At 45.7% G+C, this 117,205-nt stretch overlaps 10 protein-coding genes across 12 annotated transcripts in view; 5 read left to right on the forward strand and 5 right to left on the reverse strand.

The window, feature by feature from the left end:
- Positions 1 to 1,729, forward strand: part of LOC136527042 (uncharacterized) — a 4,191-nt gene extending 2,462 nt beyond the window's left edge. The window contains exon 6 of the mRNA XM_066519649.1: positions 1,368 to 1,729. The gene's annotated coding sequence lies outside the window, so the exon portion shown is untranslated. The remainder of the gene's footprint in view (positions 1 to 1,367) is intronic.
- A 40,932-nt stretch (positions 1,730 to 42,661) lies between these two features.
- On the reverse strand, positions 42,662 to 46,285 carry LOC136527234 (probable ribonuclease P/MRP protein subunit POP5). Its single transcript, XM_066519878.1, has 4 exons — positions 45,973 to 46,285; positions 43,951 to 44,154; positions 43,699 to 43,836; positions 42,662 to 43,012 (listed from the first exon to the last, which is right to left on the reverse strand). Exons 1-4 carry the CDS (start codon positions 46,268 to 46,270, stop codon positions 42,864 to 42,866), a joined length of 789 nt encoding a protein of 262 aa, XP_066375975.1. The 5' UTR covers positions 46,271 to 46,285; the 3' UTR covers positions 42,662 to 42,863.
- A 137-nt stretch (positions 46,286 to 46,422) lies between these two features.
- On the forward strand, positions 46,423 to 48,783 carry LOC136527233 (uncharacterized). Its single transcript, XM_066519877.1, has 5 exons — positions 46,423 to 46,805; positions 46,927 to 47,111; positions 47,201 to 47,441; positions 48,123 to 48,259; positions 48,357 to 48,783. The coding sequence occupies exons 1-5, from the start codon at positions 46,535 to 46,537 to the stop codon at positions 48,582 to 48,584; spliced, it is 1,062 nt and encodes a 353-aa protein (XP_066375974.1). The 5' UTR covers positions 46,423 to 46,534; the 3' UTR covers positions 48,585 to 48,783.
- An 80-nt stretch (positions 48,784 to 48,863) lies between these two features.
- On the forward strand, positions 48,864 to 53,774 carry LOC136527232 (calcium and calcium/calmodulin-dependent serine/threonine-protein kinase-like). 3 transcript variants are annotated; one of them, XM_066519874.1, is made up of 9 exons: positions 48,864 to 48,991; positions 49,083 to 49,169; positions 49,788 to 50,547; positions 50,634 to 50,688; positions 51,870 to 51,980; positions 52,101 to 52,333; positions 53,008 to 53,215; positions 53,326 to 53,385; positions 53,478 to 53,774. In XM_066519874.1, exons 3-9 carry the CDS (start codon positions 49,853 to 49,855, stop codon positions 53,664 to 53,666), a joined length of 1,551 nt encoding a protein of 516 aa, XP_066375971.1. In that variant the 5' UTR covers positions 48,864 to 48,991; positions 49,083 to 49,169; positions 49,788 to 49,852; the 3' UTR covers positions 53,667 to 53,774. The 3 variants fall into 3 exon arrangements, with proteins under 3 accessions (XP_066375971.1, XP_066375972.1, XP_066375973.1); XM_066519875.1 differs by having other exon boundaries at positions 49,829 to 50,547; XM_066519876.1 differs by having other exon boundaries at positions 49,850 to 50,547.
- A 23,351-nt stretch (positions 53,775 to 77,125) lies between these two features.
- LOC136528927 (F-box/kelch-repeat protein SKIP25-like) lies at positions 77,126 to 79,623 on the forward strand. Its single transcript, XM_066521931.1, has one exon. The coding sequence runs from the start codon at positions 77,158 to 77,160 to the stop codon at positions 78,421 to 78,423; it is 1,266 nt and encodes a 421-aa protein (XP_066378028.1). The 5' UTR covers positions 77,126 to 77,157; the 3' UTR covers positions 78,424 to 79,623.
- A 630-nt stretch (positions 79,624 to 80,253) lies between these two features.
- On the reverse strand, positions 80,254 to 85,206 carry LOC136528309 (cyclin-A2-1-like). Its single transcript, XM_066521253.1, has 12 exons — positions 84,918 to 85,206; positions 83,613 to 83,924; positions 83,196 to 83,496; positions 82,790 to 82,896; positions 82,501 to 82,593; positions 81,939 to 82,072; positions 81,702 to 81,777; positions 81,531 to 81,607; positions 81,399 to 81,432; positions 81,158 to 81,307; positions 80,929 to 81,063; positions 80,254 to 80,749 (listed from the first exon to the last, which is right to left on the reverse strand). Exons 2-12 carry the CDS (start codon positions 83,916 to 83,918, stop codon positions 80,693 to 80,695), a joined length of 1,470 nt encoding a protein of 489 aa, XP_066377350.1. The 5' UTR covers positions 83,919 to 83,924; positions 84,918 to 85,206; the 3' UTR covers positions 80,254 to 80,692.
- Positions 85,207 to 92,295: 7,089 nt separating this feature from the next.
- Positions 92,296 to 93,179, reverse strand: LOC136529048 (21 kDa protein-like). Its single transcript, XM_066522103.1, has one exon. It carries the CDS (start codon positions 93,053 to 93,055, stop codon positions 92,432 to 92,434), a length of 624 nt encoding a protein of 207 aa, XP_066378200.1. The 5' UTR covers positions 93,056 to 93,179; the 3' UTR covers positions 92,296 to 92,431.
- A 1,649-nt stretch (positions 93,180 to 94,828) lies between these two features.
- On the reverse strand, positions 94,829 to 98,506 carry LOC136529359 (uncharacterized). Its single transcript, XM_066522433.1, has 7 exons — positions 98,083 to 98,506; positions 97,816 to 97,992; positions 97,466 to 97,609; positions 96,654 to 96,807; positions 96,062 to 96,177; positions 95,874 to 95,966; positions 94,829 to 95,235 (listed from the first exon to the last, which is right to left on the reverse strand). The coding sequence occupies exons 1-3, from the start codon at positions 98,357 to 98,359 to the stop codon at positions 97,581 to 97,583; spliced, it is 483 nt and encodes a 160-aa protein (XP_066378530.1). The 5' UTR covers positions 98,360 to 98,506; the 3' UTR covers positions 94,829 to 95,235; positions 95,874 to 95,966; positions 96,062 to 96,177; positions 96,654 to 96,807; positions 97,466 to 97,580.
- A 4,148-nt stretch (positions 98,507 to 102,654) lies between these two features.
- LOC136525319 (non-specific lipid transfer protein GPI-anchored 7-like) lies at positions 102,655 to 104,130 on the forward strand. The gene is made up of 3 exons (XM_066518320.1): positions 102,655 to 103,277; positions 103,625 to 103,683; positions 103,930 to 104,130. The coding sequence occupies exons 1-3, from the start codon at positions 102,905 to 102,907 to the stop codon at positions 104,095 to 104,097; spliced, it is 600 nt and encodes a 199-aa protein (XP_066374417.1). The 5' UTR covers positions 102,655 to 102,904; the 3' UTR covers positions 104,098 to 104,130.
- A 5,122-nt stretch (positions 104,131 to 109,252) lies between these two features.
- On the reverse strand, positions 109,253 to 111,591 carry LOC136527804 (protein kri1-like). Its single transcript, XM_066520650.1, has one exon. It carries the CDS (start codon positions 111,500 to 111,502, stop codon positions 109,562 to 109,564), a length of 1,941 nt encoding a protein of 646 aa, XP_066376747.1. The 5' UTR covers positions 111,503 to 111,591; the 3' UTR covers positions 109,253 to 109,561.
- Between the last annotated feature and the right edge of the window lie 5,614 nt (positions 111,592 to 117,205).

Raw genomic sequence — 117,205 nt, forward strand, 5'->3', positions numbered from 1 at the left:
AGTTCACCCTTCATTCAAGATCCCATCTGGTTAAAATTTGGTATTGTAATATGCTTGCTACAGCTAGTAAAGTTCCTCTGGACTGAGTCAATCATTCATTCATTTAAGAGTAGCCTGTTATCTGAGTCAACTGTAAATTATTGTTTGTAGCGCAGAAAGTGGACTGCTTATGTGCACTTTCGTCTATCAAGAACTGTCAACCTTCTTTCTTTTTCACCATTCACTATTATTTTTGGCAGAGGATATGAAAAATGTTCTGTGTTTTCTCTATGCGCTTCATCCTAGAGCTTGTTAAGGAACGTAACATCATGTTGATATATGGAGTGCTAAAGATATAGCGGTCTTCGTGATTACAACATAGAATACATTTTTTTTATTATTATTGAGTTTCTACAACAACAACAACAAAGCCTTTTAGTCCCAAGCAAGTTGGGGTAGGCTAGAGTTGAAACCCAACATGAACTCCTAGTCACGGTTCGGGCACGTCAATAGCTGCTTTCCAAGCACTCCTATCCGGACAAAGATCTCTAGGTATATCCCAACCTTTCAAATATCTTTTTATTGCCTTCCCCCATGTCAGCTTCGGTCTTCCTGTACCTCTCCTCACATTGATATCTCGACTTATGACTCCACAATGCACTGGTGCCTCTGGAGGTCTCCTTTGGACATGACCAAACCACCTCAACCTATTATTGAGTTTCTAGATTTCTTAAAAACTTGTTCTCTAAAAAACATGTTATTTGCCTTTGGTCCCAGATCATAATTTAGGGTTGCCGGTCACTGGTTGTACAAAGGGCCAATTGGTAGATTTGTTTTATCTACAAGAAACATCTTGCTACGGAATAAAAAAAATATTCTGACTGTTGATTTATTTGGAGTTTTCACATGCCATGGTTCAATATCTCTAGTTTCTACTTTTCAATGATCAACTGTCCTTTCTATTATTTATTCATTTGGCATTTTGTTCCTTTTTTTTTTGTTTACAACCTCACAATTTTTTGGACTATAACAGTGGCATAATGTTCCTATGTAGAACGTGGTTTGCTAGCAAAAGCTTAGTGGCTGTGCCTTTCTTTCCCTCTTTTTAAACGATTTCCCCTGATCAATCTTTGAAGTCTGGTTCATGCACCCAACGTGTTGCAGATTGCTGGTCTTTTTGTAGAAAAAAAGAAACTTGAGCGTAGTTGAATAACGGATTAAGAAAACATCGGCTAACACTTGACCATTTCGGTAGTTGGAAAAAGTATAAGATATTGAACGCCAGTGTCACATGTCTTTCTTCCTTTGTTTATGTGTCTGGATTACACTAGTGAGGTTCCCTTCTTTGCTCGGGAGTTGACAGGATACCCTCCTTTTGTGATGAACAGGCCGGCGAGACAAGATTTCTCCGGACGGTCGATCGACGACGATGATGAAAAATAAGTAAATTCCATCGACAAGACTTTGAGCTGCAGTCCGGGCTGTGTCTCTGTCGGCTCCATTTTGTAGAGTGTGCAGCTGTTTCAATCCTGGCATATTTATCTCCTTTTTTTTCATTTCGCCATTTCAAGCCTATACTAGTGGCATGCATATATGACATATAGTATAGTTCCATTGTAATGTATTTTCTCTGATGAAGGCTGTACAAATAGAAGCATCCTGGAGTATTTGCTGTTCTTTTTTCTTTTCCTTCACATGTGTAAGTTAAGAACCCCCCGATCTGAGCACCAAAATGAAAGCAGGTTTTGGTTTTCCATCGATGTCTTGGTATTCATTGTTCTAGGAAAAACAGGAGGAGGTGCCAAGAAGAGGAAGAAAAGGAAGGTGTTCATTAATCGCCGGCTGGGCGGTGTTTGTTAGCGAGTCACGCTTGCAAACCAAGCGTTTGTGGCCATTTATTTTCGCCTCCCGTCGCTGTGTCTGTCAGTCAGTTGGTCACCGATGGACGAACGAACATGGGGCGGCCGGGCGGGGCGGCTCATCATGGGACGAGATGGCCGGCCCCCTTTGCCTTGAGAAGCCATGCTCTGGCTGGCTGCTCTTTCTGGTTGGAAGTTGGAACCAGGTGCTTCTAGAACCAGAATCCGTGGCGTTGCGCGGTTGCAGACAGGTGTCAGGTGGTGTGCGCATGTCAGTTGGCAGACAAAAGTCAGCCTGCCATGGAGGGTCTGTGAACTCTGGAGAAGAGGACTCGAGCTGTCCATTTCAGAAGGCCTCCCGTTCTTTTGTTTTCACGAAGACGAAAGGAGATGGCTGGCGAGATGGGTGGTGCCTGCTTGCCTGGTGTGGATCCAGGAGTCTGTCAGACGCGCACGCGCAGCGTGTGGGTTGGTGACGTGATCAGTGATGAATTGATGATCATGCGGTGCAGGGTCAGCACTCAGCAGGTTTGGAGGGAGGAGAGGAGGTCCACGGACCACGGACCACGGCCACGGCACGGTGGTGGTTGCACTTGCGCACGGCACCGACGGCCGGCCGGCCGGGCATACGGTTGCGTCGCTTTTGTGTTCACGTCACACGGACACGGTTGACACGTACGCGGCGTCAGGACGAAACGAAAGGCGAGTCGCGCCGCTCCTATGCCTCCCGTCAGCTCAACACCTCTCTGGACTGGACCGCTCTGGTTGGTAGTCGTACAATTACAACAGCAATGGCCTTTCTTTCTTTTTAATTCGTCTCCCTATAGCCGTATACCTATAATATTCTAAAAGCTTTGCACGTGTTGGGAAAAAAATGGTCCGTAGGAGTACTCCTAATCGACAGTTTAAGATTTCGTGGGCAAGCAGCTCGTTCGCTCATTGATTTTTAGACTGATAAGTTTGATTAGTGTTGATTTATTATGAAAGAAAAATATTATATCATAATTAAAAAGCTCTGGCTAAAACCAACGAATGAACATGCTGAAGACTTGAGTCTCCGTGGCATGACAAGGAAGAAAAGACAACAGGCTAATAGACATGTTCTTGTGTTGCAACATATGATGTACAATTTATTGGAACACTAAAGTATAAACTATATATGGTTAGTAACAAGAGAATCTAAGTCATTAGATCTTCTTCTCATTAAAAAAATCAGGACTTGAAATTGGTGGAAATGGTCAAGTGATACTTTCTTCAGATTCCAATAGAGTTTCACGCCATTCACGTGCTAAGGAAATGGCTATCCGGAACTCTTTATTCTTTTATTCCCTTTTAAAGCCTCGGCTGGCAGAATTTTGGCTGAAACTAGCTAAAAACACTGTTCTGGCTGAATTGTTGAGAGAGAAAAATAATGTTCCGGCTGAAAAAAAAAACCAAACAAACCGAATATGAGGTAAGCCGAACGAGGCCTAAGTATGCCCTTTATGAGGAAAGAAGAATAGGACAAATGATATGTACTAATATACTATTCTTTCCTTCCTTTATCCATATTCGCAGAGAAATTCCTCGTGAACTAATGTCCAATTCTTCTCTTTTATTAATTATTGTAACGAGTGCTTTATTCCAATATTAAATTATTGTCTCGTGCTAATGACACTGAGGTAGCTATTTATGTTGGATTTAGGGTGTGTTCGGCTGGTGCATTCAATAGTGAATTTTGGATGGTTTTGGATGATTGAATAGTATTCTGTGAGAGAGAATAAGCTGAAACAAGCTGGAACAGGCTGGGAGCGTACCAGCCGAACACGGTGTTAATTGGGCATAACCAAACCTTACATCAAATAAATTTCAAGACCCACAATAAAGGTTAGTGCAATAAATGTGTCGGTGCGAACAGTGTCCAACAAGTAAATATTTGTAGTTTTATCGTGCGTTGTAATCAGATGTGGCCTAGCACTCAATGACACAGGATTTATACTGGTTCAGGCAACGTGCCTTACGTCCAATTTTAGTCGGTCAATGACTTTATTTCTGAGTCTAGGTGCTCGAAGTTTGCTGTGGGGTTATAAACGAGTGGGAATAAGAAGGGGATATTAAAGGTCCGATCGGACTCTGAACCGAAGAACCGAGAGTGATGGAAGCTCTAACATGCGCTAAGTATTGGAGCGTATGCTCTGTGTAGCTTTAGAGTTCTAGAGCTGTAGAGCTGTTCGAATGCTCAGATCCTCTAGAGCCAGCCAGAGAGAGTCTAAAAATGACCATCCCTCTTGGGAGAGAGCGCATTCCCTTTTATAGGTGAAGATGATGGCCTTACAAGTTAGGGAGAAAGAGAGTGTGTGTACGTGTGCTACCTAGTCTTGTTACTCACGCCATTGGGTACGAGATGATTGTCGACGCCCACAATACTGTTCATGCCCAGACGCGTCTGGTAGGTTTTACCGTGTTCTCCTGGTATGGTAAATGTCGGCGCCCATAACATTGTTCGGGTTCTGACACATCCGAAAGGTTGCATAGTACCCGTCTGGCATGACCTGGTGGCAGTGTCCTGCAGATGTGCAGGGTACGGTCTTTGGTACTGCTTTTGACTTGAGTGTCTTACCTTATCTGCTCCGCCTGATCCTTGGGTCCTTATCGAGCGGGCGTCTCCGGTCGATCGTTCTTGGTCGGCTCCGACTGTGTTGGTCGGGGAAGAGCTGCAAGTAGAGATTCGGCGTATTTCTGATCGAAAAAGGAGGTCGGAGTCGGACGATATCCCCTCCTTTGCCAGGCCTTCTAGTCGGAGATCGGATCGATCTCCTGGCCTGTCATGAGGTATCTAGGCTAGCCCGGGAGGCGCACATTGTCGCAACGCCGTCTGCTGGGCCAAGCTTTTGCTGTGAAGCGGGCCCATTGGGGACCCTGGGTTTATGAAACCGATAGGAGCCCCCGAACCCTTTTGAGACTTTTGAGAAGTCGTGAAGGGGTTGTTTACACTTGTTTTACGAGCGCATCCGGTGGGTGTAAGATCGTGGGTCGCCGTCGAACGAGATAGAGCGCCAACCTAAGCGTCGGGCATGGCGGAGCCACCAACCCAAAGCATCGGGCGCGTCGGAGCGTGACCGAGGGGTTGGGCGAGACGGAGTCGCCAACCCAAAGCGTCGGGCGCCGACCCAGGTGTCGGGTGCGGTGGAGTTGCCAACCCGAAGCATCAGGCGCGACCGAGGGGTCAGGCGTGATGGAGCGCCAACCCAAGCGTTGAGTGCTGACTAGGCATCGGGTGCGGCTGAGGGGTCGAGCGTGATGGAGCGCGAACCCAAGCGTCGGGCGCGACCGAGGAGTTGGGAGCGATGGAGCGCCAACCCAAGTGTCGGGCGTGGCCGAGGGGTCGTGCGAGACGGAGCGTGGACCCAAGCGTCGGGCGCGATCGAGGGGTCGATCTAATTTCGTGCGTTACCCCTTCCGTGGTTTCCGCAATCGGAGGGGTTGAGCTAACGTCGCTTGCCTCAATGGCTCGAGTGACGCACTCGGTGAGCTCACTAACGGGTATGTCCGAGTGGAATCTAGGTCCGTCGTTTGTAACAGGTTCGGCATAGCCCTCATGTGGCATTCCACTGCTCCTTAACCCACCTCCTGGCAGATGCCCGAGCCATTTCGGAGACCGACTCAGGTGGCCCACTAGCCTCCCCTCGATGAAGATTCTATGGGCATGGCTCGAGGTTAGGATCGAATGAGAAGGTCGAGATGACCCTATCCACCTTAGAGCGGATCGGGCGAGGACCACTAGGGCTCATCTGCATTTTCTCCCCAAGCTCTGTTTGACGTGAGGCGGCCTCGAGCCCTTCGCGGGCCAACCTTCGAACCCCGGTCGGTCGTTGCTCATATTGAATAAGGCAACTACCATGTAACAGAACCGACCAATTATACAAGATTAAGTAAGAAAATCTTCCGCCAAAGCAGATAATTTAGCAAACTTAAGCCCGTATAACCCGATAGTCCGTGAAACCACGAAGGATTTCAAACCAATCGACATACAAACCAAGATCGTACAAGTTTAGCAATTACCGTCACATGTTACATAAAAGTTCACAATGACAATTGGATACATCAGAGTTTAGAACATAAAGTTATTACAACCCAAGTTCAAACTGAAATAGCGGAAGCAAATAGTTTTAAAGCCACACACACACTTTTAGTTCAGATACAGTGCCAACAGGTAGTCATCTCCAACAAAAGCATCAGATGAGAGATACGGAGTGACCATTGCCCTTGGTCCTAGTTGTCACCCATCGCCGGGAATAGGCAGTTAATGCAATAGCCATAGTACATTTAACCATCTACAACAACAATAGAAATAACGTCCTGAGTATGAAAAGATACTCAGCTAGACTTACCCGTCTCAAACCAAAATAGAGCGACACCAAGGATTATGCAAGGCTTTCTTTAGTGGGCTAGCTGACTCGTTTGTGAAAAGCATAAGCTATCATGAAGAAACCATTTTAAGTACTTTGCATCATCTTTATTATGACCTATCCATCTAGGTAAGCACCTATACTATAGCAATCACTTGATTAACCAATAACATCTAGTTACCAACTTAGATTTAGCATATCCCATACCATCTAGATAACCATTAGTGTTCCATCATAATTACTACGATGCTGTAGCTCGAGTCAAGTGCTCACTATCCAGGAGCGATGGCGATTCGAATCGATTCCTAACCAGCTGGTGATTTATTCCTCACACAAACCACACTCATCGATCAAGTGAGCTACAGATCACCAATGACACTTTCCAAGTAGCCGTGGGATAACAGTCATGGACCGCACTACCCAGGGACCGCCCGACAGCCAGGACGCACCTTGGGCTCACTCTTCGCGTCCCCGTCATACCCCCTTCAGCACCAGTCTGCCAATCTGAGTTTATCCCGGCTCAAATAGTGTCACTAGCTTCGTGATCGAAAGGTACTTTATTCGATCAGCTAAATGTGAGGCATGCGTTCAACATGACAAGAGGGACGAGCAACGATCGGTCCTTAATCGACACAGACGGAAAACTAACAGCACCCCAGAACCCTGTCTGGTTGCCTCCAACTTTTTCCGTCTGGTCTCCAATTATCCATCACACATGGTTAATTCCAGGATATCATTCTTTCCATAGCTAAATTCTTCCAGTAACCCCCTATAAATGTAGGTGACCGGAAATCACCGATCGCTACTGGTCTAAGCAAGGCTAAGCAGTTATTCGATCCCAACCTAACAGGGTAAAAAGGTAATAAGGTAGGCAAGGATAGTAATAAATGTATCAACGGTTTCAATCAACTCCTACAACTTAATGCAACAATATATAAACTCATATATAGAAATAATTGCTTTTATAAAGTAGGAGACTTAGAATGCTCTGGGGCTTGCCTCGCTCGAACGAACTAGGTTGATGATCCACGCACTCGGGCAAGTCCTCTCCCTGCTCCTCTTCCTCTGGCACCTCATGTGCCTAGATTTCTTATGGATCTGTCCTGGTCTGCTCTTCCTGAACTACTACTAGCAACTCCTCCTATGATCCTGTATGATGCAGATGTATAAGTGCTCATGCATAGGTGCATCAGAGAGATGACATGTAATGATCATGATGCATGAAATATAGATGAACATGTTTAACTTTATTGGACGTAGTAGAAGTAAAGCTCTTCTACAAGGTAGCCAACATCATCCAAGAACATGTACTACTATACTACTACTACAACCACTGTACTAACATGCCAAGTCACCACAGCAAGCTAAGATGCTTCAAAGATACACCAAAGCAAACATCATTAACTAAACATGCATTAAAGAAGATTATTTTATTTCATTTTAAACTAGGGCTACAACAGCAACATATATTTCTGGTGCTCATAAAAATCTGAGAAAATTACAGTAGCATAGTACCACTCTAAGTAGACTACCATAAAATTTTGATGGCATTTGGATAAGTAAAACAACCTACACAAAAATGACAAGCTATGGCCTAAATATGAGCATGAAAATACTTTGTATTATGAAAAGTATCAAACAATAGATTTAATATTTTTTCTATGTTCTACACAGTAAACAATCAGTGCACAAAAATTATCATACACATGTTTTATACAATTTTTGCTCTCTATTAAAATAACAAAAATCATCAATTAAAGGCACTTGAACTACACATCAATATTTCTCTACAGCACCTGCATGACATATATTTTTCCTACAAAGTACATCACTAAAGGAGATTAACAAAACTGGAACCATATTTTTTTGATGTATATTCTATTTACTAGACATTTTCTAAGAAATTAGCATTTATTCAATTTAAATAAAGCTACACAGAAAAGTATCACAAATTTGACATGCAATATTTTTAACAGATAGATCTAGTCACAAGAAACCTAGCAAAACTTATTTCAACAAATTTGGAGCTAAAATGAGCAAACTATGAATTTTTGAAGCCTTTAAAAGCATTTTCCAGAAATCTTTTTTCTTTTAAAACGAAAATCCAGCCGACCCTATTTACTAGATGCACCCGGATCTACACCCAAAACCACTCCAGAGAGACAGACAGGCAGGACCCAGAGGGTCAATTGACCCCACCGGTCAGTCAAACCCGAGCAGGGCTCGCGGTTGACCGGCGAGATTTCGTTGTCGGCGAGGTTGCCGACGACGAGGTCACCACCATCGTGACCACCGTGCCAAGGCGGACGCGGCAGTGCAAGCGGTGGGGCTAGAGAAGCTCGAAATCGAGCTCACCATCGTCCATGGTGGCGCGGTGGCATGGCTCAACGTCGGCCGGCCAGCTCCGGCCGAGAGGTGGCGCGGGGAGTGGCTTGGGAGCTATACTGCGCTCAGGCGATGCTCGTGCGCGTGAAAAGGAGGCGAGAAGGAGGACAGAGCTGCTGGCGAGATGGAGCGGTCGACGGCGAGCTGTGGTGGCCGGGCGAGCCAACTCCGGCGAGGCGCCAGCACGGGCGGTGGCGGAGGCGAGCACGCGCGTGCTCTGCTGCTATGCTGCGGCTGGCGAAGTGGAGAGGCGAGTAGGAAGCGCGGCGCGGTTGGGCAGGTGAAGACGAGCACGTGGAGTGGCGGGGCCCGCCGGGGTGCCACCCGTACGCCGTCGCCGGCGTTCGGCAGCCACGCGGTGGCCGCGGCCTAACGCCGGTCGGGCGTGGCGCGCGCGTGGGTGGGCGAGCGAGCCAGCACGGAGGCAGGCCGGGCCGGCCTGTGCTGCTGAGCCGAAAGGGAGGCAGCGGCCCATTAAGGTAAAACCAATTTTTTTCAATTTCTTTTCTCTCCCAAATTCATTCAAATGAATTTTTAAACCTTTTCAAAGTAATTTCAAAAGTTGGACCCAAAATAAAAGTTGTTTAGAAATTTAAACTCTACAACTTTGTCAAAAGGTACAAGGTCTAAATCCAAACATATTTTGAGATGGAAGTTAAAAGCTAAATAAAGGTATTTTGACCATTTTTTTAATAATATTTTTAAAAGCAAAATTTGGGAAAATTTGAATACCAACCTTGCTCCAAAATGCATGTGAAACATTTCTAAGTCATTTGTACTCCCAAACAATCTTGTTAAACATCATTACAAGCACAAACACGACCCAGGTTCATTTAAACAGTAATGCAACATACATGTTTCACGAGCATGTTTCAGATGTTTCAAAGCATTGTTTCAGTTATTATTATTTAACATGATTATGCATGTATGATTATGATGCTTGATGATGTATTATGTTCATGATTTGCAGGGCCTAAATGCTTGCGTAACACCGGGGTGTTACAGCCCTCCCCCCTTATAAGAATCTCATCCCAAGATTTTGAGTTACGAACCATTTGTTATAAAAATCCTTATAAGCGTTTTGCAGATATTCTCCTGTTTCCCACGTTGCATCACCATCATCGTGATGACTCCACTGTATCTTATATGTTCTCACCACTTTATTCCGAGTGACTCGGTCCTTAGTGTCCAAAACTCGAACCAGTTGCTCATGGTATTCCAAGTTTGATTTGAGCCGAATGCTCTGAGGTTCTATTCTCTCTTCCGGAACACGCAAGCACTTCTTCAACTATGATACATGGAAGACTAGAAAGATCGAACCCATCACTTCTGGTAACTATAACTTATAAGCCATGGGACCCTTCTTCTCTATGATCTTGTACGGTCCTACAAACCTAGGAGCGAGCTTTCTCTTTACTCCAAACCGTTGTACTTTCTTCATTGGAGTAACCTTCAGATAAACATAGTCACCTACCTCAAACTCAAGTGGTCTCCTTCTCTTATCAGCATAACCCTTCTGACGTGACTGTGCTGCTTTCATGTTTTGTTGGATAATACGGACCTTTTTCTTAGCCTCGTCAATAAAATCGATTCCATAAAACCTTCTCTCTCCAGGCTCAACCCAATTCAACAGTGTCCTACATTTCTTGCCATACAATGCTTCAAATAGAGCCATCTTGATACTCTCTTGGTAACTGTTGTTGTAAGCGAACTCTGCCAAAGGTAACCTTGATTCCCATAAACCCCTAGACGATAACACACAAGCTCTAAGCATATCTTCAAGAACAACATTAACTCGCTCTATCTGCCCATCTGTCTGTGGGTGGTAAGCTGTACTACGAACCAAGCTAGTACCCAAACCTTTATGAAGATGCTCCCAAAAATGAGCGGTAAACTGTGACCCATGGTCAGACATGATAGTCTTTGGTATACCATGTAATCGGACAATCTCTGCAATGTACTTCTCAGCATACTGAGGTGGTCGAAAAACGTTCTTGACTGGTAAAAAGTGAGCTGATTTGGTAAGGCGATCTACAATCACCCAAATCGAATCATTCCCCTTTGGTGTGGTGGGAAGACCGGTGATAAAATCCATACTTATATCATCCCATTTCCAATCTAGTACTGACAAAGGTTGCAACATTCCTGCGGGTCTCATGTGAAGAGCTTTCACTGTACAACACATGTCACAACGAGCAACATACGCTGCAATCTCCTTCTTCATCTTCATCTACCAATAACGAGGTCTCAATTCTTGGTACATTTTGCTACTTCCAGGATGGATAGACAACTTAGAGTGATGAGCTTCATCCATCAATTTGTTCTTGAGCTCTCAATCTTTAGGTACAACCAGATGGTCCTTAAACCATAACACTCCTTGTTCATCCACTTTAAAGTGCTTGGTCGGTTCTTTCTTCATTTTCTCCTTGATATGGAATATTCCCTTATCTGCTTTCTAACCCTCCATGATCTTACTCTCCAAGATACAACTAACCTAGATATTATGCAACACAGCAGGATGCAACAAATTGAACCCATCTTCAAACAACGGTTGCACAGCAAGAGAATGTGATTTCCTACTTAAGGCATCTGCTACTACATTTGCCTTTCCCGGATGATAGTGCACATTCAGATTATAATCCTTTATCAGCTCTAACCATCTTCTCTGTCGCATATTCAACTCAGACTGAGTAAATATATACTTAAGACTCTTATGATCTGTAAAGATATTGCACACATTACCAAGCAAGTAGTGTCTCCAAATCTTTAGAGCATGCACAATGGCCGCAAGCTCTAAATCATGCGTAGGATAGTTAACCTCATGCTTCCTCAACTGACGTGAGGCATAAGCAATGACCCTTCCATCTTGCATCAGAACACATCCTAAACCATTCTTTGATGCATCGCAAAACACATCAAACGGCTTCTCTATATCCGGTTACGCCAGAACAGGAGCAGTGGTTAGCAAATTCCGCAAGGTGCAGAAAGCTGCCTCACACTCCTCTGTCCAAATGAACTTATGATCTTTCTATAGCAAACTTGTCATTGGCTTGGCAATCTTTGAGAAGTCCGGTATAAAACGATGATAGTAACCGGCTAATCCAAGAAAACTCTGAACCTCATGAACTATGCTTGGTGCCTTCCAGTCCATAACCTCCTGTACCTTACTAGGATCCACTGAGATTCCATTCTTAGATAACACATGACCGAGAAAAGGAACTGTCTTCAGCCAGAACCCACATTTACTAAACTTAACATACAGCTGGTGATCTCTGAGTCTAGTCAAGACAATTCTTAGATGCTCTGCATGATCCTGTTCGTTCTCTAAGTATACTAGAATGTCATCAATGAACACAATCATGAACTTATCCAACTCTGGCATAAAGACCGAATTCATCAGATACATAAAGTATGCAGGAGCATTTGTTAAACCAAAGGACATGACAAGATACTCGTACAAACCATATCTGGTGGAGAATGCGGTCTTGGGTATATCTTGTGGTCTAATCTTCATCTGATGGTACCCTGATCTCAAATCTATCTTGGAGAACACCTTGGCTTTTGATAATTGATCAAACAAGATATCAATCCGAGGTAGATGATACTTGTTTTTAATTGTCACCGCATTCAGTGGCCGGTAGTCCACGCACATCCATAAGGAGTTATCCTTCTTCTTCTTCACGAACAGTGCGGGACATCCCCATTCCGATGAACTTGGACGAATTAAACCCTTAGTCAACAGATCTTAGAGTTGTTTCTTCAACTCGGCTAATTCATTTGGAGGCATCCGATAAGGCCTTCTTGAGATCGGTGGAGTTCCAGGGATTAACTCAATGGTAAACTCAATATCTCTGTCTGGTGGAAGACTAGGTAACTCATCTGGAAACACGTCCAGAAACTCGCACACTACTGGAATCTTGGCTAGAAGAGTAGTTCGGACTGCACAAGTTGTACTGGCTAGATCTATTCTCCGAGGTAAGGTTACTTGAAATGTACCTTCTCCAACAGGTTCCTTGAGAGAAATGCTTCTTCCTCCAACATCAATTACTACTCCCATCTTATTCATCCAGTTCATTCCCATAATCACATCCAGAACTAGCCCTGGCATAACTATCAAGTTAAGCTTATACTGCCTGTCTGCTATACTCAAGGTTATCCCCTAGATTATCTGATTAGTTAACAGATCAGCCCCAGCTGAACTTATCCGATAAGCACATTCCAATTCAATTATCTTTTGTTCATACTTTCTTGCAAATGCTTGACTTATGAATGAATGCGATGATCCAGAATCAAACAAAATGACTGTAGGATGATTGTTGATAGAAAACATACCGGCTGTCACGGGCTCTCCTTCCGGGATGTCATCAATGGTGGTGTGGTACACACGAGCTTGGTACTAATTTTGCTGCTTCTTGGGATATGGGCAAAACTTCGTAAAGTGCCAGGTTGATTGTAGTTGAAACACAGTCCTCTTACTTGAGTAGCAGCTCTAGATGAACTGCCTTGTCTGGTCTTGGCTTGTGGCACCGCCATCTTGAATGGCTTTTGATTCCTCTGAGGTTGCTGAGCATTTTGATTCCTCTGCTGGGGTGGCCCAAACCTTGCACCAGGGGCAGGCGGACGATACGCAGAACGATTTGCCATCAGGGCTCTTGGCTAGGACGGACCTGACTCAAAAGCCCTCTTGCAAGTCTTGGATGTAGCATATACATTGTTGTTCTTTTCTTGCTTTAAGCAGTCACTAACAAAGTCATTGAAACCAGTTCTTGTGTTGGTACCCACGTGCTTCATCATCTTGGGATTCAGACCTCTCTTGAAACTAGCGATCTTTTTGGCATCGGTATTCACCATGTCAGAGGCATAGCGACTTAGATTGTTGAATGCATGTAGGTACTGTGTCACAGTCTTGGTGCCTTGATTCAGTGCTAGAAATTCTCCAAACTTCATTTCTGTCAAACCAGGTGGAATGTAAACTCCACGGAAAGCCTTAGTGAATTCCCTCCAAGTAATGTGGGCATTGGGGGGAAAAGTGGTGCGGTGGTGCTTCCACCACATTCCTGTAGGGCCTTGTAGCTGATGAGCTGCATACTCAGTCTTCAACACTTCTGTCATCCTTAGAACATGAAACTTATCTTCCATGGTGTTTATCCACTCTTCTGCATCCAATGGCTATGCTGCTTCTTTGAAAACTGGTGGTCTGGTGTCCATAAAGTCCTTGAAACTGCTATACTGATTCGCTTCATGTCCACCTGGGTTTAACCCATGGCGGGTGTTGTCAGCAATGTGGCGCAATGCAGCTTCCATGTTCTGCTACATGCTCTCCATGTTGTATTGACTTCCAAGGAACTGTGCGAAGAACTGTTCTGTGGTGTACGGTGGAGGAGGAGGTGGTGGTGGTGGATCATGGATCTCATTCCTAGTGGCACTGCCACCTACCTTAGTAGCGTCATACACGGTATGGCAAGTGTTCAGCATCTGCATATTTCAACAACAGTAATTATTAGGCGATGTTGTAGAAATTGCAGGTGAATGAAAAATTATGCCATACTGAATTCACTGGAGAGAATAAATTCATACAATAAAACAGGGGCACAATAAGTCATTTCAATTAACACAACATCACTAATTAGATTACTGAAGCGCACACATCATGTCCATTACAACCAAATTGCCAGCATACATACACTAGACTTTTGATGTTCATATATCGCCACAAACACATCTAAGTTTTCCAACATTACATCAAGGTCTTAGTCTTTCTACTCATTATTACATGCTAGACATGCCAACCATGCAAAAGGTCATTGCAGACGAAACCCTAGTAGCTAGCGCAACAACTACTAGCCTACTCATCGTGGTTGCTGTCTAAGTCAGAGATGTCGACATTGTCACTATCCACATCATCGTCATCATCATCAGCTGGTGCCTTAGGCTCTTCGGGATCCTCGTCCTCATCTAGATCCATCTCTGCTGCTCCAGGAGGAACATAAGGGTGGAGCTGGTTATTCAGCTGATGAACCTCCTCATGTAGGTTGTCATTGTACTCTTCTGCATTAGCCAGCTGCTGCTCCAGCTCAATCTGTTGAGCTCTCAGAACATCTTCTACAGACTAGGCTTCATTCCTCTGGTGGAGCACATGGATCAACATGCGCTCAGCATTCCTGCTGGCGGTGGTCAGATGCTCAACCTACTCTCTCAGTGCACGTACGTCTCCCTCATAGACTCCAGTCCTCTGGGTCGCCTGATCCCTCTAACGAGTCAACTGAGCCATCTCTGCATTGAGCCGCTCAATCTCGACGTCGTGATCCCTTTGAAGCTGATGTTGGTCATCACGGGCCTGACCAAGAGCACCAGACACATGTCTCAGGCTACCTTCTACTCCATCAAAAGCCTTCATCACTGTGAACATAGCGCTCATAGCAGGGTTATCACTGTTTTGTCCTTCTGCTGCACCAATCTCTAGAGATCTTCCTCTTGCTTGTTGCCACGAGTCAGTGGAGGGGTTGCCCCTCGGAAAGACTCCAACTATAGCGGCTGCTAACTCCTGAGGAAAATGATCCATGATATCCCTCAGTATCCCAAAGGCTGCCCTATCAGCTGCTTCTTCAGCGATTCTACCAGTTGACTCATAATGCCAACCAGTCCACTCAGAACCGTCACCTCGAGGATGAACAATGGCCTCCATAGTAACCAAGAGACCTTCCCCCAACTGCTCATTTGTCCAGAAATAGCAGGGCTCCATTCTATCAGGATAGCCTACATAGCTGAGCACTCTCCACAAGAGTGTAGGCATCCCAAACTCTCCAAGAAACGTGTGGTGCTGACGGGTACATGGAGCAAGCTGATGGCGGGGAGCTCTGCCTCCGGTGGACTTGCGAGCGGTCTACTTTGTGCGTGCCATCTGTAGCAAATTTTTGTTTTATTACTGACGTGAGAACAAGGTTAAGTTGTCATTTTTATCAAAATGAGATAATCAACTTATAAGGGGAGGAACAATGCCATGAATGATAGGTAACAACATGATGCATGCACGTCCGTATGTTCTCACAAACTTAGGAAAAATAACAATTACTAGCGGCATAGACAGTGGCATACAATGGTCTCTCATAAACGTAGCTAATACGTACTACACGATAGCGCTGTTATGTACCTGCAAAAGATCCACTTCAGCCCAAACCCTGACAGTATGAAAAATATGCACGAAAGCAGTAAAGTAATCTACTCGCTCTACATGCATCCCCAGATACGCGTACAACAGTAGCAACTACCCGAACCATCGTCCTATCGACGGCATCGTCACCACAGGACAGAATTCCCCACACATTGGATACCTTCATACAAACACGCGTATGGCATGTAAATAATCTGGCATCATATAAGCACTTCCCTAGATCGGCAGTATATCCGATCATGCTCTCACAACTCTCACTTACCGAGGCGTAGAGGCAATGGATCCATACATTACCACTCAAGTGAATGGCACTTATACAATAGCACGCCGTATGAGCAATGAAATAGAAATATGATGCAAAGACCCCCAAGTCAGTACTTAAATAAGCCACCTAGAGTCCTTAACTGGGCATACAGGATATGACCACTGGCACACTCTTAAGTTTTAAATTAGAGGTTGAAACACCTATATACTATAAGTTCGTAATTAGTTTTGTAACACAAAACCCTTTTGTTTTAAATACACGAATGAACAGTAACCTGCTAAACTTTGCTCTGATGCCAGCTGTAACAGAACTGACAAATTATACGAGATTAAGTAAGGAAATCTTCCGCCGAAGCAGATAATTTAGCAAACTTAAACCCGTATAACCCGGTAGTCCGTGAAACCACGAAGGATTTCAAACCAATCGACATACAAACCAAGATCGTACAAGTTTAGCAATTACCATCACATGTTACATAAAAGTTCGCAATGACAGTTGGATACATCAGAGTTTAGAACATAAAGTTATTACAACCCAAGTTCAAACTGAAATAGCGGAAGCAAATAGTTTTAAAGCCACACACACACTTTTGGTTCAGATACAGTGCCAGTAGGTAGTCATCTCCAACAAAAGCATCAGATGAGAGATACGGAGTGACCATTGCCCTTGGTCCTAGTTGTCACCCATCGCCGGGTATAGGCAGTTAATGCAATAGCCGTAGTACATTTGACCATCTGCAACAACAATGGGAACAACGCCCTGAGTACGAAAAGGTACTCAGCTAGACTTACCCATCTCAAACCAAAATAGAGCGACACCAAGGATTATGCAAGACTTTTTTTAGTGGGCTAGCTGACTCGTTTGCGAAAAGCATAAGCTATAATGAAGAAACCATTTTAAGTACTTTGCATCATCTTTATTATGACCTATCCATCTAGGTAAGCACCTATACTATAGCAATCACTTGATTAACCAATAACATCCAGTTACCAACTTAGATTTAGCATATCCCATACCATCTAGATAACCATTAGTGTTCCATCATAATTACTATGATGCTGTAGCTCGAGTCAAGTGCTCACTATCTAGGAGCGATGGCGATTCAAATCGATTCCTAACCAGCTGGTGATTTATTCCTCACACAAACCACAGTCACCGATCAAGTGAGCTACAGATCACCAATGACACTTTCCAAGTAGCCGCGGGATAACAGTCAAGGACCGCACTACCCAGGGACCGCCCGACAGTCAGGACACACCTTAGGCTCACTCTTCGCGTCCCTGTCATACCCCCTTCAGCACCAGTCTACCAATCTGAGTTTATCCCGGCTCAAATAGTGTCACTAGCTTCACGGTCGAAAGGTACTTTATTCGGCCAGCTAAATATGAGGCATGCATTCAACATGACAAGAGGGATGAGCAATGATCGGTCCTTAATCGACACAGATGAAAAACTAACAGCACCCCAGAACCCTGTCTGGTTGCCTCCAACTTTTTCCGTCTGGTCTCCAATTATCCATCACACATGGTTAATTCCAGGATATCATTCTTTTCATAGCTAAATTCTTCTAGTAACCCCCTATAAATGTAGGTGACCGGAAATCACCGATCGCTACTGGTCTAAGCAAGGCTGAGCAGTTATTCAATCCTGACCTAACAGGGTAAAAAGGTAATAAGGTAGGCAAGGATAGTAATAAATGCATCAACGGTTTCAATCAACTCCTACAACTTAATGCAACAATATATAAACTCATATATAGAAATAATTGCTTTTATAAAGTAGGAGACTTAGAATGCTCCGGGGCTTGCCTCGCTTGAATGAACTAGGTTGATGATCCACGCACTCGGGCAAGTCCTCTCCCTGCCCCTCTTCCTCTGGCACCTCCTGTGCCTGGATTTCTTGTGTATCTGTCCCGGTCTGCTCTTCCTGAACTACTACTAGCAACTCCTCCTGTGATCCTGTATGATGCAGATGTATAAGTGCTCATGCATAGGTGCATCGGAGAGATGACATGTAATGATCATGATGCATGGAATGTTGATGAACATGTTTAACTTTATTGGACCTGTAGAAGTAAAGCTCTTCTACAAGGTAGCCAACATCATCCAAGAACATGTACTACTATACTACTACTACAACCACTGTACTAACATGCCAAGTCACCACAGCAAGGTAAGATGCTTCAAAGATACACCAAAGCAAACATCATTAACTAAACATGCATTAAAGAAGATTATTTTATTTCATTTTAAACTAGGGCTACAACAGCAACATATATTTCTGGTGCTCATAAAAATCTGAGAAAATTACAGTAGCATAGTACTACTCTAAGTAGACTACCATAAAATTTTCATGGCATTTGGATAAGTAAAACAGCCTACACAAAAATGACAAGCTATGGCCTAAATATGAGCATGAAAATACTTTGTATTATGAAAAGTATCAAACAATAGATTTAATATTTTTCCTATGTTCTACACAGTAAACAATCACCGCACAAAAATTATCATACACATGTTTTATACAATTTTTGCTCTCTATTAAAATAACAAAAATCATCAATTAAAGGCACTTGAACTACACATCAATATTTCTCTACAGCACCTGCATGACATATATTTTTCCTACAAAGTACATCACTAAAGGAGATTAACAAAACTAGAACCATATTTTTCTGATGTATATTCTATTTACTAGACATTTTCTAAGAAATCAGCATTTATTCAATTTAAATAAAGCTACACAGAAAAGTATCACAAATTTGACATGCAATATTTTTAACAGATAGATCTAGTCACAAGAAACCTAGCAAAACTTGTTTCAACAAATTTGGAGCTAAAATGAGCAAACTATGAATTTTTGAAGCCTTTAAAAGCATTTTCCAGAAATCTTTTTTCTTTTAAAACGAAAATCCAGCCGACCCTATTTGCTAGATGCACCCGGATCTACACCCAAAACCACTCCAGAGAGACAGACAGGCGGGACCCAGAGGGTCAATTGACCCCACCGGTCAGTCAAACCCGAGCAGGGCTCGTGGTTGACCGGCGAGATTTCGTTGTCGGCGAGGTTGCCGACGACGAGGTCACCACCATCGTGACCACCGTGCCAAGGCGGATGCGGCAGTGCAAGCGGTGGGGCCAGAGAAGTTCGAAATCGAGCTCACCATCATCCATGGTGGCGTGGTGGCGTGGCTCAACGTCGGCCGGCCAGCTCTGGCCGAGAGGTGGCGCGGGGAGTGGCTTGGGAGCTATACCACGCTCAGGCGATGCTCGTGCGCGTGAAAAGGAGGCGAGAAGGAGGATAGAGCTGCTGGCGAGATGGAGCGGTCGACGGCGAGCTGTGGTGGCCGGGCGGGCGGTGGCGGAGGCGAGCGCGCGCGTGCTCTGCTGCTATGCTGCGGCTGGCGAAGTGGAGAGGCGAGTAGGAAGCGCGGCGTGGTCGGGCAGGTGAAGACGAGCACGTGGAGTGGCGGGGCCTGTCGGGGTGCCACCCGTACGCCGTCGCCGGCGTTCGGCAGCCACGCGGTGGCCGTGGCCTAACGCCGGTCGGGCGTGGCGCGTGCGTGGGTGGGCGAGCGAGCCAGCGCAGAGGCAGGCCAGGCCGGCCTGTGCTGCTGAGCCGAAAGGGAGGCAGCGGCCCATTAAGGTAAAACCAATTTTTTTCAATTTCTTTTCTCTCCCAAATTCATTCAAATGAATTTTTAAACCTTTTCAAAGTAATTTCAAAAGTTGGACCCAAAATAAAAGTTGTTTAGAAATTTAAACTCTACAACTTTGTCAAAAGGTGCAAGGTCTAAATCCAAACAGATTTTGAGATGGAAGTTAAAAGGTAAATAAAGGGTATTTTGACCATTTTTTTAATAATATTTTTAAAAGCAAAATTTGGGAAAATTTGAATACCAACCTTGCTCCAAAATGCATGTGAAACATTTCTAAGTCATTTGTACTCCCAAACAATCCTGTTAAACATCATTACAAGCACAAACATGACCTAGGTTCATTTAAACAGTAATACAAGATACATGTTTCACGAGCATGTTTCAGATGTTTCAAAGCATTGTTTCAGTTATTATTATTTAACATGATTATGCACGTATGATTATGATGCTTGATGATGTATTATGTTCATGATTTGCAGTGCCTAAATGCTTGCGTAACACCAGGGTGTTACATACCACTTCGTGATGCAATACGAAGCGTTGTGATGTAACAACTGCATATGTGAAAGGTCCTAATGGCTAGAGAGGGGGGGGTGGACAACCTATTAAAAATTTCTATAATAACACTTAACAAACCGGTTAGACAAATATGAGGCTAAGCAAGTGTTGCGCTAGCCTACTAAAAATGCAAGCCACCTACCACAAGTCTAGTTTTTATAGTCTCTATCCACACAATGGCTATGTCACTACACTAAGTTAGTATGCTCTCAAAAGCTAACTAAAGAGCCTATAAGGTCGAGATGGCGAACTAGAGGGAGGTGAATAGTTATTTCTAAAATTAATTACGTTGGCTAACCGAAACAAGTGCGGAATTAAAACAATTGGTCTAGCCAAGACTACACCCCTCTATCAATGTTCTCTAGCACCTTACAAAGATCCTAATTGAGTAACTAAGGTGTCGGACTAGCTAGAGCTCACCCAATCAATTCAAGAAGGAAGGTCACACAAACCTATGCCACTAGTACTTTAAGCAACGGGGAGCTCCTACATGTGCTAGTAAGCAAAAGCACAAAACCAACTAAGCTCACTAGCAATGCTCAATAACAAGGCAACCAATGCTAAATTAGAGAGCATAAATACTTAGCTACACAAACTAAGAAATATGACTAACAAGGTTACATAAACCAAATTAGCCACACAAGGGAGCTACTTCTATGCTACACAAGCAAGAAGGTAACTGGTGAGCTGCACAAGCTAACTAATTACAAGAGCAACTACACAAGCACAATGTATATGAAAGTAATCACAAGCTTGTGTAAGGGGATTGCAAACCAATGAGAAGAACAAGGTTGACACGGTGATTTTCTCTCGAGGTTCACATGCTTGCCAACACGCTACGTCCCCGTTATGTTGACTGCTCACTTGGTGGTTCAGCGACTAATTGGCATCACCCGCCAAGCCTACACGTTGGGCACAGCAAGAACCTACCTCAAAAGTAAGGGTAGCTCAATGACATGCTCAACTAGAGTTGCTCTTCGCGGCTTCCGCGGGGCGAGCACAATGCCCCTCACAAAGCTCTTCTCCGGAGCATCGCACAAGCTTCTTACGGGCTTCGACGGAGACCACCACCAAGCCATCTAGGAGGTGGCAACCTCCAAGAGTAACAAGCACTACTGGCTTGCAACTCAATCACCTAGTGCCACTCGATACAACCTCATGATGCAATCACACTAGAATCGCTCTCTCACACAATCAAATGATCACTATCAAGTATATATGAGATGGAGGGCTCCCAAGCACTTAAAAGCATGGACACAAAGTCCCCTGAGGTGCTCCACCCAAGCCATGGCTGAGACCACCTTCTATTTATAGCCCCATGGGCTAAACTAGCCGTTACCCCTTCACTGGGCAAATTTTGGGACGACCGGACGCTCCAGTCAGATCGACTGTACGCACCCTACCAGTGTTCGATCGCTCTATGCCATCCACATGTCGCTCTACGTTCAACCAGAGCCACCCAATCTCAAAGGTTAAGTTGTGACTGGACGCTGCACAGTGAATGACCAGACGTTGCTGTACCTGAGTCCGGTCATTTCCAGAGAGCTCCTCGAGCCTCTGTTTTGCCACCGAACGCGTTCGGTCCACCATGACCGGACGTAGACCAGCGTCCGATTAGTTCTATGCCCATGTGCCTAACTCTAGTGCCGCCTTTGTCACCATATGCCAGCACTGACCGGACGCAGACCCTGAGTGTCTGGTCACGAGACCGAGACCACGCGCTCACTGCTGCCACTGACCGAACGCACCGGTCCTACCGAGGCCAGCGCCCGATTAGTTTTTCAAAACCCTATCTTTTCTATACAGGGCGTTGGTTGCACCGTCGGACTGTCCGCACTCTTCGGGCGGACACTCCACCGGTGAAGTTTCAAACCCTTCTCGCTTCTGTTTCATCGCTGAGTTGATCCACATCAACTCCAACTTCATCTCCTTTGTAAATGGGCCAACATCACCAAGTGTACACCACCATGTGTATGTGTGTTAGCATTTTCACAATCATTTTCCAAAGGATTAGCCACTCAACTTGCCACGCCACTTGATCCTAGTGACAATGCAAAGTTAGACCACACGAGTGACACTAGATGACCGATATGCAAACAAGTTTGCCCCTCTTGATAGTACAACCATCTATCCTAAACCCAGTCACCAACTTCTCTACACACCTATGAGCGGTGAAATGAAATACCCTAGGTTATACCTTTGCCTTATGCATTCCATTCCATCTCCTCCAATGTCGATGCAACACATGCACCAATATGATCAACAATGATATGATCCACTTCATATCATCACGTGATCATATTGGTTCATCAATCTTGACTTCACTTGCTTTTCACCGTTGCCTTCATCCATTGGCGCCAAGTCTTGCTTAAGCTTCACCGCCACGTGGTCCATCGCTCCAAAGCCTCCAACTTGCCCTTCACGCTTGCAACCAGTCCATCAAGCCAAGTCTTGTCTTGATCTTCTCCACCTTGATCACATGAATCAATGTCATGTCTCATGTGCAATAAGCTCCTTCATCATCATATGTGTGAGCTTTGAAACATCTCTGAGCCATTTCCACCTCTATGGCATATGTTGCTCACACATATGTACCTATGGACTAATCACCTGTGTATCTCACATAAACACAATTAGTCCACCTAGGTTGTCACTCAATTACCAAAACTATACAAGGACCTTTCAATCTCCCCCTTTTTGGTAAGTGATGACAACTCTACAAAGATATGGAAATTAAGTTCTTTTGGATTCATGTTGCTTGCTCAAGCAATTTTACCATGTGTAAATGATTTTGGACAAGTAACACAAATCCAAAACGGTAGTATTAGTTCCCCCTACATATGTGCTCGAGTGTTTGGTTTGAAACTCATACATATGCATAGATTAGAATTGTGGGAGAGTAATTACTACCAAATGATGCTAAGGTGTATAGAGTAAACCTTTGAAGAGTGATACCAATCGGAGTTGCACCTTTAAGTTCATCCTTAGCACCATGGTTAGCTAGATATCACTTGAAAATAAAATCACCAGATACCTCATGAGATCAACATTAAAACCAAGGTACTAGCATTACTTGAAAAGCATACCAAGTGTCTAGCTATCATCCTATGCATGCTAGTTTTCATCAATCAAATTCTACAACTAGCATACCTCACACAAGCATGCATATTGAAATTTAAGAACTTATGCAATGCAAGCAAGCACATGAATATGCACATATTAAATGCAATCAATCAAAGTTCATGAGCTTGCTCCCCCCACTTGTGTGCTTCTCTTGTCCAAGAATTTTGATGCATCTCTTTTCTTCAATGTTGCTCCCTCTTTGTCCATGTCCATGTCCAACCTCTACTTCTTTGTTTCAATCTCTCCCAAAGATGATGAATCAATTATGGAGATGAGTGGGAGGGCTTTAGCTAAGCTCACAAGGTTGCTATGTCAATATAAATGGCCAAGAGAGTGAGCTCGAGCTAGCCATGGGGCTTAAATAGAGAGCCCCCACGAATAGAGCCGTTGGCTCCTCTATTCACTAAAAAATCAGGGCGACCGGACGTGCTAGTCAGATCGACTTAACGTAGGACCCTAGTGTCCGGTCGTGCAATGCACGCCATGTGGTCCCTGCTTCAAATGCTGATCGCCCGATCTCAATGGTCATCGGTACCCTTAAGTTGTGACCGGATGCGCAACTCAAAGTGACCGGATGCAACATCACTGGTGTCCGGACATTTCTAGTAAGGTTCCAATCATGACCGGACGTGTCCGATCATGCCCAACCGGTCTCACCCAGCGACTGATCACTTACCCTCTTCTCTGTGCGCCGCAACATCACAGGACCGAACGCTGAACAATGTTCAGCCAAAGTTCGGTCGCCTACGTCTGGTTATAGGCTGAGAGTACCACTTTCTTTTATAATTGACTGAACGCTACTCTCCAGAGTCTGGTCACACATGACCGGACTCGCTTAGAGTCCGGTCAGTCTCTACTGACTGACCAATGCCTAGGTTTAGCCACCGGATGCGTCCAGTCCCACGAGGACAGCGTTTGGTGCACTATGTGAAACTCTATCTTTTCTGTGCAGGGCGCCGGTGACCCTAGCTATCCCTCCCCTAACAGTTGCAGAGGAGGAGACAAGGGAAACCAGGCTCTCTACCTCACCCGGTGGTGGAGCACACGGTTCGCCCTCCTGGTCAGAGCTAGAGGGGTCAGGAGGAGACACAACTAGGCTATAGGTAGAACATCTGCTGGTAAGCTGTGGAGTCTAGGTGGTGGAGATCCAATGCTCTGGCAAGGCAGGAACTGGGGTGGAGCCGCCAGCCATCCCGCCATCTTGGGAGTTTGTGATGATCCGGCCATCGCATGACACTACGATGGCTGGATATTCCAGCGTGTCGGGGGCGACCCACGAGCTGGTGTGGCCTTGTCCCGGTGAGCCAGGAAAGGCTCGATTCGTCCTTTGCGATGAAGAGAAAGTGAGGCTCTAGCACTTGCTCGGGGAGAGAGGACTGTCGATGGAGTCAGATTTTACCCATACTAAGGCAAGGCTCAAGGAGGCCTTGGAGAGGGTTGAGCTCGTCCATCAGGCCATGACAGTCGACCTGCCATGTGTCACAGATGTAATGTTCTCTGTGTTTTTGGTGTTCTCCTTGACTCCTTGTCCCTTCAATGGTTGTCTTATGGTGTTCTCCTTGACTCCTTGGCCCTTCAATGGTTGTCTTATCATGTCTGCTTCTTTGCCTTATAGGATTTAGAGACGATGTTGATCCATAAATCCTGATTTCTTCAGGAGGAACACGGTCGGATGGATCGGGAAAACCACGATGTCGTGGTGGGTCGACGAGCTTAGGCACCAGCTGGAGTCTGCCCATTGTGAGTCCCATTACCAGGTGGCCGAGGTGATAGGAGCACAGGTGGTGGAACGGCGTGGGGTCGAGCGAGCGACTATTGTCGAGTGGGAACTCGACACAGCGAAGGTCCACTTGGCGGAGACCGAGGCAGCGCTTTAGAAGTCCTTGGAGGCTCTAGAGGTGGAGCAAAAGGTCTGATCGGATGCTGAACAAGAAGTGGTCACGCTTCGAGGGTAGTTTCTTAGAGCAGAGGAGTCGAACACTCGACTGCTCGAGAAAGTAACCCAGTAAGAGGAAGGACTCTTCATCCTTGAAAGCACCCACCTTGGTATGTATCTGTTCTACCTTTGGTTGATGCCTTGGTTTTTCCTTTCCTTTGCTTCTAAACTTGTCGTCTTCTTCCAGAACTCGATGGAAAAATCGGTTCTCTAGAGCAAGAGCTAGAGACAACCAAGTCTTTGGTCGGTTGGGGCGTGGAGGCACTAGCCAAGTCCCTTGAAGAGCAACATGCTCTTGAGAGAGAGCTTGACTAGATTCGTAACATCGCGCAGGTGGTAGTCTCTGAGGTGTTCGGGCCAGGACCGAGCACCAGTACGCCCACTGTCCAGCTAGTAGAAGTCCTGAACAAAGTTTGGGCGCTCATCTCCGATGGCATGTTCTACGGGATGTCGGGGGTGTTGACCTCGGTGGCAACCCATCACCCCAATCTGGACTTCACGGCCATCTGCAGAGGATACGCCAATGGGTGGAGCGCAGATGAAATCCATGCGCTGGGGTAGAGCTTGGTGCCATACGAACAGATGGTCGCCTAGCAGGTCAGTGCGTAGTGGGTGATGGAGGCTCATCATTCGAGCATGGCTGAAGACGCATGCCGGGAAGATGTCATCCTGCCTATGGAAGGAGTGGAGACCGGGTTGGAGGCGAGCGTCGTCCCACCCCCAACAGAGCCGAATGTCGTCCCGATCGGGAGCGAGCTGCCTTTGTCCTCGTCGACTGTGCCATGAGCCGATGCCGCTGGGCGGCCATAATATAGTTTAGAGTAGAAATAGTCGGTAGATGTAAATGAATGAGTTCGTGGGGAAGCCCCTGTGCGAACAGTTTTACACTTGTGACTATTTTAAGTTTGTTTTTGTGATGAAATCACTCGTGAGGGGAAGCTTATCCCATCCGCCCTTGTTTTTACATTAGCATAGCTTTTGTTTCTTATCCTTTCTTTTTCGCACCTGCCCGTTGACCCGTAGGCTGCAACCTTAAAAATTCGGGCGTGGCCCACGAGGCTCAGCTGCTCATAATCGTAGGGCATGGTGGGGTGTGATCGGTCAGGAAGTTAAAACATAAGTTACGTAGGGTAGTCAAAGGAACGAAATGCCCTTTTGTTTGGACAACGCCCTTTCGTTTGGGCGAAAAAGTATTACTATATAATAGTAAAGAAGGAGGGTGATATCGCACCCCCGTGGAGCCCCTGAGCGACCCAGGCCGAGAGCGCTCGGGCTAGGGTGCTGTAGGAGCAAACGTTGAATGGAAAGAAAATGGTAAGACCGAGTTTTTAGGGGAAGAAATGATGTAACTGTTCAATGTTCCATGTGTTGGTGAGAACATTGCTGTTGTTGTCCTTCAGCTAGTAGGTGCCTGGTCGGATCACCTCGATCACCATGTAGGGTCCTTCCCATAGTGGAGAGAGTTTATGTTTCTCTTTGGTCGACTGAGTTCTCCGGAGCACGAGATCTCCGACCTCGAGGATCCTCCCCCTGATTTTTTCTTTCATGGTACCTGTGGAGAGTTTACTGGTAGTGAGCGGAGCGAATGACGGTTGTCTCATGAGCCTCCTCGAGTTGGTCGACCGCGTCCTACTGAGCCTCCGCGGCTCGGTCTTGGTCAAAGGCCTTCACTCTTAGGGCGCCGTGGTCGAGGTCGGAGGGCAACACTGCTTTAGCTCCGTAGGCCAGGAAGAAAGTGTTGACACCAAAATTTGGTAAGTTTACCCTAGACGGGAAAGAGTCTGCCAATGGTGTAAAAGCAAGAAATTGCGAGCCGGACAAGAAATATTATTTAATATATTTTCAAAGAAGCCTCACTTACAAGACCTCTTCACGTAAAGCAACAAAGGAAATATTATTGGCAGAAAGTTGGATTTGGAAAACAACATTGCTCCAAGTGCATCACGTATTGGATAGTGGGAGGTGCTCGTATACGTAAAGGAAAGCAAGCTAGTCGGAATATATATTATTTAATTATTAGTCAAGTCAATCAAATCATGTGCACGCACATGGTTATCATCGGTTAGCAAAAAGCTAAGATGTTGAGTCCAGTTGCCATACGAGCCAAGAGCCAAATTAGTGGATTAGAAGAAAAGGCTAGAAGATTAAAAGCATGTATGCACACGTATACATGAAGGAAAAAGGAAGCACAGGACAAATACGAGTCTTGGCTGCTGGAGCTGTACGCGTGGAGTTGTTTGGCTCTTGAAGACTAAGTTTGCTTGAGCAATTTTGATGATCTCATCCAGGAAAGGCAAGAAACGGATTTGTTTAATAGTCAATACAAGTGGTGCACATAAACAAGGCAATATCAAGGCGTACAAACCATGTACATGTTTGTGACGTACTTGGCTAGGATACGTCTATAGAAAATAGATATGGCCGGTTTGGCTCACGAGATTGTAATCTTGTCCGAGGCCCAGCACCCCTATAAATATAAGGGTTACGGTAAAATTGTAAAAACACACGATCAATAAAATACAAGTTACTTACTTTTTTCGGCTCCGGTCACCCCTTAGGAGTAGTAGTAGAGTAGATCTTGATGAGTTCTTCAGCGAGCAGGGCTGCATCGGTCCGACAGACCTCCGGCTTGTCTGTAAGTACCATCATGGCTTATACTTCTGTTCGTATGGCCGCATCGATCCGGTCGACCTCCACTGCGACTCTGGTATAAGCTAGTTATCGACTCTTGTTTAGTTCAAGTACGGTTGCATCGATCCAGTCGACCTCCACTGCTCGAACTAGATTAAGGTCAAGTTATCGGCTCTATCTAAGAGTGGCGTTCCTTCGGATATATTCATTAAGTTACCGATATTGCTTATTGTTTTCATCATTTATTGAATTACAACAATATCACTTCGCCTGATTGGGACTGATCTAGATCGGTCTTATATCATGTTTAACCCATCATTTATTAATCTAAACTGATCTAATCTACATCTTAAACGATGCGTTATGTTTTATCGGCTGTTTTATGTCAATCTTGATCATGCATAGTGTGCGGTTAAAGCATGTCTGGTCTTGAGTAGATCTATTGGCTATCGAAAACCGTTCCATGGCCCGTTATCACGGCCTATGTGGTTCTGCCTCACACCCCACTATTAGCACCGTGGAGTGGGGATCGTTATTTGGTAGATCTATTCCTGATAGGGCATGGCCCTAACTGTGCGCTATGCTGAATCAGCTGTTTTAGCCGATATCGAGTGCTTTCACATATGCAGTTCACGTCACGAGACCATTGCAGTAAAGATAGGTTGAAAGATATGTTAGCCCCATGATTTTATTATTGTATTATAGCCTGCATGACTCTGCCTCATGCCCCACTGATATTAGTAATAAGTTAGAGTCATCGAATTTATCACTATTTCTACGGCCTGCATGATTCTGCCTCATGCCCCACTGGTCATAACGATAGATGAGATCTAATATATTCATTAGATTTATCTCTATTAAATGGTTGAATGATGATGAACTGCTTCTTTTATATAAAAAGGGATTCGGTTACTTGCAGTCATTGGCTTAGCATAAACTGATTACTGTTGACATCCTGTTGCCATTGACTAATATTTGTCTAAATAACGAGATTCATCCCGAATGATAATCGAATTTTCTTCCATAACCCCATGAGCTTTAACTGATTTATTCTTATGAGTATGATAGAATCGATTATTTAGTCGATCTCCTTCCACATTGGCTCTCAGAGCCGCACATTCGGGACTGTCTGACAACACCGACATGTTCCGCCTTAAATTACTGATTAGCTTTCTCTTCTTGTCAATTGCAGGGTTAAATTGACTGGCACGTCTCGAAAGGAGTGCGCAGGATCGATAATCCCTGCGTTGAAGCTAGGTGGATCTCTAGCTCCATCGAGCGGACCCTTCTAGCTTGCTCGTGTGCCCTCGGCACGGGACGAAATTTCGTGCCGACACAAGTTCTGGCACATCCAATGGGACCATAGTCGTTTGATTGGAAGTCAATGCCTTTTAGATATTCTATTAGCTTCTAAATCATGATGAGGCTGAATTTTTTATCTACAACAAAAGGTTGATGCCAGAGTTTATTCGGCCATCTACCAAGGCACCATCCATCAAGGCCTCAACATCTGGCATCAACGGACGACAAGTCAAGCTCCAAGGCCAATTTCAACTACATCTGAAAATCACCAATCCTGATTAAAAGCAGCGAGCAGCTGAATCTCAGTTGCCATTGCCAAGCGAATACGATGGCTTTTTCAGTATGTCGGCTGTAGAGTATACATCCTTATCAAGAGCCGACAGAGCTGATATATATGAATATATTGGTGGGTGATCAGAAAGATTCAACATTAATCCTATTATACTATATCATCTTAGAGAGCAGCGATCAGTGGAAACTATCAATGGAATGCTTGCATATATGCACGAGGTCATAAGCTCGGTCCATTCATATTGTGTATTCACTGGTTGGGATCTAGTGACAGCAGGTGCAATTGACGAGGAGAGTTTTGATGAACCGTATCCAAGGAAAACGAAACATCCGGGATGTTGAAGCCGGTGATAATTGAAGCCGATGATGCAACAGCTCAAATCAATACAATATTCTTACAAGAGCAGCCGATGGGAGTTGGTTGTTGCATTCGAAAGTATACTTAAAGATCGAATTCACGTGAAGCATCGGTTCAAGCATGCATCACCCCAGGATTATTTTGACTATATGCCTGGGGATTCCAAGGTGGATCATGCTATGTCAGATATTGGATAGTTAATCTTGGACCAGGAGATGATTAACGTCATATCCGAAGTAATAACCATCGGCACAAGCCGGGGTAGCATCAGTATATTCCTGGGCCGATAGGTTATTCAACATGTCGAAGCAAGAAGGATCATAATTCCGGAAGAGCCAATAATTGATAAAGATTCTGTTGGGATGCCCTACACGCTGTTGGACCTGAAGAGTCAAGCCGATATGGAGACGCAGACAATGCATCAGCCACTAGTGTTGGAGTTGGAAGAATAGAAGATGCAAACAATGCATTGGGCATCAATGCTTATCCCATATCCTCACGTCCACTTCATTGTTGGGGGATAGTCCAGAACGTCTCCCCTTCAACATCGGCGCAGGCACGGCTGAGCATGGCTACTGATGACAGCGGCAGCAACGGCACTAACAATGACGTCATGGATGCGCCGATGCCGAAGACTCCCTCTTGTGAAAACTACCGATCCAGCGATGTGTTCTCAATGGGTCATCAATCGACGACTACATGATTGACAGCGGCGCGCCGTGTGATGCCGGTGTGCAGAGCTACAAGGCCGGTTCGAGGAGATCCTGTTCTAGGCTGACGACGACCCGATACAGTTCCAGGGCTCTGGGCGCATCGGCTCCGCCGATGACAAGAAGAAAAAAGAAGCAAAACTAGTAGCGGCAAGAATGTTTGCATGTGTCCTATACATATCCATGCATAAGTCCAAGGAGCACCACTTGGACACGACGGTGCTGTGATGCTCACGAGTCACAAGGAAGAACAAGACGGTGTGCTGTCAAGACAGTGACGCCGCGAGGCTATCAGGCTAGATCGCGAGATAGTGCTGCGGCTGCCGACGACGATACTACCAAGTGCCATCAGGTCACTACTCACTAGCCGACGACACCATGGAGTTTATGATGCTCACCTAAAAAGCAGAATTCACTCCATTATTACTGTCACTGAGCCGAATGCTTGATCGGTCGGTAACAAAGAGGAAGCAGATGTTCATGATTACTTGTAACGCCCCAGGCCCATGACACGGCACAGGCCCACTCTACCGAGGGGTGGGCCCCACCTACGTAGCAACCCGTTTACGTTTTCGTCTTCGCTTCGCGTAAAATGGTTAACCGAAGGTTACTACGCGTCCTCTGGCCTGGCTATTTAAGTTGGTTTGGCTCAACCTCAGCTTTCAAGGTGTACTACTCTGGTGCTACAGTGTTCCACGTGCTACACTAACCAGCAGCCCGTGCTAAGCAGCCTCTCATCACCTTGTGCTACAGTATTAGCCATTTGGCCCAGCTAGCGGGGTCTCACATTACTGCACCTAGATAGCCGATTATAATTATAAAGCTCGGGGGGCCGGCTCCTAATCGGCTAAAACAGATGAACGGTCAAGAGCTCAAGAAAATGGAATCTAAGCAAGTGATCAAATGTATCGATTCATGAAAGCCAATTACAAGATGCATAGGAGGATTAATTTTGAAATTATCAAATGCCAAGAAGAAGATGATTGATATGGAACCGATGCAGGCACAATCGGCTAAAATTTGCTGCTGGGACAAAAAGGAATGGATCCGAGTACGCACAAGAATCTATCAGACATTATCACATATGCAAGTATTAATATGATGGCCGAGAACCAAGACTTCAAATATATTGTGACGTAGGGTGCAAAGATAAATAAATAGAGATTTTACATGGAGATGGTCAAGTATTCTTTGCATATCTTTGAGGACAACAAAGAGAGGCGGAGTCTGAACTCAGGTCTGCAAGTTACTATAAATAGCCGATAGGCTAAGGAGATATTTCTTCAAATTACCCCACCATCGGCTGAATAGTTTTGAGCAGTAAATATTACATACCCAGTAAAGCTCATGGCAAAGGAGATAAGATTTATCGGCTAACTCCCAGTGAAGAAGAAGATCATCATGCACAGGATGACGCACACCAATAATCATGCAGATGAGATCATCAGCTAATTCCCTATCGAACAAAAAGAACCAGGCTGGTGATATTTGAGAATCGGCTGTGAATAAGAATTGGCTGTAAATCATGTTGTTCGTTAGCAGACTGGCCGGAATATTTTATCCTATAAATTAACAAAGCTGCAGATGACGTCTATCCTCATCGGCCCTAGGAACACCTGAAGCAATACGTACACCTGGCCGGTGACCGGTCAAGGACAACAGAACTAAGCACATCACCTGTGGCGCATGCACGGGCTTTGGCCGGGGTACATCACAACGGAAGATCCGCATCGCTCGTGCACTGACAATGGACAGGCACACCACCCGGTAATGCCGACTGCGTCCCTGGCAGAACCTACTGTAGAGATATAGATGTTTTATAGAGCAGTTGTGAACCTAAAGAAAATAAGCGTTGGACTTTTTCATCGGCTCTCGATTTTCCTTAATATATGGGGGCATAGCCGATGAATGAGTAGAAGAGGAAGGAATTGATCATGTTTTGGGATCTCAGGGATCTACCATCTACTCCGCCTATAGCTACGGACAAGAGTAGCGGCCAGCCAATCAAGCAAAGAAGTAGCAGTCGCATGCATTTTTGGACTTGTGTCTCCGTGCCTCTTGAAAATGATTTTGCACCAATTAATTATTCAACTAGAAGCTTCTGTGTTAGTAAAAGGGGGATGTGGTCACTTTGCCTTGGTTGGTGCTTGACAATCAATAAAGCAGGGATTTTCTTCATGTCGATCATGGCAAGACGGTTTTCTGGAGGTTGAAATTGATCAGAGTTCTTCGATCGGTTTTTGCTATCGGCAACAACCATCGGCTGTTGCTATCGGGTAAATTCAAAGATCTGTTGCCACCGGTAATGACCATCAGGCCGATTTGCATCCGCTCTTCTCGTCGTCTGTACTGATGCCCGCTGCCGTCGTGTTCTCCTGGCCATGTGATTCTGTTGGTGTTTGTCCACATGCGTGACTGTATAGGAAATCAAAGGGTGACTTGCCACGTACCAGGAGAGGCCGGAGTCCTGACACGGAGGAGTCAGTCCAGCTGCAAAACGCTTCACTACTTATCCAAGAAAATATTGGAGTTGGGTTTGACAATATTACGAAGGGACACGAAGTAAAATTCCACCATCTGATGTCAGACTCCTAGGACATGGGTCCATCGGCTATTTAAAAAGAGTAATAAGCCGATGGATGCATCCAAGTCCAAATGTTTCAGAAAATTCATATCACAGCCGATGATTATTACAGGTTGATGAATTAGAAAAATAGGAGGATCTAATTTTCATGGGCTAGATGCATTGAATAATGCTTGGAGTATTATTGTGGTGATAACTGGAGGAATGAGATCCTCATCTCCATCGGCTTCACGCTGATGACTAACCTGTCCTCGAGAACTAATGATAGAAGCTCAGCCGCACCATGTCCAACGTGTCCATGTCCTTCTCGGAGTGGTGCAGCAGCATCGACATTGACCACAGTAGGATGTTCAAAGCCGACCGCCACAATAGCCAAGTTCATCAGTTGATTCCCAGCGTCTGTCGCCATGTCCCTCGGACAGCTCAGCATGGAATTCGACGCCGATGTTTTGGACTGCCGATTCACAGTTGACGAAATGAATATTTTCTAGAAGACAGAGTACTGGTTACCAGATATCAAGACGAGGTTATTTTGCTTGATTACTTCATCGTCGTCACCAAGGACGCCATCGTCATTCAGGAGGTCGAATCACTAGAACGAGGATAAGTTATGGCTGCCGATGCTCTACGTCCTAGACACCACCTTCCAATGGATTAAGTTTTCTTCCATCGGCAAATCAGCAACACGTCCAAATGAAGTTACGGCCGATCATGGGAAATATCACTAAAGAAATATTCAGGCAGGTTTTGGAGGAGGAAAGGCCGGTTGTTATTATACTTCCTACAAATTACAGTCAAGAATATAAGTGGTTCGGCCATAATGAATAGTAGCAAACATGAAAGTGAAGCCGGTGGTTTCGAAGTACAAAGCAAAGATGATAAATTAAATAGCCTTACTTCTATCATCGGCCGGAATTACTACCACTTTATCTGTTCATCTATTGGAGCACCCTGGTCGGTAACTTTTCATATAGAAGAGTCGGCTGCCCCCAAGATGATGGACCATTTGCTCCCCAAGAGAACACGACTTGCTAGCGACGACCGATGGGGTGGAGACTGACATGTACGTGTAACGACGCAAGGCTAGCAACAACCACGACAAGCTGCCATGGAGCAAGGTCAAGGAGCTCGCGGATAACAATGATGACAAGAATGTGATGCTAACGAACAGGGCCAAGACCATCCTCTTCTAGGTCAATTATATTTTCTCATGGAAACGAGTCACTCATCGGCTCAGGGTGGAGGAACATGCCTGTAGATATGAGAGGTACATGCTTTTCTATGGTTGGCTCGCATATTCTTTATTCCTTGTTTTTTCTACCACTTATGAATAATTTATCATAGGGAAAGCATATCATCTAAGTAGTTGATGAATGAGATATGGTATGATAAAAGGAACCTTATTTTTTTTGCAAAGTACTTGAAAAATTTTCTTATAAAAATTCAAAGTCAACGTCTTGTTTCTCAATGATATTAAATTTCCTACCAAGGCCATATATTAACAAACCTTCCACATAAGCTGCTTGCTCTGTGTTGAGTTTTGTGAAGTCTTGTTGACCCTTGTTGAGAGATTTATCATGCTCGCAAGATCAAGATCACGTACACGCCATATATATGTGCTGCTTCTACACTGGAAATACGCAAAAACATGCTTTTCATCCGTCTCAAAATGTTATGCTCCTAAACTAGGAGAAGGCAAAAAATATGTTTGTTAGGTTCTATCAAAATAAATGGTCCAAGTTCTTGATGATATTTCTCTCAAAAGTTTATTGTAAAAAGAGACATGGGTTATGCAAAAATAAAAATGGACACAAAAGAGGTCCAAAGTAAAAAAATAAAAAAAGGAGAAAAGAAAAAGAAGAGGTGAAAATAGATATAGCCCATGTTCTCGTAAAAAAATTTCCACAAGAAATATGTCTCAGAGAGCGTAGTAGAATTAGAATTAGGTTAGCTACCAAACATTCCACGCATATGCACATCTTAATCTAAGAGTATGACACTTCTCTTCTTGGATCCGGGGTTTGACCTTACGATATGCAAGGTGAGTACGCTACATATTTTATCCCCACCTGAACTCCGCATAAGTTTTTTTTATAAGTAGGATAAAGAGAGGCAAAACAATGTTTTGGTGAGGAACTATGCACACTGAGCGATCTGAGAGAATCATTTGGGGAGCAAAGCTACGTTTTGATTTTGAAAATCTTTCAAAAACCCAAGTTTTTTGAGCAGGAGAAGCAAGGATGACTGGATTCCAATCCATTCCATTCCTTAACTACCCAAGATGGTGTGGTAGGCACTTTAAAGTTCACATGTGTGGGTGAGGCTTGGAATAAGGTAATATTGCTACTAGTAGATTCCTTGGCTCTTTGGAAGAAGACAATCGGCTAGAAGTTATTGGATTATATTTTTCTGAACATTGATATGGTGATTAGCCGATGGATTAAATTCATGGGTGACGAAGGACTTGTTCAAATTTGTTTTGGTAATCTTGACGGCTCGCCACCAAACGATGATCAATCAACAACTTTCCTAAGACTCAATCAGTTATTGGGGAGCTGATTACTCTGGTAAAGATTGGCGCTGCCAATGTTGAATCCACGATGCAACAAGCCGACCCAGAAAGCTTTGCAATACACGTATCAACATCTGCAGCTGCTGGCGATCAGTTGGAATATCAAGCTGTATGGATTAATAATAGAAGGATATCTTCAGTGATGCTGAAAAAGGTGGACAAGAGTTTTGATTATCTGTCACATGCAAATAATTAATGGTCAATAGTAAGAAAGAGACTGATGTTCATGATCATTGCCTTTGGATAGCCGATTATAATTATAGACCTAGCGGGCAGTTCCTAATCGGCTGAAGCAGATGAACGGTCAGGAGGTTGAATCCAAGCTAGTCATCAAAGATATTGACTCATGAAAGCTGATTGCCGGAAAGATCAATTCTGGAGTTATCATGATCGGATGTTGTCGGCTTAGAAAAAGAATATGGTCAGACTGAAAATAGTTCGAAGCATGAAAATTCATACTACGAACTGGGGGGCCTGTGTTGACACCAAAATTTGGTAAGTTTACCCTAGACAGGAAGGAGTCAGCCAATGGTATAAAAGCAAGAAATTGTGAGCCAGCTAAGAAATATTATTTAATATATTTTTGAAGAAGCCTCACGTACAAGACCTCTTCACGTAAAGCAATAAAGGAAATATCATTGGCAGATAGTTGGATTTGGAAAACAACATTGCTCCAAGTGCATCACGTATTGGATGGTGGGAGGTGCTCGTATACGTAAAGGAAAGGAAGCTTGCTGGAATATATATTATTTAATTATTAGTCAAGCCGGTCAAATCGTGTGCATGATATACATGGCAAGGGAAGGCGTCTCCAAGCACATGGTTATCATCGGTTAGCAAAAAGCTAAGACGTTGAGTCCAGTTGCCATACGAGGCAAGAGCCAAATTAGTGGATTAGAAGAAAAGGCTAGAAGATTAAAAGCATGCATGCACACATATACATGAAGGAAAAAGGAATCACAGGACAAATACGAGTCTCGGCTGCTGGAGTTGTTTGGCTCTTGACGACTAAGTTTGCTTGAGCAATTTTGATGATCTCATCGCAAGAAACAGATTTGTTTAATAGCCAATACAAGTGGTGCACGTAAACATGGTAATATCAAGGCGTACAAACCATGTACATGTTTGTGACGTACTTGGCTAGGATGCGTCTATAGAAAATAGATATGGCCGGTTTGGCTCACGTGATTGTAATCTTGCCGAAGGCCAAGCACCCCTATAAATATAAGGGTTACGGCAAAATTGTAAAAACACATAATTAATTAAATACAAGTTTTTTTTTTTGCTCCGACCACCCCTTAGGAGTAGGAGTAGAGTATACTTGGCCATCGGGCCGGCCCGGCCCGGCACGGCACGGGCCCGTGCCAGGCACGGCCCGGAGGATGTCAGGCCGGCACGGCATGCGGGCCTCCCGGGCCGTGCCCAGCCGGGCGTCGTGCCTGACCAAGGGCCCAGGCACGGCCTGCTCGGCCGTTTTTCGGGCCGGGCCGACACGAGAAGGCACGACCTGCCAAGCATGCCAGGCTGGCCCGAGGCCCACAGAGAAGGGAAGGGGAGAGCAAGAGGCAGGGCGCCGCGGCAGGCGGGCGCCGCGGCAGGCGGCCGCCGCCGCCGGCACGCTCGCCCTGGAGGTGGGGCCGTGCGGGGACGCCGCGCGCGGGAGGAAGACGGCTACGCGTGCTTGAAGCCTTGAACCCTAGATCCGCCACCGGGGAGCGCGCCCGCCCTCAATCCGCCGCCTGGGACGCCACCACCCTGGATCCGCCGCCGGGGACCGCCACACGCCTCCTCGCGCGTGGATCTCGTCGTCCTCCGCCTCCTCGCGCCGGATCTCGCGAAGCCACCGGATCCGAATCTCGTCGGGGCTGCGAGCTCGGTGGATGTGCCGCCTGCTCCTAGCTGCACCGCCGCCGTGGTTGGAGGGAGACGGGGCCGCGCTCGCTGCCGTGGTCGAGCTGCGCCGCCGTGGTTGGAGGGAGAGGGAGGAGGGGCGCCGCCATGGTGGGAGCGAGGAGGGTCGCCGGCGTGGTTGGAGGGAGAGGGAGGGCTACCGAGGGAGGGAGAGAGGAGGTGGGAGGCGAGGAGCCGAGGAGGAGGCGGCCACGTGGGGAGGTGACTGGGGCGAGGTCGCGAGGATAGGGTTCGGCCTTCGGGCGTGGCCGCGTCCGCATGGGGACTAGGGAGGGGGCTACGCTGCGCGGGCCGGCTGGTGGCCTGGTGCTCTTAGCAGGCCGGCTGGCCGGGCCGCTGTCGGGCCTCCCTCCATTTCTCGTGTCGGGCCGTGCTGGCCCACGGGCTTGGGGGTCAGCCCAAGCACGGCCTGAGCAGCGGGCCGGGCCAGCCCGGGCCCAAGTTTCATCGGGCTGTGCCGGGTTCGTGTCGGGCTTTTTTCCGTGCTTCGTGTCATGCCGTCGTGCCTCGTGCTGCATGGCCAAGTATAGAGTAGAGTAGATCTCGGCGAGTTCTTCAGCGAACAGGGCTGCATCAGTCCGGCCGACCTTGGGCTTGTCTATAAGTACCGTCATGGCTTATACTTCTGTTCATACAGCTGCATCGATCTGGTCGACTTCCACTACGACTCTGGTATAAGCTAGTTATCGACTCTTGTTTAGTTCAAGTACGGTTGCATCGATTCGGTCGACCTCCACTACTCGAACTAGATTAAGGTCAAGTTATTAGCTCTATCTAAGGGTGGCGTTCCTTCGGATAGATTCATTAAGTTACCGATATTGCTTATTGCTTTCATCATTTATTTAATTACAGCAATATCACTTCGTCCAATTGGGATTGATCTAGATCGGCCTTATATCATGTTTAACCCATCGTTTATTAATCTAAACTGATTTAATCTACATCTTAAATGATGAGTTATGTTTTATCAGCTGTTTTATATCAATCTTGATCATGCATAGTGTGCGGTTAAGGAATGTCTGGTCTTGAATAGATCTATTGGCTAACGAAAACCGTTACATGACCCGTTATCACGGCCTATGTGATTCTGCCTCACACTCCACTGTTAGCACCGTGGAGTGGGGATTGTTATTTGGTAGATTTGTTCCTGATAGGGCATGGCCCTAACTGTTCGCTATGCCTGAATCGGCTGTTTTAGCCGATATCGAGTGCTTTCACATATGCAGTTCATGTCACGAGACCATTGGAGTAAAGATAGGTTGAAAGATGTGTTAGCCCCATAATCTTATTATTGTATTATGGCCTGCATGATTCTGCCTTATGCCCCACTGATATTAGTAATAAGTTAGGGTCGTCGAATTTATCGTTGTTTCTATGGCCTGCATGATTCTGCCTCATGCTCCACTGGTCATAACGATATATGAGATTTAGTATGTTCATTAGATTTATCTCTATTAAATGGTTGAATGATGATGAGCTGCTTCTTTTATATAAAAATGGATTCGGTTACTTGCATTCATTGGCTTAGCATAAACTGATTACTGTTGACATCCTATTGCCATTGACTAATATTTGTCTAAATAACGAGATTCATCCTGAATGATAACCAATTTTTCTTCCATAACCCCATGAGATTTAACTGATTTATTCTTATGAGTATGATGGAATCGACTATTTAGTCGATCTCCTTCCATATTGGCTCTTAGAACCGCACATTCGGGACTGTCTGGCCACACCGGCGTGTTCCGCCTAAATTACTGATTAGCTTTCTCTCCTTGTCAATTGTAGGATCAAATTAACTGGCACGTCTCGGGAGGAGTGAGCAGGATCGATAATCCCTGCATTGAAGCTAGGCGGATCTCCAGCTCCATCAAGCGGACCCTTCCGGCTTGCTCATGTGCCCTCAGCACAGGACAAAATTTCATGCCAACAGAAAGGTGTGAACCCCGTGGATCGGTTTGGGGTTGTTCTCAGGCTCTAGAGGATCACTGGGACCTCTGCAACCCATCGCCCAGCATACTTATTGAGTCGGTTGAAGATGCGGGGCTTGAGTCCTTAGAGGACCATGCCATTGGCCCGCTTGACCTGACCATTAGTACGTGGATGCCCGACTAAGGCCCAGACGATCTTGATTCCATATCCATTACAGAAGTGCAAGAACTTTTTCCCGGTGAAGTTTGTTCCATGGTCGGTGATGATGCAGTTAGGAACACCAAGCCGATAGATGATGTCGAGGGAGAACTTGACCGCCTCTTCCGAGCGGATATTAGTGATGGGCTTCACCTCTATCCACTTGGTGAATTTGTCCACCGCTACGAGCAGGTGAGTGAAGCCGCCTGGGGCCTTTTTGAGGGGTCCAACCATGTTGAGTCCCCAGACCGCGAATGGCCAAGTGATAGGGATAGTTTAAAGCTCCCACGCCAGCAAATGAGTTTGTCGAGTGTAGAACTGGCATCCTTCACACCTGCGGATGACCTACTCTGCATCTCGTAGTGCGGTAGGACAGTAAAAACCTTGGCGGAAGGCTTTTCCAACCAGCGACCTTAAGGCCATGTGATGTTCGTAGATTCCGGCATGGACTTCGAGGAGAAGCTGTTTCCCTTGGTCGGTCGGGATGCACTTCTTGAGTACTCCCGATGGACTTTGTTTGTAAAGTTTGTCACCGAGGGCGACGAACGTCTTGGCGCCTCGAGCGATTCGTCGTGCTTCAGTCCTTTTCGGTGGGAGAACCTCCTTGAGGAGGTAGGTGAGCAATGGTGCTCTCTAGTCAGCCTGATCGAGTGCCACCACGGCGATGTCGACGGGCGACGTTGCCATGGATGCGCCAAGGTTGGAGCCCCCATGTGCATTGCCGAGGTCGGGGCATGTCGGGCGTGCCAGATTAATGTTGGAGCGCGTCTGGTTCGGATCCTCTAGAACGCGGGCAGATGGCTCATGGAGGTCATTGATGAAGACCCCATCTAGAGACAGAACCCGCCTAGCAACCAATTTTGTGAGGAAATCAGCGGCATCATTGTCCTTTTTGGGGGACATAATGTAGTTCGATCCCTTAGAATTTGTCCTTGAGCTTGCGCACCTCCTGGCAATATGCTGCCATGAGAGGGCTCTTGCAGGAGGACTCCTTCATGACCTGGTCGATGACCAACTTTGAGTCACCGTGAACATATAGCCGCGTGGCATCAACTCGACGGCGATACACAGTCCGTTGATGAGGGCCTCTAACATAGACAGTGATTATTGGTTTCGGCCGCTCGACTTGGGTAGGCTGGTCGAGTGGGTCAATTTGGTCAACGAAGCATTGCTGCATGCACCATTGATAGGTGGCGCCAACGTTCTTTAGACCAAAAGGCATGGTTACGTAGCAGTACGAACCATACGGGGTGATGAATGAAGTCACAAACTGGTCGGACTCTTTCATCACGATCTGGTGGTAGCCTGAATAGGCATCCAAAAAGGAGAGGATTTCACATCTTGAAGTGGAGTCGAATATCTGGTCTATGCGTGGCAAAGGAAAATGGTCCTTTGGACACACCTTGTTGAGGCTAGTATAATCAACACACATTCTCCACTTCTCGGTCTTCTTTTTCACAAGAATAGGATTAGCCAGCGAGTCAGAGTGGTATACCTCTTTAATGAATCCGGTTGCCAGGAGTTTGGCGATTTCCTCGCCTATGGCCCTGCGTATCTCATCGTCAAAGCGACGTAGGCGTTGCTTGGTAGGCTTTGAGCCTGGGACGAGGCGTAATGCGTGCTCGGTGACCTACCTTGGTATGCTCGGCATGTCAGAAGGTCTCCACATGAAGACATCGCGGTTGGCGCTTAAAAAGTCAGCGAGCTCGCTTTCCTATTTGGCTAGGAGCTTGGTCCCGATTCGTACCGTCTTGGTCAGGTCGGCGGGGTCGATCCCCACCGCCTAGGTTTCCTCTGTTGGGTGGAAGGCACTCGAGGAGGTTGGTTCATTGTAGTCTGGGACTGCTGGAGTCGATGAACTCCTAAGCTTCGGGAGCTCGGTGGAGTTGATGACGGCCGTGGTAAGCTCGTAATGTTCGTGGTAGCACATGTAGGCGTGCGAAAAGGTGCTACCCACAGTGATGACGTCGTTCGGTCCCAGCATCTTCAACTTGAGGTAGGTGTAGTTGGGGATCACCATGAACTTGGCGTAGCATGGCCGCCCCAAGATGGTGTGGTAAGACCCTAGAAAGTCCACTACCTTGAAGGTGAGGACCTCCGAACGGAAGTTGGCTCGATCACCAAACGTGATGGGCAAGTCGATCCGCCCGAGCAGGTACGCCTGAGCCCCTGGGATCATGCCGTGGAAGGGAGAGCTCAATGGGTAGAGCTCCGATCGGGGGATGCGCATGGCGTCGAGGGTGTCGACGTAGAGAATGTTGAGGCCACTGCCGCCGTCCATCAACACCTTGGTGAAGCATTTTTTGCGGATGATGGGGTCGACGACGAGCGGGTAGCGACCCAGTCGGGCGACGTGGGAAGGATGGTCTCTCTGATCAAAAGTAATCAGAGAGTCTAACCAACTAAGGAAAGAGGGGATGGATGTCTCAGCGACACATGCCTCTCTGTAGCACACCTTGTGCTGGCGCTTGGAGTGGATGGCATCGGATCCCCCAAAGATCATGAGGCATTCCTCGAGGTCAAGGAAGTTGTCATCATCCTTGCTTCTTGGCTGCCTCCTCCTTGCCTTTCCCTTCCTTTAGCTTGCCGATGTGCCACAGAAAGCGCTTGAGGAGCTCGCAGTGCTTATGGCGTCTTTTCCACCATCTCCCGTAAGTTGAAACGGGGGGCCTGTTGTGATGATCGACGATACTGACCCTCAGCATTGTTTTGTTCTTGGCAGCACGGTTCTCTGAGGCATGGACGTACGCATGGTCCTCAACCCTGTTTTATATAGTCTCCCATGATTAAACTAAACTAGTAAAAAGAAATGAAACACCTCTCGTGTATTGGAAACAAAATACGAGACGGAAGAATGAAACACCTCCTTTCCCTTCATTTAGGGGCCAATTGAATATCAAATATCAGCCATGCATATATACAAGTTCCTCTCTAGACCATATAAGGTGTGCACTCAACGCTAGATGGCTGAATGTGCATTTCATCATTTCATTTCATTTAGGGACAGAGAGAACGAAACAAAAACAGGAGGGGAGATAGATTTTTCTTTTTGCTAGCTCTCTAGTCCTCTAATCTTCTCAAAGCAGCTCTCTACGGACTGGATGATCTCTGCCGTGATACGATCGCCAGCAGCCACCTTGTATTGTTCAAATTTCGCTTCATCACACTCCAGTGCAGCTTTCTTGCAAGCCCTGATGCTTCCTGGAAAAAGTGAATGCAATGATGATTGATGAGCTAAACTGTGGCAGTTGGGCAATAAAAAGAAGAGTGACCCTTTTCTTAAGGACTACAAATTAGTATTACAAACATGGCAATAGTGCTACTCCCTCTGTTTCAGACATAGCATATATCTAGATGCATAGATACATAGTTTTACTATGAAGCTGGCCATCCTAATTGACACATAGCAATACTTTAAGCAGGAAAATAACTGACAGAACTGAGAGAGTACATTATATTTTGAGTTCTGAAGGAGAAATGTGGTTCCAAAAAGGTCAACAATATATGAGGAAAACAGAATGAATTTGACACACCTATAGCTTTCTATAGCTGTAGCTCCTATGTTCCTTCATCAGAGATGGCAAAAATGTTGCACCGAAAGTTTAGAAATTACTCAAACGAAACAGCAAAACAGCCCACATGAAGATTATTCAAACTTGTGAACCTTGACAGTGATGTGAGATGGGCATATTGAATCCTTTCTAAATCAAAATCCTACCGTCAAATTCTTACTCTAAGTTAGAAGACAAAATCAACTACAGAAATAGGTTATTTTTGGAAGGTCCAGAGTGCACCAAATCAAGTGTCAGTCTGTTAGAAAACAACCAAGTAGAAAGGCAACGCAACAAGATTGTTTTGTATTGTCAGCCAGAGTCTGAGCCACTTACCACTCATGTCGAGCAAGTTGAATGAAACAGGGATCTTCCCAATGCACCTCACCATTGTCATAGCAGCCCAAACTTTCTGGTGGTCTTCACGTGACACACGGACAATGCAGAGCTTTGTTACAGGATTAACATACTTAACTGAAAATTTGCAGAGCTTATAAGTACTTTTATATTAAGAAGCCAGTAATAAACACAGTGCAGCAAATACTGATATAAGATTTAAAAGGTTTCAGAAGTAATTGCTAGTAGTACCTTGCAATGATCCAAGAGATCCAGCTAGGCCACACTCCCCAAAGTTGAGCTGAATGCTGTCTCTTATAACTTTTGTTATATTAAATTGGGTGAGGATTACAGGGTCCTGTTCACCTCTAGCTGCATCAATAAAGACCTCCACCACCATGTACCTATTCTTGAAATGAACCATGGTGACTATACACTTCCTTAACTGCAGAGCTCCTGCATCCAGATGAAAGACCAGTCAATACTTTTAAGAAATGTAAGTAACCGAAGCAACATCTTATTGTCTAAATCCCATTTTCCAAGATAGAAAAGAATTTGGGGGTGGGGGTGGGGGTGGGGGTGGGGACTGGGGAAGGCAGTAATGTAAAAAGTCAATCATCTAGAAGGTATGCATGAGAAAATGACACTACACATCAAGGGTAGGGGCAAAATGGGAATGGCTGACAGAGGCCAAGCTGTTGCCAAATCAAGAAACAATGACTCGTAGTTGTCATCAGTCATCACACACAGTTCGATATTAATGTGGGATATTGAACAACATGGGTAGTGCACATCCATTGAATATGTGCAAAATAATTCAGCTAAAGAAACTATGTCAAAGAAAGTAACGGCCAAATGATTTGCAAGCTACCCACTTGTATAACTGAGACAGTCAAGTAGTGAACAGTTCCTAGTGAAACTGACCAAACCTGCTCAAGCATTTGCTTTGTGCCTATCCGAGAAACCAAAGGTGTTCAAAATTTGTTTATTGGATATCCCTTTAAGGCACTCATATGCAGAGATAAGATGCCCTGGTCCAGTACAAAGTTTATCCCAACGAAAAATAATCCAGTCTCCAAACTTATTAATAGATGAACACTAAAAAAAAGGAAAACCATGGAGAAAGACAAATGTGTAAGCTGCTCACAGTGGATCCTTAAATCATATGAGCATATATCCATCTGATGTAAACAAATAAATAAACCAAACCTATTAAGAGGACCAAATGGCAAACTACTAATCTCTGAACAACATTGGTAGCTAGCACTAGCAAAGCAGTAATCAGATATCACGAGAAGGGCAGGTGGTGCAGCAGTGCAGCACAGTGACTTGGACCTTGGCGGTGTCGAGCCAGACGGTGCATGGAAATAGGTGGCAGCTGACTACTTATATGTTTGCATTGCAGTGAACATATTCAGCTTGTTTATTCAGATTTAAGAATCTAGGCACAGAATTCCTGAACTCTCTGCGGTGATTCAAGTACAGAAAAAATAAACAAACCAAATAAGAAATGAAGCAGAGACCAACTGAAGGATTGCAAAATTATTTCTGAAGGAGTCCAGATCTAATATAAGCTTATGTTGTTCTGTTTGTTTTGTGCTAGGAGTGCAAAATTATTTCTGAAGGGGTCAAGATCCATAAGCTTATGCTGTTCTGTATGTTTTGTGCTAGGAGTGCAAAATTATTCCAAACTCCTAATCTCAATCTTAATATAAGGTTACAAACTCAGGGATACACTAATGACCTTCTCAGTGAACTTGCTAACCATGAAGAAATAATAAAATACTGCTGGATGCATTAATGACCTTGTCAGTGAAACGTAAGTAACAGGAGTGCTGATCCATCCTACAGGCTGATTGATGAAACATTAGGAAATGCGTAGAGCTCACACAGATGGGGAAATAACTACAGTTCAAAAACTACAAGTAATACTTTACGTCTTTACTTATACAGCACCATGTGCACACAGCCTTGCTAAATTTTTGAACAGTAACAAAGATGTCTTCAGGATATCCCAGTTCCATTTATGGACTTGGCTACGGTATCTAAAGTATGACATACGAAAATGAAGATATCTGATCGGCCTCAGAAGCTAAATATGATTTCATCTCTAAGGGTCGTCTACCCAGGATATCTGTTTTATTTAGAGTGCAAAGCAATCGCTTCCTTTCTTTAATCTAACACAACAAGAATCAAGAATCTCGATCTCCAAGTCCTAAATCTGTCATAGCGAACTTGATTCACAAAATGGGATGGGGATTGGACGGAGAGTACCTAGGGTAGGCGACAGTGCTGAAGTGTCAGACCCGCCAGCCCAGATTAGGGTTTGACGTCGGAGGAGGTGTTGAGGCAGCCGGTGGATTCGTCGACGGAGCTGCAGCCGAGGTGGCGAAGAAGGAAGCGAGGAGCAGGTCCGTGGACGGAGCCTGTAGCCAGTTGTCGCCGGAGGCGGCGAGGCGTTCCGCTGCAGCGTCGCGGATGTGGTGATGTGAGCGAGGCGCGAGCACTGCGGGCGACTGCCGGTTTTGGTGGACAGAAGCGGGCCTCTGCTAGTGTCCAGTGGGCCTTGCATACATCAATGTACTTCAAAGCCCGCGACAAGATTTGATTGGAGGCTGCCACTTGAGCCCACGAACGCTGTTTTTGCGGAGCGGGCCGAGTGGGCGCGCAGGCAGGCCTGTGCCACTTTCATCCCTAGACGGACTCGCCGCCGCCCCGTCGGCTGTCGGCTGTCGTCTTCGTCTCCCCTTCCCCAATCCCAGCCCGAGCGAGCCAACATCTCAGACGGGATCGATCCGAGGCTAACCTAGGGTTCCGTCCGGATCCGAGCTCGTCGATGGGGAGGGAGGGCGTGGTGGCTGGGCCGGCGGCGGAGGGGAGTAAATCGCGGCCGGAGTGCGTCAACTCGTCCAATCCATACCACGAGTGCTCCGACTACTGCCTCCGCAAGATCGCCGAGGCCAGGCAGCGCCTCGACGACGAGCTCCCCGACTCGTGGAAGCGCCCGCCCGAGCAACGCACCGTCCACCCGGACTGCATCAACGCCTCCAACCCCTACCACGAGTGCTCCGACTACTGCTTCAGGCGCATCGCCGACGCCAAATCCGGTGCGTCTGGATGATTCCTTCTCGTTAATTCGATTCGTCGTGAAGCCCTTCTATTTATTGCTTAATTAAAAATCTGAGCGCTCCTGGCTGCTTACCGTGTGCTTGGTTGACTTCTCGTTAGGGCTCGAGCGTGGGGAGGGACAGCCACCAGCTGATGTGGCCACCGCTACCGGCACGTCCGATGCAGCGGAGCAGCAGCGACCTGAAGATAACGATGCCGACGAACAGGAGGACAAAGCCGCGGATGATGGTTACCCGCAGATGACGGAAAAACAGAAGAAGTTGTTCGAGTTGCGGCTTAAGATGGTACGACGAACCGCTGATTTCACGTGTCATTTACCTACTTTTGCATCCGGGCTGTTGCCACGCTGTCTTTGATGTCTGACGTTCCGCAGAATGAAGCACGGAAGGCAAATCAGCAGGCAATGGTTGCTGAGAAGAAAAGGATGGAGCCTCGCGGCGAGAGCCGAGGTGTTTCTAAGCAGAAGTGGCTAGACGACAGGAAGAAGAAGATCGGGAAGCTGCTGGACTCAAATGGCCTTGATATGTCCAAGGCGTACATGCTCGATACGGAGGAGACGGCAGAGGCCAAGTACAAGAAATGGGAGAAGGTACCTGCTCCATATGGGTGGGATGGTGAGTGAGCTCACTCCTCTAACGTCCACAGATGTCTGACTGGTACAAAACATTGTTTTGTTGAGATAGCTGAAAATGCTCCACATTGGTGATGTTTACTGGATGACTTCTCTGTTGCGTTTTGCTTAGTCTTTGTTGAGTTTCTACTCCATTCGCATTAGGATTCAGGGTGCAATGTTATTCATGGTTGGCTTGTGACAGCATCAGACTTGGTGTTATAGTACTTTCTGTTATTCATGTTATAAGAACATATCGAAAGAGAAAGAAGTAAATCCTGTGGAACGTAACTTTATTATGGGGTTAATATAGTACTTTCTTGGCAAAGCTTATTGAATAACTATCTCAGTCCATCCTGCATTTGCGCAGTATAAACCAGAGAAGTATGCTAGGTTGGGAATGTGCGGGGGAGATATCTCTGTGTTATGTACAATGGGTAAAAATGCTTGCTATTATGTTGCTACTATGTATAGATTGCAAACATGTCTTGCTACATAATAATCTATATTCAGTACTAGCGTTAAATCATACAATTGTTGCCATAGGAATGTCTTCTATGCCTTTTCATGTCAAATGTTATGATTGGTGCTGTTCCATTTTTTTTCCATTTGTCTTGAAGTCCAAATGCACCTTTATCATTTGGGTGTTTGAGTTGCATCTGAGAAATCGTGCTTATACTTTCAGTTTTCAATCAAAAGACCTTGTATGATGCATACAAAAAGAGGACCAAGAATATAGAAGTCGACATGGAGGTTTACAATAAAGCCAAGGAAGATGACCCTGAATTCTACCGGGACGCCTCAAGTCTCCAGTATGGGAAGGTATTGCTGCCATGGTGCCATCGCATCACATCAACAAATCGTTGAATGTCCTTGTGGAAACAAGTCAACTGACCGTTGTGTGTTTTGCCTTGCACAGGTGTCCAATGTGCCAGCAGAAAACATTGACAAAATGGTCAAGGAACTCAAGGAGCGGGAAGAGAAGCGAAAATCGTTCAGCAGGAGGCGCAAGTTCAACGAAGACAAGGATATTGACTCGATCAACGACCGGAATGAGCACTTCAACAAGAAGATTGAGCGCGCCTTTGGCAAGTACACGCTCGAGATCAAGAACAACCTCGAAAGAGGTACTGCCCTACCGGACTAAAACCATACACAACAGCTATCTTCTGGCATTTTTCAAGCTAACCACTCGACTAGAGGCGAGTGTCCCTGCTGTTGTTTTCCTTTTCGCATGGTTACTTTGTATGCTTGTAACTTGAGGCCACAGTTGCATTGTGACTTGTAAGAAACCTGAACTGGGTTGTAACGACGCGAGGCTGAAGTAATGTACAAACAGTTTTGTATGCATGTGAGCTGAATGGGATGAGTGATTTGTAATGTTGTATATACCGCGTCCAGGTTTGTGTAAATTAAAATCAATTCTGGGACATTGAGAGCGACCTGTGTGTCTCTCTACGTAGACTAGTGAGGCAGCCACCCATTCTTTCATTAACAAAGCATCCACACCTTAAACATACCTGAGAAGAGAGACGAGGAAAGACACAAACCGAGGTACATCTAGCATCCCTCTGCAATCCTTTTCGTCTTCCTCTTGTCCGTCTGAGGTACAGCTCCCTCACTTTGCATTTCCGTTCTGCATTAGGCCAGCTCGCCCACCGGCAGTGCGGTAGAAGCAGACCTTGACGACGACCTGCTCCAGTTTCGGCCTGCTGATCTTCTTCCTGGTCAGGTATGCTGGTGCTGCTCTGCTGCTTCAATTCTTTAACACAAGTATAAAAACATGGCGTTGTTTCTTCAAACAATAGGTATAGGCATGGTGTTTTCTTTCATCCTTATACATCTCTGTTTCAAAGCCGCGAAACCGACGAAGTTTAGCCTTACCGAGTGAAGACCAATTCAAAGCAGCTATTGAGCAACAGCAACCAGGTCAACAATAACCTTTGTAGCCTGTCCACTTCTAAACGCCTAGTTATAAAATTCTTGTCATCTTGCCATCAGCACAAAACAAATCCTCAATGGGTTTATTCCATTGTGTTGGTTGTTGCACATGTCACTTTCTTCTGCCATCACCGTGTTCAGCACCCCCACATTACTCTATTTATATACCCTCTACTCTCTGAGTTTGCTCCTACATTTATCATACACAAGCTACTTATACAATATATTGTACGTCCCTTTCTGCTCCCAACTACTATACTGCTCCCAGTTTCTGCCCTTTTGTTTTTGTTGCCCAATCTTCCTTCTTGTTCCATCGAAACACATGCTCTCTTTTCTGTTCATCCTGCACTTACTGCTCTAGTTTTTTTTCTTGTACAAACACCCTGATTGTTTGCTGCCTCACTACCAGTTCTTGTGGCCTCCCAATCAACATCTGATACCAGTATTCAGTTCCTTGCATAAACTTGTCAGGCAATGTCCAAGACTGAGAGCAGAAAGCTGTCCGATGACTATGAAGTTGTGGATGTCCTTGGCCGAGGCGGGTTCTCGATAGTGAGGAGGGGAGTGAGCAAATCGGAGGGGAAGACCCAGGTCGCCATAAAGACCTTGCGAAGGCTTGGCCCGGCCATGAACGGGATGCAGCAAGGGTCAAAGGGTGGCCTTCCGATGTGGAAGCAGGTATCCATCTCTGACGCCTTGCTCACCAACGAGATTCTCGTCATGAGGAGGATAGTTGAGAACGTCGCGCCACATCCCAACGTCATAGGCCTGCATGATGTGTACGAGGATGCGCATGGCGTGCACCTGATCCTGGAGCTGTGCTCTGGTGGTGAACTGTTTGATAGGATAGTGGGGCGTGACCGGTACTCGGAGTTCGATGCAGCAGCTGTTATTCGTCAGATTGCTAAGGGGTTGGAGGCTCTTCATAAGGCAAACATCATACACAGGGACTTGAAGCCAGAGAACTGCCTCTTCTCTGACAAGAATGAAGATTCCACGTTGAAAATCATGGATTTTGGTCTAAGTTCTGTCGAAGATTTCAGCGACCCAATTGTGACTCTGTTCGGGTCGATAGATTATGTTTCGCCAGAAGCTCTCTCAAGGCAAGATGTTTCAGCTTCAAGTGATATGTGGTCCGTTGGGGTAATTCTATATATTCTGTTATCTGGGTATGTTTGATCAACCTTCCTTGTGATTCTCTCCTGGTTTGATTTCCTGTTTATATCCTGATGAATTTCACTTGGTGTGATTACAGATGCCCGCCATTTCATGCACCAACTAATCGAGAAAAGCAGCAAAGGATACTGCAAGTAAGTCTTACTGTGGCTAGTCTCTGGACATCATGTTGCTCTATTTGAGTTCATAGTTGTTCAGAATTATTCTGCCTTTTCATGTTTCATGTGTTCACAGTTTGAGCATTCCTACGACCTGATCTGACATAAGTAACACATTGGCTCACTTGTAGTGTAAATGGGATCCAAATTAAATTCTATGAAAATACCTTTGTATTTGTTAACAAAACTATAATCATTTGATAGCACATACCATATGTCATAGTCATGAATGTAGTGCAGTTTAGATTTCCATTCACTTATGGTATTAATGATATATGCTCTTCCAACCTAAATTACATTTAAAAGAAGAGAACCTAGGTGGGCCTAGGTAAGATTTTGGAGCAATCGTTTCATAGCATGGAAGCAGGCCTCTCAATCAATACTGAAGAACTGCCTTTTCATGTTTCATGTGTTCACCGTTGGAGCATTCTACAACCTGCTCTTACAATAAGGAACATGTTTGCTCACTTGTGGTGGAAGTGGGAGCCAAATTAAATTCTATAAAAATATCTTTTTATTTGTTAACAAAACTATAATCATTTGATAGCACATGTAAGATGTCATAGTCATGAATGTAGTGCAGTTTAGATTTCCATTCACTTATGGTCTTAATGATATATGCTCTTCCAACCTAAATTACATTTAAAAGAAGAGAACCTAGGTGGGCCTAGGTAAGATTTTGGAGCAATCGTTTCATAGCATGGAAGCAGGCCTCTCAATCAATACTGAAGAACTGCCTCCTTCTGGTAGCTGTTGGCAGTCATATTTGATCTGTCCTATCTGTCATTCTGTTTTAAAGGCCAATTTCTCTAGAGGTGTCAAAGTACTAGCACCTAAACAGACCTTCCTGTTGGCTTGGGTGTACAAATTGTTCTTGATACCTTGCTATGTCCAATCAAATCGCTCAGGGAAATACAAAAAGGTAAGTTAATATGGACATAAGATCAGAATAAGGCAACCCAACCTCTCAAAAAGGAATCGAACCATTTTCTTGACGAAGTGAGGTTTCAAAAATCTAGGATTGTCTTTGGATTACATGATGGTGTACTCTTAACTGCTTACATGTTTCAACAAAGATGGCATCACTTGTCTTAAGTTGCTCTCCCTAAATCTGGAGGTTTTGCTCTAATGATGTGTGCTCTTCATTCTCCTTTCAGGGAGAATTCAGTTTCCAGGACCATGCATGGAAAACAATATCTTCATCAGCCAAAGAATTGATTTCCAGGCTTCTTTCTGTTGAGCCTTACAAGAGGCCAACAGCAAGTGATGTCTGTCCCATGCTTCTTTTTTTTCTCTTCCATCCATATTGCCATATTGGCCAATCCGAATTACATATAACTGTGCTTATTAAAGTCGTGGACCTTGTTGTCTTGCATCATTTGGACCAGCTTCTGGGGCATCCTTGGGTGATTGGAGACTGGGCAAAGCAAGACCTCATGGACGCAGAGGTCATATCAAAGCTGAAGAGGTTCAATGCTAGAAGGAAGCTGCGGGCAGCGGCAATCGCAAGCGTCCTCAGCAGCAAGGTGGCTTTGAGGACAAAAAGGCTGAGGAACCTTTTGGGAACACATGACCTGAGCTCAGAGGAGCTAGACAATCTGCGGGCTCATTTCGCACAAATGTGAGTATATAAGGAATTTGTTTGGTACTCGAGTTTTGATTCTAGCACTCATTTAGCAATAACATGAGGTTGAACTGAAGATTATAAACTGTTTAAAATGTGTCTAGATCCATATTCTCCGGAATTGATTTTAAGCATAGAATTACCTGTACTTCGTGAGAGAAGTGCATAGTAATTGCTAATCATGATGTTTATGTTTGGCGTGTCCTTGACCTATCTACATGGAGTTATGATCATTCAGAAGCTGTAGCATTATAAACATGATAGTGTGCATTCTCGAGTTTTGCACGAATGTCAGTATATGAGGAATTTGACCCCTTACTTTGTACTTGGTTTGGTATTCGAGTTTTGATTCTAGCATTCTTATTTAGCAGTAAGATGAGTTGGCGTGAAGACTGTAAGCTGTTCAAAACGTGCCTTATATCCATGTTCATGATCACTCAGATCTCAGAAGCTGTAGCATGAAAACATGATAGTGTGCATTATTGTTTCCTTCATTCGCCGGAGAAATTTCATTATACAGCAACAAGCAGTTGTTGCTGGCAAAAATGAAATCTTCACATAGTTAGTTCTGAAACCTTTTCACTGAAAAAAAAGGACACCTGATATGATATGATATGCTGAGTGCTGTGACTAACAATGAGATGGTCGTGGATCGGGTGGTGCATATGCAGATGCGCGGACGGCGAGAACGCGACGCTGGCGGAGTTCGAGCAGGTGCTGAAGGCGATGAAGCTGGAGTTGCTGGTCCCTCTGGCGCCGCGCGTGTTCGACCTGTTCGACAACAACCGCGACGGCACGGTGGACATGAGGGAGATCCTCTGCGGGCTCTCCAGCCTCCGCAACTCCCGCGGCGACGACGCGCTCCGGCTCTGCTTCCAGGTGACGAGAATCGATGGTCCCTGTCATTCTGACTCATAGCAGTCCCTCCCTCCCTCTCTCGCGCGCGACTGACATACTTACTGAATGGACTGAAAAAAATGACGTGTCAGATGTACGACGCCGATCGGTCGGGGTGCATCAGCAAGGACGAGCTGGCGTCGATGCTGCGAGTAAGAGAGCTAACAAACTGCCCGTCCTTCCTGTCTGTATGATATGGTGGTATATGTTGTCATGAGTTTGCCTGGTATTACTGTGGTCGCAGGCGCTGCCCGAGGAGTGCCTGCCGGGCGACATCACGGAGCCCGGGAAGCTGGACGAGGTGTTCGACGAGATGGACGCCAACGGCGACGGCAAGGTGAGCTTCGACGAGTTCAAGGCGGCCATGCAGAAGGACAGCGCCCTCCAGGACGTCGTCCTCTCGTCCCTCCGGCCTCCGGCGCCGGGGCAGTAGATGTAGACGGAGCGAGAGAGATTCAGCCCAGTCCAGCAGCTCGTTCCCTTCCCTTCCCACGAGAACACCAACACAACAGCATTGATCAGTACGGCACTGTACGGAGTATTAGCATCATCAATCAATCATGTCTGAACTTTTCCTTTTCCTTTTGTTGCTTGTCCCGTTGTCCGGTGGAGACGCGTGGCCCTCGATGGATCAATCGTACTAGGTGGCTGTGCCTAGCTCGGGTGGCACGCCTTGCTCGGTTGGAGGCTGCCGGCCAGAGTTCGATTCCCACGGGAAGCGAATTTCCGGTCTCGCATCCAAAAAAAAATTTCCTCGCTGTGCACGCGAGCCTGGTGACTGCGTCGGTTACGGTGCGCCTTCTGGCTGCGTCCTGCGTTGGTTACGGTGCGCCTTCTGGCTGCGTCCGGCCTGATGATCTATCCCGGTTCACTCGGTCCTTCGGGGCATGTGCCAGGGTTCGGGGATTTTCTCGACCGGGGTCATACGGTCCCTTCCTATGACAATGTCGTGAGGGTGGTTCTTCCCTCGCCAGTCGAGTTTCTGGAGCCCGGGACGCATCGGTTCGCCCGATGATGTGTTCATGGCAGCAGGCAGCAGGCAGCAGCTGTGGTGACTGGCCGTGGCCGGTGGTGAGTCTGCCTACGGACAGCGTCGTTCTTTGCCGGACACATGCGTTTGGAAGCGCGCACGGGCCACGCGCAGCCCGTTTTGTGGACCTAGAGCAGGCCCATGGAACTCTCTCTTTTCTCTCTTTTGGCGAACCTGGGCCGGGCTGTAGTACTTGCCGCAGGCGATGGGAGGGGAGAGAAGGTGGGCTGGGCTGAAACAAAATAAAATGTAAAGAAAGCGTCAGAGGCCAGCTGGGCCAGCGGTTGGCACGGTCGTACTCGATCGTCGCCCGAAGCAGCGTGAATGCAATCCGTCACGGTCGTCTGGTCGTAATAACCGTAATAAAAAAAACTAGTGGCCACACATGGTTTTGTGCTTAGCAGCCAGGGAAGTGAGACATGGTCACACTCGCAGTTTTAGAAACAGTCGTGTTCTATGGCCTTGTTTGGATGCTTCAACTTTTAAGAATTTGGATTTTGAAAACTTGGTGGGATCGTCTAGTTTTTGCCTAGTTTCTTATGCCAGTTTTTACTGGTTTCTTAAAAACCAAGAAGCTGTTGATACTCAGCTTTTGTCAGTTTCTCGTGACCAAAGAACAATAAATCAAGTATAAACTAGGGGATCCAAACACTCACTAGTTTTTGTTCAGAATCCAGATTTTATAAACTAGGAATAAGAACTGGTTTTTAAGAATCTGAATCTGATCCAAACAGGGCCTACATATGTGTTTCATCAGGAACAGTTTCGTTCTCTTCTCATAGACCTTTCTAAAAAATACTCACTCGTTCCATGAAAGTGTTGTTTTTTGACTTTTAGACATCTTATTTGACCGTTCGTTTTATTCAAATTTTTTATGTAAATAATAAAATAAATAAATTACTATTAAAATATATTTAATGATAAAATAAGTTATAATAAAATAAGTAATATTTATACAAAAATTTTGAATAAAAAGAACGGTCAAAGAAGAAGTTTAGAAGTAAAAAAGGACACCTTTGATGCCACGGAGGGAGTACGGTACGTTTCATGAACATGGATATGTAGTTATCGTCCTCTTCGTTTGGTCATAAACGATCATAAATTTTTAGTCAAAACAGTATTTTTCTCTTACATCAAACCAACCAGCAGTAATAATCCACGATCGTATATGATTGTTTTAGCCCAGCCGAACAGGCTGAATATAAATACTCCTATATATGCTGAGCAGTGAGCGCCCAGCGTGCCAAAAAGTGATGATGCCTGGCCTGGACTGTCATGCAAGCAACACAAGCACGGTGAAGTTTGGTCGGTGGTCCCCCGATCCAATCGCTATCGGTGGCACGTGATGGACAGGCACATGGTGGATGTGCGGGCGTCTTTGTACTTTGCCGCCGGGTCGGATCAGGTCGTCGGCGCGGCTCCTGGGGGCTCGTAAAGGCCAAAAGCTGCCTTTTCGTCCTTGCTTGTCTGGATGGAAAAGTTGACAACCACGTGCAGGCTTTTTTATTTTTATTTTTTATTATAACACAACCACATGCAGTTGAGTGCTCCGCCGGCAATTAATATGATTATACTTATGCCATGTTCGCATGGACTTGTTTGGCTTATAAGCCATACTTTTTAGCCAACGAACAATATTTTTCTCTCACACTAAATTAGTCAACAGTATTTTCAGTCATGACTTATCAGCCAAACAAGCCTAAACGAACAGGGCGTCAGTTGTTATAAAGGATATTAGCATTTTTTATATATATATATAGTTAAACCTAAAATTATTTACAGCTTTTTAAATATCGAGTACTTTTTTTGAACGGTGTGTGTACACTCGGTTTTGCTTGGCTGTGAGAGGAAAAGGAGACTATTGAAATCGTCGTAGGCAGGTAGGGCTGCCGACGAAGGATACCTTTTCGTAGCTGACGGCAAATTAAAGGCAAGCATGTGCATATCTTCACGAGTCACGACCACCCCACCATGCGCTTGCACGGCTCGAGAGCGCCTACTTTTCACTTCGCTACACTGCATGGGTCGTAGATCGATCGGCCTTGCTCGTCCATGGCATGGCCATGGGTCAGCATCACATCACACTCATCAGTTCGTAGCGCGGGCGTGGCCGGGAAAAAACCCGATGCAGTAACGGGGTTATATATGGGTGGTGTTGTATACTAAGCATGGCCCCGCTTTGATTTTTGGCTCTATTTCCCTAAACTAAGGAAAACCTAACGCCCATGCACACTGAATATCTACCCCCAATAATAATAATTCACTAAAAGCACTCAACTTATATAGGCCCTAGTTGGATGCAAGGTGCTAATAATTATTAGCAGCTTAATTAGCTCCTTTAGATCCAAAAGTCTAGCTAATGGTTTAGCTAATTGTTAGCTCAATACTCAACTAACAACTATTCCACTAGTAGGACTAAACTAACTAATATCAGTTAATATTAGTTGTGACTTATTAGTTAGCTAACTATTAGTAGCTAATGGATCTAAACAAGGCCTTAGCTTGCTGGAATTAGCTCTGTATGTCTCCGTTGTCGGTTGTCATCATGACTCATCGACGGAAACGTCCCTACTTTTCGACCGAGCGGCGACGTGGCCTTGTGTTGTTACCTTTTGAGATGTGGAATTTTTTAGCGCACTAGGATGCGTGTATAGTAGGAGAGCGATCATCTAACGGTGATGCACACGGGCATGTACTCTTGAGAGCAAAAACAACTGTGCTTTTGTGCGAGTATATGTGTTTTCAGATCCCCCCCCCCCCTAATTTTCTAGGTAGAGTACTGGGGTTTTAACAATAATACAAAGATAGTGGCAATATTTATGATAATTAATAGGTACAATATGAAAAATATATTCCATGTGAATCTAATGTTGTTTTTTTATATAATATAAATATTTGTATAGATTTGATAAAAAAAGCTTCAGATAGTTCCATTGGGTGCTATGGTAGGACTGTTTTTTTACGGGGAAAAGTATAATGCTACTTGGTAGGTCACATGACAGAGACATGATACTAGACAATGTAACGATGATAGACAGGTGCCGGCCAATGTGAGGGGGAGCAAAAAGGTTAACTTTGTTCGCGAGCGTACCACCCACCAATTTGTCTCTTCTCTTCTGTGTATATTTACAAAAAGGTTAACTTTGTTCGCGAGCGTACCACCCACCAATTTGTCTCTTCTCTTCTGTGTATATTTACAAAAAGGTTAACTTTGTTCGCGAGCGTACCACCCACCAATTTGTCTCTTCTCTTCTGTGTATATTTATATATTGTACATTGTACTAAATCTTTGAAAGGGTCATCATATTGTATGTTTGGAGCATGTATCATGCATCAGGCTCTACTAGTTTATTGGCCGACTAGCAGAGCAGGGCCGGGGGCATAAAGAAATGGCCAGGCCGGCAGCTGGTGGACTGGTGGAGGGCACACTTGAATATTTGTTGCGGTACATATAAGAAATGAACATAGGCGTTGGACCAGATCTTTTGAATTTAATTTAGGCCCTCTTTAGTTTCTTTAGTCACTGGACTAATGTGTAATCACCTTTTAGTCACCCTCTGGAGACTAAAGGACTAAACTACTTTAGTCACCATATTTGGTATTTTAGGGACTAAAAGTGACTAAAAGGTGGTGACTAAACTTTAGTCACCCCAAATCAAGCCCTTGCACTATAGGTCCATTAACTTATAGAAGGGTGTCATCTAGGTCCACCAACTCACAGAGTGCATTTTTTGGTCCCTTCGAGTTCGAGAGCTCAATAATTGTTCATTTAGCACCTTAGGTAGTACTTATGTTTCTTATGGCAGATTTCTTTCGTGTGACAGCTAATTAGTGCCGGGATTGCATATATATATATATATATATACACACGCGCGCGCGCGCGCAGAGGCATTGGTTGAGCTCAGCCGTCGATATGCCTACACACAGTTGCTGGACTTATGGATCCTTGAGGTACTCTGGGGCAGATCTAGCCTTGTTCATCAAGGTCCATCAACAATCCGGATGAATTTTATAAGTTAATTCTTCCACCTTTCCAAATTATAGTTTGTTTTAGTCTTTTTAAGTTGATAGCTTCTGTTTTACTTTTACATCAAGATATACGCTATGTCTAGATATATGGCAGTTTAATCTATATATTTAAAAAATCTAAACAATCTATAATCTAAACACATAGGTAATATTGATTTAATAATACATTGCTATTAGGATTTTAGAAGGCAGCTGCAGCCTCGTGTGGCTTAAAGCCGAAGGAGTATTCTCTGCCGAATCCGTCCCCGCCGCCCCTGAAGGTTCGGGGAAACCAGAAATGAGCCGCGCGTACGTTGATCAACCGGTGGAGTGGCTGAAAAGTCGAAGAGCCGGAAATTAAAGTTTGAGCTTGACCATTAATTGCTACGTTACATACTGACCATTCAAATGGTGATTATTATTATTTACTCAATAGATCAGGGTGCGGTCCATGGTCTAGGAGGCCCAGACGTACGTCGACCATATCCGAAAATCATATGTGGGTTTTTTTAATGCTACGGCTGCTTAGCTTATGTTACTCTCTGAAAAAAAATATACTTCTCGTTTTCCAAATAATGAGGTATTTTTTTTAACTAGAGGTTTATAAAAAAGTAGTATGGTATGTGTCGATACGGGACCCACAGGATACCCCGCAAGCGAGAGAGAAGATCTAGTTCAACTAGGATTCTTCCCATGTAAATCTTAGTAGCAGAACTATTAAGTAATCCTACTAGGAAATCTCATTGTAAACCGACTAGGACTCTGGCCTCCTGACTATATAAAGGAGGGCAGGGCTCCTATCAACAGAAGACGACACTTGAGAATCAATCCAACGCAAAGGCCTAAGGCCGACTGTACGTAAGGTTATTACTTGATCTACGATCGAGGGCCTGAACCAGGATAAATCGGCTGTCTCTTGCGTTAACCATCGAGTTCAGCATACGCCGAAGCCCGAACATACTGCCCCGGGTACCCCGTGGCAGGCTATCGGTGGTGAAACATCGACAGCTGGCGCGCCAGGTAGGGGACTTCGGCGACTTTGCATCCGAGAGCTCGATGGACCTCGACAACATAATCTTCCCGACGGGATCAACTTTCATCTTCGGCTCGTGGATCTGCGAGGCAGACAACAACGGCAAGCTTCAAAGCCATCTCCTCGAAGATCCAGATCATCTTAAAGAAGTTCTTATTTCAACAACGGCAACGGATCAACTCACCAGAAGATTCGCGCAGCTCATAGTATCCGATTCAAATCAGATTTCACGACCACTCGTATCCGATTCGAATTCAAGCTCCAAGGCGAAGTTTTATCCGAGTGCTTTCAAGAAACCGAGTTCTTTTTTGGCAAGATTCCAGAGCACAACCCAAAACAACTCGGATTACCTTCAGAGTTCTCTCAAGAAGTCGAGTTCTTTTCCATTTGGGCTCGACAACATGGCAAAATCCTATCAGGAACAGTTCGAAAGATCTTTCAATCCTAGATTCGGGATACCACTGACAGGAGCTCAGGAGGGTCTCATGCTAACGATAACGTCGCAGGACTGTATCATCCACTGGCCGGGTTCCGTTCCTGAGGGTAGCGGAACCCAACTAGTCGGCACAACAACAACCGCTATTCTACCTTACCAAGAGGGAGACTCGATCTACGACACCGAGGCTTCTACTAAAGTTATCAGCGACTCCGACAGCATGAAAACTAACGCCAATAACAGAACGACTCACGCACGAGAAGTGCTCATGGTTCGACGTCCGCGGTCACCATTAAATCCCCCGGAAGCACCCGATATCAGATCATCAGATGAATCAGAATCCAACATATCACCCTTTGCCCAGGGCTACGATAGAGAAACCGATAGTCAGAAATAAGCTAGAGAAAGAAAAAACAAGTTGAAGAAAGGGCGCCAACACCGTGCTAGGCAGCGCAGGGACGCTTGGATCAGATACGAGTCAGAATTAGCTGAGTACGACAAAAGAAAATCGCAACGGGAAGTTGAAGGAAGACGCACGGCAAATACGCCTTACGATAAGATTCGAGAAGCATTAGAAGAACTCGGAGCAACTTCACATCCTGGTGAGAAGTATGAACAGCTCCAGGACTTGCTCCGATCGACGATCCCGAGAACGCATGAAGAGAAAACTCGATCAAGACTACCCGCCAAATCAACAACTCACCGGCAAGAAGATCAAAATCAAAGGAAATCCGCTTTCGAAAGACTTGGGCCGGGTGGAAGCCATGACGGAGGAAGTAGGAAGGAACATAATCAAGGCCACCGATTTGAACAACTAAGGAAGACTAGGAGCAGGGTACCTACCCAGACAACCTCGCAAGATTGTTCCCATCAGGACAACAGTTGGCCAGAAGAAGGTGCCGAATCTGAATTCAAAGAAACCAAGGCACACGACAGGTTCCCCTGTTTCACGAACAGGCTCGCATTAGTACGATTACCTCACAAATTCAAACCGTCTAACCATTCCAAGTATGATGGCAAAACTGAACCAAGGCAATGGCTCAGAATATATTCACAATCAATTGAACTAGCCGGAGGAGACGACGATATCAAAACCCTTTTCTTTCCCATGGCACTGGAGGCCATGCCCCTCCAATGGTTCGACAAGCTGAACCCAGGATCTATCAGAAATTGGGAGGATTTGCAAAGAGTTTTTTGCGAAAGTTTCGCAGGAATCATTACACACCCAATCACTCATGCAGATCTAAAAGGACTCAAGCAAAAGGGAGGTGAAAGTCTTAGAAATTACTATCGACGATTCGGCGAACTACGAGCTCAAGTACATGACATAACCGAACGAGAAGTAATTGAAGCTTTCTCTCATGGAATCATGGCTAGGTGGCAATTTCAAGATTTCTGCAAAGAAAACCCGAGAAACAATGAAGAATTCAGACGTACAGTAGAAAAGATGATTACTGCAGAAGAAAAAACACGAGAGAGGTTCCCGGACAGAAACAACCAGGACAACTCGGACAAGCAAAATCACCGAAATAGCAGACATCAAGAAAGAAAACGTAGACCAGACAATACTGTGGCAATGGCCGACAAATCAAAGAAGTTTCCCAAACCCAGAAGATATGATGACATTGAAAACATACGCTGCCCATTGCACCCTAGTGGGAGGCACACCATCGGAAATTGCTACACTTTCAATGATCGATACACAAGAAGAGATAGTAAGGAAAACACCAAAGAGGACAATCAGAAAAGAGAAGAAGACAACCACGAGGACAAAGGATTCCAAAAACCCAGGGGAACGGTAGCAGTGATTTTCTCAGGGGCTCCGGATTGCAGAAGCAAACATCAAGAAAAACTAGCACTGCGGACCATTATGACAGCAGAACCGGCTACACCAAGATACCTCAATTGGTCACAATATCCTATCCAATTTACCAGAGAAGACCAATGGACTAGCGTGGGAAACACAGGCCATTATCCACTGGTTCTAGATCCGACTATTGCCGGTATGACCGTCACCAAAGTACTAATCGATGGAGGAGCTGGACTCAACATCATCTTTTCAGAAACTCTAAGGAAAATGGGACTACAACTCGCCGGGATGATTACGCCAACAAGCACACCCTTTTACGGAATAGTACCCGGCAAAGCAGCCATGCCACTCGGACAAATTACTTTACCTGTTACCTTTGGAACTCCTTCAAACTACCGAACATAGTTTATCAAATTTGAAGTCGCCGACTTCGATTCGTCTTATCATGCAATCCTCGGACGTCCAGCACTGGCCAAATTCATGGCAATACCACATTATCCGTACTTACTGCTTAAGATGCCAGGACCAAACGGTATCCTTTCTCTTCGAAGCGATTTGAAGCGCGCTTTTGACTGCGACGTTCAGGCAATCCAAATTGCAGCTAAAGCGCAAGCCGACAATGGAAGAAAAGAAATAGCCGCAATCGCTGCAGAGACAAGCCAAGAAGAATTAGAAATACCGGCTAAAAAGCCCAGCATCATCGCACCACCAAAAGAAGCCGACGTCAAGCAAATCGACTTAGGCACAGGCGATACCTCCAAGACAGCAACCATCAGTGCTCACCTCTCGGCAAAATAGGAACTCGCGCTCACCAACTTTCTTTGGGACAACAAAGATATCTTCGCTTGGAAGCCGGCCGACATGCCAGGAGTCCCAAGGGAGTTGGCTGAGCACAGAATTGATGTTAACAAAAGCTCCAAGCCTGTAAAGCAACGGCTACGACGATTCTCACCCGACAAGAAGGCAGCAATTAAAAAGGAAATAACAAAACTAATGGCAGCCGGATTCATCAAGGAAATCCTTCATCCAGATTGGCTAGCAAATCCGGTCCTTGTGCAGAAGAAAAACACGGACGAGTGGCGTATGTGCGTCGATTACACAGATCTCAACAAACATTGCCCAAAAGATCCGTTCGGGCTACCACGCATTGACCAGATAGTTGACTCGACAGCAGGATCTGCGCTATTATCTTTTCACGATTGCTATTCAGGATATCACCAGATCGCACTAAAAGAAGAAGACAAGAGCAAGACATCTTTCATCACCCCGTTTAGTGCCTACTGCTACAAGACCATGTCGTTTGGACTAAAGAACGCTGGCGCCACGTATCAAAGAGCTATCCAGACTTGCCTTGGGAATCAAATTGGCGAAAATGTGGAAGCATACGTGGACGATGTGGTGGTGAAAACAAAGAACCCAGACACTCTAATTGAAGATTCAAAGCAAACCTTCGAAAACTTAAAGAAATGGAGATGGAAATTGAACCCAAATAAATGTGTATTTGGAGTTCCCTCAGGACAACTACTCGGATTTTTGGTCAGTCAGCGTGGGATCGAAGCCAGCACCAAGCAAATTCGAGCTATAACAGAAATGGGCCCACCTAGAAGTGTCAAAGATGTGCAGAAACTAACAGAATGCATGGCGGCCCTCAACCGCTTCATATCAAGACTTGACAAAAAGGGATTACCTTTCTTTAAACTACTAAAGAAAACAGACAAGTTCGAGTGGACAATAGAGGCCAATGAAGCTTTCAAAAAACTTAAAGAATACCTCACTTCGTCGCCTATCCTGACACCTCCAAAGAAAGATGAAGATATGATGCTATATATTGCGGCAACTCCTACAGTAATCAGCACAGCAATAGTCATAGAAAGAGAAGAACAAGGGCGCGTGTATAAAGTGCAACGTCCCGTATACTACATCAGCGAAGTACTGTCAGAATCTAAAACCCGGTACCCGCATGTACAAAAACTACTCTACGCTCTACTCATTACCTCACGGAAGCTTCGCCACTATTTCAAAAGCCACAAGATTACCGTGGTGACAGATTTCCCACTCAGAGACATCCTACACAATAAAGATGCCATGGGGCGCATATCCAAGTGGGCAGTTGAAATTGGAGCTCTTGACATCAATTTCACCCCACGGAAAGCAATCAAATCTCAAGCCCTCGCCGATTTCGTGGCCGAATGGACAGAGATTCAACAGCCTTTATCAGATACAATCCTTGACCACTGGAAGATGTACTTTGACGGATCACTCAAACTAGGAGGGGCCGGTGCAGGCATTCTCCTCATTTCTCCAGAAGGAAAACAACTCAAGTACGTCCTTCAGATATTATGGCAAGCTACAAATAACGAAGCAGAATATGAAGCCCTCATCCACGGGCTACGAGTGGCGATCACCCTCAGAATAAAAAGATTACTCGTATACGGCGATTCAGCAGTAGTCATCAACCAAGTCAACAAAGATTGGGATTGCACCAAAGAAAACATGGGTGCTTATTGTGCTGAAATACGGAAACTTGAAAAACATTTCCAAGGATTAGAAATTCTACACGTCCTACGCGATTCCAACATTGCAGCAGATGTCCTTGCCAAGCCCGGATCAGACAGAGCAAAGGTTCCACCCGGCGTGTTCATAGAAGAGCTATCAGTTCCCTCTATCAAACAACCCAGTGAAACAACACATGAAATTCAGGCTAAAGGCGTTCAGATCTTGGTAATCAACACTTCATGGAGCCAAGTTTTCATCGACTATATCAAAGAAAATAAACTGCCAGCAGATAAAGCAGAAGCCACCCAAGTTGTTCGCATAAGCAAAAACTACGTTCTAGTAGGGGATAAGCTTTACAGAAGAGCAGCATCATCAGGAGTACTACTAAAATGTGTCTCATTTGAAGAAGGCAAAGAAATCCTAGATGAAATACACTCAGGTTGCTGTGAAAATCATGCCGCTTCAAGGACACTGGTTGGCAAAGCATTTTGCACCGGATTCTACTGGCCAACCGCCTTGAAGGACGCAGAAGAGCTTGTCAGAAAATGCAAAGGTTGCCAAATGTTTGCGAGACAAGCCCACGTACCAGCTCACAATCTTATCTGCATCCCACCCGCTTGGCCTTTTTCCTGCTGGGGGCTAGATCAAGTAGGACCCCTGAAAAAAGCAAAAGGCAGCTTCGAGTATATCTTTGTGGCAATCGACAAGTTCACCAAGTGGATTGAATACAAACCACTCGCGAAATACAGCGCAACCAAAGCAGTCGAATTCATCCAAGACATTATGCACCGCTTCAGCATGCCCAATCGAATCATCACAGATCTAAGCTCCCCCTTCACAGCTACAGAATTCAAGAGCTGGGCACAAGACTGTGGTTTCAGTATAGACTATGCGTCTGTTGCACATCCAGAGGCCAACGGACAAGTAGAAAGGGCTAATGGACTCATACTAGCTGGATTAAAGCCAAGATTATACGAAGAACTAGTGGACTATGGGTCCAAATGGATTGAAGAATTACCGAAAGTAGTATGGGGACTACGAACTCAAATAAGCAGAGCAACAGGCTACTCACCCTTCTTCCTGGTTTACGGGTCAGAGGCCGTACTGCCCGCCGATTTGATCTGGACATCCCCAAAGATAGAGCAATACGATGAAGGGGAAGCAGAACACACAAGAAGATTAGAACTCGACAGCTCAGAAGAAATCAGAGTAAACGCTACCCTCCAATCAGCCAGATACCTACAAGGTTTAAGACGGCATTACAACAAAAGTACCCAACCCCGATCACTACAAGTCGGAGACTTAGTACTAAGAAAGATACAGAAGACTGACGGACGACATAAGCTACTCAGTCCATGGGAAGGTCCGTTCATTGTCACAAAAGTCACCAGACCAGGCACATACAAGTTAATGACCGAAGATGGAAAAGAAGTCAGCAATACATGGCACATCAGCCAGCTAAGAAGGTTCTACGCGTAAAAAACAACTCAAGAAAAAAAAATAGATATGCAAGCCATGAGGGACCTACGTTCACAATCAACGAAAGACAATACTCTTCAACAACATATGTATCAGTTTATACTCATGATCAATAAAGATGATATTCATCCACAGCATGTCTTGTCATGACTTCCAACGAGTTGTTTTCACGAAACAAAAAGCAAAATGGCTGAAAACATGCCTCAACATCCCGGCCAAGAGCAAAATAGCTGAAAAGACGCTTGAGCTCGCCGATGAGGGTAGCTAAAAGCTAACACCCGAAACAAAAAGCAAAATGGCTGAAAACATGCCTGAGCATCCCGGCCGAGAGCAAAATAGCTGAAAAGACGCTTGAGCTCGCCGATGAGGGTAGCTAAAAGCTAACACCCGAAACAAAAAGCAAAATGGCTGAAAACATGCCTGAGCATCCCGGCCGAGAGCAAAATAGCTGAAAAGACGCTTGAGCTCGCCGATGAGGGTAGCTAAAAGCTAACACCCGAAACAAAAAGCAAAATGGCTGAAAACATGCCTGAGCATCCCGGCCGAGAGCAAAATAGCTGAAAAAAGCGCTTGAGCCCGCCGATGAGGGTAGCTAAAAGCTAACACCCGAAACAAAAAGCAAAATGGCTGAAAACATGCCTGAGCATCCCGGCCGGGAGCAAAATAGCTAAAAAACGCTTGAGCCCGCCGATGAGGGTAGCTACAAGCTAACACCCGAAACAAAAAGCAAAATGGCTGAAAACATGCCTGAGCATTCCGGACGAGAGCAAAATAGCTGAAAAGATGCTTGAGCCCGCCGATGAAGGTAGCTAAAAGCTAACACCCGAAACCAGTCGACCGAAAGTTAACTTCAAAAGACCCTCCAGCATTTCGTTCCAAAAAGCAAGAGGCTGGGGGGCTACATCCAGATAGGAATACTTTCTCCTCAGAAAAGCACAAGCGCCAATCAAGAAAGCACTCAAGAAAGCACTCGGATGCCGAAGTTTGTCAAGGCAACATTCTATACCCACTCAAGAAAGCACTCGGATGCCGAAGTTTGTCAAGGCAACATTCTATACCGAGTCGTTTTACATAGCGCAAGAAGAAAGCACTCGGATGCCGAAGTTTGTCAAGGCAACATTCTATACCGAGTCGTTTTATATAGCGCAGGCGAAAGGTTGTCAACGCAAAGATCTACATCTAATAAATCATAGCACGGACAAAACACTCGACGGATCACAAAAGAGGAAGAAAAGAAAAGTACTCGACAAATCGAGGGGTCTCGTCAGGATAACACACAGAGTTGTTTTGCGGAGCGGAGACAGGAACAGGATAAAGTACTCAGCAAGTCAAGTAACTTCAACCACACCCAGGCAAAGAATACATCAACAAAAATAAAGAATCTTCATTTAAAGGGGAGTGTAATATCACAAGGGGATGCTCAATCAAGTTAGGCGTTGTCATCAGAAAGGGGGATGTCAATATTTAGACTATCTACAACCCTACTGGCTAGACCTTCGACCTCGGGCTCCATCCTCTCAACGGCGTCAAGGTATTCTTGGCTTTCAGCTTCCTCTGCTATCTTGGATAGAGGCGCCTCTGGAGCGAGGACCCGAACCTGGGCCAGCACATTCTTGGTACATACTTGGGCACACTTCTTCACGAACTCTTGGAAACGAGTCAGAATCCGGGGAATGAACTGCGCCCAAGATTGCCCGTCATCTGCTGGAGTCCGGAGGACATCGGCTACTGAGCGAAAAGACTTCCACAAAACATTCCAATTTTCAGTAGCCGTCGCCAGCTTCCCGGACAAGCCTTCAATAGTCTTTTGGGCCTGCACAAGATCTCTGTCAGCTCCACGCCTAATCAGCCTAGCAAGGGCGAGTTCTTCCTCAGCATGAGTAATTACCTCCTCAGCTTTATTGTGACTAGAACGGACAAGGGCCTTCATTTCATCGATACTCTCCGAGAGCTTCTGCTTCTCGACTCGGAGAGCTAAACAAGACACCCAAGAACAAGTCAGTGGAAAAAGAAGTCAAAATACAAAAAGAAACAGGCCGAACCCGTGGCACCTTTGCATTCATTCTTCGCAGACTCCACCGCAGCATCCCTCTGCTTCTCCGTCTCCACTACCCGGGCGCGAAGGGTCTTCTCCTCCTTTTGGTACATTTGACGCTCCGTCTCCAACTCAGCCCGGAGGAGGTCAAGATCGGCTTTCAGAGCGTCCACCTCCGAAGACAACTTCCTCTCATTTTCAGATGAGAAAAAGAAGCCAGAATGATCACGAGAGAAAGACTGAGCAAAGAGAAACAAGGCGTAAGAACAGAAGAAAAACAAGCATGCAAAAGAGGAGTAGCAATAAAACCTACCTGGAGCTTTTCACCAAAAGAACTCGCGAGGGTCGACAAGCTCCCCCAGGCTGCGGTCAGCTCTGATAACCGATGAGTGGCATCAAACTGTTGCACCACGTCACCGGAAAAAGAGGGGCCACCGGAATCAAGAGAAGGGGAAGGAGAAGCCGGCTGGGGCAAAGAAGGAACGACCAAAGCAACCTCCAGGGAAGCCAGAGCCAAACCCTCAGAAGGACCCGGCACGACGGCCACGGTCACCTCCGGAGCGGCCAAGTCCGCAACTCCGCCAGGAAGCTCTGAAGCCCCCACGGTGACTTCACCAACAGAATGTTGTGAGTCCCGAGGCTCGGAACTCGTTGGCACGGCGGGAGGCAGAGAAGAAGTCGATGAAGAAATGAGAGAAGACGAAACACTGAAAATGATAAAAGGAAGCACCATTAAGAACCAGAGGAAGGAAGATAAAAGCCGAAAAGAGAAAGCTAGAATCTACTCACCCAACCACTTTCTTCTTCGCGAAGCCAAGAGAAGGCCTCGCAGGGGGAACCACAACGGTGAAGACGTCCCCGCCACCCGACGACGGGCGCGGGATAGCCGACAACGGAGCCGCGGAAGAAGCCGGGGCTGGAGCCATGGAAGGACCCCGCACCGGAGGAGCAGTAGAACTCGGGGCAGAGGCAACCAAAGAACTCGACACTGGAGCTTCAGGAGAAGTCGGCGCGGGAGTCTCGGAAGAACTCGCACCCGACCTCCGATTACTTCAAAAAGTTCAAAACTAAAAGTCAGGACGAAAAGGAGGAATTTAATACAACAAGAATATGAAAAACAACTCACCGCCGCATGACGAGGGGGACTTCATCATCCTTTTCTTCCTCAGCCAAGGAAACCAGAGCACCTGCTGAAAAGAGAACAAAAGTACTCGGATCAAGAGAGAGACATGAAAATAAAGGAACAAAGAGTATTAAATGTGCTCACCTAAGAGCATGCTAGCAACGACTGGAGTACCTGAGGGAGTACTTGGTTTGCGAGGCTTCTTGGAGGCAGGCAGGCCAGATGAAGACCCATCCGTTCGCCCCCTCTTTGGGACACTGCGAGGGCCGCGAGGGACTAGACGAGGAACATATTCTTCATATACATCAACAAATCCGGAAGAAACCCTAGGAAGGGTTGTAGAGGTTTGGGACTTACTAATTGCAGAGGTTCCAGCTAAACGATCCCCAGTCTCCGCCACGGCAGGGAGAACATCAAGGGGGATCGGATCGACAAAGTTTCGCCCAAGCTCCTGTGAAAAAGAATAAAACAACCGAGACAAAGAAAAGCTAAGCAAGAACGGATGCAGCAAAAGTGTATAAAGTACTCAAACAAAAAGATAGACAACTCACAACTGGAGGCGGGTTGATGGCCGAGAACTCAGAGACGGTAGGAGGAATGACGCTCACTCCTTTTAGCATCTTCTGGAGACGCTCGAGTACCTCCTCACCGGTCAGCTCAAGAGCTGGGACCATGCATGAAGGATCCTCGGCTCCAGAATACTCAAAGCCGAGATGCTCCCGCTCCTTCAAAGGCTGAACCCGACGACGAAGGAAGCTTGAAACAATACCAAAGCCGGTCAAACCCTGCTGTTTCAGCATGCTAATCCTATCAAGGAGTGGCTGGATCGCTTGAATCTCGGCAGGTGACTCAAGCTTCTTGTCCCATCGGTCATTCACCACAGGACCAGATCCGGAGTGGACGAAAAGGGAAGGGATCAAATTGGCAGCGTAGAACCACTCGGCACGCCAATCTTTGACAGAATCGACCAGGTCATAATCAAAAAACTTAATTTTGAGACCCTGGCGAAACTGAATCCCGCAACCGCCAAGGGCGCTGGTTTCTTCACGGCGGGGTTGAGGTTTCAGACGAAAGAAAAAGCGAAAAAGAGATAGAGAAGGAGGGATCCTAAGGAAGGCTTCACAAAGGTGAACAAAAACAGAAAGATGGAGAACGGCATTGGGGGTTAGATGGTTCAGACTAACCCCGAAATAACCAAGAAACTGATCAAGGAAGGCGGAAGCAGGAAGACAAAGTCCAGCGTGGACAAAGGAAACAAAAAGGACAATCTCACCAGGACCCGGAGCCGGAACCCGATGCTCGCCCAGAACTCTCCACTCAGCGATGACTTTGCTTTGGATCAGGCCGTCGCTAACGAGCTCGCGCAGCTGGTCTTCGCTTGTTGTTGGAGCCGGCCAAACCTTCTGAGCTGCCCTCATGGCCACAAACTCCTGGTTTTCAATCAAAGAGAGGGATGACTCCTCGTCCACGAAGGTCGCCTGAGACTTGCTTGCGGTTTTCTTCTTTCCCATGAACTGGCGGAAGCAAAAAAGACACTAAGGAAGATGAAGCTAGGATGATGGTGCCCGGGTGATGGCAACAATGACGGCGGCGGATTTCTGAGAGCTAGGGTTTAAAGGCAAGAGCTGGACAGCAAAGGAAAGGAAGATAAAAGGTCTTTAAATAGATTTTTTAGTGATACAAACGGCCCACAAGGCCCGTTAAAACACAATGTGGGAACGCAACGGTCCATTTACCGACGCAGCTAAAACAACGGAGGGCACGAATCCACACAACGGTACAAATCAACGGGCAGATCTCAGAATTATCCGTCCAATGCCACGGCAGGGTTATCAGTTTGATACAAGAACAACCCGTCAAGCCAAGAAGAAAGAAAGAAGAAAGAAAGGGTTACCTCACGAGGAACAAAAGAACCCGGTTATGTAAGAAAGAACTCGGTAGCCTCGCGAACGACAGGGATCACAACAGAAAAGTCAAAGACAACTCAGAAGACAAGATTCGTTACATTACAAGCGACTTCAAAAATAGAAGATTACAAATCTTACAAGACCCAACGAACTCGGCACCACGAAAAGCAAAGTAGCAAAGAGGAACACGGGCACGACTAGGCTCTGGAATGACTACGTGTCCCAAATTGCTACTCAGAAGGACAGACCGCCATCAGCTACACTGTTTTCTTCAAAGGACGGACGCAGTGCATCCAAGGCGGAAATCGGCAGCATGGCAAGACAACATGGAGCAGAGAAGGCTGGCGGGCATCTGTCTACCCAAGACCGATGTGATGCTGGATATGGTGTTGATCTGCACCGGACAGTCTCAAGACAGGCGACGAGGATCAACCCAGAACTGCCGGATGAAGGAACGAAGCCCACATCACAAGACTTCCTCCAACTACCACCACGTACATCCTGGCACAATGCTGTCGCGGGATTAGCCTACCTCTAATCCCTATCACAAGACTTCCTCCAGCTACAACAAGACACACAGGAACTACAAAATATGCCCGGGGGCTGCTCTACTTCACAAACTACCATGTTCATGACCACCAAGGTTTCAACAGAATGTCCAATGGATGAAAACAAGCACTCCGGGACAGTATTTATAGACCAAAGGATCGGCGCACATGGACTAGGAGTACCAACGAAATAAGCCTAACAAAGGACACAGTGAAAAGACAGGACTCAATAATAGATGACTCAGGCGAGAGGAAGCAGTACTCGAAGACGGGCATATTCGGAAGAATATACCAGCACAGTACAACCCGTGAACAAAAGGCATTTACACTCAACCACCACCGTACAACTACATCTAACAACAGCAGACCATCAAAGAATACGCCAAGACCTCGCATCCGAGTTCTTCCTAAACAAAACAACACGGATATACGCTCGGAGGCTCGGCCAGCACCATAGCTTAATCAATACTAAGCTAGGGAACCCAGTTTTTATTTCAACTACTCCCGGAGGCTCGGAACCAAAGACAAAGGACCAAGAATACAAGAAACTCAACACTACAACGATGACGATACATCAAGACTCTTCATCCGACTTCATTTCTAAAGAGAAGAACTCGGAGAAAGCGTGGAGCTGCGGGATAGACCCAAAAGCACGAGGCTCGGGGGCTACACTCAGTGAGTGCACTTTTACCCAAAAGGAACCCGGACATAAGCTCGGAGGCTGCATGCCGCCAAACTACTCGGATGATGGTTTAATCCAAGACTAAAAGGCCGCTTCGGAAAGATGCCGCGAAACTACTCGGACGATGACATAATACAAGTCTTGGGGACTACTTCAGAACATAAATTTTCAAACAACATAAAGGATCAAGACCCTCCAACTTTTTGTTCCAAATAGCAAGAGGCTCGGGGGCTACACTCAGTGAGTGCACTTTTTCTTCGAAAAAGCGCACGTCACCAAAAGACTTCCTCAACGCAGACCATTTCAAGACATTACGACAAAAAGAACCCAGAACGAGCCATATTCGAGTTCTTTTTGATAAAACTTCAACGAACAATCAGAACAACTTCAAGACAAGATCCTCCAGCTCCTTGTTCCAAATAGCAAGAGGCTCGGGGGCTACAACCAGATGGATGTATTTTTTTCCTCAGAAAAGCACTCACCACTCAAAGATCCTAAGAAGCGCTACAAGGTTTCACTCCAGAAAGCACTCGGATGACATCTTGTTCCTACTCAACAAGACTTGAAGGGGCAGAGCGAGACTTTCAGAGCTCAACCATGAAGTGCTCGGGGGCTTGTCGATACGGGACCCACAGGATACCCCGCAAGGGAGAGAGAAGATCTAGTTCAACTAGGATTCTTCCCATGTAAATCTTAGTAGCAGAACTATTAAGTAATCCTACTAGGAAATCTCATTGTAAACCGACTAGGACTCTGGCCTCCTGACTATATAAAGGAGGGCAGGGCTCCTATCAACAGAAGACGACACTTGAGAATCAATCCAACGCAAAGGCCTAAGGCCGACTGGACGTAAGGTTATTACTCGATCTACGATCGAGGGCCTGAACCAGGATAAATCGGCTGTCTCTTGCGTTAACCATCGAGTTCAGCATACGCCGAAGCCCGAACATACTGCCCCGGGTACCCCGTGGCAGGCTATCGGTGGTGAAACATCGACAGTATGGATATTCGGATCTTCGAATATAATATTATGAAAATATGGTTCAATACTAGTGCAGTGATACCAATATATAATACACATTATGAAATATTAATATTTTTTATGTATTTAATCAAACTTAATAAGAAAATAATAATAATAAAAAAGGTAGATGGCGTGGCGTTGCCGTGTTGGTATTGGTACTCGTTGACATGCATGTGGGGTGGCTGCAAGTGGTGGGTGATCGAAAAGGCAGTTCTTGGCATGTTCTGTGGAGCTAGGTACACGACAGCCGGCCGGGACGGTGGGATCTATTCGGCACGCCGTAAACGATCATGGATTATTTACTGTTGGCTGGTTTGGTGTGAGAAAAAAATATTGTTCCAGCTTATAATCTACGACCATATACGAGCAAACGAACAGGCTGTGTACTCCCTTGTATGTATTATACTAGTATTAGGGTATGTATCTATATATAGTAATAATCTGCCCCAGCCTGTTTCTTTCTGAATAAGGTTATGTACCCTCCCCTCACCACCCCATATGAGGTCACTGCTCATGTATTGTGGTCCCCGAAATCAGATCAGCGTCATGGATTCTTCTGCTGTGGGATTGAATGGCCAGCGAGCATAGCTGCTGCCTTGTTGTCTCGTGTGTTTGTATATTGTTTTTTTTTTTTGTGTGTGTGTGGGGATGAGGAGATAGGTATGCATGATCGATACTAGTGGCTACTGCTAGCTTACTTCATTGTGCAGAAAACGTTAACACCATGTTTTAGCATTGCTGCTATACATGTGATTGTAGTGAAGTAAATATAAATGGCTAATATCTGGTTTTTTATGTTGGCGCCGAAGAAGCATGGTTGTGAATTTTTTTCCAAGGAGAAAACACCTAATTTCTACTTGGTTAATTTGTTTGTCAACGAGAAACGTTTCAGATTCTTAGTGCACAATCACTAGAATCGCTGTCAGATGCCACAATGAGAGACATTTTTAGAAGAATCACTTGGAATTGATTCTTGTTTTTGTACTAGTTCAAAGAAACACCCAAAATCTGGTTTGTCCTTCTTATAGTTCTATATATAGTTTCAAGAATCTAACGAGCTAGCCAAATGGCTCCACAAAGTAACTCTGATTCATCAGAGAAACGTTTCTGAAGAAAATCTAGATCTACTAATTTAAAAACGTGTCTACGAAAATTTAGAACCTGCCAAACACGTCTTATATATGTTGCTCTTTGTCGTCAAAACATTGAAATTTGCAACCAAATACATACGGTACAAACTTGTTGGAAGATACGACGATGCGCATGCCCATGCCGATGCGATGCGAGATGCGGCCGAGAGGGTCACTTGCTCCCGGCTCCCGTTGCCGTACTAGTCACGTGCAGCTAGCTAGCTCCCCGATGGATGGATGAGGATCTCCATCTGCACTGCATGGGCTCGCAAGCTGCGGCTGAGCGCCCGAAAAGGTGATGGCTGGGCTATGCTGACGATGCATATATTGATGCATCAACCAAAGCACAAAGTCGGTGTTGGTGCATCGTGCATGTGTGTTGGACAATCACATGCACTCAGGCTCAGCGCATCCACAGCAGAGAGGGAGAAATTAAGAAAAGGACGGGGCGTTGATTAAGCCGGCACGCAACGGCAAGCAACTCCGATCGAGAGGCGTCCATGGGGCTCCATGCCAACGAATATCTCGCGGTCGTGGGGACGTGACGTACGGAGAAGAAGAAGAAGACGACGACGACGACGACGCACGCACAGCACAAACGACTCGTACTAGTAGTAACAACGAATCCAGACCGACACGACGCGCTCTGTGCGAAAGAAAGCAAAAGGAAGCATGGAACATCCGAATCCCTACCCTGAACGATTCACCACCGCACGACTTGCGTGTGGATTATTGGCCGGATTCCTTTGTCGCCAGTCGCGCCGTACGTAGCTCTAGCGACGGATCCAGAAAATATTTCAGGGGTGATTGAACAACACTGTTGCTTGATCTTAAGTCTCAGCCCCTTTACATAGAACTTTGCCTAAAAATTCATAGGGGCTCCACAGGAGGTTCCACTGTTCTGGTATGGGTAGGGGGGCTTGAGCCCCCCCGCCCCACCGTTGGATCCGCCCCTGCGTAGCTCCAAGTACCGTGTCCCCATCGGTGCTCCTGGTCGCGGATGCAGAATTTAATGGGTCGATCTCGATGCAACCGGGGCGGAACCAGAAATTACTGATAGGAGAGGTCAAGTGCTAAACGGTACGTTATTAGGGGAGGAAATGAATATTAAGTACTCCATCCGTCTCAAAAAAGACCGTTGTTTGAGGAATGAATCTGGACAAGCACTTGTCCAGATTTATTTGTAAAACAACAACCTTTCTAGGACGGAGGGAGTATATAACAAAATATCATGTGCATAACAAAATTTTATCTAGTATTTTCGCTGAACCAGAAATTACTGATAGGGCCCCCTCATCCACTCTCTACCTTCGCCCTTGGATGGATCCAATGACACACGCACTCGCTTATTATGGATCGACCCACCAAGTTTTAGTTCTGGTTGCTGTCGAATCGCTCCGGATGATTGGGTAACCTAATCACCGTCCATTGCGGCGGCGGTGGCGGCGTCTTCATCCCGTTACGGTGTTGTTTGAGTCGTGCCCTCGCAACGATCTTAGATCAAGGCAACCAAAATCTAATGCCTTGAAATTGTGTCTAGCCTGACAAGCTTGCCGGGAGACACGACCAAACAGGCTCTACTTGCTTGTTTTAATTTTGTGCATGTTTTTCTTTATACGAATAGAAGCATGTTATCCTTGGTTACCTTGGTATGTCGTGTTTTAATGTTTTTCTGAAATATTAGGCTCGGTTTAGGCCTTGTTTTTAGGGTTTCTTCATCTGAAGGAATCGGAGCTGTTTTGGCTCCTCCAAAACGGTTCTGGCTCCTTTTTTCACTGAAAAATGGTTCCAAACAATTCCTCCTACAAAACCGTTTGGTAGAGCAGGAGAGAAACTCTACCAAAGGGGAGCCTTATTAACAACTGTTATTACGAAGAAAGAATTCGACGTGTAGCTAGGTAGGTATCTTATGTGAGCTTCCACACAAACAAATAAATAAAACAAGTACGTGAATCTCTCGCCAAGGCTTTTCTTGGGCGTTGAGATCTTTACTTGCTAAGTTGCTATATGGATGGAGGATACGGCAAGGTGCCAAGTTGCGTCGTAAATAAAAGTCAAAAGTGCAAGGGGAAGAGGGTGCAACCGGGATATCCGATGGTGCAGCTTTTGTTCTGTGATGGAAAAAGTCGTCTCGAGCTTGTCCTTTGGACATTTTGCAGCATTCGCATTTGCATGCATGCTTTCTAAGTTTCCATGGACTGGACGACAGACGGTGGATGGTGACCGACCGACCCATCTAGCCCCAGCCGTTCGATATGCTGTTTTATGTTAATCTCGTGCATGTTCACAAAGTGAATCGGTCGCTGTCAGCGCTAATTCATTTTGGACGCACATCAGGACCTGCTGGCGTGCCCCGATTCGGCGGGCCGGCGCGTCGTGTGACGACGGACGACCAAACTTGGGCACAAAACAGAGCGTGCGGCCTTTTTTTTTGTTTGGGGTGTGGGTGGGTGGGTGGGGGGGGGGGGGGGGGGGGGGGGGGCACGTTTGCTGTTTGCCTGTTTGCTTATACTGTACTGTGTATAGTGGATGATGATAGGGATCCAAAGCTAACTAAGGGGTCGACTCATAAGCTAGCTCTTAGTATTTTTTACATATTTTAGTAGAAGAGAGAGAAAAATTACTGTTTATCGAAAGCTAGGCTCATACATATATTATAAGATTACATGAGAGTGTCATGTTGACATAATTTTACTGTGAGTCATTGGTAAAACTAGCACACCGTTGGAGAGGTTGGCTTTAGAGCTGCCCTAACCGAAACAGGGCTTTTACCTTTTCGTAGTACGAGTAGTTATTTGACCTGACACGAGCCTTTTCTGCTTTTGTGATTGATAATGATGAATCATGCGGCTGTGCTACCATAGGCTGTAAGTGCACAATGAGCACATACACGGACGGCCACCGGTTTTTTTTTTAATGAGTCTGCAACGTTAGCGCCCCCACGAAAATGGAGGCGATAGCAAAAGGCTCCTAGAGAGTAACGACCCAGATCTCAACTCCAATAGTAAGATCGATCGCAAACCACATGATCAAATCTTCTCGAACAGTGAAATCGAACGGGTAAACTAACAGAGCGACAAAATCAAGCGGCCGGCCCGCCTACTAAACTACACGGCGTTCGCCGTGCGAGCGCAAGCAACGACTCGCCAGCCCGCCTACTACTATACTAGTACCGCTCCCGCCATGGCTGCGCCCGCCGCGGCCAAGCGCCCATACTCGCAGGTACCCGCCGCCGCCGCAGCTGAGCCCAACAAGTGGCACCGCACGGCCGCGGCCGCCGCGGCACCGGCGCTCATGGACGCGAAGCCGGAGCCGGAGCCGGAGCAGCAGGACCAGCCCCTGCTCCCGGGCCTGCCGGACCACCTCGCCCACCTCTGCCTGGCCCCTCTCCCGCCGCGGCTCATGCACGCAGTCTGCCGCCCCTGGCGCCGCCTCCTCTACTCGCCCTCGTTCCCGCCGTTCCTCTCGCTCTACGCGGTCCTCGACGACGCCTCCACCGGCCCCGCCTCCGGCACCGGCGGCCTCTCGTTCGCGGCCTACGACGCCGTGGCGGGGCGGTGGGACGACCTGCCGGCGCCACCGATGCCGTCTTCGCCGCCGAGGCTATGGCACCCGTCCTTCCTCTCGCGCCGGCTCCCGCTCCAGTCCGTGGCCGCAGGTGGCCGGCTCGTCCTCGTGGCGGGGTCCACGCAGTCGCTGGCCCCGGCGCTGCCCCGCCCTGTCGTCTTCGACCCGGGCGCGCGCGCGTGGCGGCTCGGCCCGCGGTTCCCGTTCGCGCCTCGCCGGTGGTGCGCGGCGGGCGCGGCCCGCGGGCGCGTGTTCGTGGCCGGCGGCGTCGGCGCCGGGTACGACGCCAGCGACGCCCGCTCCGGCGCCACGTGGGACCCTGCGTCCGCGACGGCAGCGGCGGGATGGGAGCCGATCCGGCCCATGCGGGACGCGCGGTTCAGCCGCGACGCCGCGGAGGCCGTCTGCGCTGCGGGGAAGGTGTGCATGGTCAGCCTCCGTGGCCGCGGCGCCAAGGAAGGCGCGGTGTTCGACCTGCGCGCCGCAACGTGGGAGGACATGCCGCCCGGGATGCTCGCGGGATGGAAGGGCCCAGCGGCAGCTGTGGACGAGACGACGATCTTCGTCGTGGACGAGGAGCGCGGGGCGATGAGCGAGTATGACTGGGCCGGGGACCGGTGGCGGACGGTGGTGGAGTCGGAGCGGCTCAAGGGCGCCGCGGAGATGGCGGCGGGCGGGGGCCGCGTGTGCGTGGCGGCCCAGGGCGGCGAGAAGGTGGTCGTGGTCGACGTGGCGCCATGCCGGCCTTCGCCGCCGCCGCCCTCACGGCGGTGGGGTGCCCCCGCCGCGGCGCCCCGGCCCCGAGTGTGGGAGGTGGCGGCGCCGCCCGGGAAGCGGGTTGTGTCGCTGCACGTGCTGCCGCGGATGGCGCGCGCGGAGTAGCAGCAGCTTCCCGCCACGTCGTCTGGGGATGGTGTGGATTGCATGCTCGTTGGATTCGCTACACGTGCTGTGCTGTACAGACGAAGACGACACAGCCATCTGCCTTCTTTCTGCTGCTGCTGATGATACGACTCGACTCCAACCTTTTCTTGCTTTCAGAGTTCCATTCTAGCGTTGCTGGATTATTCCACTGCGTTGAGATTGTAGACACCACAAATACGGCAGAGTTGCAGTGTTTCTAGATTCGTGTTGCATGCAGTGGGAGGAGACACGAGCGCGAAAGCAGACGATGCTGTTCCATTCCATTCCATTGTATTGTATGTACCCAGATGAATGGAAAGGATCGGAACGCGAGGAGGGGGAATGTCCATGACTGGCGACTTGTCGGTTCTTTCGCGGCGGGCGGCGACCGGATCTTGCCCGGGGATCCTGTAGAGTGTGCACATGGACGGCGTGCCTGCCATCCATGTCGACGTCGATGTCGCTGCCTACCTCCCCGGGCGGTCAGCCATGGCAGCCTCATGGTTCTCGGCGAGGTGTCGTGTCGTCTGGTCTCGTTCGTTCCCACGGCCAGCCACGCACGCCGCGACCCCCGGGCCGCCGCCGTAGCCCGTACGGTGCCGAGACATCTACGGTCTACTAGTGGCAGCCGGTATGCGGGCGTCCTGTTGCTCTCACGTCGCGACTCGCGTCGTCTCGTCTGCTGTCTCTCCACTTGTCCCGGCGCCATAACCCATAAATGGCGCGCCGTGGACGTGGTGGCGCCGGCAGGGGTCGGTCGGGTCGAGCGAAAAGTAGGCGCCCGTCGGTTGCAGGGCGCGGGGCCAGCCGGCCGGCCGCCCATCAATGCGGCAGCTTTCGATCGTTTGGCTTCAATCGGGAAAGGCGGGAGGGGCCGGCCAGCGACGGCGACGGCGACGGCGACGGCGACTGCGACTGCGACTGCGACGGCGGTCGTGGGGTGTATGGAGGAGGGCATCCGAATCCGCTGATCCGCAGCCGCGGCGCGAAAAGGCGGGGCGTAATTGCGATGGGCACCGGACGCCCGCCAGACCGCCGCTGGCTCATCTCATGCCTGATGTCACCGGCGAGGCGACCAGTCGACCTGCCCCCACCATAAATTGCATCGCATCGCAGGCATGCAGCGGCGGAAGTGGAAAGGTCGGCGTCTCCTTTGTTCTGTCCTGTCCCCACCCCCATTGGCCCCGTTCGCATGCCCTTAAATCCGACTTGATCCGTTTCTTTTTTTTTCATCCAGAACCGTATTTTTCTCTCACAAATTCCTCCATATTTATTCAAATTCCTCCAGATTCCTCTAAAATTCCTCCAAGCTTCAGGATGTGACACACGGCAAACAAGCCTTGCCTCTGTATCTATAGTTTCAGGAGGTGCAAGATGATTACGGTAGCTAATTGTTAATAATTGTTAGCTGAGTAACAATTATCTCACCAGTTGAACCACACTAGCTAATTGATAACAGCAGCGGAGTTATTACTACTAGGTAAACAACCACAATGGGGTGAATTTGTTTGAGCTGTCACCGGGAGCAATACAAAGTCATTCATTTTAACACCCAGGAATTGGGTGACGAACAGCATTTTTTTTCATCAATAAAAAAAAGATACTCATATAGCACAACAGATGAAACGGACAATCTAAAAGAAAGAAATCAACAAGCATAATTCCCATGATCTGGTGTTCCGGGCCACCTTGTGTGTACGTGTGTTCCCCACAGGCCACACAGAGGTTGCCAAGCTGGTCACTGGTCAGGAAAACTGACTGGCACCAGCCGAACCAAAAATGGCCAAACCTGCATGCCCTTGCTACCACTATCAATCAACCTTATATATACAACAAGCACTGAACCAGGCATTCCATCTAGACAGAGAAAGTAATCTGGCAATAAACTAATTTCCATTCCGAAGCTAACAATGAACGAATTGTGTCAAAACAAACAGCATTCCGTTGTTTGTTATACATGCCGGACCATCTTACAGTTAATAACAGCCCAAGCCAAGCCCTACACACAGTGTTGTTTACAATCGGGTAAACCTTACGTCAAACCAAAAAGCCAACGAGCCATCTACCTGTCTTTATTCTTACTTGCGACTCGAAAAAGGCCGGGACACAACAGCTCGATGACAACACACAACCAAATCAGAAAAATGGGGAAAAGAGGGAAGGGGGATGCTACAATAATGTTAACGCAGCCTGAGCTACGAAGGCAGCTAACGTTGCTGATCAAAGGGAAACCGGTGTCATTGGCGTGTCAGCTGAAGAGCGACCGAGGGAGCTCTGGTGAAGTTAGGTTTGCTACACAATCAAACTGCAGCAGAACAACCAGCATAGTGTTAGAAGATCGACAATGTTAAGTTCAGCAGTCCTCCTTTTAGGAGCTAAGGTAAGTGGAACAGCTTCAGTTTTACTTGCCGCTACCAAAGTGCAACTGAAGACTTCACTTAAGCAATGTGGTACGAATTCAAACAGCAGGATGTGGTTGCATACCTTTTGATGTTTGTACTTCTCACGGATGGCATTAAGAGGACAGTTACTGGCGTTATGCTGGAGTTCCCGTAGAGCACAGACACATAATTGAATGTCAGAGCATTTGTAAGAGGTGTAGTGCTCTAGAGTTTGGTTCTACACATAATTGAATAGCCACAGATTAGAGATAAAACCAAGTTCTTTTTTAAAGCATGTACTGCTGTATGTACCAAGTGCTTTTCGTACGTACCCATGGTTGGTCGGATTGGTCAAGTGTCCATCTAGCAAGAAACACAGCTGATGCTGCCAGCAATGATGGAAGAAATTTCAAGAAATCATAATCGGTCAAAGTCAACTCCGCAAGATAATTGGCCAGAAATCCCAAAGTCATAGAAGGAGTCTGCAGATAAACTTCAGAATTTAGTGCTGAGATAAAACATGTAGGCATAACTTGAATGAAAACTGTTGCTGTAAGATCTGATGCCACTTACTTTACGAGATGCTTGTGCCGCTCTAAGGAATCTCCTGATAAAAAAATAAAATAAAAGAGGGAAGAGATATTAGTAATGCTGCAGTGGTTTCCCATTTCAAAAGAATTACTAGGCTTATTTGGCAAAAGTAACCTGAGAAATGTTTTTGTTGTTGGAACAGAAAGATGAAATCCCAGGTCATTCAGCACTTGGCACTCCATTTTCAGCACCTACTGGATCAGGGAGTTATCAGATATACAAAAATTCAATGGTTCCTTCCATATATGTAATTAGTTTTTCCCCAACTTCACATGAAACAAATACCTCTGCCTTTGTGTATGTATTGTCGGTTATGAAACAGAATTCTTCAACTCGAGGAGCACATATCTCTTCATATTTCCTGCAAATGAATTAAAATTTACTTTACTTACAGAATTGTTCATTACATTAGCCAAAGATGAAACTAGTCCAGAATCTAGGGAAAACTTTTTATGTTACATTTCCCTATGTAGTTTAATTTTTTCCACTTCAAAAATAAAATGGCTAGAGCATAAAACTTACGAGGCAACAAGCATGCTTGTTATTCCCAAAAGTTGTAGTCTCTGTCTTTCAATGTAGTTCCGAGAAAGAAACCGGTCAATAAGATATACAGTTAGGTACAGCGTGTCTGGAACAAGCTTGTATTCTTCAGAAACCTGTGACAAAGACAATATATAAGACACCTTAAGCTGAGTCATGAGAAGTGAGAAGTACAACGTATAAAGTATACAATATTTTCACCATAAGACAAAAGAAAAGCCAGAAGTAAACAGTCTCTAAAGAAAGTAAACATTATTTTGCCACTTTAATATCGCAGGCACTGCTGCGAGAACAAAAAAATAAAAGGATGATTGCAAACTGATTCAATCATATAATATAATTTATCTCATGTTTATTAGCATCTAATAACAGTATTTTTCTTATTTTCTAGGTCATACTTCACATTTGGTAGATCATCAGTTTATATGCAGAGTATGCTAAGAAACGCCAAAGTTGAATCGTCTGATAGCAACTTAAGAACGTAGTTGAATAAATCATGTATGGAAATAAGCAGAAATCAAAATAAAATTATGAATAGAAGAACCTCCACAAGCCAATCAATGAGTATTCCTCTCATGCCCTTAGTGATGTCCCGTTGCAAACCCTCCATGTAATTCGGACTGGGTCTTCTCATAAGCTGTGGAATGACATAAACATAAAGATAGACACATACCGTTTAAACAAGCACAATGTGCCAAGAATATGACACAGAAATCTAAATCTGGAGTTCTTACATGCTTAACATACCATCTGAAATATATTAAAAAATAGAATTCTGCCTAAACAGTACAACTAAGCAGCATTTCTGTTTTGATCAAAATACAACAGCATACCTCTGAAGCCATTAGGTTCGAGTATATCTCTACAACGTAGGAAGCACACATTTGAGGATTGCCATTATCTTTGTCGATATCTACAATGTCTAACACAGAAGAGTCCCCTGGAAGAAAATACAGAATCTTCAGCAGATGGCCACTAATCAGAAACGTTAAGACTATCTACAGGTATCTCAGAAATGACAAAATAAAGAACATTAGCAGCAAGCTTTAGTTTCTTCAGATTTCTAATACTCCAGAAAGACCATCAAGATTATACTCAAGTAAAAGAAAGGGTGCCAGCTGCATTTTGTAACACATTAAGGTAAGAAAAGCCTTGAACATTATACAGACTCAGTGTGGCTGTGATGCTGGCAAATCTTTAAGAGCAAATGTTCAAGCTCAAAAAGAAAATGGAACTGACCATTCTTTGACACAGAAGGTTCACATATATCCCTGACATTTCTTTCCTTAAAGAATGTCTCATGACAAGCACTGTCCCTGTTCCTTTCAACATTCTGCAATGACAGTGAGCCCCTGTTCTCAAGCAAAAGAATAGGTTCTTCTCTCTGTGCCAAAAGTTTCTCCTCTTGTGTTTCTTCAGCAATGCTCGAATCATTAGCGAATGAACTTCCATTACCAGCTTGTGGCGGTATTTTAGGAATCCTTTTTGTGCACTGCTTGCCTTTGCTCACGGCTCTTCCAGTCCTTAGAGAGGGCCTTGTCTGAACAAAAAAAGGAGTTAACCTTGTCACTCTACTACATTTGCAATGTTTAGAAAACAGTACGCATCGAAAACTCATTGTAAGATAATGCAATTATCCAGGGAACATCTCGATACCTGAAGCTTTGGTGCAGCAGCAAAAGTTTTGTTAGAGTTAGCATTACGCAAATTGGTCACATCCCTGAGTACTGTGCGCCTCTTAGGCTGGGGGCCTGAAAATGCAGTACTTGCACTAGTGTTGTCATATGAAGATCCCCTTTTCGTCTTCCCTTGTGAAGTCTGTTTTCGTTCAGTTTTTGCAGGCAGTGGAACAGAAGGGAGAGCTCCAAAGCTTCGATGATTTGCAGCGGCTTGAGCTCGTGTGATTCGGCCATTGGGTGCTTGACAAGCAATAAGCTCAAGGTTTTCTTTTCGTGCAGCCATCCGAACCTGAATGTTGTAAAATAAAAGGACTATGTGACTTCATATAATGAGCAATTATAGGATTGGGGAGCTGAACAAGTGAACAGTACTATGCACTTAGAAATCGTCACGAAATGGCTAAAGTCAACAACTGAAGAGCAAGGTTGTATAAGTTTCTATTAAAACTTCATCGACAAGTTGATGAAATTGAAATCATATTCATATTAATGTCAAACTATTCATGTTTCAAACCTGTAACTCAGAGGAACAACAAACCGGCACAGTACAGGGCATACTAATCACAAAAGCACCACATAACTGGCTTGTTCAAGTTTCTATCATCTGAACAAAATACTTCTCGTGCTGGAAATATTTAACAAAAAGAATGAGAAACCCACAAATTTAAACAGAAATAATCTAAACTTGGGACCTGGCCAATTCTATTTCCTCTTGTGTGACAAATCTGCACCCCAAATTTCTTTTTTTTTTCTTTTTACAAGCAATTCCTCTCTTAGTGTAAAAAGGATTATCTATCCGGATCTCTGAGGGAATGCTGCATTCACATTATGAAATTGAAACGAACGGGTGCAACAGTGAGGCTGCGACACATGACAATTTCCGGATCAAGAATGCAGCATGTCCAGACCACATAATCCGCGTAAAAAAGCTCCTCTAACGTGGCAACGAGGACGCGTCGGCGTTTCTTTGGGAGGCTCCGCCGTACCGCAGGCACGACCCGTCCAGGATAGGACAATCGCACCAAAAAGAAGCTTTATTCGCGGAAAGAATTATGAGTACTTCGTCCTCGACTCTTGGGGGTCAGCCCGTCAGGTCAAGGCCGGCGCAAGGGGGTTTCTTGGCCCCGTCCCAAGCCCCACGAGTCCTCTCCCCTCCAAGAAAGAAAGCCTAGCCTAACCCCCAAGGTTCTTGGAGCCAGCCAAGAGAGGAAGAAACCCCCGCAAGAACCCTCCAGAAGTGAAGGCGGCGCCGGGAAGAAAGAGGCGAGGAAGCTCGGCTCACCGGCGGGGGAGGCGTCGATCGGGGACCCCCGTGCCCCAGCGCCGTAGATCCGGCCGCGATCTGAACGGCGGCGGCGGTGGCGGCGGCCCTAGCCCTTGTTCGGTTTTTCCCTAGCCCTTGTTAGTACTAGTAGTGGAGGGTAGGGGAGTGTGTGAGTAGGGAAGAAAGGAAGGAAGGGGAGATGGGGAGCGGTGTCTGGATTTCGTTGCCCTTTTGGGTCGGAGAGAAGGGAGGGCGGAGACCGGAGCGAGCGGAGGAGCGGAGGAGAGAGGAGAGGGCAAAAAATGGACGGATTCGGCCGAGGGTTTCAAAATTCGAACCGCCGGTGCTGCTGCGCTGTCCGTTTCCGTTTCCTGTTGTTAAAACGCCCAAGTGGTCCCTGGCCCTGGAGATCTGCGTCGCGGCCTCGGCCCGGTAGGCGGCGGCGGCGGCGCTGGCAGTCAGCGCGGACTGTAAGGCAGTAGGAAATATGGGCTACTTCAAGCCGTGCCAAAGGCCCAGCAACCAGGGAAGAGGCTGGCAATTGGTTGGCGTCTATGGTTGGGCCAGCCAGGGCACCAGTGCCACGCCAAGCGCCTTCAGGTTGTACTCAGCTGGTAAGGTTGGCTACATCATAGACTGGACTCCATTTGCGACTCAACAAAATGGCACCTTGTGCACACGCCCTGCACTGTCGAGCCGGCCAGGCCCACCAGAAATGGGTTTCGATTTAGTTTTCCGGTGATGATTAACGAGCACAAGTGTTTTGATTATCGTGTGTCTCGCAATACTAATCATATTGGAGTTAGTTACAAGTTGAACGGCCACGAGTGTCTTGGCCCCGCGGACTTGATGGTTAGCGTACGGCGCAAAGGATACTCGTGAAGACTGAGAACATAACTGAGTAAATATAAGCTTGGCGCTCGGAACGTTCGATCTAGCGTGAATTAGGGCTTTTGTTTTTTCTTTGTTGTACTGTTGTGGGTGGGGGGAGTTCAAGCGCCTGTTTGCTTGGTCGTATTTGGCTTACCATGGCTTATCAGCCAACGAACAATATTTTCTTCTCACACCAAACCAGCCAACAGTACTTCCAGCCATGGCTTATAAGTCAAACCAGCCCAAACAAACAGGACGAAGAGCATTGGAATGCACAAAGAGGCCAACTCTCTGTCAAGGTCAAGGTGCTAAGTGGCATCATTGATGTAGTTTTAAGTCAAAGATCTTGAAAAGGTCAAATTGGTCAAGATCAGATTAAAAAACGAGCCTAAAAACACGTCAGAACATGCACCGGACAATAGAGACATTGTGATTCCCGAGGGATCATCCGATGGGAAATATTTTAGTATATTTTTTTTTACCGTTGGAAACATAGGCGAGCACAGAGCCACCATATGATCTGGTAACAACATCCATTGGTGACTACGTTTGCTACCTTTTCCCAATGACTAATAGGCCCTTCACCCTAAATATAAGTGCAACATCTAGCTTTATTTTTTGAACTAATCTCCCATCCCATTGTTTCGAACACTTAGGGAGAAATAAGCCTTAGGAGAGTCATCCAAACTAAAAGGTGATATCTGAGAGTTAGCCTTGAGTGTTACCCATGTTCTTGGTTTGATTTATTTTAATTAGAGTTGAATACTTGTTACTCTTGATGATTGCTATCACCTAGACGCCCCGACATGTGACTTAGTGACCTTTCTTGGTGGAGTTCTTGTTGAGAAGGCTCCAACTAGTGTTCATAGTTTGACTCCGGCCATTCCAAAGTGGAGAAGCGGAGCATATAATTGAGTCCCGGTGACTCTTTGGTGCTCCAGTACACCACAGAAAAAAAAATTGGGTCGTCTCTTTACCTCTCTTCTAATCTTGCATTACTTCTTGCCTTGCTTTGTTTCTGTGCAAGTTCTCTTGAGTGATAACTAGGATTGTGTGGTGGTAGAGTGTTTACCATAGATTTACTTCTTGCTCTTCAGGACCTACACCTTAGTGTGAATTTTGCTAATAACTTGATTAGGTGTGATAGATCTAAGGACTTCTTAGATTGCTTTTGTAGAAGAATTTAAGCGTCAAGGTGCTTGGGGCTTTGATTTTTTACATAGGCTTTGGTTGTTATTTTAAATTTTTAATCAAAACCCATTCGGTTTGTTGTTTAACACTAGTTTTTAGTTTTAAGTTTTTTTCTTGCCCTCTATTGTGATCTTACCATGGTATGCTGGGGTTGTCATCTATTAATTATTTTGATATCTTTTTGCTTAATATTTATTAGGTTTTGTTTGGATGTGTATGTATTCATCTAAATCCACATGTGTTGAAGTAGATTGGAATGGAATTGAACTAAATTCCATTGCATTTCACTCCAGCACATATGGATTGAAGTGAATACACATGCATCTAAACAAGGCCTTAGGTGGGGTTTCTGCCCCGTCCCCTTTTTTTGCGAATTAAGAGAAAGCTATATTAAATGGAACTCATTGTCTTACGGTCATGAGCAATCAAAGACTCAACACAGAAAGGAACACGAGAGTGCCTCACAGCACTATGATGCAGATGCTTAGCCATTTGCGCTAGCTGGTGCGCCACCCGGTTTTGTTCTTTTTTACAGCATGTTCGCTGGTTGGTTTCTGGGCTGATAAGCCCGGCTGATGCTAGTTTGTTGTGAGAGAAAAATATTATTGGCTGACTGATAAGCCCTGATTGAAACCAACAAGCGACATGGCGTTAGTAAAAGGTAGTGGCATATGCAGTTGTTGACAATATGGGAGAAGAAATGTCACCACCATCTCATCTCAAGGTCATATGCACAACACAGGGGTCATAGTACAAATTAAATTACACAAATATAAGAGGCAAGCTAGGACTTAGACTTGATCAAATGTCGAGTCGGAGCGGATTCAAGTTAGGCCGGCGCGGAGAAATGTCGGGTCGAACTTTTGGCCCATACCCACCAAACCAACACATCAGGTTAGGTTATTTCCTTTTTTATATATTAATATATATAATATGTTGGGTTGGGATATGGGTCGAAAAGTATGGGCCGACTTCACTTGATGCATTGGTCGACTCGAGTGTTTCATGATCAAATCTAAGTCAAGGCTCTCTGTCTTTCACTTCTCTCGTTGAGTAGCAAACACTATGGGCCCGTTTCATAGAGCTCCGCCTTCAACCAAAACAGTTTTAGTTCTGGCTTCACTTATGGAGCAGATTCAGTTGTGGAGCTCAATCAGTTTTTTAGACCGTTTGGTAAAACAGCTTCGCCTGCTAGTCTAAAATGACGAAATGTCCATAATACCCATCATTTCTTTTCTTTTTTCTTTTTTCTTTTTCTATTTTCTTTTCTTTTCTTTTCCAATGTTATCTGGTCCCCCACACCGTCGTAGCCATACGTAGTCCCACTGCATCCGCATGACCGCATCTCCTTCAACCTTATCTCCTCATCACGCGGCCGCACTCTCCTTCCCAATCTCCATCGCCACCGCCAAAAAGTGCGTCGTGGCTCGACATCCTCTGCCAGTCCGCCCCAAGCCCGGCGAACACAGCGACCCCGCGCAGCCCACCCCGGCAGCCCCGACGACCCCGATGGCCCCAACGGCTTCCGAGCAGCGACCCCAACGGCTCCTGAGCGGCATCCCTCGGCGGCCTCCGAGCAGCGACCCCAACGGCTCCTGAGCGGCATCCCTCGGCGGCCCCGGCCTCCCCGCGCCGCCTCCATCTCCCCGCAGCTCCCCGCCCGTCCCTGCCTTTGCACGCCTCTGGACGGTCGTGTCCGCGTGCTCGTGCTCACGCCGAGGGCAAACTCGCATAGGGCCCATGCATCTAACAGGGAGCCGAGGGAAGCTCGATTTTTCGGCTCCATCTCCCATCTTCGCTCTGTCTCAGCGCAATTTCTGGGACTTCTCTTATGGAGCTGATGTCCTCACACCCGTTTGGCAGCAGGAGTCATAGAACAGCTCCCGGAGCCGGTCCGGGAGCGCTACCAAACAGCCCCTATGTTAAAGTTCTTTTGAGTTCGTCCCTTTTCCCCCAGTATAACCAATTACATCATGGCCACCGAACAAAATTGGTCCAGGAGCATGGTCTACGTGCCATTGATTTGCATCTTAGAGTACTCTGTCTAGGATTTGACAAATTCACACCATCTAGGATTTGTCTCTTGGACACGTCCACAACCCAACCCGCGGTGGAAGTCGTGCGAGAGTGCGAAGCATAGCGGAGGCAAGGTATCTAGGATCCAGGGAAGAAGAATCACCAGGACGAAGAGAGATTTCTGACCGTCCGATTTCACAAGCACGAATCTTAAAGCTGACCAGACTAAACCTTCGAGTGGACTGGCCAAGTAAGTAGGGCCTTGTTTAAATTCAGGTGTAAAGTTTTGGGTGTCATATGAGGTCAGTGGCGGAGCTTGCATGAATGTGTAGGGGGGGCCAATTCAAAGCTACGCTGCTACAGTAATTATCAATAGTAGTATAGATAATTGGAATTCTGTGAAAAATATTTGTTTTTTCAAGTTCTATCTATATAGACTGCAATGAACAATTGAAATTCTGTCAAAGAAGAATGAACAATGTGTGGATTTACATATTTGTAAGCTGTGATCCATTCATCAGCAACATCAAGCATGGTACGAGAGAGGCATGAATTAATTACATGCATGCAGTGACATGCAAACCTCCAGAGTGATACAGCCAAAACAAGAGAGGCCAAGACCCAGTTTGACCCCACATAGCTCCGTCCGTGCTTCTAACCGCGGGCTAACGGGCTATTTGACACGGCTCCGGTAGCAGAAGTGACGAGAAATTGTAGCAAACACCACAAAAAGCTAAACTATTTTTTTTTGTACGGAAGAGGAGCGACCAATACCTGAGTAAGGGTGCGTACGTACCTCAGCCAGAGGTATAACGACACATATTTCAAATCCCTGAAAGGTCACAAGAAACAAGGCGCACTAAATGGGCGGACACTAAGCCTTGGGGCGAGGACTCCATGCGCCACGAGTCTCCTAGAATAACTCGATGGCAATGACTCAGTTGTGCCCAGGTCACGCAAGGCATCGAGTCGCGAGGCATAACTAGGAAGCTGATTAGTCTATGTTTATTAGAATCCTACGCCTGACTACTCTTTAAAGGCTTGTCCATACTCTGATCCCATCCTAAAGCATACATCCTCATTTTTTTTTACCGGGCAAGGGGGGGCCGGAGCCCACTATGGCCAACACATGGCTCCGCCGGTGCATGAGGTGTTTGGATACTAATAAATAAACAAATTATAGAATCTGTCGGTAATCCGGAAGACGAATTTATTAAGCCTAATTAATCCGCCATTAGAACATGCGTTATTGTAGCACCACCTTTTTAAATCATGGACTAATTAGGCTTAAAAGATTCGTCTCACAAATTAGTCACAAACTATGCAATTAGTTTTATAATTAATCTATATTTAATACTTCGTGTGTGTCACATGAGGTGTTTGGATACTAATAAAAAAACAAATTATAGAATATGTCGGTAATCCGGGAGACGAATTTATTAAGCCTAATTAATCCGCCATTAGAACGTGCGTTACTGTAGCACCACATTTTTAAATCATAGACTAATTAGGCTTAAAAGATTCGACTCACAAATTAGTCGCAAACTATACAATTAGTTTCATAATTAATCTATATTTAATACTTCATGTGTCCAACATCCTAAGGAGGAGGAACCCCGCGCCCCCTTAGTCCACTGTTTGACTGACAGTCTGACACCGCCCATGCATGCATGCCCCATGCGGGTCCAAGGCCATGTGGCCACGTAAGACTGACAGGTCACCACAAATTCTGTTGGCAACTGGGCTCCTTCGGTCGGCATGCTCGCTGGTTAGTTTCTGGGCTGATTTGAACTGGCTGGTACTGGTTTATTGTGAGAAAAAAATATTGCTGGCTGACTGATTTGGACTGGCAGAAACAAAGAAGAGAACAGGCCGAATAAGTGCACGACGCCTCTGCCTGCCCAAACGCTGCACCTCTGCTTTTTTAAAACGAGATGCAATCGCACGCATCGGCTGCAGAACAAGACACTCGTGGTAGGCCATAAGTAACGAAGCGTGGACGGCGCCGCGACGATCACATTTAAATGAGCTGCACGCCTCTCGTACTGTAGCTTAGCTTGCCAACGTTGTTCAGCCATCACTATCGCTTGCCTTCCTTCCGGTGGCTAGGGCAACACGAGTATGAATTCACAAATGAACAAGTGCCATCTTCTCGGCTCCTAGCCAGAGTCGGAAAGCTCAATTTTCTTTTCCTATAGGGGGCTAGTAGTAGTAAGATTTTGAAATTTCGTTTGGATTTTGAATTCCACGGTGCAAATTTTCTACTGCCTTGGTTGGGTGGGAGCCGATGAGATCTGGTCATGCACACAATCGGCAATGTAGTCATGCACTCAATCACCAAGGTGGTTCGATTCCTTCCAAACTTGAATTTTCAACACAAAGAGATGCACCATCTTAGTGACGAATAAATCTTTATCAGAAGAAATTGGAAAGGAAGGGTTCTTTGTCACCGTAACAAAAAGAGAGTTGCTAAATCACAGACGCCTGATTTTTACTTTCTTCTCAGGAGATGAACATCGTCCGCCTAATCTATATCAATGATCAGTAGTCATCCTCATTCTTAAGATCGAATACCTTCTCTCTCTCTTTTGTTAGTTCATCTTCACTTTCAGGCACCTGTAGTATAGGAAATGTGTAACAAAAAAAGGGAACTATTAATTCTCCACTTATTCTTACGGTGACATTTTGCTTTTGTATATCTAAAAAGGCTAGAGTCCTTTGTCTTCTTATCCTTACCTAATATAATAAAACTAAATATTGTCACCTTTGCAAACTCTATCCAGCAACTCGCCGCACTCTATCGCGACGCCCGCTCCCACACTCTCCCTTTCTTCTTCCCCATCTCCGGTGGCCTTAGAAAAAAAAGTTTTGGGGAGGCAGGCAGGCCAGCAGCCGAGGCGGCCGGGCCAGGGGCGAAGAATGACCATGGCGCCGGGAGAAGGAGGGGGGGGGGGGGGGCAGGACGAGGCCGCCGCGGGCGCGGTAGAGTTTTCGTCGTGGCGTGGACGGGATTGCATGCTCGCCCTTCACGCGACCGCACCTTCCATCTATCTTAATAATATCCGTGTGAAAAGGATCCTATACAAACAATATAATCCATCTAAGGCAGGCATCAAGCATTAGCAAAAACATTGTCCAGTGAACAAGTAAGTTTCACCCCCACAATGGACAAACGAATTTATATTGTCTAGACCATATCAGTGTTAATGATGACACTTAGCTTATTTGCTGTGACAGGATCGGACAGGTCTTAGTGTACTTCTCGTCACCCATAATACAAGCTTATCGACCTTAACTATATCTTTACACAAGTACACAACACAAGCAAAGCATATATATATGCAGGAAGTAGCAGTAGACAAAAAAACATGGAAAACTGAACTAGTTAACTGACAACATCCAACATCGTGGAGCCGGTGGTATCTGGGCTGAGCCTGGGCCTGGGTCTTGGGCTAGTACCCAGGCCCGACCTTGTTGACGAGTGCGAGCGCGTTGCTGGTGACCTGCGCGACCTCGACGACCTTGCCTCGGATGGCGGCGCGCGTGGCAGCGTCGACGCCGCGGGAGGAAAGGCCGTCGAGGCAGGTGTTCTCGTCGGTGAGCGCGGCGCTGCACCAGGTCTGCACGTTGCTGAGGTGCCACTTGAAGGCGGGCGTCCCGGAGCGGGACATCCCGGCGCCGCCCATCTCCTGCGCCGCGTCTCGGAGGTGGCCCACGCTGTCCGCCAGGTTCTCCAGGCAGTCGCGCACGGGGCCCGCCGCCGCCGCCGGCCGCGACCCAGACCCCTTCTTCGCGCCCTTCGCGCCGGCGCCGGATCCACCGCACAGGCGGCCCACATACGCGGACGCGGCGCGCGCGCGGTCCGCGCTCACCGACAGCGCGGCGCGCGCCAGCTCCCGCGGGCTCCGCGGCGGCGGGGAGCCCCCGTACGACGCCAGGCTCTGCTCGCACACCGACGGGTACTGCGTCGCGCGGCACGACCTGCGGATGAAGTCGCTGGCCACCGGCGACGCGGCCGCGACGGCCAGGAACGCCGCTGCGGCGGCAGCGAGGATGAGTAGGCCTAGGCGAGCCATGATTGCTGAGCTGGTGCGGCTGCGCGGGGAGCGTGCAGTGCAGCGGCCAGCGGGGCAAGCAGGCAGCTCACGGAGTCACAGTGGAGAGTGCTGGCTGCTTCACTTGAATGAATGATTGAATGGCTTCTGTAATCACCCACCTAGCTGTGTCCCCTTATATAGGGAGATTTGGAAATTTGTGCAAATGTCTTCGACGATTTTTTTAAAAGCAAAAAATCTTTTGGGAGTTACTCCAGTATTTTATTATATTTCTTTGATTTTGGAATTTTGCTTTTGGGCTTGGACCATCAACCTGGCATGGACAAAGACATTTCTAGAATGGGTGGAGACATTTCTAGAATGATCCCCGTCTTGGGTGAGAATTAATAAATACGATACGGCATCACCAAGCCTCCCCGCGGCAATTCCGTCGCGGAAATGCTAGCAATTCCGAGGTTGTCTCGATAAAAAAAAAAGGAGAGGTGAATGTGAATAATGTGTGCACGTGATGGGCCAGGAGGGGACTACTGGTTCCCAGTCGGCCCACCTGGACCTGCAGAGACGTGTCCTGGGAATGGATCAGCTCAGTATGAATGCTAACGGCATTTTGCTGCCTGCCTTGCCTCCCAAATGAAAGCTCATCATCATCATTTCATTTGTTCAGGTAGCATTAGCTCACTGGTCACTGATATTTTCATGCTGTAGAAACGATTTTAATACATGGCTCCGTTCGCTTCGCTGAAAAAATAAGTCGAAACACTGTTCTAACTGATATGTTGTGAGAGAAAAACACTGTTCATACTGAAAAAACAAGCTCGGTACTATTGTACTATATATTTATCATCAGGAAGAAAAGGAAGAAACATTATTAAACATTGAAAACAATCTTTGCAAGTAATTGCAGTGCTGGTACAATTGTTGCCTGAACGTGTACTACTGAAGACGGTTGGATATGGCCTAATGATAATGTTCGGTCCACACACACCCTAGCTTGCCCTAGCAATTAACCATCATCGTGGGTTCGGCCCGGCCACACACCCATGACACCCCTAACGAATTTCAACGCTCGATCTTGTTCTTTCTGAAACTCGTAGTCCATCCGCTTTCAGGCAGAACCGGTTAGAATACCATTTGTTACGCATTAGTCAAATGCTTCATGCGGATCTGGACACTTTGATGACTCCTCTTGACTGTAGCTGCCTAACAATGTAGCTAGCTAGCTAAGTAAAGTTGTCTGAGTCATATGATATATATTCTGATGTCTCTCTGGCTAAGGCACTACAACATGACTCCTTATACAAGGTGTTTACAAATGCCTCCAAAAATAATCAAAACGTCATCAAAGACCCTTTGAGGCATTTATGAAAACACCGGCTAAAACATGGAAGTAAAAGGTCTTTTAAGGCGTTTTTCCGGAATGCCTTTTAATAAAGAGCGTACCCAATACATAGACTTCCCTCTCTGAGTCTGAAAAAGGGTGTCAGTGGCAAGCCTTATCCTCGCCTATGTAATGCGAGGAGACCGCGACTTGAACCCTGGACCTTCCGGTCACAAGCGGTAAGACTCTACCGCTTGCACCAAGCCCGTCCTTCCCGGAATGCCTTTTAATATCAACATTTAAAGGCATTTTCTAGGCTACCTAGAATACTTTTTAGAGGCACTTCCGAATTTGCCTTCAAACATTGATGGAAGCGTTATTAGAAATGCCTCCAAAACCAAGGTATCCATGCAACCCTTTCGACCAATATCAAATTAGCACATTAACAATGAGAGCACACGTTAACATTGGATGCATCAAACTTTAAAATCTTTCATACAGAAAGCTAAACAACTATGGATTCAGCAGAGGAAGACCACTACGACTTCACTGCAACGATTCAAATATTCAGTCAAGAGAACAAAACATCTCCAATCTTTCGTACAGACTTAAGTTCTGAACTACTCTTGTGCAGCCATAAAATTCTTCTAGGTGCTGTTTCTCAAGTCCAGCAGACAAGCCTTTCAAGCTCTTGACAATAACATGCTCAAATTACAAAAGACAAGTACCTATAACTCATAGTCTCATACTATATAACTACTAGTACCAGAAAGAGAATGGCGACACCACCACCAACAAGCTTCTTGCCATTACCAAATCCAAAGGTCAGCAACCTCTACCTTCTTCCCCCTGTCTGAGAATGGTTTTCCCCTGGCAATATAAACTGCAGAGAAGGAAATGGTTGGAAAAGGAAAGCACGGGGGAAGGCAAGTTGAGAAAAATACTGAAGGAAGCATATTCAGACCTAAAAGTTTTCAAAGCATTGGAGAATCCGTATGGACATATGAACTTGTCAGCAACAGTAAAATTTCATAGTAAATAAATTACTATTATGGCTGATTAGTGGGCTCTAATAAAGGGAAAGCAACGTAACAAACAACATGACAGATTTCATAAACAACCATTCCATTGCAGGCTGGAATGGGTGCACCAAACTTGTTTTTCCAGAAATGATAAATCCCAGCTTTAGCTGATATCAACCAAGAAATTGTATTATTCAACTCTAATGGCTCTCACAAAAACACCTTGTAAGCTGCAAGGCAGAAAGGACATACGCCGATACACCATATAAACTGGAGATGTGTTGGCAAAGCATTGAACTAACCCTATACACCATATAAGCTGCAAGGCAAAAAACATTTTTACTCCTTTCAGAGGAAGCAAAGCATTAAAAAGGGCGTACCCAGTGTAGAAAGCTCCCGCTCTGTGCGGGGTCTGGGGAAGGGTGTCAGTAGCATTGCAGCACTAAAATTAAATAGGAAGGCAAATATTCAGGGATGTGTTGGCACGCATTGCACTAACCCTGTTCCTTCCTCGGTGATGAAGTCCTGGACACGGTAGCAGAACCAGAGCTGGAATATCATAGTTCAACCTGATAACTCAATGATATCCAGTCTATAGAGAGTTGGATGAGAGAAGTCAGAACCCATAAGAAATGATCTCCTCAAAGCACAAAACTCGCAATTCACCTGGCAAAGGTCGCAATTCACCTGGCAAAGGTCGCATGTATGCTCAGAGTTTTCCACTTTCCTGCAGACAGGAACCTTAGAACTTTAATGGTAAAAGAGTCCAACATCTTAACCAAATTCATGATCTCCAAGAGTATCTGCGAGAAAAAGAAAGCCAGTTCAATGCATTAACCAGTTATAAAAACAGAGCCTAACACTAAAATAGATGGGTGTGCCAAAATATCTCATTGAATCTGCTTCTATTGATTATATTTGCGAGTGGCATTCTTCTTTTTTATTGTGTTGACATGCAACTTTTTCAAAGACAAATAATTTGGGTAGGACCAGTCATAAATAATCCTCCTTCTCTACCATATTATATACCAACTTCTAACTTTTAGTTGGTGCCCAATTTAAATCTTTGGTAGTGAAACTTGTGAATCACCATACTACAAGCAGGCCAATAGATAAAATTAGTAATAACAATGTTTTTTTTTTTTCTGGCATATTGTGAACCAGTATTTAGTGCCTTTGTGTGTGTTGAATGCTTGCTTGCTGGATTCAGGATAAAGAAGCTCGATTAGAGACATAACGGAATGATCATAGACATTCCCAATGATGAAAGAGCTCTGACCTAGAGAAAAGGTAGACTTTATATCTTGCTTACAGTGACCTGGGGTCCTTGACCCCTCTTGTTTCCGCAAAAAAAAATGGAGAAGGGACCAAATAACCTTAGGCTGGGATATCTCATCTGACTATAACGCTTATGTGTCGCTGCCAGTTACACGCTGCAAATGGTGAACTAAGTGAGTTTCAATGCATAGTGCATGTCAGAAATTACAGCTCCAAACTATAATAAAGATAAATATTGAAGATTTATCAGATATCTATAACATTGAACAGAAGAATCCATATGCACAAATCATATAACGGTCAATAGAGTTTGGTTATTAATATTGTGACTATATATATCATTTGGTTATATCCATGAAAATTACAATTATATTAGTCAAGAAGCCCAGTCAAATGAATATTATCAACTGTCGGATTACCACAAAACTACCACCAAATAACAACGGGTAACTGAACTTCACTTCAACAGTTGATATCAGAAAAGTAGCAGTCCCCAAAATTAACCAAGCAACTAAAAGTTAAGTACAGGGTCATGACTACAGTAGTCGTTGCCAAGTTCATATGGTAAAGATCATAAACAACAGGAGGGTGAGCTGCTGATACATGCTAACTGAATAACCGTAGTTACTGGCAAGCAGCTGGATATTCACCAGATCTTATATTCAGGAAACCTTGTTAAGCTTTACAGCTAGACTGATAGCAATCAAGCTTAGCATTACTCTACTGAGTGAAACATCCAGAAAAAAAAAGTAGTAATAGGCAGCAAAACATTTTGTAGCAATAATACTGCAGGTAGGTGCCAGCGTCAATCACCTATGCAGCGGCATGCCAATTAGAAATTTCATGTCATATATGTCGTATCCTCAGCGTGCAGCGTCAATCACTTAGGCCGAAGGCACACCGACAAGGAAGGAGATCATCATGAGTGCTAGAGAGGTAACCTTTGACGACAAGCACCTGTAGAGAATATAGGGATCTGGATCTCAATGAGGTCGCGCGGGTGAAGGTAGATCGATGGAGGATGTCAGAAATTCTTGTTACCTTGAGCGCATTTAATCGAACACATGTTGGGTGTAATCCATGTCGATACAGACACCATCATCATGCCCGATTCTGTGTTAGGCAGAGGTCTTCGTGGAGGAGCACTTGAGGATACGGCGTACCTGACGAAGCCGACGCTTCAGAATCTCGACGAACCCAGCAATCTCCCCGCACCACCGTAGTTGTGCCGTCTTCTTCGTGCCGCCTCCCCGCAGCCGCGCCGTCCTCCACGCGCCGCCTGAGCCTGACGCAGTCACACCGCCTACCCAGAGCTGCGCCGTCCCCCCCACGCCGCCTCCCTGCAGCCGCGTTTGCCATCTCACAAAAGGTTGTTCATTTGACATTATGAAACTGGACGTACCGGCTGGAATGCCCTTTTATCCGCCCACCATGGCAGCGTGACCGTTTTGCTCCTGCTTCTTCCACGTCCACGTCCGGCTCATGACCCGCGCCGACGTGGACGCGTGGGCGGCCGACCTGCGCCGCAGCGTTGGCGCCGCCACCGGAACCGACAACACCGGTGCAGGCCTCGTCATCTACGTCGGCGACATGCGCTGGGCCGTCGACAGCAGCAACGACGACGCCCACGGCTTCAGCCCCGCTGCGCACCTGGCCGCAGAGCTCGCCCGCCTGCTCGGCGAGCTCCGCCTCCGCGCCGCGTCGCATGGGCACGGCGGGCGCTCCTGGCTGGTGGCGGCAGCGAGCTACGGCACCTTCATGCGTTGCCAGCGGTCGTCCCTGGAGGTGACGTGGGACCTGCAGCCGGTGTCCGTCCCTGCTGGCGCTGGCGGCGGCCTCGACCTGGAGCTCGGCCCTTGCGCTGCAACTGCAAGGTGACAAACCTGTTGTTTATTTTACTCCTACTACTGTTGTTTGTTTCGTACAGTACGCTTTGCTTTTGTTTTGAGGCCTTGTTTAGGAACTAGGCCCTGTTTAGTTTCGAAAATTTTTGGCTTTTGGCTACTGTAGTACTTTCGTTTTTATTTAGCAAAAATTGTCAATTATGGACTATTTAGGCTTAAAAGATTCGTCTCACGATTTCTCGGCTAACTGTGTAATTAGTTTTTTTTTCGTCTACATTTAGTACTCCATGTATGTGCCGCAAGATTTGATGTGACGGGGAATCTTGAAAATTTTTGGTTTTTGGCTTGCATCTAAACGGGGCCTTAGATTGCAAGTTTTTTCACTCTCTCCATCACATCAAATCTTTGGACACATGCATGGAGTATTAAATATAGATAAAAAAATAACTAATTACACAGTTTGATTGTAAATTACGAGACAAATCTTTTGAGCCTAGTTAGGCCATGATTGAACAATAATTATCAAATACAAACGAAAATGCTACCGTACCAAATACTAATTCCTAACCTCAATCTAAACAAGGCCAGATTCACTTTGCTGTGACTGATGTGTTGCTGTCGGCTGTCCTGTCCTGCTCTCTTTTGGTTTGGTCCCTTCTGTTTGGAGTTTGGACAGAGGATACCCCTGAAACCATTCACTTTGGTATGCTTGGCCATCCATTAGAGTAGACAGACATACTAGCCTGAAATAATCAGAAAACTGGAGAAGTGGTGGCTATTAGGAGGACATGTTCTCATTTTTCATTTCCTTAGCAGGATTCGGAATCTCCAATGCAAACAATCTGATTGCATGCGCAACTCATATTTATCCTACTACTACTACTATAAATCTTGCCGCCTACTGTTTCGTCTTTGTTATGAAAAGTACTACAGTATATGCAACACTGAAGCGTAATAGTTGCATCTGTTCTTGCTGTCTGCTGTCTTAGCAGCCCGCTGATAGCAAGGCTGTCTGCTGTCTTTGTTACGAAAATGAAGCATCGGTTGTGAGAGCAAAGGCAGCAGGCACCAATCTCGCAGCAATAGCAATAGCAACCCAGGGCCGTGCTTAAGCTTTGAGGAGGCTCCCACCTTTCATGGCAGGAGCAGGATCAAGCACCAGGACGTCATGACCACCCTGAGCCTCCTCCTGGACTCTGTCGAGACATCCGATGAGGTCCACCGCCACGAGAGCGAGGGCATGCTGGAGGCCAGGACGGCGGCAGCTAAACCCAGCGACATGAATAGTGTCCCATGGTTGTCGACCTGCGAGCTGCCGCCGCCGTCCGGCGATCTCAAGAGAAAGGCGGAGAGCGTCCGGATGCCGAGCGAGTCCAAGCGCTGGATGGGCGGTGGCGGTGGCCTTGACCTGAACCTACGCGCTGACGACGACATTGCGTGGCGTGAACGGCGACATTCCAGGACGGCGACGAGGACGTCGCTGTCTCCGACAGGAAGACAGGCGGACGCGATCTGCTCGGCCATCTGGGTGGCCGGGGACGGGGTGTCCAGGGACGCCATGTCGGCCTGGAAATCCCCGAGCACCGCCTCAAGCGCGCCCCGGCAGACGTGGTGCTGCGTCACCTACGGGCAGACGGTGAGCCGTACGCTCTTCCTCCGCTGCGCCGTTACGCCAAGCACGTCGCAGACCTGCGTCAGCGAGCTCAGCGACGTCGCCTCCATCTTCTGCCGTCGAAGAAGAAGCAGGGGCAAAACGGTCATGCTGGTACGGTGGGCGGATAAAAGGGCATTCCAGCGAGTGTATCCAGTTTTATAATGGCAAACGAGCGAATCCCTTTTGTGAAATGACAAACGAGCGAAGCCCACGTTTCATAATGGCAAAATTCCAATTTTCTCCTCCCCACAGAGGCCCAAGCTCGATCGGAGTCCCCATAGCCGTGCCGTCCCTTGAACCCTATCGCAATTTTGTTTCTAAATAATATATTTTTAGTAGACTGTCGGCCTTCTGGGTCGACGGACGTCCTATCGGCATCTGGACAGCCGACACGAACCCTTCAACCATGAATTATAAGCTTAAATATTATTTCTCTCTCACACCAAACCAGCCACAGGTAAATAATCCACGATCGTTTACAACCAAATGAATAGGCTGACTCGCAAAGTGGTGGTAAACGAACAGGCTGGCTCGCAAAGTGGTCCATATCGGGCCGGTAGACCTATCGGCCATGCAGGAGCCGATAATGTCATGTCGGCTGGCCATAGAATATCTCCCTCCCCCCTCCCTCTCTCCCAGCTGCGCCACCGGCCACCGCTGCTTGCCCGCCCTGCTGCGCCGGCCAGCGCCAAATTCGGCGGAGGCCGTGCCATCGCCGTCCCCCACGCAGGCACGCGGTGCCTGCTCGGCCGGCGCTGTGCAGGTAAGTTTCTTTTTTTAAAAAATAGATTTTAGATTTGTAGTTAGTTTATTTATTGTTAGTTTAGTTTGTTTAGTTAGATATGGTTAGGGTTAGATTAATTAGTATATTTAGTTTGTAGCCCTACATTAGGGTTGGATTTACTTAGGGTTAGGGTTAGTTATGCCAATGCTATTTTTAGTTAGCAAGTTTAGTTTCACTTAGGGATCATATATGTAGTTTTTCGTGTTACTTTTGGATTACGGCTAGTTTAGTTAGTAGTTTGCTGTTAAGGTTAGTTTTGTTTTAGTTTATTTTGTTTAGTTAGAGAAGGTTCCTCGAGTCGTCTAACTGCGGCTAGGTGCTTCTCCTTAGCTGTCATTAGCGGGGGGGGGGGGGGGGGGTTAGGAGGAGGTGGAACCTACCGCTTGAAGTGCTCACGTGGATGTCTCCCTCTCCAGCAATCATCGAAGAGGAGGTACCTTCGATCAAACTTGTCTGGACCGTCAATCCACTGAAAGAAAAAGCATCTCTCATGAGCCTACACAACAAGATTCCTACAAAAATATTAGTAACCTACTAACACAAAAGAAGAAAAAAAGGTACGAAAAGAATTACTTACATTAAAACGACCGTATGTGTAGAAGCAACGCGCCGCTGTGTCTGGATGTCTCGATTGAAACACGTCGTCCGAGAAACCACAGTCACAGTTAGGGACAGGGAAGTCAAGAGAGACGGAGGCATCTTTGCTAGACGTGTCGAGGTACAATTCTATAGGACGACCCCATTTTTGCCACGGCTGCTCCCGAAACATGTCTTCCATCTAATAAAACGGTTGTAATTTAACATCAATCAATACATCGCAAATTAATATAAAAGATAACCATTTGCATTACAACTAAAATAATATAACCAACACTTATAGGAACAAAAATAAACCTCACACTAAATATGGTAAATATACTTCTAACTAACTAATTAACTTTAACATTGACAAAATCGAACTAATATCTTTCTCCAAACCCGAGCCCATAATTCTTAAATATAATTTTTCTCCAAACCCGAACTACTGTTCATAATATTTGAACCCATCGTTGAAACGACAAATAAGAGCATCATTCGGGGATTTCCTTACGAATCCCATTTCCTTCCTTTTCTCCGACGGTCCGTTCCTAGCCCAAATGTAACAATGGAGCCCGCCACGGTGCCAGCGAACTTATATTTGTCAAAATTTCATAGCTCATCATGCTTAGTTGGTTACCCGCCCCTCACGATTCAGTATGTCTGCTTGTATTTTGTCCAGATTTATTTATTATTTATTCTAGTAACTAGTAACGTATGGCGCGATTTCAACATAGCATGTTCGTCGGTTCAGACTTTCAGAATTCAGATCAGCGTGAGGCTTTCAGATGTGCCCATACAGAGAGGTAATGGTTGGACGCGGTGAATGATTGTACGTGTTTCCGTGTATGTTTGAGAACATGTGTCTCTGATTTAGACAAGGGTGAAAAAACCGCGGATTCAAGGGAGTACGAAGAGCAGATAGGGCCATTGCAATTGTAACGTGCTTGGCACACGAATGAATGTACACAACGCAATGCACTGGGCGGCAGCGGCATCACAGCCACGAGTCTCCAGTGCCACGTGAGTTCACGCCTTGGCTGTCGACGTGCCGTTGCCCGCTGCGTACGAGGCCGCGGCACGCTTGGCGCTGGACGGCTGGATTACGTTCTGCTCGCGGCCCACCGCATCCAACCACTCGCTGCGGCGGGGGCGGGGAGCGTGCGAGCGCCAGGCCGGCCGCAGCCCCGGACAGACAGCGCAAGATTCCGGCCCACGGGCGTCCCGCCAACCACCCGCCCGTCGTCTCATCTCCGCCGCCTCGCTGGCACGCCACCAACCGGCCCGGCGGACCCGAGGCCACAGCCGACCGCACCGCCATAAACTCCCACCCGCGTCTCGCGCACCCCGCCCGCAGCACCGATCACTCCACTCCCTCAGTGTCACTCGCCCGCATGCACAGCTGCACAGAGCACACAATGCAGCAGAGCGCCGCCCTTCTCCTGGCCGCCGTGGGCGTGGCCTGCCTGGCGCTGGCTCCATCCGCGTACGCGCAGGGGACGTCCGGCTCCGGCTCAGGGGCGATGCCGTCGTGCGCGGCAAAGCTGGTTCCGTGCGCGGGGTACCTCAACTCCACGTCCACGGCGGCGCCCGTGGCGGCGTGCTGCGGGCCGCTCCGGGACGCGGCGGCCAACGAGACGGCGTGCCTGTGCTCCATGCTGCTCAACAGGGCCGCGCTGCGGGCGTTCGGCGTGGCGCCCGAGCAGGGCCTGGTCCTCGCTAGGCGATGCAACGTCACCACCGACGCCTCCGCCTGCGCCGCCGGAGGTAAGCTCCTTTCTACTACTGCTGCTGCTACTAGCTAGAGCATCATATGATTGAATGAGTACCTTTCCCACAAGTACATTACGGTAAGTAATCTTTGTAAGTACAAAACAAAACTCGATGTGGACAGATTCGGATCTCATTGGGCTGTTACTAGCAAAATCATAACCTGTCATCGTGTGATAGATCTCTGCAGCTCATCTAATCACATCTCAGATGATAAGTTCGTGTCAATAGTTAATTAATACATAATTAAGTTCGTGTCAATAGTTAATTAATACATAATTACATATAGTTGTACACTGTGATGGTGCTGAACCTGAATGATGTCGATCTCATTTCTCTGCCAGGCGCATCCAGTGGCGGCAGTACTGCTGCATCTTCAGCTTCCACTGGCAGCGCTTCTTCTTCTTCAGGTACTGCTGTCACTTCACAGCTAACTGCTACTACTACACACAGTTACCTAAAGAGAGGTTCAATGCTTGATTCAAATGAGATTAACGGTAGATTACAGTTTCTTCACAGCATAGATTTTTTTTTTCTTACTCCAATCTTCTCTTTTCTGATAAAAAAAAGAATACAAAGATATTAGTCCAATCGTACCTGAATTTGGCTATTCCAGTCTTACCTGAATTTTGTGCTGCTGTTCACTTGCTCAGTGACCAAACCAACAGCCAACGGAGGCAGCGTGGCGCGTCGCCTGAGCATGACTGGCGCTTCGTCCTTGGTAGGCTTCAGTTTCATCTGGTGGACTGATCATGGCGTAGGAGTATCTGCCATGGCACCGGCAATTTTCTTTTCTTTGGTGGATTCATATTTATAATTACTGTTGAGTACCAATCACCAGGTTATTGTTTCTTTTTGCATATATACTGCCCTGCTGTACCATTGCTGTTGTGAGCAAAACAAGAGAAAATTGTCAAGAATGATGAAAAGAACCGGAAGGAAACGTACATGTTTCGACATTTTCAGCAACGCATCCTGATAGTAGTGATGACAAAATCTTGAAGAGATCGTGACATGCGACAGCTATACATAGCCAATAAACAAACTGAACTACATCTTGTTAAGTTTAGAAATGTGAAAACCATATGAATATATTTGTCTTGAAATATACTTTTAGAAAAAATATACATATATCACTTTTCAATAAATATTTTTATAAAAACAAGAAGTCAAAGTTATGCTTTGGAGACCGTGTCGCTGTCCAAAACGATATCTTTTAGGAATATGTTTATTGTTAAACAACACAAGGAGAGTATCAGCTATGGACTAGTAATTTGCGTGCGCCCATACGCGTGTGATAACATTTTAATTTAATGAAACTGACTCTCTCAGTTGTAGATTTCATTTCACTGTTTTCAAGACAAACAAAACTGACTCTTCAGTTGGAGATTTCATTTCACTGTTTCCAAGACAAGCTGAAGCAGTTAATCTATGCAAGATGTCGTGATCCAATATGTCATATAAACTATGTGGCCGATTAAAATTATATCTGAATGAAATTATACTCGATCTCCTATATATACATAAGGTCAAAGCAAGGCTTCACATGTCAAGGAAGCTTTCACACAAGCATCAGGTTCACACACTAAGCATTCAAACGTGTGAGATCACAAGCAGCACCTCTGCAGATTCACACTGCATGCAGAAAATGGACAGAGATAGAATATGCACACAGTCACACAGACAAGGACCAAAATGAACAGACAGAACATGTCACTGCAAAGTTTCAGATAAGGATCATAGTCTCAGGTGCTACAATAGTCTCAGGTTCATATACAACTGTGTCAGGTTCAGAACTGAGATTAATTAAACATAACTGAGATTAACTGGAGATGACTCATGACCAACTATTGTCCTGCACAAATGTACTCACAGGTGCACAGAAGCATCAATTCACACCAAACAACTCACACATGCCAGGTAACTACTGTCCTGCACAAATGTAGTGAAATAGGACATGTCAGTAAGCATTGCTATCTGAATTTGCAGGGTGTCTAGCCTGTTCTCAAAGGACCCAAGTAATGAAATAAGATTAACTGTTTTATGCTAACATTGCACTTCTCGCTACAAAAATGGCTTCATGCAGAGTTGTAGACCATCCTCTCAAACATAGAACTACTCGGTACCCAAAAACATGATTGTGCTACTGCAATTCATTAAACAGATCCTGGTAGCTAAGTAACATAAGCTGGTTAAATTGATTAAAAACATAAGGATGTGACAACATGTATACATCTCTTACAGGCAAGCACAAATGGATTTTTATGCACCACTCTGCATAAAGATTCAGCTCAAATGGATGTGGCAGCCTACCAACACTATTTCTCAATTAATCATCCACCCTGATGCTAGCCACAATTCAAACAGGGTTCAGTAGTTTACTGCATGATTTCCTATAGCCATTTAGTAGTTGGTTCAGTAATTTAAGAATACAACAAACAGGGTAGAGCAGATCTGTAGGTAGAGCAGATCTGTAAAATAGAAAGAAAAAAAAATAACAGTGCAAATTCATTACTTTCAATTTTTTGTTGTTTCTGCATGCTGCTCATTGATCTAACACAGCCAGAATTCCTTTCAGTTATTTGCAAATCTGTAAAAATTTTCAACTTGATACAAGCTGATCTAACACATATCAGAAACTTCCTCAAATAAACGTACATTCAATCTCACAAGATTTGGGGATTTCTATCGTACTCATACAGGAAAAGACATGTTGTAAGCATCACCAAATGGACATGCAAACAGAAAAGACAGTTTAATTTTGCACTTTAATTTGGGGATTCAATCTCGCACTTTAATTTTTTTTACGGCAAAAACTGTGGGGGAGGTCCCCACAGTGTCAAGAACTTTTTATAAATTTTAAAGAGGTTCCAAGAAACTTACATAGGGAATTAACTGAAAGCATCTAACCAAAAGCAAAAAGCTGACCTAAGGTCAGCCTTGAATCTAACCGACTGTACAAGGCATTGATTTTTGAAATTACAAAGCCATGTGGCATGACTCGGCACTCTTCTTTCAAACACTTTATCATTTCGCATTTTCATATTTCCCATGCAGCTATCATCGAAGGCTTCAGTGAAGAAACATGTGTCCATGCGCCTGCCTGGCTTGAATACGATCCTGGAGGTTTAGTGAATGATCCCAAACAAAGTTAAGTGAAGCCCAACACTGGTTTGCAAAGGGGCAGGTGAAAAATAAGTGCTCAATAGTTTCCTCTGCCCTAGTCTCACACATAACACAGAAATCATCATCATGGACGTCAAGATGTCTTCCCTGATCTCGCACTTTAATTTTGCAAACAGAAAAGACAAGCTGTAAGCATCACCAAATGGATTAGTGTCGTTTCACATTCATGTATGATGTATATGAATCTGCAGCCATGACAGTTTGAAGACAAGGAGATGAAAATCATCACGGAGTATATAAGAATTAGGCACCTTCAGTAACACACGATACAACCAAGGTAATAAGCAAGGGCTAGCTTATATATGGCTAACATATATGAGAGACAGGTAAATTCGAAAAGGTGCTCCAGCAACAACATATTTTTTCCTTGAAAGGACACCAATGTAAATCAATGAACCAATATCCTTTACTGCTCAAAGGGTAGGGATCAATTAAAAAAGAAATGAGGCAAAAGGGGAGGGATGGCATTTGTGCAGGAGCTTAAACAAACCAGGAAGATAGAAAAGTCCTTTGCTCCCCCAGGTGTTTCATCTGCACAAGGCCTACAGCACATTGAGCTGCAGAAATGAATCATTAGATCCATTGCAATAATAGAGAAAGTAAAACCGTGGTAACTAAGTGACAGGAATAAGGACATCAATAATATATAGTTTTGAAACCAAGCTGAGAACAAAAAAAAATGGTTAGAATATGAAGTGCAACATAATATTAAAGGGATTAAACATGGATGGACAGGATACCTTAAAGTGTTTGAGAATCTTAAGGTAAGAGGCAGAGAATTGATAGTTATAGACACCATGCTAATAGCATCCATGCTAATCATATGGCTCAGAACACAGGTACTACAAACACATCATAAAAGGTAACCTAATAGCATCCATGCTAATCGTATGGCTAAAAAGAACTCGAATCATGACATAAACAGGCATCTTGATATATCCATGTAATGAGCAGCAATAAGAGAGGCATGTAAGTCAAGCGCAGGGCATCTGGACATGCCACACCAAAAGATGAGTAAAAAGTGGACCAACCAGACAACCCTTTAAGTTTAAATTCAGTTAATGTGTTTCTCCTAGACCTAAAAAATAGAACATTAGGGAAAGCAAGTGGAATTTATCTGCACAACTACCACAAATGATTAGTGCTCCTAGAATGTATTTTAATTTTTCTTGCAGTATGTACCTGAAAATATCAGTTTGAAAACGATGGAAAGACTCGTGAGCTTACTGTACCACCTCCACCTTCAGAACCAACAGCACTGAACATTCTCACTATGCAACCACCCTTGTTAGCAGCAAAATTGAGAATATATTGGACCATCTCAGTGAAGCTTGTATCAAAAAATGTTAGGCATGGGGATCCAGCCACAGGAGCACCGGATCGGGACGCTCTGCTGGTGGGATAGACAGTCTAGTAAATGGGATGAAAAAAATAGAAGGGGCACACTTTATTGTTTGTCGTAAAGCAATGGAAAATTCAAAGTGTCAAACCAACCACATGAGATATGCATATCTATCAAAACGAATTAAGTATTCTGAGTGACTGGATTATTGAACAGGGCATCACCATCTTGCTGCTGGGGTACCTTGCTCTCTCTCATGTTATCCCCATCTAAAGAGAGTTGCAATCTATACACACGTCATTTTCTTTCACATTTAAATTATCCGATTCCTATCAAACACCAATGCTTTTCCTTTTTAACCAGTCAATTACTTAAAAAATTTATAGCAGCACAAAATAGAGGTCTCTGATAATGGAGGAAGGAGAAAAAAAATGGTTGAGATGAAAGGCATGAATATACCTTATAGACTGGAGTACAATGCAACTCCCTCCAGATGCACAATTCGTCAGGTACCCAGCAGGCCAGCATAGTAGCTGTGAAACTCAAGTCAGTGTATTGTTGGGCAGTCACAGAATCAGCAGCTAACAGAGTGCATCTTTTGAAGCCTGTCACTTTGCATCCGGATGTATAATCTGCATTCCAACAGAAAATAAGCTTACGCTTAGCAAGAACAAAACAAACAATTGACCATACATAAAACACAAACTGCGGAAAAGTTGGATATTTGGAGGTAATTCTTGGCCCTGAGTAATTTGGATGTAATAAGGAGGTAACGTTTGGTCACGGGTAATTTGGAAAGATACTAATAGTTCTCTTGGTGAAATAAGTCAGTGAACAATCAACAATAACGATATTGCTCCACAGTATACAATTTTATTATTTCTCTTGAAAAAGTGCCTGGTCAAGTTCAAGACATTCAGCTCACAATAGCAATGAATCAATCAACCAACCAACATGGTGTGTTTTGCTTTGCATACTTGAACTATAAAGATCGACCTAAACCCTAAACCCAAATTACTGGGAGGTCATTCATAGATCGAATTAAGACTGGTTACTTCAAATTTAGTCTATTCAACACACTTGCTAGTTACAAACTTGAAGTTAATCGTATAAAAGAATACCTTTATCCCATGGAGTACTGCCACATAACTCAAGGCTACAATAATAGAAAATTTATTTTTAGGTTTTAGACCAAATGTTTCAGTGTTTTTAGGTTGAGTGTTCTAATATACTAACAGCATATCATCAAACTGGCTTTTCTGAATATGAAAATAAGTTGCTATACTTTGAATGGCTACTTGCAATGTGCAATATTGTCAGATTTCTCTCTGGATGAAATATTATAATTACCTAGATGCATTGAAATGGCACATATTTATTCACAATAATAGCGACATTATTATGAGGCAAGTGCAACAGGGATATGAGATCATATTCCAATTCATTCATCACCAGGATAAGTGGATAACCTGACCATCCACGAAAGAAACAAGAAAAATTAAAAGCAAAGTAATACAAAACAGAGTATACAGCGAATTGCTGGGAAATTACATTATATATGGTCCACGAAAGGAGGTGCACAACACAATGTCTGCAAAACTCTCAGAGAAACAGATGTTTCTACTAGGACAACACTAGTTTTGCATCTCCCAAAATAGAAGCAAGGACTGCTAAACCTAAGACTTTCACCACTCCATAATGCATAAAAAGAACAGCAAAATTCCCCAGATGTACTTTGATGAATCTCAAAAAGTCAATGGCTCTTGTGACGCTTCGAATTTGTCTTTCCAAATGCCGCTAATCGATCATCGGATATCTTTAGGTCAGCCTTACGACGCTTCCTTCTTTCACTCCTGGTAGTCTTTTTCTTGTCATCTGTTGACTCTTGCCCATTTGCCAGCCTGTCTTTCTCTGTTTTTGAAGAACTAGGGCCGCCTTCCTCAGACCTAGATTTCTTGCCAGATTTGTCCTTCTTCCCTTCCTTCTTCTGGCCTCCAAGGATCAAATCCTTGCTCTGCCTCTTATGATGTGTAACCTTCCATTCATCCTCTCTGTAAGGAGCTAGCTTCTTAATGGAAACATACTGGTTCAAATCCTTGTCATCTACTGTCAATATATCATAGGCACTCAGACCAAAACTGTTGGGCTTAACCTGTTTATACTTGAACCGAGTCTTGATATCTCCAATAGTGTCCTCATAGTCTAACTTGTAGTACTCTTCCATCTCTTTCTCAAGCTCCACCTTGTCTTTGAGGGAGATCTTCCCTTTTGCACCTTTCGCATCAGTGGCAGTAGACTCTTCCTTTGACTGGTCACTAGCCCAGCCCTTAGGAAGCCCAAGCAATTCGTCTTCTTTGTCAAAATTCGGCTTCTCCAAATCCATCTCCTCACCACTTCCAAACTCAGGATCAACATCATCAGCCTCATAGTAAGTGTCATCAAACATCTCCTGCATTTTCTTGTCATAATCCTCTGGATCAAAATCCTCCTCCAAGTCATCAGCACCAAGCTTACAAGCAGCATCACCTTCAATCCCAGCAATCATTCGGATCCTCTCAAGCTTCTCTGCAATCTCTTTCTTCTTCAAATTCTTGAGATGCTTCAGCTCCTCTGCCTGCTCTTGCTTAATACGGGCCATCCTCTCCTCTTTGCTCTTGCGCTGCTGCTTCCTGCTGCTCTCCTTCTTCCTCACCGACCCCTCAACAACTCTTGAATGTCCCATTACCCGGTCTGCCACCACTGCCCCTGATGCCATGGCCTCCTCATGCCGGTAACTATAACCATGTTCATATTCTTCCTGAATCTCGAGCTCCTCTTCATCATCTGACAATTCCTGGATATCATCCAGATAGGACTTCCTCTTCTCTGCCTCAAGGTACGGCCTCTTAAGGAAAAATTCCTTCAAGAACTTGTCGTTCTCATCCAGCTCCTCATCCTTCCCAAAGACCTCACCAGCAAGCTCCTTGGTCTGCTTCTCCTCCTCATCCTCCTCCGCTTCGTCACCAGCCCCTGCTCTAGCCTTGGGCTTCACCTGGAACAAATCATCGTCGTCGTCGCCATCGCCTAATACTTCTTTCTGTGCCTCAAGGAAAGCCTCCAATCCCTTCTTCTGCTGCTCGTCATAGGCGATCCTCTCGAACTTGCTGCTGCTCCGGCTGGACTGCGCTGCGAACTCGGGGCCCTCCTCGAGTAGGTGGCGGGCATTGACGTCCTTGAGGTACAGAGGCTTCTCCTTCTTGGCCTTTCTCTTCCCCTGCTCGGACTCTTCTTCCTTCTCGGCGTCCTCAGCTTCTTCGCCGCCCTCCTCTTCCTCCTCCGACTCCGAGTAGACCTTGGCGTCCTTGTCGAGGATGCGGGGGTCGCCGCTGCGGATGCGGCGGATCACCTCGAACACGCGGCGGTCGACGAGGCGCGAGGCAATGGCGGCCTCCTCGTCCTCCTCCTCAGACGACTCCGACTCCGACTCCGACTCGTCGTCGTCAGAGGCGGGGACCAGGCCCTGCTTCCTGCGCTCCTCGAGGCGTTGCAGCGCCTCCCGCCGCTTGTTGTGCTCGAAGCGGCGCGCGTACTCCTCGTTGATCTGGATCTTGGAGAGGTCCTCCTCCCCGCCGTCGGAGTCCTCGTCGGACCCCGCGAGAATGTCCACCGGTTTCTTCTCCATCTCCTTCTCCTTCGACTTCTTACCCTTCCCCATTCTCTCCAGCGACCCCCTCAGCAGCGCAAGCGGAAGGAGGGTGGCAAGCAAGGGCTGGAGGCCACAAGGCGGCGGGCGGCGTGGCAGGATGCTCGGGTTAGGGTTTAATAACGATGGAAACGACACGGGCTGGGGCTATATCGGGAGCGCAACGTTGATAAACTGGGCTGGGCCTCATAGAATGGGCTGACACTACTTCAGAAGCCCAGGTGTAGCAAGACGATGAAGATGGAGCCGTACCGTAGAAGACTAGAAGACGTCGCTCTCGCCACCGCGCGGCTCCTCTCGGATGCCGCTGCTCGCGGGTGGACAGCAGAACAACGTTTCTCGCCACTTCCCTCGCGTGCGCAGGACGAGGACCCTCCGCTCGGAGCGGGGCAGACGAAACCAAATCTAGCTGTGCCCAAACAACGGAATGGGATAGGAGTATGTAACCCAAACCATAACCGGCCCCCTTCGTATCCCAATCAATTTACTCTTCCCTTACCCACACCCACACCTGTTGTAGAACATACCGACTCTATTCTATATGGATAGGAGAAGATGGAATTCTAATCCTAGTATGTTTATATGTGAGCTTTTATCAAACTCTTAGATCTTGACAGGACTATATATACTCTCTCTATATATAGTTGGCTATAAAATAAGTTATTCTGTAGCCACATCCATTTACGATAATTTTATATACTAATTTACGATAATGTCAATACATATTTACGATAGTTGGGATAACACGTAGAAATATTTACCATAACGTTATAGTAAACCACTTAGTAAGGAGTTACTATAATCTCATAAATTAACATAGTAATTATCATAGCTCAAACTGGTTACAGAATAAGTTATTTTGTAGCTAGCTATATATATATATGTGTGTGTGTGGTGGGGGAGCTCTATGTTGTAATTATCAATATTGAGAGGAAAAAAGAATATTATCCCTATCTCTTGTGTCTATGTGCTGTAATTCTATCTATTATATTAATCATGAGGGATGGAGAGAAAAATGTTCTAACCGCTGACAATATGTTTTATAACACGTTATCAGCACGATAAGCTATATGTCAACATCGTCGTTGAAGCCGTCGTCGATCTTCGATGCCGACGCTTGTACCGTCGACGTCTCACGCCGCAACTACTTCGACGACATCGACATCCAGACGTTGTTAGTTGAACGGATCTAATACCTCTACCTGCTACCGATCTGCACTACGATAACATCCACCGTTGTCGTCAAGCGGGCCGATCTACGACAATGTTAACGCTCTACGCGGTATGTATCTACTAACCACTGTCCTACGCGACATGTAAAGTAGATGAATTTGACATCCATACAAGGTACGATCCAAACGTTAGATCGGAGGACTCAGCCATCGAACTAGGCTATTTTGTTCACTCTGTTTGATGTACGAGCAATAACACGATTATCGGTCTGTTCGCTGGTTAGTTTCTGGGCTGGTTTGAGCTGATTGGTGCTGGTTTATTGTGAGAGGAAAATATTATTGGCCGGCTGGTTTGGGCTGGCTGAAACCAACCAGCGGAACAGATTGTATATACACTTGCATGTGTATACGATGAGGTGATCTGTACGTCACCACCTAAAGGTACACGTATCAACATATTGTACGAAAACATACATGAAGCATATCTGAAATCCAAAGTTGGAGTTTGTCTCTATCTAGACTATGATGTATCGCCGGTCCGCCGCTCAATGAACCTGTGCGGCATTGGATCTGAAATTATCACCACTGCTTGTCGCCGCATCGACCGCACACCATCGTCATTGCTGTGCTTATAACCCATGATTTATTAGTTAATGAATAGTATATTTCTCTCACATTAAACCAGTCAATAGTACTTTTAGTCATGGTTTAGAGCAAGACTAATAATACAGCCGGCTTGCTGGCTGTAAGGTTCCTTACAGCCTTCTCTTAGCCCACTCATATAGTAGTTGGCTCTTTACAGTTAATACATGGCCCACTTATCTCTCTCACAGACTTTCTTGGTTTTTGTGCCCAAGCCGGCTGTAAGATTACAGCCCGCTTCTCCTCTCTCTCCTCCCCTCTCTCCTCCACCTCAGCATTTAGTTGGCTTACAGCCTACTATTATACTTGCTCTTATAAGCTAAACCAGCCCAAACAACACAGGGCACTAGAACTCTAGAGGCGATTTCAAGAATACTTGACTGCATCCAAGCCACCTCACCACCGGTTCGTCATCAGCAATCGCTGTCCCGATCTCGGATTGGATTAAGGCACTGGACAGTCAGTCAACACACCATGCGCTGGTTTCACCGGCTACTGCTCAAGTCAAGTCCTACTTTAGATAGCCGGCAAGAAGCTGGCGACCGCCTGACCGTGCTTTGTACTACGAGCCGTCGTATGGCAACTGCCGTGACTAACGCTACATGAAAAACTCGAAGCTCGTTAGCTCGTTCGGTTCGTGGCTAGCTCGACTCGATTCGGCTCGGTTTGTTATTATAACGAGTCGAATTGAGTTAAGATTTTAGCTCATTAGCTATAACGAGTCAACTCGAGCCAGCTCGCGAGTCGTTCGTGAGCTAAACGAGTCAAGCTTTCAGAAAAAAAAGTATCAAAACTTATATTAGTTTTTGTATTACTTCATGTCTTACACTTTACAATTGACTAGTAACTGGTTTAGACCCTATAAATTGACTGGTAACTGGTCTAGATGTATTTCTTTTATATTATTATTATTCTCAAACTTTAGATAAATACAAATATTATATTTTGTGTATTTTTTATACCTGACTCGCGAGTTTTACGAACCAGCTCGAGCTTTTAACGAGCCGAGCCGAGTTGGCTTTCTGGCTCGTTAGAATAACGAGCCAAACCGAGCTAGCTCGTTATCTTAACGAGCCAGAACGAGGCGAGCCGAGGCAACTCGTTATCCAGCCTTAGCCGTGACCTTGCACTGCAAAGCGTGAGGATGCTCATATGCCCAGTATGGTTGTGATCACCAGCGAAACCTCACCAGCCCGATCCCGATCTCTCAAACGAGGCCGGCTTGGACGCTTGGTTCAGCCAAGTAGGCTAAATCGAGGCAAATTGGTCCTTGAAGGCCCATAGGCAAGGTAGACCAATACCAGCTCATCTAGAAGATGTGTTGGCCTGTTGAAGAAAAATGCTACAAAAACTGAAAAGAATATGAATTGTCGACTGAGCCAAAAATAAATTTGGAAGAATGAAAGGAAAAACATATTTTATTTTAAATAACAACCTGAAGTTGTAAATTCCACGCTGATACTATATTCTTGCAGAATACACCATGAGATTCTTTTGTAAAATACATTTACAATATTCATCTTATGTTCTTGTATATATATGTTATGTGTTCATATTTTTTATGCTCTTTTAAATGCATTTACTTATCGCACATCATGAATTATACGCTATATAATTGCAGGAATAAAATCTTAAATGATTACACTAGGAGAAACATGGTATAAGGTTTATGAGTCCTCTAAATCCTGCAGACCTTAGACCTATCACCCCCTTGAGAGGCTCATATTTATTTTTCCTAGCATAATGAATTTTTGGGATGAACGAATATTTGGTATTAATTCTGATAATTGGCATGTACCATAATCCTGAAAAATGTTAGGATGCTTCTAAGAATATTTAGCATAACCATCAACTATCTTTTTGCACCTTGCTACTTGTTTACTCGTAGTAAACATATGCACATGATTTAGCTATAATGATATATGCTTACCTTCATGAAGAAGAAATATCCTGGACTCGTCATGAATGACAGAATTATATAGCATGGTCATTGTTAAATCCTAGTAGGATATTCTACTGTCACTGAAGTGGAGTGATTCTTAATTAGGCATTGTAATTTCTGATATTACTCTCAAAGCATATGTATGACCAAGCTAAATCCCAAAGGTCTTATGGGACTCACTGAATGAGAAATTCTAGAAGATATCCTACATTATGATTCTATAACACCAGAAATATTGAAAATTGAATTTTCAAGCTATATGACCATATGGGATATAATGTTGCTCTATAAAAAATACAGTAAGCTTGAAGCTTTTGTGAAAAGTCAAAGAAGGCTAAATGATAAATAAGATTTTGTCTAATTCCAGAAAAAATATTTCTTTAAATAGAAGACCGGGAGCATTGAAGTACTAGAAAGTATTGAAATTTATCATCTAGAGTCACTCAAAATCAAATAAAAATTGAGTTAAAATTTTTAGACGGCATTATGAATCAAGATATATGACTTGCATATGTTGTACTCCTAGAAGGATCATGATTACATATCACAACTATGAAGTAGAGCAAGCATGAAGCTGTTAAATGTCAAGCATAGAAGTTAAGACATGTAAGAATGTATAAGAATTAGAATATTTAAGGTTTTCTTGAAGAAGAACTTAAATCATGTGCTTACAACTTGTTTTGTCTTTGGAATTACTATACTGAAGTATTAGTGGTTGCGGTGCTTTAAGTTTTAATTCCCGTTGAACGTGGATTTTGTAAACTTATAGAAGAGTTAATGGTTACTTTATTAGCTTGAAGACTAATATGAAACATTTAATATTCTTAGTTGCAATTTTTACTTGCAGTAATATCAATGAATTATAGATTTATATGTTTCACATATAAACAATTGTCTAATTTTACCTATCTAAATAATTTTTATAGTGATTTTATCTACTAAGAAGCCTCAATTAACCATAAAGGTTATAGTTCTTTGTGGATTACTACTATGTAGGTAGAAGAGAAACTAGATTTCCTACAAGCACATGAATAATTGGACTATACTAGCATATTAATTGATCTTAGAAGGATCAATTTAGCCAAAAAATAGTATAATCCATAAACTAAGTATTTAATACTTTAGCCCAGAAACTAGAAGTTTAAGTCCTATCCTGAATATGTTATTGTACACTGAATAGTACACTTGATATGTGAATTTCATGCCAGAACCAATGAATACTAGAAGTATAATTGGATTCTATAGAACATTAGAAATGATTATTTATAGATGATGCATGAAACATATTACTACTTAAAGTAACTATAACATGAAAAGGGAAGGAATTTTGGGTAAAGGCATGAAAAAATGTGGGTAATATATATATTTTTAATAGGCATAGCCCTCCTAAATCTATTTTAAGTGCATGTATAAGGACTTAAAGTTCTAGCCGCGTCCCTTCCAGCTGAGTTAACTTTCTCTACATTGCACTAATTGCAAGCAAGCTTGCAACTTTACATTTTGTTGTTATCTATTACGTTGGATTGAATACCAACATTCTACATTACACATAAATGTGTATCACGATGTTGTGCTCTCGTTGAGCAGCAACTATCTTCACTCCTGTATGAATATTAGCATAGTAGCTATATTTGTAGCTAGTAGCTACCTTGCACTTCCCTCATAATTAGATTAGCTAGCTAGTAGTCTATTGTTTCCGTTGAACTAAAAAGTATTTTGCTTTTAATGCATCGCATGTATAAGCAATAGATTGGTCTAAGGCCAGGTAGCCTAAAGATCAGGGGAAGTTGGTTAATCTAAAATTGACTAAATGGAGAAGTGACCCAATTAAATGGGCTAGATTATAGTGGAAATTGAGTTGGTCGAAAACACACTTATAATGATTTGGGATATATGAATAAAAGGCATTTGGAGAATTTTGTATCAATGGCAATTATTAAATTCTGAAGAAATTCCATG

The sequence above is a fragment of the Miscanthus floridulus genome, chromosome 19, assembly GCF_019320115.1.
Source record: "Miscanthus floridulus cultivar M001 chromosome 19, ASM1932011v1, whole genome shotgun sequence".
Lineage (NCBI taxonomy): Eukaryota > Viridiplantae > Streptophyta > Magnoliopsida > Poales > Poaceae > Miscanthus > Miscanthus floridulus.

Excerpts from the sequence above, each read along its gene's own strand:
- LOC136527232 (XM_066519874.1), top strand. The coding sequence starts at position 49,853 with ATGTCCAAGACTGAGAGCAGAAAGCTGTCCGATGACTATGAAGTTGTG. Across the intron at positions 50,548-50,633 it reads CTATATATTCTGTTATCTGG|ATGCCCGCCATTTCATGCAC; the intron begins GTATGTTTGATC and ends GTGTGATTACAG. Across the intron at positions 52,334-53,007 it reads CGGGCTCATTTCGCACAAAT|ATGCGCGGACGGCGAGAACG; the intron begins GTGAGTATATAA and ends GTGCATATGCAG.
- LOC136528927 (XM_066521931.1), top strand. The coding sequence starts at position 77,158 with ATGGCTGCGCCCGCCGCGGCCAAGCGCCCATACTCGCAGGTACCCGCC.
- LOC136525319 (XM_066518320.1), top strand. The coding sequence starts at position 102,905 with ATGCACAGCTGCACAGAGCACACAATGCAGCAGAGCGCCGCCCTTCTC. Across the intron at positions 103,278-103,624 it reads CTCCGCCTGCGCCGCCGGAG|GCGCATCCAGTGGCGGCAGT; the intron begins GTAAGCTCCTTT and ends TTTCTCTGCCAG. Across the intron at positions 103,684-103,929 it reads CCACTGGCAGCGCTTCTTCT|TCAGTGACCAAACCAACAGC; the intron begins TCTTCAGGTACT and ends CTGTTCACTTGC.
- LOC136527234 (XM_066519878.1), bottom strand. The coding sequence starts at position 46,270 with ATGCAAGGCCCACTGGACACTAGCAGAGGCCCGCTTCTGTCCACCAAA. Across the intron at positions 44,155-45,972 it reads AGCACTGTCGCCTACCCTAG|GAGCTCTGCAGTTAAGGAAG; the intron begins GTACTCTCCGTC and ends ATCTGGATGCAG. Across the intron at positions 43,837-43,950 it reads ATCTCTTGGATCATTGCAAG|TTAAGTATGTTAATCCTGTA; the intron begins GTACTACTAGCA and ends GCAAATTTTCAG.
- LOC136527233 (XM_066519877.1), top strand. The coding sequence starts at position 46,535 with ATGGGGAGGGAGGGCGTGGTGGCTGGGCCGGCGGCGGAGGGGAGTAAA. Across the intron at positions 46,806-46,926 it reads CATCGCCGACGCCAAATCCG|GGCTCGAGCGTGGGGAGGGA; the intron begins GTGCGTCTGGAT and ends ACTTCTCGTTAG. Across the intron at positions 48,260-48,356 it reads CAAGTCTCCAGTATGGGAAG|GTGTCCAATGTGCCAGCAGA; the intron begins GTATTGCTGCCA and ends TGCCTTGCACAG.
- LOC136528309 (XM_066521253.1), bottom strand. The coding sequence starts at position 83,918 with ATGGCTGCACGAAAAGAAAACCTTGAGCTTATTGCTTGTCAAGCACCC. Across the intron at positions 81,433-81,530 it reads ACAACAAAAACATTTCTCAG|GAGATTCCTTAGAGCGGCAC; the intron begins GTTACTTTTGCC and ends TTTTTTTATCAG. Across the intron at positions 81,064-81,157 it reads ACCAATCCGACCAACCATGG|AACCAAACTCTAGAGCACTA; the intron begins GTACGTACGAAA and ends AATTATGTGTAG.
- LOC136529359 (XM_066522433.1), bottom strand. The coding sequence starts at position 98,359 with ATGCGACGCGGCGCGGAGGCGGAGCTCGCCGAGCAGGCGGGCGAGCTC. Across the intron at positions 97,993-98,082 it reads AAAACGGTCACGCTGCCATG|GGAGGCGGCGTGGGGGGGAC; the intron begins GTGGGCGGATAA and ends ACGCGGCTGCAG. Across the intron at positions 97,610-97,815 it reads TGAAGCGTCGGCTTCGTCAG|GTGCTTGTCGTCAAAGGTTA; the intron begins GTACGCCGTATC and ends TATTCTCTACAG.
- LOC136529048 (XM_066522103.1), bottom strand. The coding sequence starts at position 93,055 with ATGGCTCGCCTAGGCCTACTCATCCTCGCTGCCGCCGCAGCGGCGTTC.
- LOC136527804 (XM_066520650.1), bottom strand. The coding sequence starts at position 111,502 with ATGGGGAAGGGTAAGAAGTCGAAGGAGAAGGAGATGGAGAAGAAACCG.